Source organism: Delphinus delphis, chromosome 16 (genome assembly GCF_949987515.2).
Source record: "Delphinus delphis chromosome 16, mDelDel1.2, whole genome shotgun sequence".
Taxonomy (NCBI): domain Eukaryota; kingdom Metazoa; phylum Chordata; class Mammalia; order Artiodactyla; family Delphinidae; genus Delphinus; species Delphinus delphis.
Genome location: NC_082698.1, coordinates 29,517,607 through 29,661,785, shown reverse-complemented (window position 1 = coordinate 29,661,785; position 144,179 = coordinate 29,517,607). Strand labels below are relative to the sequence as shown.

At 42.3% G+C, this 144,179-nt stretch overlaps 2 protein-coding genes across 6 annotated transcripts; one reads left to right on the top strand and one right to left on the bottom strand.

Moving 5' to 3' along the window:
- Positions 1 to 28,014: 28,014 nt before the first annotated feature.
- Positions 28,015 to 119,120, top strand: R3HCC1L (R3H domain and coiled-coil containing 1 like). Of its 4 annotated transcripts, XM_069541521.1 has the most exons (9): positions 28,015 to 28,082; positions 47,287 to 47,395; positions 79,926 to 80,034; positions 81,989 to 83,796; positions 100,454 to 100,629; positions 105,212 to 105,282; positions 106,197 to 106,292; positions 106,782 to 106,922; positions 117,908 to 119,120. In XM_069541521.1, exons 4-9 carry the CDS (start codon positions 82,003 to 82,005, stop codon positions 117,973 to 117,975), a joined length of 2,346 nt encoding a protein of 781 aa, XP_069397622.1. In that variant the 5' UTR covers positions 28,015 to 28,082; positions 47,287 to 47,395; positions 79,926 to 80,034; positions 81,989 to 82,002; the 3' UTR covers positions 117,976 to 119,120. The 4 variants fall into 4 exon arrangements, with proteins under 4 accessions (XP_069397622.1, XP_059890301.1, XP_069397623.1 ...); XM_060034318.1 differs by lacking the exon at positions 79,926 to 80,034; XM_069541522.1 differs by lacking the exons at positions 79,926 to 80,034; positions 117,908 to 119,120 and adding an exon at positions 108,311 to 112,581.
- A 2,337-nt stretch (positions 119,121 to 121,457) lies between these two features.
- On the bottom strand, positions 121,458 to 141,431 carry LOXL4 (lysyl oxidase like 4). 2 transcript variants are annotated; one of them, XM_060034323.1, is made up of 15 exons: positions 141,326 to 141,431; positions 136,762 to 137,056; positions 136,001 to 136,179; positions 134,888 to 135,093; positions 133,429 to 133,467; positions 133,036 to 133,255; positions 132,072 to 132,255; positions 131,743 to 131,897; positions 130,872 to 131,039; positions 129,656 to 129,818; positions 127,242 to 127,485; positions 126,028 to 126,143; positions 125,277 to 125,413; positions 124,788 to 124,899; positions 121,458 to 122,737 (listed from the first exon to the last, which is right to left on the bottom strand). In XM_060034323.1, exons 2-15 carry the CDS (start codon positions 137,039 to 137,041, stop codon positions 122,667 to 122,669), a joined length of 2,274 nt encoding a protein of 757 aa, XP_059890306.1. In that variant the 5' UTR covers positions 137,042 to 137,056; positions 141,326 to 141,431; the 3' UTR covers positions 121,458 to 122,666. The 2 variants fall into 2 exon arrangements, with proteins under 2 accessions (XP_059890306.1, XP_059890305.1); XM_060034322.1 differs by having other exon boundaries at positions 141,299 to 141,372.
- Between the last annotated feature and the right edge of the window lie 2,748 nt (positions 141,432 to 144,179).

The following is a 144,179-nucleotide window of genomic DNA, read 5'->3' as shown; positions in this document are numbered from 1 at the left end:
GTCTTCTGCCCATTTTTGGATTGGGCTGTTTGTTTTCTGATATTGAGCTGCATGAGCTGCTTGTATATTTTGGAGATTAATCCTTTGTCAGTTGCTACATTTGCAAATATTTTCTCCCATTCTGAGGGTTGTCTTTTCATCTTGTTTATGGTTTCCTTTGCTGTGCAAAAGCTTTTGAGTTTCATTAGGTCCCATTTGTTTATTTTTGTTTTTATTTCCCTTTCTCTAGGAGGTGGGTCAAAAAGGATCTTGCTGTGATTTATGTCCTAGAGTGTTCGGCCTATGTTTTCCTCTAAGAGTTTGATAGCGTCTGGCCTTACATACCAGACTTAATTGTGAGTGACCATATCCAACACTCAAATCTACCCTCAGAAGATGGAGACTTGCTCGCTAGGATGCCAGCTGAAAATGGGGTGCAGGTACATCTTTGAAGTGGTGTTTTGCTTTGTGAGGCGAATCTTTTTTGCGTAGATGGATTGTCATCTGAAATATCAACCTCATTATCTCTGGTCATACCTCAAAATAAGAGCAGTGCTTGTTCCTCTGACCTCTCATCAGAGAACCGTATGGACTCCATCTCCCCCAGTCCTGAAGAGAGGACTTAGAGTCCCATTCACAAATAAGAAAATGAAGGCAAACTTAAGTTCAGAATGAGGTGAAACCATGTATGTGTTAGTATCCAGAACACTAAACGGAATCACCGAGAGGCAGGGCCAGAAGATGAATCTTAGGATCTGGGCAGGGAGAGGCAGGGCCAGCAGGAAGCAAGATGAGGAACATGGGAGGGGAGGCTCAGGCAAAGGCAGTGACTCACCAGGAGCAGGTTGAGGCCAGGTAAGAGCAGAGGAGACACCTAGCAGAGGAGTGAGGACCTGGCTCTGCGGGCATCTCTTCCTCCAGCTGTCAGTGGGTTGTGTGCTGGGCCCAGGAGCATGGCCTGTGCTCCCTATAGGGTCCCTGTCAGTGTGTGCGTGACCTCAGGGGAGAGCCAGGAGGGACTCCAAGGCTCCTGGCTTCCAAGCTCTGCCCAGGAAGAGGTGTCTTACCCTGAGGAGAGGTTTACTGCATCCAGGCAATTTAATCCTCCCAAGCAGTTGGGCAGGCCCTGGGGACAATAAGAAAGAAGGTAACAGAGTGGATCTGCAAAGCCTTTAATACACAGCATTAAAGGGTAATGGGAAAATCGATGGGACTCTACAACAGGGTCGCCCCAACTGCCAGCAGTCCTGTCGTTAATGGGACAGTTGGTGCTCTAGCCACTGCAAGGCTGCTGGACAGAACCGGGGCCCCATCCTGACCTCTTCAGAGCTCAGATGGCTTTATGGACTCTGGGACTTCCCACATGGGTCAGAACACTGGGGGACGACCTTCTTGTCTCCTGTGGGCACACCTTACCCTCCTCACCCTGGCCAAGTGACTTCATAATAGTTACCATTTATTGATGACTTTCTGTGGGCCAGGCTGTAGGCTAAGAGCTTTCTGAATTGTTGCATTTAATCCTTACAACCACTCTATAAATTGGCTACTGTTACTGTAGTTTCCATTTCATATGTAAGTAAAGTAAGGTCCAGAGAGACACATGTGCCCTTGATCATCAGCTGGGTGAGAAGTGGGTGGATGCGCACAGATCTTAGGATGTGAGCGCTGAAAAGGGTCCCACGGGACATCTGGATGGACCCCTCAGGACAGAGAAGTAAAGTGACTTGCCGTGGTTCACACAGCTGCTCAGAAGAAAAGGTGCAGTTATAAAGCAGGTGTCCCACCTTTCAGTCCTGTGTTCTTTGCCCCCATTTTATCACCTGATCATTTCCATCCACAAAGCACACACTCCACTGGCTTTGGACGTTGGAGTCATTCACTGTAATTAAAGGGATGGTCATTTAGGAATTGTTTCCATTCAGTGCAAAGTTACTAAGGCCCCTCACTGCGCTCTGGGTGAGGAGGTGCTGCAGAGCAAGGGATCTGGTCATTGTTCTTCAACAGCAATAGCATCTGGCTGGGGAGAGAAAAACATGCAGACCCGAAACAACCTTAGACTAATTCTAAGACAGCAAATAAGTGTGAGAGTATGCGATGCCAACCGTGCACACGGAGCATCAGGGAATTAAAGGTGAAAGAGGAGGCTTTGTGGAGGCGAGGAGTTTGGAACTGGGCTGTTAAAGGAAGGCAGGGTTGGGATTAGGGAAAACGAGAGGGAGGGCTTGACTGGCAGAAACCTCAGAAGCAAAGGCCTGGTGGCTGGAAAGAACGTGGTATAATATGTTGGATCTGTAGGAAAGAAGATTCATGCTGCTGAAGCAGGGAGATGTGGGCTGGGGTGGGAGGGGATTTTAGACTCAGCGTGGAAAGCAATGCGGAGTCAGGGCAGACAGTTAAGCAAGGTAATGCAAGATGACAGCAGCGGGTTTAGGAAGACGTAAATGACGCCAGCCATCCAGGAATGTTGGAAGTTTGGAGGACTGAATTCTAGAGAGGAGAGAAATGAAGGAAGTCTTCCGGGCATGGATGGTGGTGGTAGCGGGGGCTGGTGTGAAGGCCAGAAAATAATCAAGGGGTGAAGCCCAGAGAGGCTGCAGTGAAGGGGTCGCCAGGGTTTGGTGTAAGGGCTAAAAGATGGAGGGTGTCAAATGGGATATCCGTGTACAGGCCTGGAGCATGGTGGCAAACTGGGTGGTTTGGGAATTGAGTTCAGGGGTGTGGGGTGGAGAAAGGAGAGAGTTATTTGGGATGAGGGCTATCAGGCCAAACACAGGAAGGTCTAGGGGAAGGGAAACAATTGGGAAAACAGGTCTTTTCTCCTGAAGACCATTTTCCTTTGAACTTCTTGTGGGAAAAGAAGTTTCCTAAGTGGAGAGTGTGGAGCAGAGTTTGGGGCATGGGATGGGGAGATTGTCAGCTCAGGCCTGGGCCCTCCTCTGCCTTTACTGGCCTGGAGCCCTGGGCCAGTCACACAACGGCAGTGAAGGGAATAAGACCCACCTCGGAGCGGAGGCAGGGGATTTGATGAGAGGCTCACAAAGTGCTTACCCGGATTCCTTCCACACTTGCTCAATACACGTGAGCTACTGTGATGACAAAACCAACTTTGACGTATCATACAGTTCAAGTTCCCAAACCACCAAAATGGCTCAGGACTTAAACACATGGATCATGAAAAACAGTGGAGTTGGATAAAAAGCTATTGGATGGGGTTAGCAGGAGTCTGAGATGGCAACCTGTCCGAGCTCACCCCTGAGCTTCTTGAGCAGCGGCTGCCGGCCTCCTGCCTAGGTCTCCCAAGGGGCTTATGGAAACAGCAATTCCCTGGCCCTTTGCAGGCCTGGAAAGCTGAAGCTCAGGCGCAGGGCAGGAACTGTGTTTTTAATGACATACCTGAATTCTGAAATTCTAAAGCAAACGAAAGTCTGACAACCACATTTTACGTGCTAACATGAATCTCCTTGGCAAGATCTCCAGCCTGTATGATCACCACCAAGGTGACAGGGAGCTCGATCCCTCACCGGTCAGCCCATCCATCTCATTGGAGCGAGTGGCCTGTCCATAAGGTCCCTCCCAGCCTCATGTCCCTCTGCGAAAAATGATAGGCAAGGGAGAAAAAATGAGAGTGGGATTGGCAGACGGGAAGAGGGGGAGACAGAGGAAAATACCTGGGCTCAGGGGGAGAAGGCAGGTGGCACTAGGGCGAGAAGTGGCCAGCTCTGGTTCACTCCCCAGTGCAGTCGCCCTGGGTTATTAAAGGGAAGAAGAATGAGCTTCTGTATCTCAGCGGAGCAGGGCAATAGTCATCGGCAGCCGTTATTAAAATCTTTTCTTCACCAGTGAAAGGCACTTATCAATCTTCATCACCAACGCACTCTCTTTTTCAAAAGGAAAATCAACTTAACAGGTGGGGCCTGACCTTTCACTCCTCCTGTGAAAGAGTCCAAGGCTGCCCCCAGGCAGCTTCAAAACTGGTGCGGGGCTCACAGAGCACCCCCAGAATGGCAGGAGAGCGACTTTGGAGCTCAGTGTCTTGGTGCTGTGTTCACACTGCAGGGAACACAGTGTGGGTGGCAGTGGCGGCAGCACCTGGATACTCCGGGTGCCGGGATTGACACACTGCTGCAGAGGGGCCCTGGATCCCTAAACAAGAAACTGTTTGGGAGGAGCCCTGCTGCGTGGCCACGGGGGCAGGGCGGATCCCAGCTGCAGCCTCCGCATGGGCGTCCTTGCCCCTTCTCTCACCTCCCTCCTCCAGTCCTCCAACCCGCAGACATCTCTCCTGAGCACGTCACTCCCTTGCTGACAAATGCTCAGAAACAGCCCACTGCGGCAGGAATCCATCTACACGTCTTAGCCCAGGCCCTTGGCTCAACGCTCTTCCCAGACTGACCCCAAATGACCCTCCAGCCCTCTACCCATCTCCCCTGCTGGGCTGCAGGCTAGCTGCACTAGTCACTGTTCCCCAGTCCCATGCTGCTTTTGCTCAAGGCGGCTGCTCTGCCTGTAGTGCCTTTCTCCTTCTTCTCTGCTAGGTGATCTGCTTAACAGCCCAGCTCAAATGTCCCCTCCTCTGGGAAGTCCTCCCTGACCTGTCCAGGCAGAACTAATGATTTCCTCCTCCAGGCTCCCATAGCAGGCATGCTACTCTTTTAACAATGACCCCACTATATTCTAGTTGGTTGTAATCCTTTGTTTATATCTGTCTCTCCTCATTACAGGGAGTTCTAGGAGGAAGGGGAGGAGGGCTGTATCTTGCTCCTTTTTGTACCTCCCACGGAACTAGGCGTAGTTCTTAATAAAAACATGCACTAGCTAGCACGTACTGAGGGCTTACTCAGCACTCTGAAGGTCCTTCATGTACATGATTTCATGTGATCCTCCAGGTTATTAAACCTGTTTTGCAGATGAAGAAACTGAGGCTCGGAGATGTGAAGTGACCTGTCCAAGGACACATGGCTAAATCGTGGCAGAGCAGGAAGTAGAAACCAGCAAGGCTTGAACTCAATAAATTTTGCTGACGGGCTGAATGACCCCCTCCCCCTGGCTTTGGTGCCCGCAGCCCCTTAGGTAGACTGGCAGGGGGACCTGTGGTGGTGTCTAGCTCCCGAGCCAGATCCCATCCATCCATGCCCTTCCGCATCTCTGTGAGCTCAGGCTTTCTCTGCCTCCAGGGCATAATACTACTTGCTCTGAAGTCTTTTATCCATTTTCCCCTGGACAAGGTAAGGCTCTGGAGAAAGTTCTCTGCCACCTCCCCAGAATGAGCCCCCATCACCCCACCCCTCTCTCTCTCCCCAGTCAGCAGCCCCTCTGGCCATCCCTTTCTGTGCCCTCCCCAACCTCAGCTCCTTGAGCAGTATTTCAGGTTCTCTCTCCTGCATCCCAGGCCCCAGTGCTCCTCCGGCTTCAGGCTAAGCCCTGGAAAACCTGCACAGGCTGGTGTTCTGGTTTCTGCCCCAGGTTTCAGGTAATTCTGGAGGGGATAGAGCCCAGCTGTCTCACAGCTTCTTCCTTCACTGGGGGATTCAGGAGGAATGCCTCTCTTCTTTAGCCCCAGTTTTCAAGACCAACTCTGATTTTAAAACGTGTAAACTTTCTGAGAACAGCAGCTGAGTTTCTTTCATCTCTGCAGGCACCACCATCCCTCGTCCAGAGCTGTGCACCCAGGTGACGCCCGGTAAATGGTGAATGAATGACTCCACGGAAAACCCCAAGAACACTCCATGAATATACTCTTCATCATGCAATAGCCTATCCTTGCATCAATCTTCTTATCACTCCCTCTGGTTCTAGAAAGGATGGTGTCTCCTCTCCTCTCCAGCTGACCCCTTCCTCGTTATTGTCCCGCTTCGTGGGGCAGCAACTCTCCAGCTGCTCCAGGGCAGGTCAGCAGCCCTGAGGACCTGCCCTCCCTGTGCTTCCGGGGCTCAAGCACACTGAATGGACCCCACTCTGAAAGACCAACGGGATTCATCTCATTTCTGTGTTCATGTAACAAAAGGTAACTGAATACCGATCATAAACTAGGACCTGCAATCCAGAGGAAATGTGGGTCAGGGCCACCCTGAGGGGTGCAATCGCCAGTAGGGCAAATCTCATTGTTTTGTTCACTGCTGGTTCCCTACTGCCTAAAACAGTGCCTAGTACATAATTAGAGCTCAAGAAGTATTTGTTGGGTGGATAAATGAATGAATGGCCATTGTGTTTCTTGTACTTTTCTGTTCATTGTAGACAAGTTTCTCTAATATCACCATCCTTCTACCTTGCTTACTCCAGGGACCTCTCTCCACCCCCACCTCCCAACCACACTCAGTTCTCACTTTCTCATCACCCCATGACCCCAAGTTCTGTGACACCCCTCTGAGGACCCCCAAAGCTCCCACTCATCCACTTCCATCAGCACAACTTTTCAGCCCCTGGGATCTTCAGTTTCTCCCCTCCTTCCAATTTCCTGAATAGCCCCATGTGTCCTGTCTTTGCTCGCGTTGCTACAAAGCCTGCCCCACGATGAACCATTTCAGCGAAGAACTTAGTCATCTCTTGGTGACCCCTGCTGTCCTCACCCACCACTTTATCAGTCTTTGTCTCTGAAAGCCCCCCACTTTCATTTTCCCTGCGAGAGGAGATTGCCTGAGAGCCCTGCAGATCAGCTTCACTGCAAAGCCATGCTGACTAGCTTCAGCTGCTCGGCACCTCCTTAAAAAATGTGTATTTAAACAATTTTCTAAAGGAGAAAAAAATCTCTTCACCTCCTCACACCAACTGTTTGTGTAATTCAGTGACCTTTTATGAACCATCATTGTATAAGCATCATTTTCCAGGGTAGAAATCAACTTATCCATCCCATTTCGTACTCTACCTTGTTCACCTAACATTTGTCTGTATACACTTTCTCATGTATTGAGAACTCACATTTATCATTTGAAATGGTTATATAATATTCTACCATATTAATGTCCCATAGTTTGCTTAACCATTCCCCAGTTGTGGAGCATTTGGGCAATTTCCAGGGTTTTCCAATAATGAACAGGGCAACAATAAACATCTTCTTGCAAATAGTGTCTATTTGCTTTTCAGTTATTTTCATGGTGTATATTCCTAGAAGGAGGATTATTGGGTCAAAGGCTAGGAACACTTTCACGACTTTTGTTGCAAGGTGCCAGGCTGCTCTCCAGAAAGACTGCACTAATTTGCAATTCTCCAGTCTTTTTATTCTTGTTTTGTAACCTCCTAGTGTATTCCTCCAGGGGTTGTTCCAAATCTTCTGGACCTGCCTGGGGTGTTCAGCTACCCTCACCCTCCAGAGGTGGTTTTACTGAGAAAGTTATAGGCATGTGTCCTCAAGTTTCCTCAGCTTCCTTCCAAGGCAACCTTTCTATTTTCACCCTAGCTCCCCTCCTGGGCTGATCTGCAAGGGAGAGGTGTCCAATTTCCTCTCCAAACAAACCTCCTTCTAGCATATTTGACCTCATTTCCTCCTTTCTCTTCAAAACCATGCTGCATTAGTTATTCTCCTCTTCTCACATCATCTTTTTCTCCCTCTTCTCCTGATCTTTCCCCACAGCCTGCAAATATCCTATTCCTAAAAGCAATAAGGTTTCCCTTCTCCCCCGAACTACTCTTCTCTTCCATCACCATCCCTCTTGCTGAAAGAATAGTCTACATGTCACCTTCTCATCTTCCAGTTCCTTCTCAGCCTTTTGCTCTCTTTAGCTGATGCCCAACACGCAACCAAAGCTGCCAACTCAAGGCCACCAGTCATTTTCTTAATCACCCAAACAAATGACCTTTTATCAGTCATCATCCCCACCACCTTGTTGGCTATTGTGTCCTCGTTGAGACTTTCTCTGGTCTGGGGTTCCATGGCAGAGCAATTTCCTTAGAGCTCCTTCCATTCTACCAGTGTTGTACCTGCAGAAGAATCTGTTCTGGGACCTTTTAGTGAACTCTAAATTATCCCTACCTCCCATTGTACAGCTGCCAGGGGAATTGGATGGAATTGATTTCATTTCCAGCTCTCATGGTGAGCTTATGACTGATCTAAGCCCTTTAGTATAAACCCATTCCTCTTCCCTCAGTGATGGTTCAGGGAAAAGAAGACCAAAGCAATCAACATGTGACATTTACACGTGACCTATGGTGATTCAACTAGAACAAAGCTCAAGACTTTAGTTTTATAGTTGAGGGAAGCCAGTTCTTTCTCTCCTCTTGGTATGATTGATAAAGCATTAAATCTAATTGCTGCTGGCCACCAGCTTACAACCTTGAGAGAATCTAGTGTAAAGGTGAAGGCAAAACACGGAATAGAGAAGGGTTTAGAAAACTGAAGCATAGTGGATCCAGATTCCCGACTGAACCATGCCTGAAGCCCACTTTACTGGATTTTACAGTTACAGAAGTCAATAGATCCCTTGTTTTATTTATTTATTTATAATTTATTATTATTATTTTGAGCAGAGAAAGGTTTATCACAGGGCCAAACAAGGAGAACAGGTGCCTTATGCTCAAAAAAACCCGAACTCCCTGATGGTTTTGGGGGAGAAATTTTTAATAGGCAAAATTTAGGGTGAGGGCTACAGAGTGGGTTACTTTCTTCTCATTGGTTGGTGGTGAGGTAACAGGGCAGTCTCCAGGGATCTTGTGCTCAGCCTGAAGTTCCTTCTATTATTTAAATCATAATGTGTAGAACTTTCTGTTATTTGCAGTTGAAACTTATAACCATTATAGCCCTCTTCACTGTTCTCCCTTTATAATTTATATCTCATTGTTCTCACCCGTTCCAGTAGCTTCCATGATCACATCTATGTGGATGATTCCTCTACACTCCTACCTGACACCTGTCTCCTCACCTCCAACTCCAGCACTACTAGCTTTTTGCTAGGTAGCTGTATGTGGTCTATGAAGCTTTAATCTTAACATGTTAACACCAAGATTTTCACCACCATCACCCAAGCCAGATCAACCTCGCTTCCCTATTCCCCTATATCTGATTATTCCTTTGACCAAGTTTGAAACTTTAGAGTCATCCATATCATTCCCTCTTTTATACCCCACAGCCAGCCGGCTGCCATGAGCTTGCACTTTTGCCTCCGGCCGCTTCTTGACCTTTAGTACCTCTCTCTCAAACTGACTCTCTTCCCAGTTGGTCTTCTTGCCTCCTGCATACCCCGGCTTCTGATCACCCTACACACCTTTATCAAAAACATCTTCCTAAAACTTCAAAGCAGTCAAATATTTTCAATGATTTCTCAATATGTTTCAGATTTAGTCCAGATTTTTCAAGCAAAATCTAATTCTTCCACAACAGGTTCTTTCCATTATCTTCCCCGTCTTATAATCTCTTTACTCTCTCGTTGGTGCCCAAGCTACAGCCAAAGTGGGCTGTTTTCTATTTCTTCCACATCTTGCTGCCAATGAGATGAATCCCATCTGGACCACCTTCCCTTCATATTTCATCTATTAACATCCTACTCAGCCTTTAAGATTCCTTTCAAAAGAAATCTAGATAAAGTGTACTCTGATTTCCCTGAATAGATACTTCTTTTTTTGAACACACCTCCGACCCGTCTCTCTTGTGTCACACATAAGAATAGAAAAACTGACTTTTATTTTTGTTTTCCCAAAGCACATGGCCTTGAAAGTAGTAGGTGCTCAATAAATACTCATTAAATTAGCTTGAATCAAGGGCAACCTTATGGGAACGAGATGCCACATGAGCGTGCTTGAGAAGATTCACTAGAACCTCTTTTTTCTTTTTCTTTTTTATATTCCAGCTAAGGATTTATCAAGTCAACAAATATATATTTAGTGCTTACTATGTGCAAGTTAACACTGGGATCTGGGAGAAGCTAGCTTTGAAATCTTGTACCCTGAGATGACTCAGAGCTGTGGTTCTCAGAGTATGGTCCATATGGATGTTTCTGGCAACTGAGGTCTGATCTACCCTCCTACAGTATCAATATTTAGGGCAGATTCTGAGCTGGAGAGCAGTTAAGGCTAATGGGAAAAAAGCAATGGACTAAGAGTCCATAGACCTGATCTGGGCCTGGATCTGTCACTAATTAGATGTGTGACCTCACACAAGTCTTTAAACCTCTCTGGGGCTCTATTACTTCTTTACCTGTGAAACAATAGGGTTAAACTCCAATGTTTCTCAAAATGTGGTCCTCAGAATACTTGCATCAGATTCATCTGAGTGGCTTTTAAAAATGCAAATTCCCTGGACTCAAACCAGTGGAAAACAAATCTTTGGGGATAGGGTCTAGGGGTCTGCATTAGAGCAAGCTCCCCAAGTGCTTCTTGTTCCATTCAAGTTAAATACCTTTAGAATTTTGGAATTACAAGGTTCCTCCTGTTTTAAAAGGTAAGGGTTACAGGATTAAGTAAAAATTTGAGTTATTTTGCAGAGATCAGTAGCATGGTCGAGTGAGTAACTGAGAAGACATCTCGCCCTAACCGTGTCTATGAAAGAAAGCTTAGGAGAACCCCTGTTCCATGTCCTGCTACCCAGGCCACAGCCCCAGGACTATGCTGCAGCTGGTGCCTGTCTGCCCACTTGCCTCCTTTCTTATCCCTCCTTCCCTCTGTCCCTTCCTTTTTCATTCTTTTCTTTCTTCCCTGTCCTTCTCTCCTTGCTCCTCTATCTTCCCTCCCTCCATTCCTTCCTTCTTTCCTTCTTTTCTTTTCCAGTCCTTCCAAAATCCCATCAGCACTTGAGTATACACATCCTAAGCAATACATTTATTTGCACTTACTTAATGTACTTTTTTTTGGTGAGGTCTTTCCGGCTCCCTCAATCAGGTATGAGCATTTCCTGCTCAGAACACTCACAGCACTTTGAACCAATCTTATGCCATTAATCATACTTTGCCATGCAATATTTCTAGGTCTACTCTATTGTATGCCCCTGAGGAAAATGCTGTTTTATTCACCAACACACACGCCCCTTCTATAGTGCCCAGCCTAGTGCCTTGCACATGTTGATGGTATTTTACATTTATGTGCTGTACACTAGTTTAATAAGTATTGTCACAGACATTAGTGAATAGCAAACACTGAACGAATATTTACTGAATGGACCAATGAACAGATTCCTCTACTTTCCTTATCCTTTCCTTGAGATTGTCTTATCTCCTGTCCGAGTGGCAGGTTTGCACAGTGGCAAGGCCACTGACCTTGGAGTCAGAAGCTTGAGTTTGAAAACTTGTTCTTCCTCTTTAATAGCTGGGTCGTCTTGGGCAAATTGTTTACCCTCTCTGAACCATATTTTATCTGTAGGGTAGAATAATACCTTATTTTTAGGGTTGGTGATGATGAACCGCAATTATCTGTGAAATAAGTATGTACCACATTTATGGCACGTAGCAGATAATTTTAAAAAGCTGGTTAAATGACATTCTTCCCTCCCCCACCTTTCATGTCCATTCGAATGTCCCTTAGGACAAACACTGGCTTTTCTAATTCTTTCTCTCTGGGTTTGTACGCTGTGTCTTGGTGCACTGCATACAAAGATGTGCAGGATACATTCTGTGGACTCTTAAAAATAGTCAATGTCATAAGGTGAAACACATATGGAAAACACTCAAACTGAAATGAAAGGATTATATTTGTCAAGATTCTTTGTTGCAAGGTCCATAAACCCAATTCAAACAATCTTAAGGAAAAAAAAATTTTAATTGGCTCCCATAATTGGGAAGTTCTGGAGAGCATCTGGCTTTAAGCAGAGCTGCACCCAGGGGTTAAAATACTGAAGTCAGGATTCTGTCTCTTTTTCTCCAGCTTTGGGCCCTGCTCCAATGGCTTCATCCTCAGGCAGGATCTCTCCAGTTTGTGGGAAGGATGGCTACTGACTTGCAAGCTGAAAGGAAGAGAGGCCCTTTTTATCTTTGTGTTGCATGCAAATCTCATGGAAGGATTTTCACTGACTCTGGTTGGGTTCTGTGCCCACATCAAGACCAGTGGGTCTAAAGGACGAAGTACGATAGTTGGCTCAGCCTGGGTCACATGCCCACCCCTGTGGCCCATGGGGAAGGACACAGTGGTTGACAGTCCTTCAGACCACAGGAATGAGGGAGAGGTAGTTCCTGCAAAAGAAGGTGTGTCAGCAGACAAGACCAACTTGTTCAGCACACAAGTAGAAAATACACCATTTCCCATAAGATGCCTGCCTACTTTGTGTCATTTAAAGGGCCCAGCTTCATTTACTTATTAATTTATTCATTCACTGTTACTGAGGAAAATAAAATCATTTTGAGAGTGTCCTAAGCCCCAGGCCCAGTGCCAAGGGTTGGGGTAAAGCGGTGATGAAGACAAACATGGGTTTCCTCTGGTGGAGCTCAAAAACCTCTCCCTGCATGAGCCGCCGCAGTTTCTAAGGTCTCTCCGCTAACCATGACCCTTGGCTTCCAGTAATGATTTCCGGAAGAATCAATGGGACAGTATTTTACCTGGGAGGCGCATCACTTTATCCTGTTATCACCCACTTAGCACAATCAGTTTGCTGGCTGAACTGGCAGAGATCAGAGAATCAGAGGCTGTGGGATGAAAGGACTTGTAAGGCCAGCTCCCTCAGAGCATGTGCTCGGTTCTGGAGAAGATCAGGCTTGTTTGTTTGTTTGCCTTGTTTCTGTTTGTTTTTGTAATAAAATTTTTTTTAAATTGTGGTAAAATGCATAAACATAAAATTTATCCTTTTAGCTATTTTTAAGTATATAGTTCAGTTGTGTTAAGTACATTCACATTCTTGTGAAACCAATCTCTGGAACTCTTCTGTCTTGCAAAACTGAAAGTCTGTACCTATTAAACAACAACTCTCCATTCTCTCTTCCCCCAGCCCCTGGCAGCCACCATTCTACTTCGTCTTTATGAACTTAACTACTCTAGGTACCTCGTATAAGTGGAATCATACAGCTTTTGTCCTCCTGGCTTTTTTCACTTAGCACTATGTCCTCAAGGTTCACCCACGTTGTAGTGTGTGTCAGATTTTCCTTCCTTTTTAAAGCTGAATAATATTCCATCGTATGTCTATACCATGTTCGGTTTATCCTTTCATCCACAGATGGACGCTTGGATTGCTTCCACCTTTTGGCTACTGTGAATAACGCTGCTACAAACCTGGTGGGGGAGATCAGTTCTGATGGCAGGAACCCAAGTGTTCCGGAGCTTGGCAGGATTCACATGAGGTAGGGCCCAAGTAGAACCCTAAATGGACAAGTCCCGCATGTGAAGGGGCAGCACGAGCGTTCAGAGTGCCCTCTTCGGGGGTGGGCTGGGGTTAGTGGAAGGGATGGTTTCCTGGCCTGAGGCAGTGTGTCCATGTCTGAAGGAGAGGGTCCAGAGGAAGGGAAATGCCAGACTTTATCTTCCTCACAATTTGTCCAGCCCTGGCCCTGATTTCACACCTTGTTGATCAATCTTTAGAGCTCTTGTCAGGTCACTGGAGGTGACTTCCAAACTACAACAGTGTACTCATTGCTTTAGGAGGGATCTTTACTCATTCTTCAGGACTCACCGCCCTCCTCTGCCGCGCCTTCCCTCAAGGCACCCAGCAGCCCCCAGCAAGCCCCCGCCACGCCCCAGCAGAGCTCAGCTCCCCTCCTGTGCCTCCACCTAGCCCCAGCTTCACTTTCCTTTGCCAGTATTGCCTGTATCAGACTTGGTAATCTGTCTGTTTTTCAGTTGTCTACACCGGACTGAGATTTGGAGCCAGCCACATGCCACGTGCCCAGCGTTGTTCCTGGCACCTAAGAGGTAGGCGTTCAATGTGGCTTTGTTTGAAGGTGAAAAAGGAAGGTCTAAGCGGGGGCTGCTCAGTGATGCCCAGCCTCAGTAGATTGTTAGCTGGAGGCTAAGCCAGATAGAAGTGGAGTGTCTGGGGGACTTTGAAATGGCCACTGAAGACAAGGAACTAGGCGACCCAAGAGCAGGTTTCACAGCCCAACAGATCAATACCGTTCCTTCTAAGAAAGCAAACAGGATCGATGCTGGCTGCCGCAGGTCGCTGAGCAGATCTGAAAGCCACGGGGCCCATGGGTGGAGGCTCCACGTGGACCTCGCAGAACACAACAACGTGCACCCATTTGGGAGACTGAACGACACTTTACTGAATTTCACACCTGCCTTGTTACCCGAGCCACCGAAAGCCCCCTATACAAGGCTACAGCAACAGAGGAACACACAATTGAAGCGTTGAAAGCGCCTTTCAGTGTCGGGGCTGGCCTTCTTGCTGCTGTTCCCTACTCCTCTACCCACGGCAGACATTGCCCATGGGCATCCACACACTTGTTTGCCAAGCAGAGATGCAGTCTCAAAATGTTCTCACCAGTGTTTCAGGCAGCCAGTGCCCAACAGCGTTCACGGCTGAGACCTAACGTGAACGCCTTTTGCCTTCTCTGGTCTAATCCAGTCTAACATCACTTCAGCAGGACTACTTTCCATGGCTTTCTAGAGGGCTGCTCTGGAAGCTTTGTGAGCCTATTTAGTTGCTGAACTCCAATCCAATTAAAACACGTTGTGTTCCTACCACAGGAAAGGCCCGGGGCTGGGTGTTGAGAGGGTTTTAAGCAGGACAGAAATCTGCCTCCTTTTAATTACAACCTTTTGGTCCTATACCCGCCTTCTGGACGACACACAGTAAGGCTCTCCCTGTGTCCTATGACATTCCTTTCACTACTTGAAGAGGGCTGTCATGCCTTCCATCCCACCGCCCCCATTCCACCTCAGTCTTTCTTTTTTCTAGCGGAAATTGTCTAAGTGCTTCTAGCCATTTCTTATAGTATTTGGTTTTTCAGACCCCTCCGTCTCTGGTTAGCCTCCCATGGTCATGCCCCAATTTGCCTACATTCCCCTTAAACTGTGGTGCCCAGAACACACACAGTGCTTCACCTGTCATCTTACTAAATCACAGCACAAGCCAACACAAAAGGACATTTGGTTGAGTCGTGATGGGTGAAAAGGAGTTGACCAAGTTGACAAGCTCATCAAGGTGTCTCTAGGCAGGGAGAATGAGAACGTCCATGAAAGTGTGACCATGACTTGTTTGGGGTGGATCACGCAGACTCTCGTATGGACCAGATCATTTTATTTTTCATGACTTAACCAGTATTGTTAGAATTACAAAACCTCAGAGTCCCAAAGATCTTTAAAAGGCACGATCACCCACTGGAAGATGTAGTTGCCAGGCTACCACGTTCCCTGCGAAAGATTGGAGGTCTTGAGTATCTTCTCTAATAGGGAACTTTGTTATTTTTGAAGGCAGAGCGTTCAATTTTTTGACTTCTGTGTTCAAAAGTTCCTCCTTTTCAGTTGAAACCTGCCTGATTGTAATGTTAGTCATTTTGGGGGCTTATCGAGCATTTTATTTGCTCAGCACTGTCCTGGCATCGTGTGTACATGGTCACATGTGTGCCAGGGAACATGAACGCTCCACAGGGGTAACTGAGGTGGAAGGAAGGACAAGGACAAATAAACTCATATTTTTGTCTCCTAGGAAATTACAGGCCAGCGGGGAGACACACAAAAGAGTAAAACAAATACTATCATCAAGACATGGGCTAAATGGTGTACAAATACAGAGGAAAAGGTAGTTACTTCCAGTGAAGAGAGTAGAGATGGTTTGTTCTTGTGTCTACACAGCAGCCAGAGTTCTGTCTTTAAAAAAAAAATCAGATCACATTACTTTCCTGCTCAAAACCCTCCAAGGTTCCCATCACACACAGAAATAGACCCGAGGTCCTTACAGTGGCCTGTAGGATCGTGTGTGGCCCGACATTGGCCACCTCTCTTTGCCCGTGTGAATGTGCACTTTTCCACTCTGATCACACAGACCTTCTTTTTTTTTAATTAACTAATTTATTATTTATTTTTGGCTGTGTTTGGGTTTTCGTTGCTGCACATGGGCTTTCTCTAGTTGCAGAGAGCAGGGGCTACTTTTTGTTGCGGTGCGCGGGCTTCTCATTGCGGTGGCTTCTCTTGTTGGGGAGCATGGGCTCTAGGCGCTCAGGCTTCAGTAGTTGTGGCACACGGGCTCAGTAGTTGTGGCTCGCGGGCTCTAGAGCGCAGGCTCAGTAGTTGTGGCGCATGGGCTTAGTTGCTCCGTGACATGTGGGATCTTCCCAGACCAGGGCTCGAACCCGTGTCCCCTGCATTGGCAGGCGGATTCTTAACCACTGTGCCACCAGGGAAGTCCCCACACAGACCTTCTTGCCTCGAACCTGCTAGTTGCTATCTTAGGACTTCTACACTGGGTGTTCCATCTCAGGAACCCCGTCCCTTGGTCCTCCCCATGGCTTGATCCCTCACTTCACCCAGTCTCTGCCCCATTGCCACTTGTGCAGAGAGACGTTGTCATCCTCTTATCCTGCCTTATTTACTTAGTAACATTTATAACTACCTGAAATTATCTTTATATTTATTAACTGACATTCTCCTAGTAGAATGTAAGCTTACAAAGGCATGGATTTTATCTGTTTTGTTCCTGTTATATCCCCAGTGCCAAGAATAGGGCCTGACACATAACAGGTACCAAATAAATATTTGTGGAGTGAACAAATGAGTTAGTCTCCTCGAAAACCTATTCTAGTAGCCGTTCCTAGTAGCATCCAGTGTTCTTGCCCATAGTTTCTCAAAACAAGTCCAATCTTTTTGAAAAGGAGCCCAGTTTCTCATTTGAAATCCTGTGGCATTTCCTAATTTTTATGATTTCTCAGAGATTTTGATGGTGACTCTGAGATTGCAAATCCTTTCAGCTGTCTGCGAGATTTTCCTCCTAGGCTTAGGGTCCTAGACAAATTGCAGGCACAAAGGATGCACATCTAGCATGAAGGTTATGTTCTCAAGTCAGCATAGAAAGCTAAAAAGTGACATATTGGAATTTTCCTTGACTATCCTTAGCACTGCAACAAATCACTGATTCTGTAGTTCTGCACCCAAGGAATTGGTTTGTTTGCATTAGGAACCCACTAGTATGAAAAATCTGGATCTCTGACTACCTGAATCACTCTCAGCCCCTTAGATGCATTTCTTATAGGAAGTGTTTGGGAACCAAGTCTAGTGAGTGCTGGAGCCAGACTGTCTAATTTTGGATTCTGGTTCTACCACTTGCTATGTGACTATAGGCAAGTTACTCAACCTCTCTATGCATCCATTTCTTCGTCTGTAAAGTGGGACAATAACAATACATACCTGTCTCATAGGGTTATATTGAGGACCAAATTCATCAACGTGTATGAGGTCCTCAGACTAGCACCTGGCACGTAGTATTTCAATTAATGTTAGCGATTATTTTACTATCTCCCGTTTCATGTTCCTACTGGGGCATATGCTCAGTGGGTGGAAAGGCAAGCAGAATGTGCTAGACTATTTAAATTGTACTTGCTTGCCCATTCTCTCTTGCTCTCTTTGTCTCTATTTCTCTCTTTCCCCAAATGCCAATAGTTGAATTTGTATGATGCGTCCTCACCGTAAATTGCTTAGGTGCTTTCCTTCTGCTGCAATTCTATGCATTCATATATTGATTTTCGTACCATTTCTAGTTTGAACACCTTTGTAAAGACTGGAGAAGGCGAGAAAAAACAAACACGGACTAGTTTGACCTCCTTGTCTCTGTCACCAGCATATTCCCACACTTTCTGCCAACAGCGGCTTAGCCTTTTCTTAATGTTCTCCTGTAAACATGGGTATTGAGTCCCTTTGACTGCTTTTAGTTTTTCCTGGAGCACGGACTCCTCCTTCGGCTTTAGCTTTTTCGACACTATTCTTACATATTCATGTTTCTCCCTTTCTTTTAGCACTGAGAAAGTTAAAAAATCAGGAAGAAAGGCAACACTGCAGAAAATTCATAAAAAATAGCCAACCAGTCTTGTTGTTGTTTTTTAATGTGAAGAGCAGAAAAGAGAGAGGAGGCCTGAGGAGCTGGCATGAGAAGAAAGGAGCATTTGCTGTTATATAGGCAGAAGCCACTGTCCTACAGCATGTGCTGAACTCCCTGGGGCCAGATTGACAGGAACCATGCAGGGCTCTTGGGGGCGCTCCCACCAGGTGTGCAAGCAAGTTTTGACCACATCTGGAAGGTTCAGTTATTACAGGTATTTGCTTTCCTTCTAAGCCCTGGGACAGGATTCCTTACTGGACTCATTCATTCATTCAGCAAATACTTACTGAGCACTTATGTACTAGGCATGAGGCAAAACATTGAGGGTAAAAAAGATGAAGTAGGGGCTTCCCTGGTGGCGCGGTGGTTGGGAGTCCGCCTGCCGATGCAGGGGGCGCGGGTTCGTGTCCCGGTCTGGGAAGATCCCACATGCCTCGGAGCGAGGCCTGAGTACCGCAAAAAAAAAAAAAAAAAAGATGAAGTAGACAGTCTCTTCCCTTAGGTTGCTTATGTCTGGTGAGAAAGTAAAACACAAACAGATAATGTTCCTACAGCAGGGTAAGTACCATGTGTTAAGCTGGGTGCCCCAGAATCTGTCCTGGGTGGCAATCCGAGAAGGACCAGTAGAGGAGCTGAAGCTGAAATGGGCAAGTAAAGAAAACCAATACCGGGTGTGTTAATGAACATGTTACTGCTGAGGGCAAAGGGGGCTCAGTCCCACTGGGGATGTCTCACAGCTAGTGTGGAAGCTATCTCAGTGTTTCCCCATCTGAGGCTGAGAATCTGGGGTATTTGCCCATTGACTCCCACCCTCTAGTCTGCCCTGACCTCTGGCTATGCACATGCATGGCCCTAGGCAATAGAAAGCTATGGGTGTGTAGAAATGATGGCTTCGATAGGATGTGAGCAGAGAGCATTGACAGTATCTGCTGCACACACTTATAGGAACAATTACAAAGCACTACAGAAGCTGTAAAGAGGAGCTTTCAACTCAACCTAGTTAGATCTAAGAAGTCTTCCTGGAAGAGGTGACAGTTGAGCAGGGTCCTAAAGGATGCCTTACTCCAGAGCTGTTCAGCAAGGTCTGGGGCAGAGTCTTTGCTGTCTGGTCACACTAAAGATTTTGCACTGAGAGTTCTGGCTAAGATTAACAAAAAACCTGTTTATCACTCTATGCGTGGGGTTTGGGAGGCTGAGAGCACGGCAAGAATTCAGAGGGTTGACGTCCTCACAGTGCTGTCCCCTCCAGAATTGAGTCATGAAAGAGAGAACAGCAAGCAACCCGTGTCCCCTGCATTGGCAGGCGGATTTGTGTTTGCTCTTTGTAAAGAAAGCCTGAGGACATTTCTGGGTTTGCCCCAAACCTACCCTGGGTTTCTGTCGATTTGTGGATGAGGTGCTTCCTCAGAACATCCTTCCTTCCAGAGCGGTCACTCTGCAGTGGAGCCCAGCCCCCAGATGCTCTCTGCACTCACTCCTTCATCAGTACCACCTCCCAGTTAGGCCGAGGATGTGGCAATCGGGCTGCCCAGAATTGCTCTCCCCACCTTCAGCTGCCCTGAGCAGAGTTCAGATTGCACATTTCCCGACACTCAGAGATACCCATTAATATTTAGCATGTTACATTTCCAAAGCACTTTGCTAACACAAATTGATCTTTTCGGCACCCCCTTGTGAGGCAGTTCAGTACTGTTAGCCCTACTGGGGACAGCAGGCTTTGGGAAGATAAGCCACTTAGGCAAGGGCCATGGCTGGGGAGTGACGGATCCAGATTGGAATCAAAGGTCGATGAGACCCGTTGTCTGAGCCTCCAGGTGGCACTCCAGAGTGGCCCCAGCGCCCCCTCTCTGCCCAGGATGTGTTGGAACAAATCCAGCCTTCTGAAGTTTTAAATAGAATGGGCTTGTCATGTCTAAGGTTGGACTGTTACACACCAGCTATTGTTTAGGGAGTGCTTATTATGTGCCAAGAGCTGGGTGCTTTACATAGAATGTACCATTTAGTTCTCACAACACTTGCCCACCTCTTTGATGTCACTACTATTATTATTTTATGCATCAGAGAACTGAGGCACAGAAAGATTAAGTAACTTGCTTAAAGTTGCCCAGTAATTGGTAGAGCCAGGATTTAAACCAAGCTATTCTTCTTCAGAGAACTTTAACCAATATGAACCAGGCTAAGGGTGGGTAGAGGGACCGAGTAAAGTGGAATTACTCTTGCTGAAGTTCTGCCTACTCCCAGGCAATTCATCATATGCCTTGCAAGATTATTTCTGAAGGTAAAGGAATTAGGTGGGGGTGAGGGGGCTGTCTGCGAAAGTGTGCTTCAGGAAGGAGAGTGTAAACGAAAGTTGCTGGTTACTTGATTTCCTTTGATTCTACCCTTGGCTCCGCATTCCCAGCCCTGCCTAAAAGGACAGAGAGAGGACTAGTTCATCCAATAAGCGAGGGTGGGGCCCATGTGCCATGCATTGTGCTTAGTTATGACGCTCGCGCTGGTGGGGTAGAGACACACGTAAATCATTATGATTGGGTCGGGAGTACTACAACCAAGCGGTATGAGAGCTCATGCGACAGAGGAGGCAGAAGCGACTTGTTGGTCTAGGGAAGTTGGGGAAGTTTTGTGGCGGTGACACAAGTTAGATCCTGGTGGAGATGGAGGAAGGAGAGAAAGGGCATTCCAGGCAGAGGGGAGAACATGTACAAAGGAAGGGAGATGTGAAATAGCGTGGCAGTTTGGAGTGCAACAAGTTCTGTTTATGTGGAAATGGGCTTCTCGCTTTCTTGATTTGAGTAAGCGGATCTGGGGTCCCACTGCCCTAGATGAGGGGCCAGGTTACCAATTCTAGGTTATCCCTGAGAATGTAACTCTTTGTGACCTGTCTAGCCCAATTCTTGGCGTTCTACGGCTGAGTAGAGAAGATGGTTGTTTAGCTACTATTTAGCAAGTTCCACTGTATGCAAGGCATTGTGCTGGGTGTTGTGGATAAGGGATCAGGACTCTGAGTGCTATGGGGACGTGGGAAAGAGTCTGGGGCCGAGGGACTGTATGCCGGGAAGGAAATTTTGTAAAAGGGTCACTCTGCCCCTACTACTCTGCTAAGGGAAAAAAGAATTAGTGTTGCAATTTAAAAAATCTCTTTGTTCCCTACTCACCCCTGTCCCTTATGAGCAAAACTTTGTGTAATGTGTATGTCCCTTTTCCTTGCTGCCTCTCTAGAGTTTACCAAACCATTTCCCATCCATTATATACTTAATCCTCATGATAACCCAATGATGCAGGTGGCCTTGGTTGGTCTCCATTTTATAGATGAGGAAACTGAGGTTTGGTGACTATCCAAGGTTACATGCTTTATAGCAGTAGAAAGTTTCCCTATCCTGATCTCATGTTTGTTCTATTACACACACCGCCTTGCCTTCTAAGTCAGCGGTCATGCTGTGCATGCCAGGGGTTCCCAATGGCACCCTGGGGTGGGAGGTGTCTTGCTGTACATCCTGAGGTAGGTATTGAGAATGTTAAAATCAAGGCACAGATGGTGTTGCATTGGAACCTAAAGCCCAGCTGTAAATATCTGGCTCAGTTAGAGCTGAGCCAGGAAATTCTAAGTGGCAGAAGTTATTACACTATTTTCTCAATTATAGCTCCAAGGAGTCAAGTTGCCCTCAGATCAGGATGAATATGGACATAATATGACCTAGCCCTTCCCTCCAAGTGACATTGTGGTTTTGGATAGTTTAGCCGGACAAGCCTTGAGGTCAAGAGGCGGGTAGAATAGGCTTGGTGCAGGAAAGCTAATTGTGTGTGCGTGTGTGTGTGTCGTGTGTGTGTGTGTGTGTGTGGTGTGTGTGTGTGTGTGTCGTGTGTGTGTGTTGTGTGTGTGTGTGTGTGTGTGTGTGTGTGTGTGTGTTGGAGGTACTGGCACAGCTTGCTGTTGGATTAGAGCATCAGATATGTGACCTCACAGCAGACAGTCAACCAAAAAAAAAATAGTTGCTGCCATGCCCTTTTTTTTTAAATAAAGGTATTTATTTTTATTTATTTATTTTTGGCTGCGTCGGGTCTTCGTTGCTAAGTGCTGGTTTTCTCTAGTTGCGGTGAGCGGGGGCTGCTCTTCGTTGCGGTGCACGGGCTTCTCATTGCGCTGGTTTCTCTTGTTGCGGAGCACCAACTCTAGGTGCGCGGGCTTCAGTAGTTGTGGCATGCGGGCTCAGTAGTTGTGGCGCACGGGCTTAGTTGCTCCGCAGCATGAGGGATATTCCTGGACCAGGGCTCGAACCCGTGTCGCCGGCATTGGGAGGCAGATTCTTAACCACTGCACCACCAGGGAAGCCCTGCCATGCCCTTTTAAAGGTGGTTTCAATTACAGCCGGGAGATTTTTCTGGGCTCCTAACTAAGGCTTGGGGTCTGAAGTCATTGTTGCTCATCAGAGTCCTCTGTCATGTTTTCCTCATGAATTACATAGGAGCTGTCTGGTTGATACTCTGCCCTCCTATTGTCCTAAAAAGTCTTATTTTTCCTCCAGTTGATACCCAAGACTGATACAGTTCTAGATAGTAGCACTTACTGATGCTAGTCATGAGGGAAGGAACCAAGTGCCCAAAAGCCCAATAAAATTTGGATCCTTCTGCATTTATTGGTTGCAGGTCACTGAAGGAAAGAATTCTCAAGTTAGGAGGGACCAATAGGGCCCACATTTCCAAGGGGCAGACTTATTTAGTCCCTCTTTCCTAATAACATTTTCTCCTCCACCATCCATGCCATCTGGGTAATTATAGTATTATATTAGGAGGATATTGAAACTCCAAGGAGACTGTGAAATGTCCCCAGCAGAGTTCTTCTCTTATATATGCCTTGTTCAAATTGTCCATTTTGAAGCTAGGCTGTAGATGACCAAGCCCTAATCATTGAACAGACAGGCAACATGGAATCTCCAAGAGTCCGAGGACCAGATATCCTCTATTAGTTACTCAAGGATTCCGAAGGGTCACACTACTAAAAGAGGGGACCTGGCATCAGGAGATTGTGAATGAGAGGTGATGTAATTTAGTGGTTGAGAGCTCAGATTCCAGAGCCAGATTGTCTTGGTTCAAATGTCAGGTTTGTCAGTTATTAGCTGCACAGTCTTGGCTCTCAGCTGCCTCCACTCTGAAATGACGGTAATAATAGATGATACCTTGTAGGGTTGTGTGAGGATTGACTCAGATCAGGCATATAAAGGGCTTAGCACAGCTCCTGCACACATTAAGCACCTAAGTGTTAAACGCTATTATTTCTTAAAGGGAGAATTCTTTTCCTGCTCTAGGGTGTTTCTCCTCCTTATGTCCTTAACCCCCCATCCCCCTTGTTTATATTTCTGAAGCCAGCTGCTCCAATATCCTCTCTTCTTCTGGTCAGGCATGCAAAGGAAAAACAGCTTGCACATGGGCATATTTTCTTCTGTATTGCTTATAGCATCACCGTAAACCAATATACCACAGTTCATTTTAATCCAAGAGCTAAGGGCCCTTTAAACCAGCCATTCCTTATTTATTCTGTTAAAAAAAAAATCAAGGTCCTTTTGTTTCACATTCCTTTATTGTATTTTGTAAGGCACCGAGCACATATTGGATGCTATGTAAATGGGAAATACTCTAACAATAGTAACTGAGACAGATGAGAAACTCAAGGAAGCAAAGTTACCATTTTGAGTTTAGCTCTTTATTGATGGGCTGAGTGATTTGGAAGAGACAGTGTGGCTCCAAAGCTAAAGAGCCCACAGGGATTAAGAGGGCAAAGGTTTGGCTCTCAGTCACAGCAGCAGCTCTGGCGACCCCAGGCAGGAAGCTTCCTTTCCCTGGACCTCAAATTCTCCCCATGAATACTAGGATTAATTCCACAAAACCGTCTCCCAGGGATGTTAAGCCAGGGCTGCCATATGTGGTTTTACAGACTATGCAGTGCACAAGGGTGCCAACTGAGCGGGTAAGTGGGTGCTGAAATGTAGCCCACACTCTGCTCATCAATCTGTGCATCCTGGTGATGGACAGGGTCCACCTGGAGAAAGGGACACTTTATTCTAATTTGCACAAAGTAGTATATGGGCTCGTAGAGGCCCTGTGTGAAGAAAGGTGATAGTGATAGGGCACAGAGCTCAGCTCATAGAATGGTTGCATTTATTCAACACCGGGTTTTTGAACACCTACTATGTGCCAGGCCCTAATCCAGGGGCTGAGGATATGGAGATGAATGTAAACAACTTCTGCCCTTGGGTCCTCTTTCCTTCACCGCCCATCCTCCCCTAACGTTCAATCATCAGCAAGTCTTGTAGACTCAAACTGCAAAACATATGTCAAGTCCACTCAACTTTTTTCTTTTCTTTTTAAGTCTTTAAAGCATTTTTTTAACTTAAAATATTTTTATTTTTTAGCTGCGTTGGGTCTTCGTTGCGGGGCGCAGGCTTTCTCTAGCTGCGGCAAGCGGGGGCTACTCTTCGTTGTGGTGCACAGGCTTCTCGCTGCGGTGGCTTCTCTTGTTGCAGAGCATGGGCCCTAGAGCGCACGGGCTTCAGTAGTTGCGGCATGTGGGCTCAGTAGCTGCAGCACTCAGGCCCTAGGGCCCGCGGGCTTCAGTAGTTGTGGCTCTCCGGCTCTAGAGCACAGGCTTGGTAGTTGTGGCACATGGGCTTAGTTGCTCCACAGCATGTGGGATCTTCCCGGACCATGGATCGAACCCGTGTCCCCTGCATTGGCAGGCGGATTCTTAGCCACTGTGCCACCAGGGAAGTCTACCACCCACCTTTTTCACTGCCAGCACTTCATTTTATAGTTTCTTACCTAGACTACTGCAGCAAATGGGCTTCTACTTCTACTCTGGTCCTCCGAACAAAAGCAAGAATGACTGTATAAAAATGTCAATCAGATAACATTACCCCCTTGTTTAAACATTTTCTTGGCTATAATTTAGTCCAGGGTCCTCATCATGTCCTCAAGGCTGTGCACATCTGGTCCTAATTACCTTGTCACGTCATCTGGATCACTCAACCCACACTCTTGCCATCTGTATGAGTCAGGGGTTCTTCACAGAAATAGGAACCAATAGGATATATGTGCATCTCCTACATGTGTGTATATAAATAGGATAAATATGTATCTCCTCTATAGCTGTATATATGTATGTGTGTGTATATATGCATATATAAAAGGAGATTTATTGTGAGGAATTGGCTCATGTGATCTTATTGAGGCTGAGAAGTCCCACAATTTGCTGTCTGCAAGTTGAAGACCCCGGAAAGCCAGTGGTGTAATTCCAGTCCAAGTCCGAAGGCCTGAGAACCAGGGAGCCAATGGTGTAAATCCCAGTTTGAGGGCAGAAGAATACCAACAGACTGATGTCCCAGCTCAAGCAGGCAGGCAAGAAGGGAAGGACTCCTCCCTTTCCCCTTTTTTATTCTATTCACACCCTCAGCAGATTGGGCTACGCCCACCCACATTAGGGAGGGCAAATAAGCTACTTATCTGAGTCCACGCACTCAAATGCTAATCTCATCTGGAAACATCCTCATAGACACACCCAGAAATAATGTTTGATCTGGTCACTCAGTGGCCCAGTCAAGCTGACACATAAAATTACCTTTCACACCATTCCACAAAACTGACCATACTGTCCTTCAAACAGCCTAGCTCATTCTTTGTGTGGTCTCATCCCTTTGGCTGGAACACTGATTCCCTGGTTCTCCCCTTGATCATCTCTTTCTCATCCTTCAGTGCTCACTGGAAATGTAACCTCCTCAGAGAAGCCTTCCTGGACCACCTTGTTAAAGTAGCATAGTATTCTATGTCCACCGCCACTCATTGCCAGTATGTTCTACAACAAAGCAGCCCAGCTCAGTTTGTAAGCACACAGTTCTTTGTTTACATTCTGTCATATCTGCTAGATTGTAAGCTCCATAACAGTAGGGACCGTGTTTGTTTGTTCTTCACTGTAAATCCCTTCAGCATTTTGCTAGTCTCAGGTGCACAGTGATAAATATCAATAAATATTTGCTAAATGAAGTCGTTACAAAGAATTTGTCTCTCATATGGGAGTAATCACTACAATACAGTGTAGAGATGCATTTTGAGACACAGGCAGTGATATGCTGGTAAACTGATGCTCAAAAGCAAGCAAACAAACAAAACCCCCCTGATTTGTCATTTGCTGATTTCCATGGTGGTGTAAATAGTCCCATCACAGCTGATTTCAAGTTACCAATGGTTTAAAAACGGACTTGTAATATTCCTGAATATTAAACAGCTTTTCAAAGCTGGAATGAGCTGGCTCTAGCCTATCACTGAAAGAGAGGTCAGCATGGGTGCAATGAGAACCCAGGAAAGAACAATTAGTTCATCCTGGGAGAGCTCAGCAAAGGCTTCCTGGAGGAGGTGACACTTGATTTGTGTTTTGAAGGTTGGGTATGTTGGCTCAGGCCCTTCGCCTCCAAAGCGGCTAACACAGCCCTGCTGCCAGTAGCCCATGTTCAAATGTGCCTGGCTCCTCTACTCAGCTAGCTCATCTCTGCTTGCCCGGGAGTTATCACCTGACGTAGTCCAATCCTCAGAAAATCCTTCCATGAGCCTGGTATTCTACTGGTTTGCTTCGAATGCAGCAGAGTAAGACAGAAGTTAGTCAAGGGAGAAAGGGAAGGGTTTTCCAAACAGAGGAACAATTTATGCAGTTCAGCATTTCGGTAAATCTAGAAGTATATAGGAGGCAGTGGGAGGAGATTAGCTCCTGACAGGCTTTGTTTGATATGCTGATTCACACCATAGGGTGGGTGGCAGAGGGAAAGGGAAAGGAATTGATTACTTTTCCTGCATAATAATTCCTGCATAATTCACAGCTGGTAATTGTGGGGTTTTGTTTTTGTTGGTTTCATTTTTTTGGTATGGGATCATTTGATTAATATCTATCTCTTCCAAGAGACCATCAACTCCACAAGGGCAGGGACTGTCTTGTTCACTATTATTTTCTCAGTACTCAGCACAAAGCCTGGTATATAGCATCAACCAAATACATCTTGCTGAATGACTGAATCATCTGGGGAATGTTTAAAACATGCCGATATCCACCTACCCTGAAATAAGATCTGCTATAAATCTCTCTTCTCTGAACCTCCGAACCACAACATGTGTAAGGATGGAGAGTAAGTAGTGGGGCTGGTGTCCATATTTTGTAAAAACCACTTAGGAGGTTCACTTCCATTTCTCTTCCCAAAGCCAATCAAGTGGATCCTTTAAATGCTTTAACCAAAAGTGTGATATGATTAATTTTTGCTGGCTGCATAACTAGGCCTGATGGCAGTAGGGAGGACTCAGAGGTGCTGAAGTGCTGGGACCAGTAAGGAAGCCCACGCTGTGACCAGGTAAGAAATGAGACGGGTCTGATTTAAATCTCTGGCAGTGGTGTGAAGAGGGAGCAGATTCAAGAGATACTCAGGACATAGAATCTACACAATTTGGTGCCCATTTGGACATAAGTGGATGAAGGAGTGAGACAGAGGGAGGAATCTAGGTTGAAGGTTGGACTGAATATTAGTGAATAGGGAGGAGGGAAGAGTCTCTTTGAAATTGCTACATTTGAGATGCCTGTGGGACATGAAGGGACACTTAAATATTAGTGTTCTCCAAGAATTCTTGTGAACACTAATATTTAAGAAGCAGGTTAGAAAAAGAATTGTTGAAGGAGACTGAGAAGAATGACCGGAGAGGAAGAAGGAAAACCTGAATAGTGTCAGAAAATAAGTGATAATGTCCAACAGCGTCAAATGGTGCCTAAATCTTAAGTTAGATGACATGAGTGATGGCAACAAGACCACTTTCTGTGGGGGCAGAAGCTGCCGGATAGAGGACGAAGGAACCGGAGACAGCGAGTTTAGACTAATTTTTTCAAGAAACTTATCTGTGGAAAGAGGAGGGATGGTATGATCGAGCTGTATGTGAGGAGATTTGAGCCCGTTTACAGCTAAGACGTAGGGGAAGGGTTGAGCAGACAGGATCGCAAACATCTGCCCTCTCGCGCCATTTTGACTGCCTCCTCCTCCCACGTGACCGGGAGGCGGCCCGCGGAGGCCGGCCTCGCGGAAACTACAGCCCCCAGAAGGCCCCGCGGCGCGGGGGTGGGGCGGAGCCGAGGCCTGGCGCGCTCCCCGACGGCGCGAGCGGAAGAGCTGGAACTTTGAGGAGGCGGCGGATGCGGGGAGCGACTGTGCCGCCGGTAAAGATCCTCTCCGCGTCCTTGTCCCTCCCTCTCGCCGCACCCCAGGCTGGGGCTCGTTGCTTCCACTTCTCTCTCCACACTTGGCACAAGCTTTCTTTCCCCTTTGTTTGTTATCGGTGTTTTTCTCAAGTGAGGCGTGGGGCCGGCCCCCTCCTGGGGCGGAGGTTACTGGGAAGCTCCCGTCCTTCGACCCCAGCGGGCCCTGGGTTGCTGGGGACCCTCTCAAGGCCCTTTTTACTTCCCAGGGCTGCGTGCTCGCTTGGGGCCCTCTCCCCAGTTACTGTCTGCGGAGGGGCCGTTCCTTTCCTGGTTTCAACAGGTACTGAGCGGGGACGTGGCGACCCCTTTCTCTCCCCAGGGGTACGGGGCTGTGGACGGCGGGGGCAGCCCGAGACGACCCCGGGGCTGCCGGCGATTTCTCTGGAGCGAGTCTGCTGCACTGCCAGGGAGCCCCGGGCTGTCGGCTGGGAGTGAGCAGTCTAGTAGAGAGGGTGTACTTCCTGGTTTTCTTGGGCCGCCCTCGGAAAACTCCAGGTCCGATTTTTAAAGTTTTCTTTATCAGTAAAGCCTCCTCTCAGGGTTGAGTAGGGAAGAAGCACGGGATTTGGAATCTGATGTGCTGGGAGGCGTTTCGGGTATGTCACTTGCTGGATCTGTGGTCCTTTGTAGCACATTTACCGCAGCCTCGTTTTCCCAGTCCGAAAAATGGGGGTAATCGTCTTTGGCCTGCCTGCCTTCCGGTGTTATGGGGTTCAGCAGAAGTGACATGTGCGAGAAAGCACGTTTCAAATACAGCAAGCTCACTATCTTTCTGTCTACACACACACACACTCTCTCTCTTTCGCTCGCTCCCCTCTTGCTTTGTTATAGCCGTCCTTTCCTCAGTGCTACACAGGTACGAGTATCCCAGAGAGCGCTTAATGTTCCTCACTTGCGCTAAGCTGATGCCTGTCTCTAGATGGTCTGCTGTCTCTTCCCCGTTTTCAGATACTGCTTGTGCTAAACCTAGCTCTGATTCTAATACGGTACCACTATCCTGTGTATACTAGCTGAAACAAGAACTATTGGGGTTATTTTCACCTCCCTAGGTATGTGTGTTCGGAGTCTGTGTTACCTAACAGTTAGAATTCAGAATCTAAACAGCCAATATTCCAGTCTAGTTTTTATTCTGGCTGTTCAGCTCTGAGACTCCAAGCAGGTGGCTTTTTGTGGTATTTTTCCCCTTGTAGAGAGAGAGGATTTTACAAACAACTTTTTGTGGGTTTGGAGGTATCGTAATGAGGTAATCTTGTATTTATTCTGCAATCATTGGTTGAAGAATACCTGAATGTGGTTCTAAAAACAAAGAGGATGGCAGTACAGTGACTTAGTTGAATATACAAAGTTGAACAAATTTGAGTTCAAATCCCAGTGCTGTGACTTCTAGTTTATGACTTTTGGCAAATTATTTCTCCTCTCTAAGCCTGTCTTACTAATTTCTAAAATGGAGATGATAGCATTTACCTCACAAGGTGTCTGTCTATAAGGATTAAACGAGATGTGAATATAAAGTAGTGTTGGAGTGAGTATGTGCTCATTATTTTGTTGCTGTTGTAATTGATGACTGTGATGATGGTAAAAAATGACGATGATAATTTTAGGTAAAGTATTTTCTTGAGATTCCATTTCTTTTTTGTTGTTGTTTGTAAAATGAGGATAGTTATCCTTAACTGATAAACTTTAAAAAAAAAGCTGTAAATAGAAGTGCTCAGATTGCAGGGTTGTTGTTTTTAAATTTTTTTTAAGCAATTGCATTTTATCTAAAGATTATATTAGGCTATTTTTTACTTTTAGAGGTTTCCAAAATGCTCTTGTTGTTGGGGTGTGCTGTTGGACTGCTGCTTCATTTATAACCCATAATAAGAATGCAGTTTTCTGTCTGTACATTGGAGCTTGTAGCAGAACAATTATCTGTGTTTATGACTTAGATATTGACTATTTACTAGGACAGAGTTGTTTTTTTTTTTTTTTACATCTTTATTGGAGTATAATTGCTTTACAGTGTTGTGTTTCTGCTGTACAACAAAGTGAATCAGCTATACATATACATACATCCCCTCCCTCTTGAACCTCCCTCCCACCCTCCCTATCCCACCCCTCTAGGTGGTCATAAAGCATCGAGCTGATCTCGCTGTGCTATGTGGCTGCTTCCCACTAGCTATCTGTTTTACATTTGGTAGTGTATGTATGTCCATGTCACTCTCTCACTTCGTCTTAGCTCCCACCCCCACCTTGTCCTCAAGTTCGTTCTCTACATCTGCGTCTTTATTCCTGCCCTGCCCCTAGGTTCATCAGTACCATTTTTTTAGATTCCATATATATGCGTTAGCATACGGTATTTGTTTTTCTCTTTCTGACTTATTCACTTTGTATGACAGACTCTAGGTCCATCCACCTCACTACAAATAACTCAGTTTTGTTTCTTTTTATGGCTGAGTAATATTCCATTGTATATATGTGCCACATCTTCTTTATCCATTCATCTGTCGATGGGCACTTAGGTGGCTTCCATGTCCTGGCTATTGTAAATAGAGCTGCAGTGAACATTTTGGTACCTGACTCTTTTTGAATTATGGTTTTCTCAGGGTATATGCCCAGTAGTGGGATTGCTGGGTCATACGGTAGTTCTATTTTTAGTTGTTTAAGGAACCTCCATACTCCATAGTGGCTGTATCAATTTACATTCCCACCAACAGTGCAGGAGGGTTCCCTTTTCTCCACACCCTCTCCAGCATTTATTGTTGGTAGATTTTTTGATGCTGGCCATTCTGACTGGTGTGAGGTGATACCTCATTGTGGTTTTGATTTGCATTTCTCTAATGATTAATGATGTTGAGCATCTTTTCATGTGTTTGTTGGCAGCCTGTGTGTCTTTGGAGAAATGTCTATTTAGGTCTTCTGCCCATTTTTGGATTGGGTTGTTTGTTTTTTTGATATTGAGCTGCATGAGCTGCTTGTATATTTTGGAGATTAATCCTTTGTCAGTTGTTTCATTTGCAAATATCTTCTCCCATTCTGAGGGTTGTCTTTGTCTTGTTTATGGTTTCCTTTGCTGTGCATAAGTTTCATTAGGTCCCATTTGTTTATTTTTGTTTTTATTTCCATTACTCTAGGAGGTGGATCAAAAAAGATCTTTCTGTGATTTATGTAGGACAGAGTTTTACAGAGCATTTTTTGTTGGTTCCCCATCCTCCCCACCTTTCTTTTTTTTAAAGCCAGAGTATTTGACTGTAAAAGTTCATTCTAGTGGGTAGTGTCCAGAAGATTTGGTGACCGTCATTTTTGAAAGTGGAAACACTTAGTGACAGGTGCTGATGGTGGCACTGGTGTGTGTGTGTATCTGTAAGGAGTGAGAGTTCAGAGAAACCAAGGAGGAATGCCTAATAGAGAAAACTGATGTGTTGGTCAAAGCAAAGTCTTAGAGTTAAGAATTGAAATGTTTACTTTTCATTCCTTCAGATGCTGTGTTGACTACAAGATGTCTGCAGATGCAAATGTTTCCTTTACTGTCTTTCTTGATGTGGTTTTCCCTGGCTCTGCTTTGCCAGTTTCATCCTGACATATAGTTAAGAATCAGCAAGATAACTATTTTTTTTACTACAGACTTGTGTATAAACTATGACAGTAGAGAGTCATTTCCATTAAAATCTACTTTGTGTGCAATAATGTGTTATTTTTTCCTTTATGTTTTAAACATTTTTGTTCTTGGTTGGTTTTTACTTGAGTTTTTGGAAGGTAGACCCATTTTCAGGCTTAGTGAAAGATCGTATTATTATTATTACTATATTTAATTTTATTATTATATTTTTTCTTATACTCATGAATTTTGGTGATACATATATATTCATTCCCAAAATGCTTCACATGATCACTGTATTTTTTTGTTAGTCAAGGTTAAGTTTGTTGACTGTGACCATTGAACCCTGAAAAACAGCAAAATTAATTGGCTAATATTTTTGAATCTGTGACCCTGTCCTCATTAGCTCCATAAGCTCAGTGTTCACAAAATATCTCACCAGAATGAATGATAAGACTGGTATATTGTTGATTTGGCACCTGTGCACTCATTAGATATCGTAGAAGTAAATGAACTAGTGGCAGAAGTAAAAGTATATATTTTTAATTATAAACCTATAATACAAGAGTAGCCGTCACACTATGTATAAAACTGGTGACCTGTAGGATGATCTTTGACAATCACTAACCTGAACTATAATTTAGACGTTTCTTTTAGTTGTTGAAGTGTACTGGTTGCAGGCTTCCCACCCACAGGAGAAGTGAGAAGAAATGGAACTAGGCTGTTCATGTCTTGAAAGAGAACCCTACTTCTACTGTGCCACCCACCGAAAATGTGCTCTTACCTAGTGGGGAAAAACATTTAGAGTTTTCTGTTAATGAGCCCAGTAGGATGGATGAAGCCCTGGTAACTCCTAAGAGCTTATTGAATTACAGAGAAATTCCAGTTGTCAGAGGTTTAGATAGGAGAGAAGTTATAGGGTATTGCTTTGCAGAGGTAAGCCTGCATTTGAAGAGGATTTTCTCCTCTCAGTAAAAACATGGACCAGTTTCTCCCAGTTTGTGGTGTGTATTTTTCACGATCTCATGCTAGCCTTCTGTCTAGTTTTTCATTCTTCCAATTTGCTCTTCAGTTTCATTACTATCTATTGTCCCTCTTGTATCTCTTTTTTTTTTTTTAAGTCAAACATGGCTGGTTTTGGACTAGGGATAAAAACAGACAAGCAGAGAAGCACTGTTGGAAACAGCAGATTCTGGTGTCTAGTATTCTGAGGTTCCCAAATAACACGGGTTAACCTGTGCATATGATAATGGATTTCTGGAATGGGCAAGTGGCTGACAGTTCATGACTGTTTAACCTGGTGCAGAGGCAAAAATATGGGCAAATGGTGTGTGGTGCTCCTTAATATCAGGTTTGCCTCTAAGGAAAAAATATGTGTAGTGTTAATACTGGCTTGCATCTGGGCTGTTTCAAGTTCTTTGCCATGGAATACCAGAAGAGTATTAAAGAAAGAAGGGAAGCACTTGGATTTAAATCTTCATCTCTCAAATTTATACCAATAATCCTGTTTGTTTTTCTTTATCATCTGTAAAATAGAGTTAATAATATCAAGCCTGCTTATTTATAAAGATTAGAGGGAAAAGTTAACAAGAATTTCTTGGAAATTGGGTAACTATAGGGGAGAGACTTATAGAAAGGCAGAGTCTGAGAGGGGAAAACACACACACTGGGGTGGGTCACTTAGGGAGAGATAGAAAGAGGAATACACACACACCAAAGGCAGAGAGTTAGGGTCAGTCAGAGATAGAGAGGGGACATTGGAAACACAGAGGGACAGTCAGACTGAGGCATTTAGAGTTAGAAAGAAGGGTAATCAGAGATGTAGAGAGAAGGGCTGACTTAGAAATGACAGGTGGATGCAGGGAGGGAGCTGGAGAAAGAGAGACTGTGAGGGGGAACAACCAGGAGGGCATGACCAAGAGATGGGAGCTTATTGAGTTAGTTTTTGTCTGTTATTTGGGGAGATCTTGTAGACATTTGTAATTAGCCAGGAAAGGGAAGAAATGCAGATATTAATAGTAAATCAAGAAACATGTTTATGCAGTTTTTATTACACTAAAATTTTCCCTTAAACACTAACTTTATTTTGCATATTAAACATATAAACACCAAGCCAACTTTTGTTACAGGCTTGTTGACTACTTACTTGACCCCTTCATAGTATAGTTTAAACACATTTTAAAAAATGAAATAAAATGGTTATTTTCTTTTTTAGAAATATTTCTTCTTAAAAATATCTAATATATGCTTACTGTAGAAAACTTGGGAGATACAGAAAAATTTAAAGAACAACAAAACTCATAATCTCGCAATCTAAGCAACACACAATGAGGCCTGCATTTTTCATGTTTACTTACAGTCTTTTTTTTTTTAGGTATTTATTAAAGCTCTTCTTCTTTCCTAACAGAACCAAAAAGCTGTTTATAAGTCCAAAATCATTTTTTAAAAATTAATTAATTAATTAATTAATTTTTGGCTTCGTTGGGTCTTCATTGCTGCATGTGGGCTTTCTCTAGTTGTGGCGAGCAGGGGCTACTCTTCATTGCGGGCTTCTCATTGTGGTGGCTTCTCGTTGCAGAGCACGGGCTCTAGGCGCATGGGCTTCAGTAGTCGTGGCACGCGGGCTCAGTAGTTGTGGCACACAGGCTTAGTTGCTCCGTGGCATGTGGGATCTTCCCGGACCAGGGCTCGAACCCGTGTTCCCTGCATTGGCAGGTGGATTCTTAACCACTGTGCCACCAGGGAAGTCCCCCAAATCATTTTTAAATTAACTGTTTGTGGTGGAGTTAACTTTATATTCCTATTTTGGCACTTAGGTACTTCCATAAACTATAGTATTTGTATACCTATTTTTATTTCCTACCTCCCTAGGTTAGATTAATAACTAGGCTATCTGTTATTCATATTTGTGTTTTAGACTAACCAAGTGTCTTACATATAGTAAGTACTCAATATATTTGAGATGAATTGTTAAGTTCTCTAATTAGAAACTTTCCTATTTAAATAGTTCTGTCCAATTTCTCATCGGCAGACTGGATCTTCCTTAATGTTGAGAAAAGCTTGATTTTAGGCTGTGTGTGTGTGTGTGTGTGTGTGTGTGTGTGTGTGTGTTTTTAATATGAAGTTACTGAACTAGGAAAGGGGTGCTTTTTCCGGTCAGTTTCGTTATGTAGCAAGCTACTCTGAAATTTAGTGATGTATCAATAAAACAGCCTTTTATTATGCTATGGATTCTGCCAGAATTCAGACAGGGCAGTGTGGAGATGGCTTGAACCTTAGCTAGAAAGGCTTGAAAGCTGGTGGTAATTTTGTGGCTGGAAACTAGAATCTGGAGCCTTCTCCACTCATGAGCCTCATGATTGAAGTTGACTGTCCCCTGGAACACCTACATATGGTCTCTCCACATAGACTTAATTGGGCTTCTTCACAGCATGGTGGCTGTGAAATTTTTGACATTGAGTTGTACGAGTTTTTCATATATTTTAGATATTAACTCCTTATGGAACATATCATTTGCAAATATCTTCTCCCATTCAGTAGGTTGTCTTTTCATTTTGCTGATGCTTTGCAAAAGCTTTGCAAAAGCTTTTGAGTTTGATGTAGTCCCATTTGTTTATTTTTGGTTTTGTTGTCCTTGTGCAAGGAAACAGATCCAAAAAAATATTGCTAAGACTGATGGCAGAGAGCATGCTGCCTGTGTTTTCTTCTAGCAGTTTTATGGTTCAGGTCTTACATTTAAGACTTTAATCCATTTTGAGTTTATTTTTGTATTTGGTGTAAGAAAGAGGTCAAGTTATATTCTTTTGCATGTTGGTGTCCAGTTTTCCCAACATCGTTTATTAAAGAGACTATATTTTCCCCACTGTGTATTCTTGCCTCCAGTGTCATAGAGTAATTGACCGTATAAGTGTGGGTTTATTTCTGGGCTCTCAATTTTGTTACATAGTCCGGTCAATCTTTGCAATTCTTCCCATTCTACTAGATGAACTGTATGTTGAGGAATGCAAAATATAGCAGTATCTATTTGAGGTTATTAGGGCTTCAAGCAAGAGGAGGATCTTGAAGGAAGTGATAGAATGACAAATTGACTTGAGAGGACAGAAGAAAATTCCACATAGGGTGATGAGACGTTAGAAGCCAAAAAGTACAATATATGTGAACTGAATGAGACAAAAAGGGTATTTTAAAAATATTGCACAAATGGAAGGTTTGATTTTACTGATGATGATGAGTAGTAAAGAGATGTGATTTGTCAGGCTTACATGTCTGTGGGGGTAATGAAGAATTAATGGGAAGCTTTGAAGGCTAGGCTGAAGAACTTAGATTTGATCCTATAGATGATGGTATTTTTGTTGAAAGTCATATGATGAAAACAGTATTTGAGAAAGGTTGTCCTGGTAGCTTTGTGGGATAACGTCAAGCAGGGAGTGGCTGTAGGGTATCTCAATAGGACAATCATGGAATAATATGGAAATAGAAAACATGATAGCTCTTGTGAAGGAAGAGCAGTAAGAATGGGGTTAGAAAAGCTGAAAGAGTCGGAATACCTCAAAGTTTTGAGCCTGACAAATCAAGTGTATCGTGGTGTCTTTTTTTTTTTTTTTGCGTTATGCGGGCCTCTCACGGTTGTGGCCTCTCCTGTTGCAGAGCACAGGCTCCGGACGCGCAGTCTCAGCGGCCATGGGTCATGGGCCCAGCCGCTCTGCAGCATGTGGGATCCTCCCGGACCGGGGCACGAACCTGTGTACCCTGCATTGGCAGGCGGACTCCCTACCACCGCACCACCAGGGAAGCCCCAAAATTACCAGTAGATAAAGATGTTATGGACATGAAGTCTTTTTTTTTTTTTTTTTTTTTTTTTTTTGCTTTATGCGGGCCTCTCACTGTTGTGGCCTCTCCCGTTGCGGAGCACAGGCTCCGGACGCGCAGGCTCAGCGGCCATGGCTCATGGGCCTAGCCGCTCTGCGGCATGTGGGATCCTCCCAGACCGGGGCACGAACCCGTTTCCCCTGCATCGGCAGGCGGACTCTCAACCACTGCGCCACCAGGGAAGCCCCAGGTGTCTTTTTTTTTAAGATCTGTTTTGATGTGGACCATTTTTAAAGTCTTTATTGAATTCGCTTCTGGTTTTTAATGTTTGGTTTCTTGGCCTCGAGGCATGCGGGATCCTAGCTCCCTGACCAGGGATTGAATGTGCACCCCCCCTGCATTGGAAGGTGAAGTCCCAACCACTGGACCACCAGGGAAGTCCCTATTGTGGTGTCTTGATAATGACATTATCTGAGAAAGGATCTCAGATAGGTCTAGGGAGAAAGATAATGAGTTCAACTGCTAATACAAGTTTTAGGTATTGGATAATTTGAGTGGCAGTTGAAAAAATCTGGTGCTTTAAAAATAAAGAACTTAATAATATAAATGAATGCTGTCCCTTTGAAAGTAATCCATTTTTAAGACCATGCATTTATTTTAGCAAATAAATATTCTTTGGAATTTGTCTTTTGGAACTGCTTTCAGAACCAATAGAACCATATAAGAAAACCAGTCTCATTACTTTATGGTCATATCTTTTGTGCCCAAGAGTATTATCTTGCTTGATCACTCATCTTATCTACCATTTTTATTTCTAAGTGATATTTGACGGTTCCTAAAAGTTAATCTGCAGAGACATGAAATTTATTACCATGGTGAATATTTAAATAACTATCATCGTTGCTGAGGACAACCTTAAAAAGCTGTGACAGCATCCTTAGAAAAGGTGGTAGTGCATGCTGGTTAAGAGGGTGGGTTCTGGAAGCCTAGATTTGAATGATCTCTTTAGTACATTAGTTCTGTGTATTGAGTAAGTTACTTAACTTGTCTGGGTCTCAAGTTTCCTCATTTTTATGATGAGGATGGTGATAATATGCCCTACTTCATAGGATTATTGTGAGGGTTGGCTCTTAGAACAATGCCTGGCAAATATTAAAAGCTCAGTAAATATTAGCTGTTTATTACCATCACAACAACTACCACTACTGCTACCACCACCACTTTGGCTATTTATCTTTTTTGTTTTAAAAATCACTTGTGTTCCTGTTTAATTATGTCTTGTACAAATGGAATGATAGACAGCTGGAGATAAAAGTAGACCTCAAATAAATGATCAGACATATAGTGATGAAGTTTTATAGAATGTTTGACCTAGAACTTAGTGGGAGGAGAGCAGAAAAGACCAAGGATGGAATATTGGGGAATATTCATAGTAACGGAGTGGGAGGCAGAAAATGAGCCGGCAGAAGGGCAGTGGAAGATTGTTTAGAGAACAAAAGAAAACAAGGAGTGTACATTAGTATAGAAGTTATATTAATTAGGATTAGATTTGTTTGCAACCAAATAACAGAGACTTAAGCATGATAGATTTCATTTCTCTCGATGTCATGAATTCCAGAAGTAGTCTAGGACTGTTGTGGTTTATCATGGTGTCATGTTGTTGCTCCACTGTGCATGGATTCACTTGATGGTCTAAGATGGCTATTGGAGTTCCAGCCTTTTCATCCACGTTCGAACCAACAGAAAGGAGGAAGATAAGAACATATCTCCCTCCCTTTAAGGATACTTCCTAAAAGTTATATATACCACTTTTGCTCATATTCCATTGGTCACATAGCCACATCTTCCTGCAGGAGAGGTTGGGAAATGTAAACTATTTTGAATGGTCAGTGCCTGGGAAGAAAAAACAGGAACAATAAGGATAATCCAAGGGTAGCTAGATGAGGACTATCAGGTAGATAACAGAGTTAATTGTCTTTAGGATAGTTTAATTCATTATTGGTAATCCTTGATAAGAGTTTCAGTACTTGGCGAAACTATGAGTATGAAACTACTCTTATCAAATTGCATCAACAGTACTTTATTTTTAGGGTATAATCCCTTCATGAATCCCTACTTCATTAGGATTATCAGTCTCTTATAACGAAAAAGATTATGGGTATGTATATATACGTGTGACATAGACATATATATTATATATATAATGTATATATCGTCTCGCTTAACATTAGTGTTTGCCAGAATTTCTTCATATGGCAGCAGCATGCAGTAAAATTGATGATAATTAAGCCTCTGATATCTTTCTTTAGTTGTTTTCAGCTTCTAATTTACCTAGCCTTCTATCCACTCTCCAATTTGGTTGTTTTGGGCCACTGTTTTTAATCTGTCTCTGTCCTTTTATATTACCACTCTCTCTCACTGCTGTTAATACTTCCCAAAATAGATAAATGAGCATATTTAATTAAATGTGTTATTTGCACTGTCCTGATCATTAATCAATTTGTAAGTAAGGTCGGACCTACAATCTTCCTAGTATTACCATGACTGAATTCTCTCTATCCACTAAATTGGTAATTATTTGCTTTAGAGTTTTTTTTTTTATTTTTAAAGCTTCCATATTTTGTATGTTTATGTTCTTTTAGTGTTGGAAATATGAAGGTCTTCTAACAAAAAGGGGACTATGTTTTCCCTAGGATTTTTGTCCCTTTCAATTGAAAATGTTTTATTTATATATTTTGAACGATGAACAATATATTTAAGATAAGAAATTCATATGTTGCTATTTATATTTTGTCAACAGACATATAGTTTAAAATAGATATAGTTTAAAAAGGGTTTGTAACAAAATATAGTGAATAGTTACTGTGTCATTCCTGCCCACTCTCTCTAGTCCTCTCCCTAAAGGTAAACACTTTCAATTCCTTAAGCTGTTCCTTCTGGCATTTACAAATCTCCGTGTTTTAAAATAATATGTGTGTAATGCTGTCTTTTGATTCACCAATTTATTCATTATATGTTGTGTTTCTGTTATGATAAAGTTTTATTGTTCTTATAAATTTATTTATTTATGGCTGCATTGGGTCTTCGTTGCTGCGAGCGGGGGTTACTCTTCGTTGCGGTGCAGTGACTTCTCTTGTTGCGGAGCACGGGCTCTAGGCATGCGGGCTTCAGTAGTTGTGGCACGCAGGCTCAGTAGTTGTGGCTCACGGGCTCTAGAGCGCAGATACAGTAGTTGTGACGCACGGGCTTAGGTGCTCCGTGACATGTGGGTTCTTCCCAGACCAGGGCTCGAGCCCGTGTCCCCTGCCTTGGCAGGCGGATTCTTAATCACTGTGCCACCAGGGAAGCCCAGTTTTATTGTTCTTAAACCACAATCACCACTGCTACTCCTCCCCTGGCCTCGCAGTTTCTGTTACAATATTTGGTTAAATCAAATAGTTAATGTTGTGTTTACATTATGTCTGTGCAAATTTTATTTGCTTATAGTGTCTTAAATAGTGGCCTCTAAGTGCAGTTTTCCACAAGGTCAGTAACAGTAATCTGTCATTTCAAATTTTCTTTCTTTTTTAAAAAAATTCTTGGAAATTTCTCTTCTGGAGACTTTCTTTGTCCTCCTGTCTGAGCCTACTCTTTGGGCCTGCTGCACAGCTCTTTTCCTGGGATGATTTTCCTTTGTTGTCATCCTTAGACTTTTCTCTGTTTTGGATATGATTCCCAATATTGTTGGAACTCTTATCTTCTTCATTCTTCATTTACCCTCTTGCTTGAGTGGAGCACATCCTCTAGTAGTTGTGTTGTATTAAAAAGATGGTACTATGGCGGAGAGCCTGGGGATGACTGCCTTCAACATGCCTGTCTCTGTCGCAGAGCTTTAATCTGAAATGGTTGCATTCTACTTCTAGTTCACAGTTAGCATCCTGGAATTCCCATTCACCAATATTCCTTCACTTCTCTCTTGTGTTGGATATCCTGTTTTCCATATCCCATGTCTTTCTTTGTTTTGATTTATGTATTTGATTTATGTGCCAGGTACTGTGCTAACATCTTTCTTCTGTTTAATTCATGTTGACATTATTTCACACTACAGAAAATTACAAGAATGAACAAAAAATTTACCCAGATACCCCAAATGTTGCCACTTTACTGTATTTCCTTTCTCTGTCTCTTCCCCCCCAACCTGCAATATTTGTTTCTTGAACTGTTTGAGAGTAAGGTACAGATCTATTCCCCTGTATACTTAAATACTTCAGAGTGCATTTTCTAAAAACAAGGACATTCTTGTATGAATGCACAGTACAGTTGTCAAAATCAGGAAATTAACATTGATTTAATATTATTATGAAGTCCACAGACTTTTTCACATTTCACTCATTGTCCCAATAATGTACTGTTTTATAGCAGAAGGAAATTCTGGCTCATGAAGTGTATTCAGTTGTCATGTCTCTTTAGTTTCCTTTAATGTGGAACATTTCCTCAGTCTTTGTTTTTGCATGAGTTTGACATTTTTGAAGAGTACAGGCCAGTTAATTTGTAAAATGCTTGTAATTTGGGTATATCTGCTGTTTTCTCATTTCTGGCACGAGTACCACAGGAGTAATGTTATGCTTCTCAGGGCATCATGTCAGGAGGCACAGGATGTTGAAATATTAGTAATGTGATCTTGGATCACTTCATTAAGGTAGTATCTGCCAGGTTTTCCACTATTTTTCCTTTTATAATTTTTCTTGGTGGTAAAATATACATAACAAAATTTTATCACTTTAACATTTTTTTAATTTATTATTTTTTTAACATCTTTATTGGAGTATAATTGCTTTACAATGGTGTGTTAGTTTCTGCTTTATAACAAAGTGAATCAGTTATACATATACACACGTTCCCACATCTCTTCCCTCTTACGTCTCCCTCCCTCCCACCCTCCCTATCCCACCCCTCTAGGTGGTCACAAAGCACCGAGCTGATCTCCCTGTGCTATGCGGCTGCTTCCCACTAGCCATCTATTCTACGTTTGGTAGTGTATATATGTCCATGCCACTCTCTCACTTTGTCACAGCTTACCCTTCCCCCTCCCCACATCCTCAAGTCCATTCTCTAGTAGGTCTGCGTCTCCATTTCCATCTTACCCCTAGATTCTTCATGACCTTTTTTTTTTTTCTTAGATCCCATATATATGTGTTAGCATACGGTATTTGTTTTTCTCTTTCTGACTTACTTCACTATGTATGACTGACTTTAGGTCCATCTACCTCTCTACAAATAACTCAATTTCGTTTCTTTTTATGGCTGAGTAATATTCCATTGTATATATGTGCCACATCTTCTTTATCCATTCATCTGTCGATGGACACTTAGGTTGCTTCCATCTCCTGGCTATTGTAAATAGAGCTGCAATGAACATTTTGGTACATGACTCTTTTTGAATTATGGTTTTCTCTGGGTATATGCCCAGTAGTGGGATTGCTGGGTCATATGGTAGTTCTATTTGTAGTTTTTTAAGGAACCTCCATACTGTTCTCCATAGTGGCTGTATCAATTTACATTCCCACCAACAGTACAAGAGTGTTCCATTTTCTCCACACCCTCTCCAGCATTTATTGTTTCTAGATTTTTTGATGATGGCCATTCTGACCGGTGTGAGATGATATCTCATTGTAGTTTTGATTTGCATTTCTATAATGATTAATGATGTTGAGCGTTCTTTCATGTGTTTGTTGGCAATCTGTATATCTTCTTTGGAGAAATGTCTATTTAGGTCTTCAGCCCATTTTTGGATTGGGTTGTTTGTTTTTTTGATATTGAGCTGCATGAGCTGCTTGTAAATTTTGGAGATTAATCCTTTGTCATTTGCTTCATTTGCAAATATTTTCTCCCATTCTGAGGGTTGTCTTTTGGTCTTGTTTATGGTTTCCTTTGCTGTGCAAAAGCTTTTAAGTTTCATTAGGTCCCATTTGTTTATTTTTGTTTTTATTTCCCTTTCTCTAGGAGGTGGGTCAAAAAGGATCTTGCTGTGATTTATGTCCTAGAGTGTCTGCCTATGTTTTCCTCTAAGAGTTTGGTACTGGCACAAAAACAGAAATATAGATCAATGGAACAGGATAGAAAGCCCAGAGACAAACCCACGCACATATGGTCACCTTATTTTTGATAAAGGAGGCAAGAATATACAGTGGAGAAAAGACAGCCTCTTCAATAAGTGGTGCTGGGAAAACTGGACAGGTACCTGTAAAAGTATGAGATTAGAACACTCCCTAACACCATACACAAAAATAAGCTCAAAATGGATTAAAGACCGAAATGTAAGGCCAGAAACTATCACTTTAACCAGTTTTAAGTATACAGTTCAGTGGGATTAAGTGCATTGACATTTTGTTTGTAATTTTGAGGCATCTTTGCAAAAATACTTTGAGATTTTATAAATATCCTGTTACTCCTTGAACTTTTACTCACTAACTTTAGTATCCATTGGTGATTTCTGCCTGAATCATTTTCATGATGGTTCCTAAATGGCGATTTTCTAATTCCATCATGTCTAATACACTTATTTATAATACTTTATTTCATTATTTATTTTGACGCTGTTCCTGATTTGGCCAGTGGGAGCCCCATTCAGGCTGATTCCTGTCTCCTTTTGCCTTGCCCTTGTCATTCTTGGAGCACTTCCTCACTTTTTACTACAAGATGTTCTAGGCTTATCTTGCACTCTTCCAGCCTGAGTCCTGCAATAAGTTATTTCCTCAAAGAGCTCTGGTTTGTTTTAGTAGAGAATGGCTCTATAAGCCAGGTACTGGACTCTAGATGTCCATTGACAGTGCTGCTGGGTGTCAGTATCATTGCCTTTAGGCCCTTTCAGTAGACATCTAGGAAATAGAAATATGTGATATGTGTGTGTGTCCACTCACGCTCATATACATCTTCATCTGTCTACTGAAAACAATGAGTTTATATTGATACCTCTGATTCCAGTCCAACACTACAGGGTTTATTCATTCTGTATTTATAACTCCCTGTTCCAAAAGTGAGAAACCTGCCCCCATTATTCATGTTTTTACTTATTGGCCTAATCCTGGAATACCAGAAAATAGTTTAAGAATTGCTAGCTCATACCACTACTTAAAAGACACCTAGTAAGTAGAGTTCAATATTTGTTTATAGTTTTTTCCTGTACCCTATGGGCATATAGTCTAAATCTCCACTGGCCAATAAAGTAGCCACTAACCACATGAATTGAGATGTGTTGTGAGTGTGAACTGTACACAGTTTGTAAAGTTAGTATGAAATGAGAAATGTGAAATACCTCATTAATATTTAAATAATATGGTGGTTATATGTTGAAATATTTTAGATATGTTAGGTAAAATAAATTTATAAAATTAATTTTACCTATTTTTATTTTAATGTGGCTACTAGAAAATATTAAATTTCATATGTGGCATCCATTGTCTCTCTGTTGGACATCACTGAGCAAGAAACCATGTTCAGAAGTTACTTGGATTAGTTTTCTCTCCCCAACATTCTTCCTATAACGTGGTTATGTTAGTTATTTGAAATACAGTTCATTTCTATTGTATTCTAAGTTTTTCTCCCCATCCTAATTGATCTTATTTATTTTTGAGCATGTGAAACATTAATATGGTTCCAAAAGTCAGAATTGTATTAAAATATATGTGTATATATACTCAAAGCATTGTCACCCATTTCTTCTTCCTTTTCACCCTGTTTCCACCCATCCTCTATAGGTAACCAATCTTATCTTTCTCTGAATTATCCTTCTTGTGTGTTTTTCCCCCAGGAATGAGGAGATACACGTTTATTTTCTTATTTCTTAACTTTTTACACAAAATTTAGCATACTATGGATAGTCTTTTGTACTTTGCTTTTTTAATTTAACATTTCACTTAAATACATTTTGGTATCCATTCCATATCAATTTGTAGAGCTTGCCCTCCCTCCCTCCCTCCCTTTGTCTTTTCCTCCCTCTTAGGGTTGCATAGTACTCTATTGTGAGGATGTTAACCATTCTCTGTGGCCATTTCCAGTATTTTGAATTTATAAACATTGCTGCAGTACTAACCTTGTTTATATATATTTTTGTACATTGGAAATGTATGTTTGGGTAAATCCCTAAAATAGGAGAGTTGGGTCAAAAGTTTAAAAGCAAATATAGTTTTCTTAAGTATTGCTAAATCCCTTTCTGTAGGGGTTGTACGAATTTGAATTCCCACCAGCAGTGCATGAGTTTTCCCACAGCCTCATCGTCAGAGTATGTTGGTATGCTTTTAAATTTTTGCTAACCTGTTTATAGTTCGAGATAGTATCTCGATACAGTTTTAATATTCACTTAGTAGTAGTTAATGATCTTTTCATAGAATATATAAAGGCCATTTTAATATCTTTTTGTGTGAATTGTCTTGTATTTTTAAATTCATTTTTCTATCAGGTTTTTGATGTTTTCTCCCTCAATTTTTAAGTGTCTTTAAAAAAATATATATATATAAATAAATATATATATATTAGGTATATTAGCTGTTTATAGTGATATATGTTGCACATATTTTTCTCCCAGTTTGTCAGTTGTCTTTTACTGTGTGTGTGTGTCTGTGTCTGTGTGTCTGTGCATCTGTGCATGTGTTTGAGCTTTTATGTGGTCCAATTTTTCAGTCTTTTGTTGCATCTGAATTTTGGGTTATAATTAGAAAACCTTTCCCTTTACCCAGGGTAAAGAGGAATTCACACACGTTTTCTTCTAGTACTTGTATGGTTTTAGTTGTTACATTTGGATCCCTGATTCATTTGGAATTATTCTAATGCATAATGTATGAGTTACTAATCTTTTTCTAGATGCTAATTACTTGTTTCAACATATTTTCTTTAAAAAGTACAATCTTGCCCAATATCTTGAAATGCCACCTTTATCCTATATTAAGTTTCCATTGAGTTTATTTCTGGACTTCTGTTCTTTTATACCAGTTTGTTTATTCCTGCATCATTATCACACTTTTAATTATAGAGGCTTGATAGTATATCAAGGGCCAGCTTTAAAATTTTTTATGTTTTATTGGCTATTCTTACAAGTTTATTTTTCTGTTGAATTTTAGTATCAGCTGTCTGTCTCTGTAAAAAAGCTTGCTCATATTGAGATTTTTATTGGGATTACATTACATTTATAAATTAATTTAGGAAGAACTGACATCTTTATGATGTTGAGTTTTCCATCCAAGAATGAGGAATATCTTTCCATTTGTTCAAATCTACTTTTTGTCTTTCAGGAATGTTTTAAAGTTTTCTTTATATTGTTTTTGAACACTTCTTGTCAAATTCTCCATTTCTTAAAAACTTATTAATATGGTTTGTAGATTTTTATGCCAATATTTGTAGAACTACATTATTCTTTTATTTTAAATAAATTTATTTTACTTATTTTATTTTTGGCTGTGTTGGGTCTTTGTTGCTGCACGCGGGCTTTTCTCTGGTTGCAGCGAGTGGGGGCTACTCTTCGTTGTGGTGTGCAGGCTTCTCATTGTGGTGGCTTCTCTTGTTGGGAGCACAGGCTCTAGGCGCACGGGTTTCAATAGTTGTGGCACACGGGCTTAGTTGTTCAGCGGCATGTGAGATCTTCCCGGACCAGGGCTTGAATCCGTGTCTCCTGCATTGGCAGGCGGATTCTTAACCATTGCGCCACCAGGGAAGCCCCACATTATTCTTTTTAATGTCTGTATTGTTTTCCATAGTATAAATGTACCATAATTTAACCTGGCCCATATAGATGGACATTAAAGTTATTTATAATTTTTCACTATTATAAATAGTTGTGGAATAAGTATCCTGTAGAAATCCAGTTATTTCCTTATGACACATTCTTTGAAGGAGAATTGCCTGGTCCAAAGGTCCTTTGATATATAAAAGATTTTGAAATATTGTTAAAATGCTTTCTACATTAATAAAATGTGTACCTCCATGAACAGTGTGGAGTCCTGTTTAGTCTGTACTTACCAAAACAGGACCTTATTGCTCTTTTTTTCATCTTTACCAGTTTGATGGGTAAAATAATATATTTATTTTGGATTTCTTTGCTAACTGATGTGATTTATTTTTTCTTTGCTAACTGATAAGTTTTATTTTTTATTCATCCATCCAGCCATCCACTCAAAATATTGTTTGTTTTTTTTGTTTTGTTTTGTTTTTTTTGCGGTATGTGTGCCTCTCACTGTTGTGACCTCTCCTGTTGCGGAGCACAGGCTCCGGACGCGCAGGCTCAGCGGCCACGGCTCACGGGCCCAGCCGCTCCACGGCATGTGGGATCTTCCTGGACCAGGGCACGAACCCGTGTCCCCTGCATCGGCAGGCGGACTCTCAACCACTGCGCCACCAGGGAAGCCCCACTCAGCATATTCTTATTGAACATCCACCATGTGCCATCCTAAAAGTTAGAACTATAGTAATGACTAGAAGTTGAACATCTTTTTGTGTTTTGATCATTTGTATTATTTTCTTATCTCTCTCTCTCTTTTTTTTGATGGCAGTTAGATGTTTTGTCCCCCTCAGACTAGTTCTCAGAGGACTGAGAATGAGAGAAGATGACATTTCCTTATTCTGTTTTGTTGTTGAGCTTCTAAAAAGTGTGTGTTTATTTTCAATGCACTTTCTATGGTAAATCATTGTGTTAAACTGTTAGTATTCATGAAATGAGATCATGAAAGTTAAATGCACAGACAGGTGTCAAAGAAGTGATAACTACATATTTTTATAAAAATAATTTTTATTACTGTTATTTTCCAGGTGAGGCTGCTATCTGTCAGAAGGGAACTTTTTGTACCATTTGCCTCAGACACGGTCTATCTGCACGTTCTAGAGTTTTATTATTCAAAAAATAAATGTCACTTATTTGGTAAGTCAGTTAACTATACTTATGTATATTTTAGAAATATTGTTTATTTACTCTGTTTGCTTATATTTTGTTTTTTAAGTGTCATTTTATTTTGTAACTCTCATGTAAAACAAGTTTGAAAGTGGCAATATCCTGAAAGGCGTTCAGGGTCTTTTGAAGATTTTCTTGCTTCTATTTACTGTCTTTCTTAAATTTTGGTTTTGTTGTAGAGAGAACAGGGGCTGGTTAAATATTGGAATTATTTCTCAAAGTTGAATTACTATCTTTGCTCTTTTCAGTCTCTTTCTACTGTAAGAACTGAGAATTAACATCCTTCCTGTCCAGCTCTAGCTTCCCTGTAGTTCAGTTAGGGAGCAGCAAAGATGCAGTTTTATTGTAGAGGTTTGATGAACTGATTCGGGAAGACTAGATGGGCAATTAAATCCTCAGTACAGCATAATAAAGCAGAATGAGTAATGCTATCAAAGAACTTAGAAATGAAAACTAATTAGATAACTAGTAAAACTGATTTTAATTTTTAAAATATTACTCTATAGGTGTTTATTTTTAATTAATTCCTTTTATCTAAGAAGACTTAAGTTGATATGACCTGCTGTTTTGCGAGAGGTTTTTCTTCCCCACATCCTCTGATGATCTTTTCAGTTTGTTCCAGCTTCTGACTCTCATGTGTAGCCAGTGGCAACCGGGAAGCTGATATATAGGATGAAGGATTTTTCAGAGGGTCAGGCACAGCAACTGTCAGAAGATGACTGTACTTGTGTGCTGCTGAAGCACATGGCAAAGAATTGGATGGAAACTATAGTGAAACGACACTGGTGATTTCCAGAATTTCCTTTTAATGTTAATATTGAGAGCTGAGCTTAAAACAAAGTACTGTCAGATAAAATTTAAGGATGAGGAGCCATAGGCACAGAAAAAAGGGGAAGGAAGATTCTCCTTTGATATGTTTTTTGGTAGCCTCTTTGCTTCTGTTAGCATTGGAAAGCTGACTTCAGATGTTCCTAGATGATGTGCATGGCTCGTGTGAGTAGAGGCATGGGATTTTATCGTACCTGACTCTGAAACGGCCCAGATCTCAGAGCAAACCAAGTGAGTTTTAATCTTGGTTATTTAAAATCTCCTTGTACCTGTCTTATTGAGAGTATTATTTTTTTTTAAGAAGAAACTAATTTGCAACTGGCTATAAAGAGCGACATTGTGTCCGGGCAAATGCTGTCCTAACACACTGCGCTGTCCCACAGGGGTAATTCTCAAGTCCCCAAACACAGTGCTGACAATCTGTGGCAGCCTGTGAATTGTTGGGCAGCAGTTGGGGAGGATGGACAGCAGAGTGAGGTGGTCGTGTGCAAGTTACAGAGGAGATGGGAAGGGGGAGAAATGAGAGAAGAGCAGAGCATCTCAGGTTCTGTGGGCAATTAGAATGGTAGCTATTCTCCTTGTTAGCTCTGCTGATACAATTGTGAAACGAACAGCTGGAGTTGGTTTTGGTGGGGTAGAAGTAGTGTGTTTTACTTTTCCTTTCAAGCTGTTATTGTTTCATTCTGTCTTCAAAACTGTAAGGTTAGATGTTCTGTTGATGAGAGTAGGGATTGGATGGATTGAAAAGTTTTGAAGAGACTAGAAATATCACTTCATGCTGGAAAATGAAACTATAAAAGTCAGTGTAATGGGGATGGGTCTTATCTTTTCTAGGAACTGTTACAATGGTAGTAAGGCCAGTTACCATATCTAGATCCAGAATGACTGGGCTTTTATCTCAGACAAATGTATATCCTGTTACTTATTTGTTTATTAGATTTTATACACATATACATATATCACCAGCTATTTGTTTCAGAAACACTTGGCCAACTATAGGAGTCTTCATCAGGTATCAAGGCATGAGTTTCTGGGTATTATTTGGATTGTGGAGTAGAATATAATGTGGGGCAGGCTTTGGTTCAGTTCTTTCTCTGGTTCTGAGAATGGCTATACAAAATAAGTGTATTTGATTGCTCCCCTAGATGTAATGTTTGTTACTGAGTATGGGATTAGACTTGGGGCACATTGTTTTGGAGCCCATCCCTCCTGTTCATCCTGTTTCTGGGTTTTGGTTAAATGTTACACTTGCTCATTGATACCATCGGGTTAAGCAAGCATAAGAGAAATGTCAGTGTTAACATTGTGTGCTGTCTCATCACATTTACCTGATGGTACCTATTAAAAAAGATGACAGGGTAAATGAATGGGCAGATGGTGTAAGGGAAGGTATGGAGAACTAGAGACACAGTAATAGTATCACTTCTCAGGAATTGTCTGTATGGTCTAGACTTGAGTCTCCATTGCTTGGGGTACTGAATGTCTAAACCTAGTGTTGAAGGCCCTCCAGGCTGAAAACAATCTTTCTGGCAGAATGTTCCACACTTTCCTATATTGAACCTTGGCTCTAGTAGTTTCTATAGCTGTCTCCAAAATAATGCTTTTTTTTAAAAAATTTATTTTTTTAATTTATTTATGTTTGGCTGCGTTGGGTCTTCATTGCTGCATGTAGGCTTTCTCTAGTTGCCGCGAGCGGGGGCTACTCTTTGTTGCGGTGTGCAGACTTCTCATTGCAGTGGCTTCTCTTGTTGTGGAGCACGGGCTCTAGGTGCGTGGGCTTCAGTAGTTGTGGCACGCAGGCTCAGTAGTTGTGGCACACAGGCTTAGTTGCTCGGCGGCATGTGGGATCTTCCCAGACCAGGGCTCAAACCCGTGTGCCCTGCATTGGCAGGTGGATTCTTAACCACTGTGTTACCAGGGAAGTCCCAAAATAATGCTTTTTGCTTACTGCGTCTTCAAATTGTTCAGGCTATTCCTTTTACTTGGAATATCTCCCTTCAATTCTCAGTCTACATACCAGCTTCCAGTTCCTCCTACCTTATGACATCTTCTTCAGCTATTCCAGGCCCTAAGTGATAGCTCTCTTTTTATCATTTACAACTTTTCTCTTTGTTTGGCAATTATATACTACCGTAAAACAACTTTTTTTGTTTTTCTAAAATTTCTTATCTTCCCAATTAAGTAGAGATAACTTAAAGAGGAGGCTACATTATTCATGTGGTTCAAACCATGTTCTTACCTGTGGTCCAACTTTACAGTTTCCACTGTCCCAGCATAGGTCTCAGTACAATATGTGCACTTAATAAATATTTGTTTGCTGCAAGAAAATACCATCACCTATTGTTAGCTTTTACCAACCTTTAACATTTATCTTGCTTTTTGTATCATAAAAATAATAGATTAGAATAGGATTTAGTACCTGAGCCATGTTTGTTCAGTAGATTATTCTACTTTGAAAACCTTTTGTAGCACTCTGTACAGTCTTCCTGATCCTTAAAGGGGCAGTTCTCTGAAGATATCACTGTATTCTAAGATAATTGTTTGTTATTCTTGAAACTCTAATTAGTAAACTTTCAATCTGCGTATAAGAGAAGCTTTTATTAATTATCTGATGTTTTCTTTGCCTGCTTTAAAATGAAGCTTGCTTCTTTTGGTGTCTCAGTTTCTTAGCCACATTTGGCTTTCACACTTGGTACTGTAGCTACAAAGAGGAAGGAGACATAGAGTTGTTGTAACTATATCTCTAACATAAGTACTCCATCTCCTTTACAATTATTCTCTTTTGTTATTATTGCACTTTGGTATTTCTGTTTTTTAAAACTGTGCTATGCTTTGTTTTACCCCATTTTTTAGAAGGCATGTATTCTAGTCTACTGTAGTAGTTAAGTGCAGGGACTTCGAAATCCTAACCAACACTTGGAAGCTGTGTGATCTTAAGTAAGTTTCAGATTTCTCATCTGTAAAATTGAGAAAATAATAGCTACCTCTTAGTATGTACTTGGGGTCAAATGAGATAACATATATAAGACACTTAGCACAGATTAAACCTAGTAGTCTCTACTTTCAAAATTTACTTAATGGTTTATTAGCTTTAGTTTGTGAATCCTAAAGGGGAAAAAAAATCAAGCTTAATGTATGTCAGGTTTGAGGCACAGCCCTGAAAGCCTTATTCATTTCAACTCTTTTATTGTCAAGTATAGGATATCAATGCAACCCAGGATAGACCCAGGAGCGGAACTAATTTCAAATAAGTCTAGAAGGACAGACCAACCTCCAGATGTATAGTGAGGGAAAGAAATTTTAGGAGGGAGTTTTCCTCTCTCCTCCCTACCACCAGGTATATATACAGAGCAGGTAGCAGACTTTTCTCTGTACATTTCTGTTACATATTATATTGCTGTTGTTCAGTTATATTAAAGCTTTGATCTGACTACCTTTTGAGGTGGCCAACAGTAGGTGCAAACATTAAATTTGGAACAGTTAAGTTGGTGAACCATGGGGTTACCACATCAGTGGAGTGTGAAAGAGACTAAGTTGCGGACTGTTTCCCAGCCTGTAAAGCATGAAATCAGTTGGTGCCAATGCATGGCGACTGTGGCCAGTGGAGTGTAAAATAAGTTGGGAGCGTGAATTGTGTTATGTTGTAAGAAAAACCTTTTCATGCCATAGTTTGTTTACATATTTTGGGGCCCTCAAGATCCCGTTGGAATCATCTATCCAGACAATCATCTTTCATTGTCTTGATACTCAGATTTTTTGTGAAATGTTTCTTCCAGTTATGCAAGCTATATTCTTTGTTCAACTGCATGCACAGAGGCGAAGGCTGTAAATGTCTGAAGCAGACTAATATTAAAATACTGTAACTGTTATATTCTGTTTAAGATGACATCTGAAAATACCTTCTGCAGCAGGTATTTTATGTACAAGTTTCTTTTCTTTTTAGATTCAGATTTGAAAGTGCACTCTATATTCTGCTTTGAAGGCTTCTGCAGTCTAGGAACTGTGTCATCAGTTTCACTGGTCATTGTTCCCATGTTCCCATGTGCCTCTGGAGAAAGGGAAGAATGTAGAGAAGGGTAACGTTTTCAAATGGTCAGGGGAGTTGGCAGGAAGAAGTATAGAGATTATTCTTACGGGGAATAGAAGAGAGGGAATTCCTCTCCTGACACCTGGTGAGGTTCTTCACCATATGGCTTTGAGGATGAGGCAAGGTGAATGAGGAAGTTTCAGACTTAGTAGTAGATTATTATTGTCAGCACTTTTAAGTCTGGAAGGTTATTGGGAGTAGTCATGCCATGAAAGCATTAATCTTTCATTCTTATCCTAGTTGATTTTCCTGTTTTACTGCAGCAGTCTTTGAGCTCTCTTTGGTTGCTATGCATTTATACAGATTCTAAGCAAATTGTTGATATTTATGAAATTAATAGATGATTGTAAGAGATCATCTTGCTGAATATCAGGCAGTCTAGTGTAGTAGTTAAAAGCAGGGACTTTGAAATCCTAACCAACTATGAAGCTTATGTGATCTTGAGTTAGAAGATCACTTAGAAGCTATGTGATCTTGAGTTATTTAAGCTTCAGATTTCTCATTTGTAAAATTGAGGTAATAATATTTACCTCATAGTATTATAGTTGGAATCAAATGAGAAATTAGATATATGAAATATGTAGCACGGTCCCTGTCATATCTAAGTCCTCATTGAATGGTAGGTAGCTGTTTAATTTTTCTTTCTCTTCCTCTGCTACTACTGTTGGTACTACTTTGCCACTACTTCACTTTTGCTTGTAGAGCCTACACCTTAATGGAACAGAAAACGTAATTAGATGTGATTCACAGCAGCAGATTTTGAAAAATATGTCACTGTTCTCTTGCTTAATCTATTGCTTAATAGATCTTTCTTAACCAAATAGAAACTCTATAAAAAGACTTTTTAGTGAAAGGAAAGGATCTTTGTGTTGGCTTGAGATAGCCTTGTAAAAAAATTGATTATTCTAAAGTGTATTTGGTTAATGCAAATAAAACAGCTTTTCTATGAACTTAGGGAGTATATAGAAATAAAGTAAGAGTTTAAGGAATTGTCATTCCTTATTATTCACCTAGCACCAGTTATTTTTTCTGAGGAGTTGCCTTTTTTTGAATTCCTAGGAGAAATGTTTTGTCTGGTCCTAAGAATAGTTGTAGTAGAGTTCTTGTCCAATGTTCGAGGACATTTTTGTGGGAATGGGAGGGAAAAGTCATCCTGATCATTTACTAATGAAGATGTGCCTTAGTGTGAATAATATATTTGGTTTTGATGTGTATTATGTGTTTATTTTTTTTGTATTTTGATGTGTATTATGTGATTATTTTTGCAGCACAATTGACTTCCTGATTAAACTTTGCTCAGCTAGTATATCCTGAGTATATATACTAGGTGGAAAACCGGTTAAGGCAGCTATGATGGTGATAAAACTACTTAGTTTAGTTGATGGGAGATCTGGGTTCTGGTCTCACTTACCACTCAAACAGCTACAAGTCTTAAGTAAATTCCTCAAACAGTTTCCTCATCTTTAAAATGAGGAGGTTATAGGACATGATTTTCCAAGGTCTTTTTCAGCTAGCTGTAAGGTATAAAGATCTGTATGGAGTAGCTTGACAATCAGGAAATGCAGCAGTGACACATTTTCACCAACAGAGGGTGAAGTCCAATCAGTCAGCTTGTGCTCTGTATTTGACCAGTATGTGACAACCTTGGAAATTAAGAGGACACATTGCTCCTCTATCCATTTAATTTAAGTTGTGGAGCTTCTTGCTGTTACGATTCTACTTGAATTTGACATCTTTCTGCTTTTTTTCTTTTCAACCTTCTAGGTAAAGAAGGGAGAAGAGAAAGGTAGCCGTTTCTAGTTGTCAGGGATTCATCTAATTTTGTTCTCTAAGGTAGAGAGTGAGTCTCAGATGACCCATTGGCAACTTTGATGGGAAGCACAATAGTATGAGTGGCTAAATTTAAATTACTTGTAGACACCTTCCTCCCCACAAACACACAGGCACACATACAAGTGACATTCAGTCCTTATTACCCTCACTCCCTCTGAAATCCCAAGGATGAAAGTGGGATGTCTGAGAAATATAATAAAGTAAGCACAATACTTTTAATTGAAATCTGGGTTCCAGTTTTGCTTTGCTACTTAGTATCTATCTAACCATGCACATTACAAGCTCAGATCCTCAATTTCTTTATTTGAATTCTGACCTATACAATCTTTTTCAATAATGTAATTTAAGATTCTGTAAAAATTCTTTAATGTTTATGTGAAGGACACTGCTATTCTTTTTTTTTTTTAACATCTTTATTGGGGTATAATTGCTTTACAATGGTGTGTTAGTTTCTGCTTTATAACAAAGTGAATCAGTTATACATATACATATGTTCCCATATCTCTTCCCTCTTGTGTCTCCCTCCCTCCCACCCAACACTGCTATTCTTGATAAGACATTATAATTAAGCAATATCTTATAAAAATAGCACATGATTTTTTTCTTTTTCTTTTTGCTAGGAATAGAACTATAGGTGTTGTTAAGGCACAAATATTAAAGTATTAAACTAAACTACCATTATGGCAAGAAGAACGACAATTGCCACTCCACTGAGACATTTTTCTAACCCCCAAAACAAATACAAACAAATTCTCTGAACATTGGCTCAGAGTGGCAGTGAGTCAGTCAAGAAGGGCAGGACCAGGAGCCAAGCCAAGCTGATATGGGGTATAGTTGATAGTGAAGCATTTAGAGAAGTCATCTGGGGATGAGTGAGCTTAGAAAGAGAGGGCATGTGGGGTCTAGGAATCTATATCACAAAGCTGGATTCAGAGTCCATTTCTTTAACCACATGAATGGAAGTAACTTTGATATAGAGTCCAGTTGTATGAGTCTGAGGGCACAGGATAACATGGAAGGAACAAAGAGGGCATGTAGTCCAAATAAACAAGCTGAGATAAGTGTCTAGAAGGTGACAGACAAGTGGATGTAAAAGTGTGCTTGTGAAAACAGGCAAGGATTAGTACTTATGATTTGATATGTACACAAGAGAGTAGAAGCCAGCCAGGCGAGCTAGATAGAAACAGCATTTTAGGATTATGTGCAGAAGACAAAATTTTAATCTATCCTGGTTTTAATCACCCTCCTTGATGTTGGTAGTCATGCCAACTTGGTATATCCAGGGCACCACACGTTTGAGGCTAGCGATTACATATCATTGACAAACTCTGCATGGTTTGTATGCTTCTAATAGCTTCACACGCCAGTGGATATGCATAGTCACAGATCTGTTCACTACAACTGCAGAATTCATTTCACAGAACTGGCTAGTAAAAAATTTGGCAGGCAAGTTAGCTTTTCAAGTGCTCCTAGGAATGGAGCCCAGCTGTTGGGCTTTGAGCTGTTGGAATTCATTGGGTTAGCAGCTAGAAAGAATGGACTGTAACATTTTCAGCCTAGTTCCTGACAGCAAAGCAGAGGTGTTAGAATTTCTGTTCTAAAGGTTTACACTGTAAGTAACTTAACCTTATTGCGTGTCTTAATATTCCTGGGCTTCTGACCGTTGAAATATGGCTTGGATCGATGGTGGTTTGGAGAAAGTAGAAAGAGGGCTATCCATCATTCAGAGGCTTCGTAGAAGCTGCCTGATAATGCTGCTTTCACCAAGCAGCCATCTGTCCATCCATCCATCAGTAGGATGAAATGAGATTTAGCGGAACAGGCAGCCGTAACTCTGAGACACTTTCTAACCAACGCTTGCAGCCCTGGCCTTAGTCTGACCACAGAGCACCGCGCTGGGGTCTGGCGGGATGTGACAGCAAGTGCAGTCACATTCCCGCCACTGCCAGCCTAGAGTGTGTTCAGTACGAGGCTGAGCACAGCCGAATCTCCCATACAAATTTGACTAAACTTTGGGTGACGAGCAAACAGTAATTCTCTTTCAGGTCCATTCTGTTTTACAAGTTGAGCAGACTCTTTTGATGGAGAATGTTTTGTTTGACTTGGAGAAGAAATAGAATTAAGAGCTGATTTAATTCTCTGGAATCCTACCACACAGTTTAGCCTTTAACCCATGTCGTATATTGGCAGGCGGCTTTGTAAATGCTAATGAATCAGGAAGATCACCTTTTTCTCAATTGTAAACACTTTGGGTACTTCTGCTGGCAATTCTCAGTTCGTCATGGTAATGAAGGATGAGGCTAAATTAAATTCAGGGATAATTCAATGATTTTATTTTATACAGATTCTTTTTCCTCTAAAATTGAAATTTTTACCTAGGTTGTTAGAGAGCAGAAATTGCTTATTTCTCTCTACTCTGTATTAGTGGTGCCAATATGAAAGAAAGGAAAATGTGGACAGGAAAAAGGGTAAAAGATTAGAAGCAAGAACCTGGATTACCCCTAAAATAGATAATCAGACTCTGAGTATTGAATGTTAACTGTTATCTTCCTGCTTTTCCAGTGCACTGAGATTTCTGAGAGCCTCTTGGTCAGTATAGCTCTGTGCTCATGTTACCTATCCTGGTGACTTCCCTAGCCATGGCCACGTTCCTTGACTGTTTTCTTGCAGTGGTCACTTTAGACCTCAGCTCTTGCCCTTTGTTCTGAAGGCTTGCTTTTCATTTTAGATTGGGGGAGGGGTCGAGGGAGCCTAATGTACCGGAGATGCCTCGGAAATGAGAGCCTTGGATGAGTTCCTGGGCCTATTGATCCACCGGCAGTTTATGCATCCTGACATTCATAATCTCAGTAGGCTGCTGATGTTCCTGATTAATGGGCCCAGGGGCTGTCCATCCGTCACTTCACATTAATTACCGAAGAGGTGTTTTTCCAGTGATTTACCTGACAGCGGGCTGTGATAAATACCCCTAAGCAGAGTGGGCAGTAATTTATCACAGGGCCACCCCCCCCCCACTTACCCTTCCACCTAACCACGGGACAGCATTGGGACCTGACCAAAGAGTGCCCCCTCCCCATAAGCTATCTATCTCCATAATTGCTTGTGGATGCATATTTATTGGGGCATGGGAGCTGGCAGATAGCATTCTAGAATTTGTGCTAAAGATGATGAAAAATAAATCTTCCTAGTAGGAAGAGTAGTAACTGGTATGTTTTTTCATGGGGCAGAGAAATATATATAAGCTGCCTTTCTGTTACTTTTAAGAAATCTGATGGAAATATTGCCTGCCCTACTGTGCATGTCCTGTAGTAATTGCTCTGTGAGCTTTAAAGAGGGGAGAAAGCACAGTTTTGTCTTTTTGATGTTTGTAGTCTGTTCAGGGAGAATCTGAAGGAATATGAGAAATTAGAGAACATTTCAAGGCACTAATATAATCTTGGGGGGATTGGGATAGAACTCCAGGGTTCCATTTCCTACTTTGTGGCCTTAGAAAGTGAAATTTAGTTAAATATTTAAATATCTGAGCGTTTTCCATGTGTCAGACATTGTATTCAACTCTGAAAATATGAAGATGAATGTGATATAGCAGCAGACCTCAGGGAGCAAAGTCTAGTGCCCCTAGCTTTAGTCTCTCAAGCTATAAAGTAAGCTTTTCCAGAACGTTGTGTAAGTATTTTAAATTAATTTAAAATTAATCTGAAATTAAAGGGATTTAAAATTAATTTAAAATTAACTTCCACATTAATTTTTTTTTCTAAATATTTGTTGAGTACCTTTTGTGTTCCTGAGGATACAAGAAGCATTTGAGAAACAGTATCTGCCCTCAAGAAACTATTATAGAGTATGAGAATGACATTCATAAGTAAAACAGGAATATAAGGTTGTTTATAATGACAAATGAATACCATAGGTAATGAATGTGCATGAATTCACAGAAGGGTGAAATCAGCGTGTCTTCAAATAAAGATGTAAGTCTTTTGAATGACTAGTAACTAGGAGTGTTTAAGCTGAGATAATTCATGGAGGATATTTCAGAATTTGGAATGAACAGATCATGAGGCCATTTGGTACAGAATGGAGGATTTGTGTCTGAGAGTGGAAGAAATATGACTGGAACAGCAGATTGACACCAAATCATGGAGAGCCTTGAATGCCGGCTAAGTTTAGTGACTCTAGTGAATCACTAAGGTTTTTGAGCAGGAATTATGAAAAAAGGTGTTTTAGAAAAAATTATTATATATTCATGTGCCAATGTCATTTGGAATTGCCAGAGTATCTTAGAATACACCCTTCTTTTCTAAGGTTGTTCAGAATCAGAATATCCAGATTTATATAGCTCCCTGAATGCAATGCAAAGAATTGTGTTTTGGTTATATATGGAGTAAATAATAGACAGTCAAAGGAGACCAAGTTTTACAGTTTTTACTCATGCAAAGTTGAGAAGACAATGGAAGTTTTAAGTAATGACTGCACAATTAAATTAGAAAAGACTGTAGCCTGAAATCCTGAGCGAAATTGATCTTTAGTCATGCTAATATAACATCATTGAGGCTGCACTGCTTACTGACTGTATAAAATAGGTATATTTTAAAGGCAAGAATCAAAAATTAAAGAGTCAGTGGGGTCAGCTATGTTTTGGTAGGAATTTCTAGAGAATGTGATTATTTTTCATTTAAAAAATTAAGATATAATTTATATGAAGTTCACTTTTCTTAGAGTACATTCTGTGAATTTTGACAAAAGCATAGTCATATAACTCCCACACAGTTAATATACAGAACAGTTCATCGATCCAAAAAATTCCCTTGTGCCCCTTTGTAGTCAACCCCTTACTTGAACCTGAGCTTCTGGCAACTGCAGATACATTTTCTGTCCTTAAAGTTTTGCCTTTTCCAGAAGTCATATAAATGGAATTGTATTTCCCTACTGATATATATGATGTTGAGCATTTTTTGATCTTTATATCTTCTTTGGTGAAGTATTGTTCAAATTGTTGTTTGTGGGCTTCCCTGGTGGCGCAGTGGTTGGGAGTCCACCTGCCAGTGCCGGGGACACGGGTTCGTGCCCCGGTCCGGGAAGATCCCACATGCCGCGGAGCGGCTGGGCCCGTGAGCCATGGCCGCTGAGCCTGCACGTCCGGAGCCTGTGCTCCACAATGGGGAGGCCACAGCAGTGAGAGGCCCGCGTGCTGCAGAAAAAAAAAAAAAAAAAAAATTAACAAATTGTTGTTTGTTTTTGGATATTATGTTTTAAGAGTTCAGTATGTATTCTGGATAAAAGTTCTTTCTCGTTTATGCAGTTTGCAAATACTTTCTCTCCGTTTGTGGTTTGTCTTTTCATTCTCTTTTAACAGTGTCTTTGAAGAGCAGAAGGTCTTAATTTCTCTGAAGTCCAGTTTATTGATTAATTTTTTTAAATGTTATGAATTATGCTTGTGTTGTATTTAAGAAATCTTTGCTGAACCCAGAGTCACAGAGATTTTTTCTCCCATATTTTCTTCTAGTAGTGTTATAGTTTTAGGTTTTTATTTTGTTTGTTTTGTTCATTTGTTGTTTTTTTTTTCCCGTGCCCCGGTCCGGGAAGAACCCACATGTCGCGGAGCGGCTGAGCCCATGAGCCATGGCCGCTGAGCCTGCGCGTCCGGAGCCTGTGCTCTGCAACGGGAGAGGCCGCAACAGTGAGAGGCCCGCATACTGGGAAAAAAAAAAATACTATATAGGCATTTGTTTGTGTTGGTTTACCTTGGGGTAGCGTAAGGATAGGGAAAACTAGGCAGATTAAAGAGATAAGCAGGTATGAAGATCAGTGGAATTTGTCGATTGAATGTAGAGGGTGAGGGCAAGGGAAGACTTGAAGTGTATCCATAAGTCTTGATATGTTTCTGCAGAACCTCCAAATCTTCTTCCTCTTTTGAGAGGGAGAGTAGAAGAAAAGATCCTTGGTTTGCTTTAATAAATACCACCATTCATGGCCCATGCATGATTCCACATTCATTGAGATTTTGGGTGAAAGTAAGTCAGAAAAGGGGAAAAGGAAAATATCTAAATCATATCTAAGTCATGACAAATAAAATTTTCTTCCCTGGTCGTTTTTGAGTGTTGAGAAAAAGAGAAGCAGTTTGATACCTTCAATTTTGATGTTTAGCCTGTTGGCATATAAACAAATAAAATCTGCAAACTGGCTTTCTTGTTCTTTTGGAACAAAAATAGCATACAATTGATCTTCTCAAAGAGCTGGTCCATGCAGAGAGAAACTTACTGTATTTAATCACATAATTTCCTTGTTTTTCCCAGACGTTTTTACTCAGCATTTATTGTGGTAGATATTTTAGAAACTGTGTTAGAGAGTTCAAGTCTTCTAAGACTCCAGAGTTATCTAAGGTAGTGACCAGCACCACTAATAGCTGTGGCAAGTTTTATACAGAACAGTGTGGTGGGTGCCAACAGTGTTTTCCTGGTATAGGAGGGACAAAGTCTAATTTTCAGAGAAGGGAAAGTTAATGATAAACAGCACCCCTGTGATTCAAGATTTCAGTGGTTAAGGTGGGACGGTATTTGTGGAGCTCATAAAGGTAAACAATTTTACTTCTCAAAGTGATGAAGTTAACAGTAACCATGGTATGTTAGCACAGTGTTAAAGTTAGGCATCTATGATTCAGAAAATTCAGAGTTGTTTTGTTGAGGATATACTATGGGAGGCATAGTTGGAAGCAGTCAAAACTTGGTTTCACTTATGGCTCCTACATGCTAGTTGTGTGACCTACAGGTTTAGTTACCTTATCTGTGAAATGGTAATAATAACTATACATACCTCAAGGAGTTGTTATGATGGTTAAGTGAGATAATATATGAGCACTTAGCACAGTGCTTCCACTCATTGACTTCTTTAGTGCAGGACAAATACTCTGTAGTTTTTAAGATCCAATATACTATAAGATTTTTTATAATCTCAGAAATATTCATAGTCTTAGTGCTTTCCAGTATTTCTTGTGATTGGGATATGTCTCTGTATCTACCTGTAAAAATGGGTAATACTTAAAAATGTAGAGCATCATTTCTTTAATGGTGGCAGGACATTGTGGTTTTCAAGAGTGAACCAGGTACAGGGGACAGGCCTTTAATCTGGCTATAGTTTGATTTTGCTCTCACCATTAGTTTGCACATAAGGCTTCTTTCTGTAAATATATTTATATCATGTGTCACATATACAAGTTAAGAAGGGTCTATATTAGTAGGAAAATAGCTAATGAGTTGAATTAAAAAAAAAACACAACGGTAAACAATTCTTAACTTTGATCAAGAATACACATACCTTTCATCTATTCACAGTCTCAAGTTAAGGAGAAATATCTGAGTTGATATTACTTTGTGTTAGGAACATTTGTTTTTATCCTCATTTTTTACCAAACATTTATTGAATGCCATCCATGTGCGAGGAATGGTGTTGTGCATTGAGGATTTAAAAATGATAAGGCATTTCTTACTTTCAAGGAGTTCAAGGTATAATTGGAGTCAGACAAGCTAACAGTTTGGTATGACAGTAGGGAGTTGAAAATACCTAACCCATATTTTCTCAAAGAATATTTATTGAAATCTACAGCATGCAGCAGGCATTCAGAGATCATTTAGGGCTGTATCTCAAAAGGAACAGTCCAAGACGATCCTAGGCAAGTAGGTCTTCAAATGGCAATGGGCAGTATTGGGGTTGGATTCACTATAGGACAGGCACAGTGTAATCCTAGACAAGGTTAGACCCCTGAAAACTTCCTGATCAGTTTTGTTGACCCACTGGTGTTCCTCTGGCTTTTCACTTCCATGGCTCCATTATGTCTTTTGGAGTAGCTTTTGAAGAGAAAGGAGGGTGGTTAAGGTTTCTCATTTCTGAGACATCAACTGATTGATACAGTTATTCCTAATATTTTTCTTTCCCAGAGCACTGTAAGATATTAAAGTGGAGGGCATTAAACACTGTTGTATTCATATTGCCGTAAGGCAGTTATGAGCACAAACGCTGGAGTTATATTATCTAGATTAGAATCAGGCACTTTCTAGGTCCTTGGCCTTTGACGTATTATTTAACATCCTATGCCTCATTTTCTCATCTGTAGAATTGGACTGGTAATAATCTCACTTTGTAGGGTTGTTGGGAGGCTTCAGTGAGGGTGTTAACTATTTCGAATGTCATCAAGTAAGCTACATAAGATTTGGTAAGTGGCCAAAATAGGTATCATAAAGTTCATATATTAAAGTTCATAAACTTTGCTCAAATAAGAAGCATCTCAGATCCTTACTGAGAAGCCTTTTTATTCTTATTTTGTATATAATTTGAACACGCTGGAATTTACAGTACCTGTTAGATTCAAAAAAATAAAAATGCTTAGAGTGGCAAGAAGTGACAGGTGGTGAAGAGACAGAGACAATAAAAATCCTGTACTCTGCTAAAAAATAGTAAACTGAGGTCATAATATAGTTGTGTTGTCTGTGAGGTGAGAACACATTCTTTCACAATGAATAAGGTCTTGATGTGTCACTCAACAAGTGGCCAGTTTAGCAGTTTGAATAGGGCTGTTTGACTCCTCATTTGCTTCCCATTAGTGAATCTGTTTACCTTTGAGTAAGGGCCTCTAAATGAATGTTTACCTGATTTAAAACCTTTTTTCTCTTCAGTCCAGGTATGTTAAAGAGAAGGCCTAGATTCACTAATGTCACACATTATTGTCTTTATTCTGTTAATTTAAATCACAGCATATATTTTATAAACCTGGTTTGAATGGAAGAATAAACCAGGTGGATGTAGAAATTATTTTGTGTTTTCAAGTGTGAAATATGTCATTGTATTAACTAGTGCAAGTGCATTTATGGAAGGATGCATTAAGAAAACTACAGCAGAATCAATTGTGGTTCATTAACAGATTTTATAGTTTTAAAAATATGAAACCATTTCTTTGCTGTCCAAGTATAATTTATCATGTTATTATATCACACACAAGTGTCTCTGTTGTGTTTGGATCAGGTTTTGTTTTTTGTTTTTTAAGTGAAGCCCTTTTGCAAAGGGAGGACATTTCTTGGTTTCTTGTTTGTAGAAATGTGCTTGACACTGGGAGTGCTGGAACTTGAAAGTGTGCAAAGATTGGGTATATCCCTCATTTTATTATTTTACTAAAGACTTCTGGTCAGGTGATATAATCTGCTAATTTTTCACTCATATTTTACTTTTTCTTTTATCTTGCTCCACAACCAAAATTGCAAATCAGTTGAAATAGAGCATGTTTTCTATCCCTGCTGTGAAAATTTCTGACATTGAATATGCTGTTTTAGAATAGTTTTTCAATCAAGTGAAACAACTTAGTGAATAAATTGATTTTAAGTTATAAGAATCTAAATATTTTTTTAATTAAAAAAGTGAAATGGAATAGATTTTAAAAAATAAGAGCAGTGCGGGAACAGTCATTGACAGGAAGACACTGGAACTCACCAAAAAAGATACCCCACATGCAAAGACAAAGGAGAAGCTGCAATGAGATGGTAGGAGGGGCGCTATCACAATAAAATCAAATCCCATAACTGCTGGGTGGGTGACTCACAAACTGGAGAACATTTATACCACAGAAGTCCACCCACTGGAGTGAAGGTTCTGAGCCACACGTCAGGTGTCCCAACCTGGGGGTCTGGCAACGGGAGGAGGAATTCATAGAGAATCAGACTTTGAAGGCTAGCAGGATTTCATTGCAGGACTTTGGCAGGACTGGGGGAAACAGAGACTCCACTCTTGGAGGGCACACACAAAGTAGTGGTCTCCTATCGGGACCCAGGGGAAGGAGCAGTGACCCCATAGGAGACTGAACCAGACCTACTTGCTAGTGTTGGAGGGCCTTTTGCAGAGGCGGGGGGCAGCTGTGGCTCACCAAGGGACAAGGACACTGGCAGCAGAAGTTTTGGGAAGTACTCCTTGGCATGAGCCCTCCCAGAGTCTGCCATTAGCCCCACCAAAGAGCCCGGGTAGGCTCCAGTGTTGGGTCGCCTAAGGCCAAACGAGCAACAGGGAGGGAGCCCAGCCCCACCCATCAGCAGAGAAGCAGATTAAAGTTTTACTGAGCTCTGCCCACCAGAGCAACAGCCAGCTCTACCTACCACCAGTCCCTGCCATCAGGAAACTTGCATAAGCCTCTTAGATAGCCTCATCCACCAGAGGGCAGACAGCAGAAGCAAGAAGAACTACAATCCTGGAGCCTGTGGAACAGAAAACACATTTACAGAAAGATAGACAAGATGAAAAGGCAGAGGGCTATGTACCAGATGAAGGAACAAGATAAAACCCCAGAAAAACAACTAAATGTAATGGAGATAGGTAATCTTCCAGAAAAAGAATTCAGAATAATGATAGTGAAGATGATCCAGGGCCTCAGAAAAAGAATGGAGGCAAAGATCAAGAAGATGCAAGAAATGTTTAACAAAGACCTAGAAGAATTAAAGAACAAATAAACAGAGATGAACAATACAATAACTGAAATGAAAACTACACTAGAAGGAATCAATAGCAGAATAACTGAGGCAGAAGAACGGATAAGTGACCTGGAAGAGAGAACGGTGGAATTCACTGCTGTGGAACAGAATAAAGAAAAAAGAATGAAAAGAAATGAAGACAGCCTAAGAGACCTCTGGGACAACATTAAACGCAACAACATTTGCATTATAGGGGTCCCAGAAGGAGAGGAGAGGGAGAAAGGACCCAAGAAAATATTTGAAGAGATTATAGTTGAAAACTTCCCTAACATGGGAAAGGAAATAGCCACCCAAGTCCAAGAAGTGCAGAGAGTCCCATACAGGATAAACCCAAGGAGAAACATACTAAGACACATAGTAATCAAATTGACAAAACTTAAGGACAAAGAAAAATTATTGAAAGCAGCAAGGGAAAAATGACAAATAACATACAAGGGAACTCCCATAAGGTTAACAACTGATTTCTCAGCAGAAACTCTACAAGCCAGAAGGGAGTGGCATGATATACTTAAAGTGATGAAAGGGAAGAACCTACAACCAAGATTACTCTACCCAGCAAGGATCTTATTCAGATTCGATGGAGAAATCAAAAGCTTTACAGACAAGAAAAAGCTAAGAGAATTCAGCTCTACAACAAATGCTTAAGGAACTTCTCTAAGTGGGAAACACAGAGAAGAAAAGGACCTACGAAAACAAACGCAAAACAATTAAGAAAATGGTCATAGGAACATATGTATCAATAATTACCTTAAACGTGAATGGATAAATGCTCCAACCAAAAGACACAGGCTTGCTGAATGGATACAGAAAGAAGACACATATATATGCTGTCTGCAAGAGACCCACTTCAGACCTAGGGACACGTACAGACTGAAAGTGAGGGGATGGAAAAAGAAATTCCATGCAAATGGAAATCTAAAGAAAGCTGGAGTATCAATACTCATATCAGATAAAATAGACTTTAAAATGAAGAATGCTACAAGAGACAAGGAAGGACACTATGTAATGATCAATGGATCAATCCAAGAAGAAGATATAGCAATTATAAATATGTATACACCCAACATAGGAGCACCTCAATACATAAGGCAACTGCTAACAGCTCTAAGAGAGGAAATCGACAGTAACACAGTAATAGTGGGGGACTTTAACACCTCACTTACACCAATGGACATATCATCCAGACAGAAAATTAATAAGGAAACACAAGCTTTAAATGACACAATAGACCAGATAGATTTAACTGATATTTATAGGACATTCCATCCCAAAACAGCAGATTACACTTTCTTCTCAAATGCGCACGGAACATTCTCCAGGATGGATCACATCTTGGGTCACAAATCAAGCCTCAGTAAATTTAAGAAAATTGAAATCATATCAAGCATCTCTTCTGACCACAACGCTATGAGATTAGAAATGAATTACATGGAAAAAAACGAACAAAACACAAACACACAGATGCTAAACAATACGTTACTAAATAACCAAGAGATCACTGAAGAAATCAAAGAGGAAATCAAAAAATACTTAGAGACAAATGACAATGAAAGCGCAATGATCCAAAACCTATGGGATGCAGCAAAAGCAGTTCTAAGAGGGAAGTTTATAGCTCTACAAGCCTATCTCAAGAAACAAGAAAAATCTCAAATAAACAATCTATCCTTACACCTTAAAGGAACTAGAGAAAGAAGAACAAACAAAACCCAAAGTTAGCAGAAGGAAAGAAATCATAAAGAACAGAGCAGAAAAATGAAATAGAAACAAATAAAACAGTAGCAAAGATCAATAAAACTAAAAGCTGGTTCTCTGAGAAGGTAAACAAAATTGATAAACCATTAGCCAGATTCATCAAGAAAAAGAAGGAGAGGACTCAGATCAATAAAATTAGAAATGAAAAAGGAGAAGTTACAACAGACACCGCAGAAATACAAAGCATCCTAAGAGACTACTACAGGCAACTCTATGCCAATAAAATGGACAACCTGGAGGAAACGGACAAATTCTTAGAAAGGTATAACCTTCCAAGACTGAACCAGGAAGAAATAGAAAAAATGAACAGACCAATCGCAAGTAATGAAATTGAAACTGTGATTAAAAGTCTTCCAGCAAACAAAAGCCCAGGACCATATGGCTTCACAGGTGAATTCTATCAAACATTTAGAGAAGAGCTAACACCCATCCTTCTCAAACTCTTCCAAAAAATTGCAGTAAGGAACACTCCCAAACTCATTCTATGAGTCCACCATCCCCCTGATACCAAAACCAGACAAAGGTACTACAAAAAAAGAAAATTACAGACCAATATCACTGATGAATATAGATGCAAAAATCCTCAACAGAATACTAGCAAACAGAATCCAACAACACGTTAAAAGGATCATACACCATGATCAAGTGGGATTTACCCCAGGGATGCAAGGATTCTTCAATATATGCAAATCAATCAATGTGATACACCACATTAACAAATAGAAGAGTAAAAACCATATGATCATCTCAGTAGATGCAGAAAAAGCTTTTGACAAAATTCAACACCCATTTATGATAAAAACTCTCCAGAAAGTGGGCACAGAGGGAACCTACCTCAACATCATAAAGGCCATATACGACAAACCCACAGCAAACATCATTTTCAATGGTGAAAAACTGAAAGCATTTCCCCTGAGATCAGGAACAAGACAAGGATGTCCACTCTCACCACTGTTATTCAACATAGTTTTGGAAGTCCTAGCCCTGGCAATCAGGGAAGAAAAAGAAATAAAAGGAATACAAATTGCAAAAGAAGAAGGAAAACTGTCACTGTTTGCAGATGACATGATATTATACATAGAGAATCCTAAAGATGCCACCAGAAAACTACTAGAGCTAATCAATGAGTTTGGTAAACTTGCGGAATACAAAATTAATGCACAGAAATCTCTTGCATTCTTATACACTAATGATGAAAAATCTGTAAGAGAAATTAAGGAAACACTCCCATTTACCATTGCAACAAAAAGAATAAAATACCTAGGAATAAACCTACCTAGGGAGACAAAAGACCTGTATGCAGAGAACTATAAGACTCTGATGAAAGAAATTAAAGATGATACCAACAGATGGAGAGATATACCATGTTCTTGGATTGGAAGAATCAATATTGTGAAAGGACTGTACTATCCAAAGCAATCTAGTGAATCAGTGCAATCCCTATCAAGTTACCAATGGCCTTTTTTACAGAACTAGAACAAAGAAATCTTAAAATTTGTATGGAGACACAAAAGACCCCGAATAGCCAAAGCAGTCTTGAGGGAAAAAAACAGAGCTGGAGGAATCAGACTCCCTGACTTCATACTATACTACAAAGCTACACTCATCAAGACAATATGGTACTGGCACAAAAACAGAAATATAGATCAATGGAACAGGATAGAAAACTCAGAGATAAACCCACACACCTATGGTCAATTAATCTATGACAAAGGAGGCAAGGATATACAATGGAGAAAAGACAGTCTCTTCCATAAGTGGTGCTGGGAAAACTGGACAGCTACATGTAAAAGAATGAAATTAGAGCACTCCCTAACACCATACACAAAAATAAACTCAAAATGGATTAGAGACCTAAATGTAAGACCGGGCAGTATAAAACTCTTAGAGGAAAGCATAGGAAGAACACTCTGACATAAATCACAGCAAGATCTTTTTTGATCCATCTCCTAGAGTAATGGAAATAAAAACAAAAATAAACAAATGAGAACTAATGAAACTTAAAAGCTTTTGCACAGCAAAGGAAACCATAAACAAGATGAAAAGACAACCCTGAGAATGGGAGAAAATATTTGCAAATGAATCATCAAAGGATTAATCTCCAAAATATATAAACAGCTCATACAGCTCAATATTAAAAAAACAACCCAATCCAAAAATGGGCAGAAGACCTAAATAGACATTTCTCCAAAGAAGACTTTTCTCCAAAGAAGACATCCAGATGGCCAAGAAGCACATGAAAAGCTGCTCAACATCACTAATTATTAGAGAAATGCAAACCAAAGCTACAATGAGGTATCACCTCACACCAGTTAGAATGGGCATCATCAGAAAATCTACAAACAACAAATGCTGGAGAGGGTGTGGAGAAAAGGGAACCCTCTTGCCCTGTTGGTGGGAATGTAAATTGATACAGCCACTATTTAGAACAGTATGGATGTTCCTTAAAGAACTAAAAATAGAATTACCATATGACCCAGCAATCCCACTACTGGGCATATACCCAGAGAAAACAATAATTCAAAAAGACACATGCACCCCAATGTTCATTGCAGCACTATTTACAATAGCCAGGTCATGGGTCGACCTAAACGTCCATGGATAGATGAATGGCTAAAGAAGTTGTGGTACATATATACAATGGAATATTACTCAGCCATAAAAAGGAACGAAATTGGATCATTTGTAGAGACGTGGATGCATCTAGATACTATCATACAGAGTGAAGTTAAGTCAGAAAGAGAAAAACAAATACCGTATATTAACGCATATATGTGGAACCTAGAAAATGGTACAGATGAACCGGTTTGCAGAGCAGAAATTGAGACAGATGTAGAGAACAAACGTATGGACACCAAGGAGGGAAAGCGGCCAGGGATAGGGGTTGTGGTGTGATGAATTGGGACTTTGGGATTGACATGTATACACTGATGTGTATAAAATGGATGACTAATAAGAAAATAAATAAGTAAATAAATAAACATAAAAAAAATAAGAGCAGTGCGAACAGTAGGGGTTAATATGTATTTTATGAAACTTTTTTCAGTCACGTATAAATATGTGAATCTGTGTACTGTGTCATGATGTGAAATGTTTTTAACTGGAGTGCAGAAAAAAGTTTAAAAAAACTGGCTCAGAAAGTCTTTCTATACAGGAATCTGTGCTCACAGCCGATCAGTTTCATTCACAAAGCTTTTTTAAAAATATAAAAAGATCCAGAAGCATATAGTAAGGTGTTTATAGTGGTTATCTCTGTAAAGTGAGAACACAGATTTTTTTAAAATTTATTTTTAGGTTTATTGCATGATGCTTTTGTATTAAGCGGAAAAAAATCACTCTTTTTGGTTAGCTTTACACTTCATTAAATTTTTTCTTAAAACTACATTTCCCCTCTTTTATAGACCTTTGAGCCATCTGTTATCCTTTAAGAAAGGGTTGCCTGTTTAAGGAAATCCCATTTTTTCCTACCTGGAGTCTTCAGGCCATAGTGACCAAGTAAAAGAACTTTGTAATCCAGTTTTGTCAGCAGAACACTGAACACTCTCTAAAAGTTTGTAAATGAATATTTACTGCTACATTCATAAGATTACCCATACTCCAAAAATGTATGTATGTGTATAGTGGCCATTGCTAAAGAAGCAGAATTCATTTGTTTGTGTTTCTTAGATTGAATTCAGATGCCTGAAGGACTGATTTACAGTAGGCTTTAATAAATCCTGAAATTTGCTAAGGCAAAAATAACTTTAAAGGGCTTCCCTGATGGCGCAGTTGTTGAGAGTCCGCCTGCCGATGCAGGGGACACGGGATCGTGCCCCGGTCCGGGAGGATCCCACATGCCGTGGAGCGGCTGGGCCCATGGGCCATGGCCGCTGAGCCTGTGCTCTGCAACGGGAGCGGCCACAACAGTGAGAGGCCCGCATACCACAAAAAAAAAAAAAAAAAAAAAAACTTTAAAGAAAGATGTTGAGTATGTAAGCTTAATTTATATATGAAATACTGAGGCTCAAGGTACCTTAACTGTCCTGAGGTGAATATTTGAGCAATTCAGAGTATCATATTCTATTTAATACTCCCCTTGTGTTTCTAATAATATGACAAAGCTGGTATTGATAGAATTTCTAATCTTATAATTGCCAACTTTTTGTTACAGGATTTAAAAACTATTGTAAATATGCCTTTATTACAGTTAAACTCCGCATCTCCTATTTTCATCATCAGTTTCTCCCTTCCTATTGGGTCATTCTTCCTCACCTCATTCCAGTGAGGTGTTTATCTCCCCAGCTCCACTGAAACTATTCCAGTGTCACCAGCAACCTCTATCCTGTCAAATCCAATAGAAAATTCTCAGTTCTTACTACTTGACTTTTCAACATTTAATGCAAATGATTACTCTTGCCTTTTAAAGAAATTTCCTTCATTTGGTTTCTGGGATACTACATGCTTCTGTTTTCTTCCTATTTTCTTCCTCCATCTCCTGTGCTTGGCTGCATCTCCCCTTCCTGACCTCTAGAGTTGTAGTTCCCCCATGACTCAATTCCCCCAGCCTTTTCTCTCTCTGTCACTCCCTGGGTAGTTTTATTTCTGTTCTTGGCTTGAATCTTTATGGTGATGACTTCCAAATTTTTATCTCCAATTCTTACACCTCCCCTGAGCTTCAGACTTATATTTCCAGTTGCTTCCTTAACAACTGTACAATGTCCAACAGGCATTCAAATTTAAAGTGTCCATGTCACAACTCCTGATTCCTCTTTTCTTATTTCCTTCCCCAGTCTTCCCTATCTTAGTAAATTTAACCGTCATCACCCAGGTTGATCAGACCGAAACTCTCAAAGTGACTCCTCTCTTCCCGTTACATCCCATAGAACCATACCACCAAGTTTTTGTTAGCTTTGCCTTCAGAATATATGATTAATCCAACCTTTTCTTGTGACCTCCTTTGTTACTACTCTAGACTTGCTGCATGTCTATTGTTAGACTTGCAGATTTTCCTCCTCATTTCTTATCCGTTATTGTCAATTCCTCACATTTTTGCTAGAATGATCTTTAGCAAAGGTTAAGTGAGATCTTGTCATTCTCTTGCTGAAACCTTCCAGTGATTTCCCCACACATTCAAAATAAAATCCAAAGACCTTGTCTTGGCCTGCAGGTCCCTGTTTGTTCTGGCCCTTAGCTGTCTTACCAACTTCGGTGCCCCTTTTTACTCTGTTACCGCACTTGTTTCCCGTTATTCCGGGAACATTTCAAGCTTGGCCTGCCTCATAGCTTTTGTACTTGCTCTTCTTTTTTTCCTGGATTTCTCTTTTCCAGATAATTTCTGTGACTCACTGATTCAACTCAAGTATAAACTCAGGTATTAAATCCTCAGAGTGGTCTTCCCCACTTTTCCATATGGTCTTCCCTTCTAAAATAGCCACACACCCATCACTCTGTATTCTTGTCCCTCCTTCATTTCACTCCACCACATTTACCACTGTCAAACATTATAATATATATTTAAATGCTTATTTTTTATCTCCACCATTACAGTGTAAGCTCCATGAGGCCAGACTTTGTTTTGTTCATTGCTGTGTTCCCAGTGTCTAAGAGGGGACTTAGCACATACTAGGTATTCAATAAATGTTTGTGGAGTGAATGGGACCCCAAATCTCAACTGGGGGTTGGGAGAGCATCACCTATTGAGAAGTCTTACTTGCCATGTTTTAACAGATAATATTTATTTAGTGCCAAATGCAGTGCTATGAGACAAAAAGACACTAACCCTACACTGAAGGAACTTACTATTTAGAAGAGAGCCAGACATGCAAACACATACCTGTAAAGCAATATGATAATTGTTTTAATGAAGGTATTTGTAACGATATGTAGTGGGAACTTATGGGCAGGACCGTAGTATATCAGGGAGTCAGTGATGAAATTATAGAGGAGGTGACCTTTAAGGTGAGATTTGAAGGGCAGGTATGAGAGTATCAGGCAGACATCAGACTGAGAAAATAATGTGTGTTAAATCACAGAGACGTGAGAAGGCAGCTGGGCATGTTTCTAGTACTATCAGGAGTTGGAATCAGTGGACTCTAAAGTCTGATATTAGGAGCGGCTGGAGTTGAGACAGCCCGCTGAGGGCAGCTAGGCAGTTTTAGTGTGGCAATGGAGCTAGATCATGTAGGGCCAAATCTGCTATGCAAGATACTTTATGTACGTGATAAAGAGCCACTGAAGAATTTTGAACAAGGAAATGACCAAATCTGACTTGTATTTTAGAAAATCATGGGAAGCAGTATAGAAGTAGAATGAACAGGGCTTGTTAATTGATTGAAATGTCATAGATAATGACTTCCAGGTTTCTGGCTTGAACTGCTGGGTTGATAGTGATACCATTCACCAGACTATGAAATTAGGGAGGGAAGGACAGTGAATCTTCTGAGGGGATGCCTAGAAGTTAAAAGTGTATAATTATATTTTAGTGCTCAGAAATCTATTGGTTTACGTGTGTCACTTAATATATTTTGTATATTACATTTAATTATAAACGTACTAAATCTGCTTTTAGGATACTTTTATTCCTTTACAGATGCACATATATGCTACCGAACTGAAGGATGTTGGCGTTTCTTAGTTTTGCCCGCTTCTAAGTAGACCAGTGAGAATGTGAATGCTCTTGATAGTCCAGTAAAACAAAGGCAGTTGTTAAAGGATTCTAAATCTAAGGCCCTGCACAGTTTTAAACATATATGAAAAAATGCTCCTAAATTTGTTGAGGGTAGATTTCACCACATGGGAATGTCCAATCAGTCTTATTTTCTGATTTATGAAATATAAGTAGACTTTACTTCTTTTGATGCTTTATTTTTTTTATCATTATGAAATTTGGGAAAATTAAATTGTTTGTACCGAGATAAGCTTATCTATACATTCATGTTTTAGTTGATTCCTTGGTTTGGTACATTCCCTTTTTGCTGAAAGTGAAAAAATCTGAAACAGGCAAGACACAAGAGGAAAAGCCAGACTGTGTTCTTGTGGCATTAAGGACATGGCAAGATCTTAGACTAGTGCAACGGTTCCATTAGAAATATAACACAGACCAAAAATATGAGCCACGTATGTAATTTTAAATTCTCTAGTAGCCATATTAAAAAATACAAAAATAAACAGATGGAATTACTTTCAATGTGTTTTATTTAATCCATTATATACAAAATAGTATTATTAAACATATAATCAATTTAAGAATATTAATGAGGCATTTTACTTTTTATTTGCTATACCAAATCATTGAAATCCAGAGATATTTTACAAGCACAGCACATCTTAATTTAGACTGGCCACTTTTCAAGTGCTCAGTAACTGCATGTGGATAGTGGCTAGTGTATTGGACAATGTAGTTCTAGATTATTCTTAGACCAAAAAGTAGAGGTTGCTCAGCATTCTGCAACATTTGTGAGATTATCTTTCCAATGTCAAGTAATTTCTGTGCTGTTTGTTTTATTATTCTATGAAGTATATTAAAGAGTTGCCCTTTTCTCCATTCATCATTTTCCTACTTATAGTAATTTTGTCCAATAAAGATCTGTTTGTCAGTTTTCATTACCTTTGCTTTCTCCTACACCAATTTATGGTAATGGCCTCTTATACTAAAGCAATAGCATATCTTTAAATTTTAGTGATTTTGTTTTTAATTACAAAAATAACTACATTTATTGTAACAAATTCAAACAAACTGAGGTAAATGTATAAAAAGATAGTAATTCTTAATTCTTTTCCCTCTCTCATTTTCTGCCCTCCCAGATGTAACCACTGTTAACAGTTTAGATGATAGCCTTTCTCCCCTTAGGAATATATATTTATGAGAAAACTTTGTTAAATGAGAAAATTGGTACTTTGAAAATATGTCTTAAAGTGGACCTATTTAAAATGGAGACTAAAGTTTCATAATTATTAATGAAAAAAAACCTGTTAGGTTTTTTTTTTCTGACATGAAAATGTTTATTTTACCACATATTTAATAAAATTGAGGTTGTAATTACAGTTGTGCTATATATATATGCTATATATATATATATGCTTTATATATATATGCTTTATATATATATTTATATATATTATATTTATATATAATATTTATATATATAATATATATATAAATATAATATATATATAAATATAATAGATATAATATATATATTATATTTATATATATTATATTATATATATATGCTTTATATATATATATATATAAAAATGCTTTCTTTCTATAATTTTTTTCACTAAAATTGTGTGATAGTCTGATAGCATCCTTTACTTTGATTTTCTTAGTATTTATCATACAGATTAGACAAGAGCTTCAGTTTTACCAAAACTGTTGAGAGCTTTAACAGTTTCTCAAGAGATTTTTCTTTAGCCCTTGACATTTCCTTTCTTGATTCCTGTCCTGTCATCATCCTTGTTAGATTTTCCCTTCTTCAGTTGTTCACTGGTTTGATTCTGCCAGAACTTCATTCCCCAAGGGTTTTGCTCTGAGATGAGTACTTCCTTCAGTGTTTTTATAGACTTCATGAAATCCTGCATTCTTTTCAACATTTGTATTTTCACTTTACAATTGAATTGCATTGTGTTTACTTTGTATTATTGAATGCTTACAACATTAGACTATTAGTGAGAGATTGATGGGCAAGGCCAGGATATATAGTTGCAGTAGATGTTAGTGTCAAGTAGAAATGGATTTTATATGTGATCAAGGCACATTTTGAATATTATTGTATTATAAGGACTTTTGATTCCTTGTGTAAACTTGTAACTTAAGGAACTCAACTGCCTATTTAAATAATAGCTAACTTTTATTGAGACTTTTAACATGACTAGCAAGTTTCTATATGTGCATCATTTAATTAATCTGTTCAATGTGTCTATGATATAGGTCTGTTGTTATCCTCATTTTATACTTTGAGTAAACTAAGGCTTAAAGTGGTAACTTCTGCCACAATAAAATTAAGTAATTTGTCTGATATAAGGGCTAGTCAAACGTTGGGCTGGGAACCATAGCGTATACTTGATGGTACACTTTTGTGCAAAAACAAACAAACAAAAAAAACGAATTGGATTGTAAGTTTCTTGTTTCAGTTAGTATTATGTTTTGGATATCAACCCATTATGTGGATGGGCTGTAATTTTAAGGCAGTTCCCCTATTTAGATTTTCTTTACAGTTTTTATTTATTTTTTATTTTACTAATGTTGACGTTCTTGGTAACTAAGAGGCTTGGATTTTAATAGCCATGTGGGAAATAAGAGTGGAGGCATTGGCCTGAGAGAGATGAGTTGGAACTGAGTTCACCACTTAAAGCCTTAAATCTCAAAGTGTTATACCCTCATTCAAAGAGTAGACTAGGGAAAAAAAATTATTCAGAGTTACAGAAAGAAAATAAGGACGCTTGTCTGTTCTCACCTGGATTCTGAGTGAGGGGGGAATGTTTCCTGAGATTGTATAGCTACTGTTTTACTCTCATCTGGGTTTGTGTTTCATATTTATATTTACTGTATCATTCAGAAAACTTCAAACTTAAAAATTCACATTAATGAAGAATCACTGTATAGAGGAATACTTATAGTCTGGCTGTATGGAATTCCCACTGATAAAGGCGCATTGATGCTGAACTCACTACCCAAAGTTACAGCACCGCCACCACCAACAAAAGAAGACAGTGCTTTAAGTAAAAGTCAGAGACGCAAGAGACAGCAGAGTTAAATCCTCAGGAACTTCACAAAGTAGAACTATTGAATAATAAATATTTAATATTAAATAATTAAAACCAATTAAAAATTAATTTAAAAGTAAATGCCACAGTTATAATAATGAACATTAAATAATAAAATAGAAATGTTAAAAATGATTAAAGATAAAAGAAGAAAACAAATAGAAGAACAACAAAACTATCAAAAACATAAGGCCAGGGAGAACAGAGGCAGGGTGGAGGATAAATAGGACTTCTATAATAAAACTTTAGTCATTAAAATTTTTAAAAAAAACTGATTGGATAAGATAGAATGCAAAATAGACAAATGTGAAGAGAAAACTAGTGGTTTAGAAGATGGATCTGAAGATACTGCCCTGAATAAATAGAACTGGTAAAATTCAAAAGCATAGTGTTATCCCAGTAGAAAAATAATACAAAACACAAACTAAAACACATAGTACACACTTGAGAACACCATACACATAATAGAATATCTTGAGAATCATCAGAGAGGAAAGAGAGACCACTTAAAAATCAGTGACAAACTGACAACAGATTTCTTAACAGTAACAGTAGAAGTCAAAATCCATTAAAGAATGGGAGCAATGTAAAGATATTTTCAGACAAAAACTAAGAGTATATATGAAGGGATTGTAAAATAAAACCATTGTACAGTTGTCTAGGAGACAGATACAAATAATGATCAACTTGAGATATTTAGACAAGTACTCATGTTATTGATAAAATGATAAAGAACAGACTAGGAATATAGTATAGAGCTTTCTGAGCAGTAGAAGAACTCCATCAACCTGAAAGAAAGCAGGAAAAGAAGAAAACTACAAAAAATAGGATAAATGGAAAGGAAGCACAAAATAAAAAGGTAGAAATACTTCCAGATGTATCTATTATCACAATAATGTTAATTGACTAAATTTGACAGTTTGACATTGACAGAATGTCAAATTTGATTGACAATTTGACAGACATTAAATAATTCATAACTTGATTGTATACTGTTTGCAAGAGATACCTGAAACATGATGACACAGAAAGTCTGAAAGTAAAAGGATAAGAAGAGATACCTAACTAAGTAATATAGTTGCTATAGCTATATTACTTTCAGACAAAATAGACTTTTGGGTCGTTCCCCCCCAACCCCGCCAATAGAAGGGATCCCCTTTAGGGTCACCAGTAGAAGGGATCACTTCATAATGGCAAAAGTAACAATTTACCAGGAAGACAGAACAATCCTAAATGTAAGTATCTGATAACATTACTTTGACAAATTATATAAAAATAAATATACAAACGTAGAGAAATCAATAAATCCACAAACACAGTGGGTATTTTATCCATACTTTGCAGTGATTAAGCACAGACAGTAAATAGTATGATTTGAACAATACTTTAATAAACTTGATTTTATGAATACACATACACAGAACCCCAAAATTTAGCTGTTATACATTATTTTTAGGCACAGATGAGACAGTTACCAAAATTGACCATTTACTAGACCATGAAACAAAATCAACACATTTTGAAGACTTGATCTCATTTATACCACAGTGTAATTAAGTTGGAAATCAATTTAAAAGTAATTAAAAAATACATATATACATTTGGCAGACACTTCTAAATAACTTATGAGATGAAGAAAGCATGTAAATATGTATTTTCATTATCATGTCATTGCAAAAATCAATGTGAGATGACTATGAGATCTGAAAAGGCTTAGACACAGTGACTAACCAAGTAGCAGTGAATTCCTGTAGTGCCCATGTTAAAATACTATTTTTCACTAAAGTGAACTAGGGCTTCTTGAAAAAAGTGGCTGATTCCAGCTCTGGTCTAGTATGACAAGCTGTCATACTACAAAGCAAGGAACTATCAAGGATAACTTGGGCTTGTGTAGAAACGACCTTGAAGGGGCTGCCATTGGCCAAAGATAGTTTGAGCTTCAAGAGGAATAATTATTGCACTGGATTGAAACAAAATAAGTGAAAATCTGTGAGGTTTTTTGGTTTTGTTAAAATCAACAACAACAACAAAATGTTGGTCATGGAACCAATTCATTTAGAAACTGGTAAATAAATAATCAAATATTCTGTCTTATCTATATAAACTGTACCTCAGAATCACAAAATAGTTGATGAGGGAAAGTTTACTGTAAAAGAATTCCAGCTAATAAATGCACAATGAATGTCAGAATTAGAATGTCATCATTTTGCAAACCCTGATGAAATAGTGTATCTTGGCAGTATTCCTCTAAAGCTATTAAAACAACTGGGTAAAAGACTGAGAGGGAACTTTATAGTGGACGGTTCAGGCTGATGGACCTGAACCCACTGATCAATGTGTATTATTACAAAAAGGAAATAATCAGACATTATTGCTATCTGATGTGATGCAGTAGGAAGTTCATAGCACCATATATGACATATTCTTGCTATAAAATAATTAAACCCCAATTTTATCAAGACTCTAGATCAACCACTACTTTTTAGGAAGCACAGAGATTATATATAAAAACTTATTAATGCTAAAGAGTACAATGAGCAAACTCGAGAATGTGGGAGATTCTAAAGGACATATAACCCAGTTTCTTTAACAAATGAATGGCAAGATGGGAAAACAAAAACAAAGCCAGTGCGACAGGCACCTATGAAAGACCAGTGCAGTGTGTAGATCTTTTTGGATACTGATTTTAACAAAACGGCCAGTGGTGGTGTATTGGAGCATCTCCTACTGGTGTAAGAGCTAACTGTTTAGGAATTTTTCAAACTGATTATTAAACCTATCCATTATTAAAAATTAAATTATAGCTCATTATTAAATAAGTGACATTTATAAAAAGTTAATAAATATTTAAAATTCATCACTTCCTAATTATTTCATTTTACTATGATCTGTGCTCTTGAAGTTATTTATGTATAGTGTACCTTTATGGTTGAAATACTGTGTCATGGTAGGCTACTGTGTGTCCTTTTCCTAACTCCAGGTTCATTGATAACACCGCATTGGTAGCTTGAAATTAGCCACGGTAGGAATATTTACATCACAGAGATCAGCAAATGCCATAAATCACGGTTTGATTTATTGCTTATTGATTGTCTAGACTTAAAGTGATGGAGAAATGGTAATAATGCTGACTTACAAAAGTGCTATGTCTTTAGCTATTTATTATATTGTGCATAGCTCAAAAAATTGAGAATATATTCTTTCATTCAAAAATGATTATCCACTTCCATAAAGAAGTCACATCACTCACACTGGTGACATCATTGATGTAAGTGAAAATAATACTCCAAACTACACTTGGAAAGCCAGTTGCTAAACATTTACCAGCACAGTGCTGGATGGGCATAATTGAATTCAGTGCTTTGGTAAGAAATAGATAATACTCTAAATTTATTATACTGTTATTCAGCTTTTGAAATAACCATGATGACATGTAGACATTAACTAAGAAAAAAAGAAGGTAGAGTTTTAAAAGCCATTTGCTGTAGCACAAAATAATTTTAAATTTGAAGCCTTTGATATATGTCTGTTGTGTATGACAAATAGAACCATAGAGTTTGAAGAACACTTAAAATTAATCCAGACCAATCTGCCTTACAGATAGAAATTCTTTCTCTAGTATTAGTCCATTGTCTAGATTGTATTTAAATTATTCTAGAGACAGAATACCTGATAATGGCGTTGGAGAACTCTAAAAGTAGAGTTCTTTTTTATATTGAGGTAAACTTTGTTTTCTTTTAATTTCTACCAGTTGGTTCTGGTAACTGACTTCTGAAGAAATATGGAACCAACCAATCCCGTAGAGCAACCAATCTTCACGTATAAAGGTAGCTGGGATGTTTCCATTTAGACCTTTTTGGGTAAGGAGTATACCTTTAGTTCCTTTAACCATACCTTGTGTTGTATATTTTCTAGACTTTGTAATCTAAGACTGTTGCCTTTCTAAACATCCACATCACTATCTTTTGGCTTTTATTGACTTTGTAGATGAAGTAAAAGCCTTCAGATCTTTTTTTTTTTTTTCTGTACAAATTATACATTTTATTCTGTGTTGCTTGATTCTTTTTTTTTTTTCTGTTAACCCAAAGCAGGTCTTTGTATTTATTCATTCCTAGTCTTCATATTGCTTTCAGCACAGCATTCCAGATTATAGAAATGATATTAAATTGTAATTTAATCATTTTTGTTATTTATTAATCCTGTCGATTTTGTGTCGGTTCACATTCGATAAACACTGTGTTCATTGTTTGCATCCAAATTATTGTTTAAAATGTTGAATTTTAAAGGGCAATGGGAACATAGTTCTCCGTTACATAACCCTCTCTAAATTTGCTTCTACCCATTATCATTACTTTTTATTGTGAGTCCACCTACCAGTTCTTAGTAGCCCATATTTTACCATCTTACAGTTCATCATGATATATTTTGTCAGGTGTTTTGCTACCTGAGATCAAGATACATTGTGTCTATGGCATCCCCTCCAATGAAATATACTTTAGTACTCCTATTTTGAAAAATAGACGTTTTAAAAAGATTTGGCATGGCTAAATGTTGAAGTCATATTCTTCCACAAATGGAAAGATAGAAAAGCCATGCAGAATGATGAGCTAGATAATAATTAAGACATCAAAAGAGAAAAGGAACAGGTGGATCACTGGAGACACTTGATGATCAGGGCCATGGTATATCCCTGGGCTGAAAAGAAAATTGCCTGGCCATGAAAGTGGAGCTTCTTCACTGAGGAAGTATTCTGATCAGGTGAAATTTTAGGGATCTGTAATAGAGTGGACAGGATTTGTTAGCCTTTCCCTCTTACTGTCTTTTTCCTTTGAAAGGTATGTGGTGAAATATTAACAGTGGGTGCTTCTGAGTGTATATGGGTGTTTCTTTGCTATGTGTAGGACCTTCTTATTCTCTTTGCTCTGGGCAAACTAGTATGTACTTCACAGTATTATTTTGAAGATGAAAAGAATAACTCAGTATGAGATTGTCTAGTGCATTTCCTCATATTTTGTAGATAGTAAATAAAGTTTTATTTAACCTTTGTTAAATTTTTTCTCCTTGTTAAATTCCATCGACCAACCATGGTAGAGATTGTCAGGGAGTTACCAGTGAGTTGTCCCATCACATTCCTTGGCCTCCACCCTCCTTTATCCTACCCAGACCCATTTTATTGCTACTAGAAGGAAGAAAAATTTATAGTAGGTCACTTGATTAAATAGTGTTAATAGAATGATGACTTTCTCTTTCCCACTACCTGTTTCTTTCCTAAAAATCATAGTGCACAAGCAGCATCTTCTAGAAAGCAGTCCATGATTAGTTGTCTCATTTTCTAGCCCACATTCAAGTTACTCTCATTCATATGTTACTCTTAAAATCATACTTATGTATATATATTTGTGTTGAACAAATGTGCTTTTAGGGGTTCTCCTTGAATGTATTCTTCAGTGTAAATTTTGAGCTCCTAAGATGGTTGTGTTTTATGAGTACCTGATAGCCTGTAATCACTTTTCTCATCTGTTTTAATTCAGCTGAAGACAAGGCTACTTGTTAAAAAGTAGAGAGGACTTGGAAGGTAGAGGAAAGAGGCTATATGGATAAAATTCATGGGCTCATGAGTTATTTTGGAATTTACTCTCCTTAGTTGCTTACCTGATTGCATTAATTATTTTATGGCAGGTTTTACTTTTTTTTAACTTAAGGGTTTCTATAGGATGGATTAGTAGGCCCTCTACCTAGTCTTTTAAAATCTCTTGGCTCAATACATTGTAATTAGTTTTTGGTAATTGAATCTTTCTCTCTTTTTTCTTGCAGATTGAGGGGGTGCCATGCAGCGAGAAGCAGAGAGATGCAGAGTTCGAGTCAGGAGGCCTGACATGGCACTTTATGTACCCAAAGCTCGAAGGGACATAGTAGTGCACAAATCAGGTGATGAGGGAAAAAGCTGTGGTCCACCTAACTCCGTGGTAAAAGAAGAACAAAAGGACGATTCTTTCTCTCAAAAGGGGATCATTAGAGACAAGCGTGAGGCTCAAAGACTAAGTATTAATCCAGATAAAAAGGAACACAATCATAGGGAAGGAAAGAAATCTTCAACAAAATTTAAGAAAGATGTGTGGCTTCAAGAAAGAAATAAAGATAGTGTTTGTACTAAGAGGGCAACCACAGAATCCGAAAAAGTATTATCCCAAGGACATCAGCAAAGAGTCCCAAATCCTGGGATTATACCTATCATACCTTTACAAAGACATTTTAAACCAAAGAAGGTAGAGTGTTTGGAGGTTGAAACCAGAGATGTGACAGAACAGGATGGGTTGCTTCAATCTCAGTCTTGTTCAGAAATCAGTAAGGCTCAGGTTCCAAACAAACCATTCCAAAATGTGGAATTCTGTGATTTCAATAGGCATGAACTAAATGGGGAAACATTTGAAGATAGAAATTTGGAAAGCAGAATGGAAACTGATGCCAGGGTTGCAGAGATACTATCCCAATTTCCTGGAGATTTTAGCTCTGTGGTGAAACCTGAGAGTATGATTGCACCAGTAAAACCAAGCTCTGATTCTGGAATTGTACAACAAGGCATGCAGACATCGGGTGGAATGCTGAAGCGCAGCAACGGAGGCATCACCACTGATTCTGTTCCTGGAAGTCCAGTTGGTATCATTGATCAGACTTGCATAGACTTGGATGCTGAGAATGTTGGTGATACAGCCAACAGTACAGATTTCATCTTGGGTCAGAAAGGTATAGATTCCATTCCTGAGACTATGGGTCACATCTCTCATCAGATGACTACAGTCAGCAAATTAGAGAGCATAAATGGCATTTTTGATCCAACAATGATTAGAGAGTGTGAGGAGAATGACAGCACTGCTGATGAGTTATGTGTAAAGTGTGAATCTTCTGATACAGCTGTCCTTGCTCATGAAACATATACAAATAATGGATCTAAGAGTGTAGGTGACATTACCAATAAGACATGTATGATGGACATTACAGATATCATATCTGATCAAATAACTGTAGTTGCTGTTAGAGTAGCTCATGAGGCCTGTAGCAACACAAGTAGTTTCTCAGACTATTTCGAAATAAGTGCAGATACATCCCCTCTTCATGTAGCTAAAAGGGGGAATGACACTGAACATTTCAGCAACCTGACTGCTTGCTCAGATATTTATGCTGAGAGTGTTTCATCTAGTTTCACAGAGTCAACAGGAAAGTTGATAGAGAGCTTGTCAGATTGTGCTTCCTCCTTACCTGTAAAGAAGATTGCTGGTAGTAATTGTAACACTTTTTTGGACTCTGAACTCAGTATGTTAAGTGGGACAAAAGTATTTTCAGACAGTGCTTTGGGCAGTGATCAAGATTGTACTGGTGATATAACAGAGGCATTGCATGAACTTAAAACTGCTGAAGAGTTCAAAACAAAAGAAGAAGATGGCTCAGAGACTACAGAATTTGGTGTAACCTTTCCTGATATAGAATCAGTGTCTGTGGAAACATCCATGGAATCGAAAGCAACTGATATGTCTCACACAGAAGCAAGTGCTGCTACTGAGGAGAGCTGGGAGTCTATGTTTAATGATGATGGTGACTGCCTGGACCCACGTCTTCTACAAGAGGTATGTTTTAGTGGAAACTGGTTGGCTCTTAGGTGGTTCATCAATTCATAGGACCTAGGATTTTAGGGGTAATTTTGATAGACATATTTATACATTCACACACATTACATCCAATGTAACAGTTTTGCAAGAAACTGTTAGGTTGGCCAAAAAGTTCGTTCGGGTCTTTCCATAATATCTTACGGAAAAACCTGAACGAACTTTTTGGCCAACCCAGTAATAGGATTGTAGATTGAGAAAAGAATATCTGATAGATCTTTAAGAAACAAAGCATACAGTGTTGAACTATATCTATTATAGCCAAATCCTGAGAGATCTTACTGAATAGGTTAAAGATGAATTTAATGGATTCTGGCTAACTGTTGAGAAGATACAGAGGGAAACTTCTTCCAAAGGGCTTTTCTGTGTTGACAAGATGTATTTCACACTGGCCTATTTGAGGGGAGAAGAATAATTTATTATTCATATTTATTTTATTTTTCCAGCAGATGTTGGAATGATGTTAGACACTATAGAGGGAAGGGAAGGGTGTAATAAAGGAAGGTATGATTGTTTTTTTAAGGAGTTTGTGCTGAGTTGAAGAGTAATTGATTGTTGAATATGCTGGCTAGTTAGAGTTCATAAATACAAAATGTTGGATTTGAAGGCATCTTAGAAATTATTTAGTTCAATTTTTTTCATTTTCTTAGTTTAGACATTCCCTCTTCCAGCATTTAAATTCCTTACCATAAATAAGAATCATTGGTTTTGAATAGTAGAATCATTCCCCCTTTTATTCCTTACACCTTTGCCCAGAAGGGGAAAAAATGATTTTCCCTATAAAATCTCCAGTTTTGTAAATGGGGAAATTGAAGGTTAATGGTTGTATCTTTAAGACAAGCGGAATCAGTATTTCAATCTACTTCTGTCTTAATCCAGTATATATGTTCTTTCTACCAGACCACTTCCTCTCCTATAAAATAGTTTTGTTTGAGTGACTCCATAGAGCCTTTTGATTCTGAGAGTTGAACCAGAAGTACAGAAAAATGTTCACAAGCATGTATAAAAGAGACACGTGAGACTGAAGAGGGCAGCGCATTGGACAGAATTGACTTTCCAGTACCATGCGCTTCCTCCTTATTCTTAGGAGGTGTTTGCATGCACATTTGTACCACAGTTAGTACTTCTTATGGGCGAGTCAGGAAACAGCAGGTCTTAAACATTTCTTAAAAGAATATAGAGCAGAAGGCACCTACAAATTAACATTCATGAATCCTTTGAAATTGCATGCAGACTTTTGTAGGTAAGTGCAGTTTTTCATAACTTTTATCGGATTCTCAAAGGTGATAGTTCCCCAAAGTATGGTCCCTGGACCAGCAGCATAAGCAGCACCTGGGAACTTGTTAGAAATGCAGACTCTTCAGCCAGGCTGTCTTTATGTTTATGAGACTGTCAAGTGATTCTGATGCACATAAAGTGAGAATCACAGCTCAAAGACAACATACAAACTTAAATTATATCAAGATGTGAGTGTGGTAACCAGAAGTGGCTGTCAGCTCATAATCAGAAAGCAAAACACTGTTCAGCAGAGGTTTTAGACCCAAATCAGGCTAAGATGTACTAATAATATGGTAAGTTAGGTGAATATAGAGAAGTTAATAAGGATCCAGACATTGGGAGAAGGCCTTAGTCTGGGGAAGGAAGCAGTGTTCTTAGGAGTTGGCAAAGGGACTGCTTAAGGGGGTAGGAGAGCACAGGTGTACGTGGGAGAGAAGAAACAGCTTCCTACAAAAGAAGGGCATGGGACACAGAGCCTTTTGTACATGGTAGACCTAGTAAATATTTACTGAATGGATGTAGGCAGTAGGGCAGAGTTGCTTTCTGCCTTTTTAGGTTAGCCTCCAGGAGCTTTCAAAACATCATTGCTGCCGGAACTTGGATTCTGTGTGGTAGGTTAGGGATATGGCTTCTGTATTGGCGGGAGGGAGGTTTAGGTGTGCAACTCTGTTGTTCAGCTCTTAACACTGTTTAGGTGCAAAAGAATTTAGGCAACTGAGTCTTTTGAGAAGCATAGTAATATAGCCAGAGGACACTAGCCTGACCTAAAGCTGGGAATGGCAGGAAAACGGAGCAGGTAGTGTTTTAAGCTGAAGACAGCCAGTGCCTGGGTATTGCGTTTGTATATCTTCTGAGGTGTTTGGTAGAGATTGGAGTCTGTGTGGAGGCATGAGGATAGAAGAGAGCAAGAAAGAAGTTGGATTGAGAATGCAAGTAATGGATCCAACTCCAAGCTATTGCCTCCTGTGCTCTGGGTTTTAGAAGATGTAATAATAATAATGTTATTAAAAGATGTCACAAATCCAAGAACATTAATAGCTTTGGTGACTATTACTCCTAATTTATTATTTATACTGTTCCAAATGTACGTTATTAAAGGCTAAACCAGAGTGTCTGTCTACCTTGAAAACTTTCCAACCAAAGATTTTTGGCTCTTTTCCCAGCTGGCCTGTTTCTTTGTTGACAATGGCTAGCCATACAGGTATGCCTAGTACTTCTAATAGGCAGGGAAGTATGCTCTAGAGCAGGGTGTGGTAGCCATTGGCATGTGAAGCAGTTTCCTGTGACATTTGAACTTCTGAAACTGCCTGAAGGGTTTAGGTCATTGTTGAGCTCCCAGAACTGCAACTCTTGATGAGTCTCCAAAGATTACACATCTCCTAAAACCGTGGTATGGGATGCCCAGAAATTGAAGTTGATAATTGATAAAGAAAAGGATGTTGGCATGACTTCTTTTAACCCTTTGAGATCTTGGTACCAGCACACAGGAATTATTGTTGTCTAGATAAAACTTCCTCTGCTGCCTCCTGTACTGATCAGCAAACCTATTGGTAGGAGGGTTAGTAAGATACCAGCAGCATAACATTGATGTTGATAGACACTGACATCTGGTCCCTTCACTGGCCATTTCTGGTCCTGATGTGTGTTTTTAGATAGCGGTAAATATTTAGGTAGGAGTTTCCTTTTGTTATAGAAGGTTGCTAACAAGGTATGACCATGGAAAAGAGAAAAGGAACACCATTCATTCCCAAACCATCTTCCTTCTGTGTGTGCCTACTCATGTTCATACTTCATCAGTGGTATCTTTCCATCTGGTCTTCCCAATCATGCTGGGAAGACGAGGAAATCCAGATATGTCTCCTCGGCTTTCTCAGTCTTCCTCTTGACTAAAATTTAATCTGCCACAGTGTTTTCACTGTTCAGTCTGGATAGCATCTTCCCAAGAATGCCAGCATCAGTTTGCCATATTAACCTTTCTGTACTGTCTAAATAGGAGCCAAGTCCAAGTTGGTTCAGGATATTCACTTGGTCCCTGCCCATATATTCGTGTACCATATGTTACTATTCATTAGAGGAAACTGGAGCTCTCAAATTTGTCCTCTGGCACTGGGGTCAGTAAGTGATCATCTGACATGCTTCATTATTGTAGCTTTCTTTTTTCTTCCTTTGGTTCTCCTTTTCTGCATTCTTATTCACTTTTGCCCTTTCTTCTCTTTTACTGTGCCTTAATCCAAAGCTATGGCCATGGCTTTCTCTCATTGATGATAATCAGTGATATTGAGATGTTGCTGATACCTATTCTAGAGAAATATTTTTTTTAAGATTTATTTATTATTTATTTATTTTTGGCTGCGTCAGCCAAAAATAAAGCAGCACGTGGGATATTCATTGAGGCATGCGGGCTCTTTCCTTGTGGTGCGTGGGCTCTTCGTTGCGGGCTGTGAGCTTCTCTCTAGTTGTGGCATGTGGGTTTTCTCTTCTCTAGTTGTGGCACGCAGGCTCCAGGGTGCATGTGCTCTGTAGTTTGTGGCACGCAGATTCCAGAGCGAGTGGGCTCTGAACTTTGCGGCATGTGGGCTCTAGTTGTGGCACGCGGGCTTAGTAGTTGTGGCACGCGGGCTTAGTTGCCCGGCGGCATGTGGGATCTTAGTTCCCTGACCAGGGATTGAACCCGCATCGAACCTGCATTATAAGGTGGATTCTTTACCACTGGACCACCAGGGAAGTCCCTAGAGAAATCTTTAGATGGCACCTTGAATGGCATTCTACTCATTCTGTGTTAATAAATTTTATGAAGTCAAAGTTTGCATTTCTGGCCTTGGTTTCTTGATAAGGTCAGTGGAGGCATAGCCTAGATATATTAGATAATTTTATTTGCAGATAGGAAACACCACTGAAGACATTATCTACTCTTATATTTAATGTATAAAATGTTATGTAAAGCAACTATACTCTAATGAAAATTAATTTTAAAAAAAGTTGGAGTTTAAAAGTCTGAATGTATCCTTCTGCTGTTGTAAAGGATTTATGCCCAAAGCAGTATAGAAAAGGGATGAAAGCCATAACTTATGCTGTATATTATACACTGTAGTTTTATTATCTTTTAAGGGAACTCTTTTTGGATGTGTTAGAACTTAGGTCATGAAAAATTTGAAAAGGCTTGAAATACTTTTAAAAAAATAGTGTTATTTCCCTATTTGCCAAAGATAGGAAGTTAAATGGGTGAAACATTTTAATTCTAGCTTTTGATTTATTCACATTACCATGGACAAACATGAAAAATTTATTTTCTTCAGTTTCTACTGAAGAGTAGAAACTGAGTTAGTAAGCAGTTAAGTAGCTACAGGGTAATAGTGGAAGAGAAAATAGAAACAAAAGGTTTGAATAACCTAACCTACATAATTGAGAATTAGCTATATGGGTTAATTCTGTAAGTAATTATGTAAATAGACATGGTGATATTTGAAGCAACCGCAGTAATGTTATACCATTAACTCCTGGTCAAGTCTCTGTTGTCCATGTCCCTGTAACCCCCTGATATCCCTAATATTTAAATTTGTTATAGCCACAACTATAGTTTAAAATGGTTTATTACGTTTAATTAAAAGTACCTGGGGCTTCCCTGGTGGCGCAGTGGTTGAGAGTCCGCCTGCCAATGCAGAGGACGCGGGTTCGTGCCCCGGTCTGGGAAGATCCCACATGCCGCAGAGCGGCTGGGCCCGTGAGCCATGGCCGCTGAGCCTGCGCATCTGGAGCCTGTGCTCCGCGACAGGAGAGGCCACAACAGTGAGAGGCCCGCGTACTGCAAAAAAAAAAAAAAAGTACCTACAGAAGTGTTCTTATTCCTACCTTCCAAGATCAGAGGCAGGATTATAACATAGGCCTTGAACAATAAGGACTAAGACCTGGAACTTTAACCTGTCTAAGAGAGAAAACTGTACGTCTTTTTTAAAAAAGTGGAATGTTAGCATTGAAAGGGACCTGTAACATAATGTTTTATGTTTACCTCTTGCTTTATAGCTAAAGCAAGTAAGGCCCAGAAAGGTTGTTACTGACCTAGCTAAGGTTAGTGCCAGAGTTGGCACTAGAATCCCAGTCTCCTGGTTTCTAACCCTGGGCTTTTTCCATGACAGTAAGCCTTTGCCTCTACCTAAAGCTCTCAGCCAATCAACAGACATTGTACAACCGTACTGTGCCCAGCTCTGATATTGGTGATATGAGGGATAAAAGAGAAGGATAAGAATGTTTAAGGAGTTTATAGTCTTGTGGAGCTGATGAAACTTATTCTCAGAAATGTCTGGAAAAAAATAAAGAAGTATTCTATCTCATTGAATTGAAAATGCTGTTGATTGTGAAATATATCATTATTTTATGTATCACTAAGAAAGAAATTAAACTTTTACACAATGCTTACCCTTTAGAATTTTAATTTTATACATATGGAAAGAGCTCTTAATTAGACATAAATTTTTTATCACATGTCATCTCTTACATAAAGAAAATGTAGGTGAAATAAATTGGTTCTCATTTCCTAAAACTTTGTGTTTATAGTCCAACTCTTTCTAATGATTTCTTTTTTTTTGGAATTAGAACCCAACTGTTCCTTTTTCTTCCTTTTTTTTAAAATTTAATTTTATTTATTTTTTTTGGCTGCGTCGGGTGTTAGTTGCAGCACGTGAGATCTCCATTTGAGGCATGCAGGATCTTTCGTTGTGGAGAATGGGCTTCTCTTTAGTTGTGATGTGCAGGTTTTCTCTTCGCTACTTGTGGCGTGCAGGCTCCAGGGCACGTGGGCTCTGTAGTTGAGGCACGTGAGCTCAGAAGTTGTGGCGTGCAGGCTTAGCTGCCCCATGGCAGGTGGGAACCTAGTTCCCCAACCAGGGATCGAACCCATGTCCCCTGCATTGGAAGGTGGATTCTTTACCACTGGAACACCAGGGAAGTCCTAATAATTTTTTGACTCAGTCATTGATACTGATGTCTTTCCGTCCTGTTACCATCTTCTGTTCCATCAACAACTTTGATGATACAGCATTTCTTAAAAGTATACATAAAAGAAGCAAAAATCATTGTTGCTGGATTCTTAAGCCAGCTTTGCACTTATATAGGGCTATTCTTATATTCAGATTTTCTTCCACCCTGCTGACCACCCTTTCTGCAAATTTTGGTACTGGTGCTTTTGGTGCTCATTCATATTCAGACAAGCAGTGACAATATGCATGATTAAGATGCATACTGGTGTTGGAGATGTTAAAATGTGCATCTTAGAACTGATGAAATACGGTATATATCCAACTGCCAAGGGTTATGATATGGTAGTATAGGGAATGGAGAAACCATCAAAATAGAGTCAATAGGGAACACTTCAAGAGGAGATGAAGATTGAAGCTGGTGTTAAAAGAGAAGGATCAGGAGCAGACAAGGCATTCCAGGCTGTGAGAGCTTGTAAAAAATATGGAACGTTCCCAGGCTTAGGTCCTGAATTTGTCACTATCAGAAGTTTAGATGATCTCTTTTGAAATTTTGTTTTTGTTGTTGTTGTTTTCCTTTTATAATTTATTAAATTGGATTTTCTGCATGATTTATGTAGCCAGAACAATTAAAGTTTATTGGCAAAGGGAAATAAAAAAAGTGTCATTTTCCCCCAAAATTTCAGAATGCCATCCAGAATCATTTAAAAAATATGTATTTCATAAATCAAATTCTTATTGATGGGGGCTCTATGTAGAATCAGTCTCGATAAGCATGCATTTGGACAAAGTAATTAACTTGGGGCATGTGCATTTTATTCATTCCACAAGTATTTTTTGAACGCCTAGTTTGTGCAAGGTAACGTGTGCAGGGGGGGAATATAGGGATAAATATGACACATCCCTTGTAGTTGAATTATAGAATCAGAATATTGATGAGGAGACTGAAACTCCAGCCTTTCTTTCCAGCCTTACTCCCTGTATTAGTTTGCTAAGGCTGCCAGAGCATAGTACCCTAGACTGACTATGGCAAAGTACCACATAAATTTGTTTTCTCACAATTCTGGAGGCTAGAAGTCCAAGATCAAGGTGGCAGCAAGGGTTAGATTCTTCTGAGGCCTCTCTCCTTGGTTTGTAGATGGCCATCTTCTCCCTGTGTCTTTACATGGTCTTCCCTCTGTGTCTGTGTCCAAATTTCCTCTTTTTGTAAAGATACCACTCAGATTAGGGTCTACCCTATTTTAACTTAATACCTGTTTAAAGGCATTATCTCTAAATACAGTCATTTTCTAAGGTACTGGGGTTTATGGCTTTAACTCATGAATTTTGAGAGGACACAATTAAGCCCATAGCACTCCCCCAAGCCCTCACATTATTTAGTGTAACCACACTGAACTGTTTAATGAATACCACACTCCTTGCATGCCTTTGCACACTTCTGCCTATGGTACTTTTCTCTGTATAATTTCTTTACTTGGGCAGTGAATGAAACAAAGTTCCTTCCCCTCTATCCACTGGTAATACCTTCTTCATTCTTATAACTTTATTACATATTAAAATTCTTTGTTCAAGTTCTTTCTCTAATGTTATGTTCAATGTACATTAAATGTTGGTTAGGTGGTCAGGTTGAAGTTGGAGGAAGAGACAGGTCTTATTAATATAGGGTGTTATACAGTGAGTACTGTAAAAGTAGTGCAGATGAGGTAAACACTGTAGAAGTCTAGAGGAAGAGTCAGATTATACATGTGACCAAAAATAATGTGATCAAAGCAATAGGCAGGAAGAAGCAAGATGTGTTTAGGCATAGTATTACTCTTTGGTTGGAATGTAGCATATTTTAAAGGATGACATGACATAAAGCTAGAAATGTATATATTTTAGTACACTATTAATGAGGTAATAAATTACCACAAACTACTGTCTTAAAACAACACAAATTTGTCTTTTACAGTTCTGTAGGTAGAAGTCCAAAATGGGTCTCACTGGACTAAAATTAGGGTATTGGCAGGATTGTGATCCTTTCTGAAGACTCTAGGGGAGAACCCATTTTCTTACCTTTTTCAGCTTCTCCTACACGCTGCCCACATTCCTTGGCTCATGGCCCCCTTCCGTTTTCAAAGCCAGCAGTGGCCAGCCAAGTCTTTCTCATATTGCCTCACTCTGACACACTGACTCTTCTGAAACAATTTGCTTTTAAGGACCCTTGTGATTATATTGGGCCCACCTAGATAATCCAGCATTATCTCTCTATTTTACAGTCATCTGATTAGCATCTTTAATTCCACCTGCTACCTTAATTCTCCTTTGCCATGTATCATGTTCATAAGTTGAGGGAATTAGGACATGGACATCTTTGAGAGGCTGTCATTCTGCCAACCACAGGTAGGTTGGGTCCAGGTTATGAGCTTTAAATACAGCCATTGAAGATTTTTAATCAAAGGAATGTCATGATCAAAGCAGTATTTTGGGAAGTTTAATCTATAAGCTATATGGTGTCTCAAATATAGGACTGGAAAGAAATCAGCACCCCTGAGTTCTTTTCAGCTTTGCCATTGATCCTCCCTCCATCCCTCCTTTCCTCCCAGAACTGCTTGTATCCATAAATCCTTAATCAGAGGGAATTAGTTGTCCTGAACATTGATATAGTCACCGTTTCTGATTCTGTTCACTGTAAGGCCATTTCATCATGTTACGGAAGGAATACTAGACTAGCGGTCAGGAGACCTGAGTTATGATTCAAACTTTATCAGTAATTTGATTTGTAACCTTAGGGATGTCCTTTAGTCTCTCTGTGATGTAATTTTCCATCCTTATAATTGGGATAACAGTAGCAGCTGATCTAACATGCCCATCTGACAGATATAAATATAACTTTATCCCAAAATAATGTAGCATATATTTATTTTTTGTTTGTAGAGAGTAACTTGTGACTTCAGAACTTTTTGTTTTTCCTTTTGTATCTTGAAGAACCTAGTATCAAACAAAAAATAAAAAGCTCAGTGATCCATGCCTAGTTGACCTTCTGCTCTCTGCACCCTTTTTGTCCCCTTCTACAAATAGGAATCAGGCAATTATGTCATAGCAAGTCAGGTACTTTTTTTTTTTTAACATGTTTTTTGGAGTGTAATTGCTTTACAATGGTGTGTTAGTTTCTGCTGTTATCACAAAGTGAATCAGCTATACGTATACATATATCCCCATATCCCCTCCCTCTTGCATCTCCCTCCCACCCTCCCTATCCCACCCCCTAGGTGGTCACAAAGCACCAAGCTGATCTCCCTGTGCTATGCGGCTGCTTCCCACTAGCTATCTATTTTACATTTGATAGTATTTATAAGTCCATGCCACTCTCTCACTTCATCCCAGCTTACCCTCCCCCCTCCCCTTGTCCTCAAGTCCATTCTCTAGGTCTGCATCTTTATTCCTGTCCTGCCCCTAGGTTCATCAGAACCATTTGTTTTTTGGTTTTTTTTTTTAGATTCCATATGTATGTGTTAGCATACAGTATTTCTTTTTCTCTTTCTGACTTACTTCACTCTGTATGACAGACTCTAGGTCCATCCACCTCACTACAAATAACTCAATTTTGTTTCTTTTTATGGCTGAGTAATATTCCATTGTATATATGTGCCACATCTTCTTTAACCATTCATCTGTCGGTGGACACTTAGGTTGCTTCCATGTCCTGGCTATTGTAAATAGTGCTGCAATGAATGTTGTGGTACATGTATCTTTTTGAATTATGGTTTTCTCAGGGTATATATGCACAGTAGTGGGATTACTGGGTCATATGGTAGTTCTATTTTTAGTTTAAGGAACCTCCATACTGTTCTCCATAGTGGCTGTATCAATTTACATTCCCACCAACAGTGCAGGAGGGTTCCCTTTTCTCCACACTCTCTCCAGCATTTATTGTTTGTAGATTTTTTGACGCTGGCCATTCTGACTGGTGTGAGGTGATACCTCATTGTGGTTTTGATGTACATTTCTCTAATTCCTCCTGTGTGTCTTTGGAGAAATGTCTATTTAGGTCTTCCACCCATTTTTTGATTGGGTTGTTTGTTTTTTTGATATTGAGCTGCATGAGCTGCTTGTATATTTTGGAGATTAATCCTTTGTCAGTTGTTTCATTTGCAAATATTTTCTCCCATTCTTTTTTTTTTGATAAATTTGTTTATTTTATTTTATTTATTTTATTTATTGCTGCATTGGATCTTCATTGCTGCATCTGGGCTTTCTCTAGTTACGATGAGCTGGGGCTACTCTTCGTTGTGGTGTGCAGGCTTCTCATTGTGGTGACTTCTCTTGTTGAGAGCACTGGCTCTAGGCACGCAGGCTTCAGTAGTTGTGGTGCAGGGGCTTAGTTGCTCCGCAGCATGTGGGATCTTCCCAGACCAAGGCTCGAACCTGTGTCCCCTGCATTGACAGGCGGATTCTTAACCACTGTGCTACAGTCTTTTCGTCTCGTTTGTGGTTTCCTTTGCTGTGCAAAAGCTTTTAGGTTTAATTAAGTCCCATTTGTGTACTTTTGTTTTATTTCTATTTCTCTAGGAGGTGGGTCAAAAAGGATCTTGCTGTGATTTATGTCAAAGAGTGTTCTGCCTATGTTTTCCTCTGAGAGTTTTATAGTGTCTGGCCTTACGTTTAGGTCTTTAATCCATTTTGAGTTTATTTTTGTGTATTGCTTTAGGGAGTGTACTAATTTCATTCTTTTATGTGTAGCTGTCCAGTTTTCCCAGCACCACTTATTGAAGAGGCTGTCTTTTCTCCATTGTATATTCTTGCCTCCTTTATCAAAGATAAGGTGACTGTATGAGTGTGGGTTTATCTCTGGGCTTTCTATCCTATTCCATTGATCTATATTTCTGTTTTTGTGCCAGTACCATACTGTCTTGATTACTGTAGCTTTGTAGTATAGTCTGAAGTCAGGGAGCCTGATTCTTCCAGCTCTGTTTTTCGTTCTCAATATTGCTTTGGCTATTCGGGATCTTTTGTGTTTCCATACAAATTGTGAAATTTTTTGTTCTAGTTCTGTGAAAAACGCCATTGGTAGTTTGATGGGGATTGCATTGAATCTGTAGATTGCTTTGGGTAGTATAGTCATTTTCACAATGTTGATTCTTCCAATCCAAGGACATGGTATATCTCTCCGTCTGTCAGTATCATCTTTAATTTCTTTCATCAGTGTCTTATAGTTTTCTGCATACAGGTCTTTTGTCTCCTTAGGTAGGTTTATTCCTAGGTATTTTATTCTTTTTGCTGCAATGGTAAATGGGAGTGTTTCAGATTTTTCATCTATTCCTATTCATTAGTGTATAGGAATGCAAGAGATTTCTGTGCATTAATTTTGTATCCTGCTACAAATTCATTGATTAGCTCTAGTAGTTTTCTGGTAGCATCTATAGTATCTTGTCATCTGAAAACAGTGACAGTTTTACTACTTTTCCGATTTGGATTCCTTTTATTTCTTTTTCTTCTCTGATTGCCGTGGCTAAAACTTCCAAAACTATGTTGAATAATAGTGGTGAGAGTGGGCAACCTTGCCTTGTTCCCAATCTTACTGGAAATGGTTTCAGTTTTTCACCATTGAGAACAATGTTGGCTGTGGGTTTGTCATATGTGGCCTTTATTATGTTGAGGTACGTTCCCTCTATGCCTACTTTCTGGAGGGGTTTTATCATAAATGGGTGTTGAATTTTGTTGAAAGCTTTTTCTGCAGCTATTGAGATGATCATATGGTTTTTCTCCTTCAATTTGTTAATATGGTTTATCACATTGATTGATTTGCGTATATTGAAGAATCCTTGCATTCCTGGGATAAACCCCACTTGATCATGGTGTATGAACCTTTTAATGTGCTGCTGGATTCTGTTTGCTAGTATTTTGTTAAGGATTTTTTGCATCTATGTTCATCAGTGATATTGGCCTGTAGTTTCCTTTTTTTGTGACATCTTTGTCTGCTTTTGGTATCAGGGTGGTGGTGGCCTCACAGACTGAGTTTGGGAGTGTTCCTCCCTCTGCTATATTTTGGAAGAGTTTGAGAAGGATAGGTGTTAGCTCTTCTCTAAATGTTTGATAGAATTTGCCTGTGAAACCATCTGGTCCTGGGCTTTTGTTTGTTGGAAGATGTTTAATCACAGTTTCAATTTCAGTGCTTGTGATTCGTCTGTTCATTTTTCTATTTCTTCCTGGTTCAGTCTCGGAAGGTTGTGCTTTTCTAAGAATTTGTCCATTTCTTCCAGGTTGTCCACTTTATTGGCATATAGTTGCTTGTAGTAACCTCTCATGACCCTTTGTATTTCTGCAGTGTCAGTTGTGACTTCTCCTTTTTCATTCTAATTCTGTTAATTTGAGTCTTCTCCCTTTTTTTCTTGATGAGTCTGGCTAATGGTTTATCAGTTTTGTTTATCTTCTCAAAGAACCAGCTTTTAATTTTATTCATCTTTGCTGTCGTTTCCTTCATTTCTTTTTCATTTATTTCTGATCTGATCTTTATGATTTCTTTCCTTCTGCTAACTTTGGGGGTTTTTTTGTTCTTCTTTCTCTAATTGTTTTAGGTGTAAGGTTAGGTTGTTTATTTGAGATTTTTCTTGTTTCTTGAGGTAGGATCGTATTGCTGTAAACTTCCCTCTTAGAACTGCTTTTGCTGCATCCCATAGATTTTGGGTCATCGTGTTTTCATTGTCATTTGTTTCTAGGTATTTTTTGGTTTCCTCTTTGATTTCTTCAGTGATCTCTTGGTTATTTAGTAGCATATTGTTTAGCCTCCATGTGTTTGTATTTTTTACAGTTTTTTTTCTGTAATTGATATCTAGTCTCATAGTGTTGTGGTTGGCAAAGATACTTGATACAATTTCAGTTTTCTTAAATTTACCAAAGCTTGATTTGTGGCCCAAGATATGATCTATCCTGAAGAATGTTGCATGAGCACTTGAGAAGAAAGTGTATTCTGTTGTTTTTGGATGAAATGTCCTATAAATATCAATTATGTCCATCTTGTTTAATGTGTTATTTAAAGCTTGTGTTTCCTTTTTTATTTTCATTTTGGATGATTTGTTCATTGGTGAAAGTGGGGTGTTAAAGTCCCCTACTATGATTGTGTTACTGTCGATTTCCCCTTTTATGGCTGTTAGCATTTGCCTTATGTATTGAGGTGCTCCTATGTTGGGTGCATAAATATTTACAATTGTTATATCTTCTTGAATTGATCCCTTGATCATTAGGTAGTGTCCTTCTTTGTCTCCTGTAATAGTCTTTATTTTAAAGTCTATTTTGTCTGATAGGAGAATTGCTACTCCAACTTTCTTTTGATTTCCATTTGCATGGAATATCTTTTTCCATCCCCTCATTTTCAGTCTGTATGTGTCCCTAGCTCTGAAGCGGTACTGTTTTTTAGACTTGTTTTCAAGAGCAGGTTACTAGGCTTATAAGAGTCTTAAAACCCTCACTTTGGGAAGATAATTTAATTTAGTTGATTTTGTGGAAGCTGGTTCTACATATGAAGGACTACTCAGATTTCACTTATGCTTTATAAACAGCAAGCAGGCCCTTGGTAAAAATCATAAAATATTTGTGATTCATAACTCAAAATTATTTGCTGAGTTGTTTGCAAACTTTCCTTTCCTGTGGACTGTAATAGATTAGAATGAATCAAATTGTAAACCTTTCCCCTCTATTGTTGCTCTATCAAACATTTATTAGCCATATGAAAGAAAAATATATGAAGGTTGGTCATAAAATATGAAGGTTTCACATTGACAGTTGTGACAAGTATTGTCTCAATACATGTGACTCTTAACAGTAAATGTTTCAGTTGTCTACAGTAGAAATATGCAAACTACAAATGTGAGCCATGTATATAATTTAAAATTTCTATGAGCCACATTTAAAAAGGTAAAAATAAACAGGTAAAGTCAAGAACGTATTTTTAATATATCCAAAATATCATTTCAACATGTAATCAATATAAGAAATTATTAGTGAGATCTTTTATTTTTTGTATTAAGTCTTTGAAATTTGATGTGTATTTTATACATAAAACACATCTCAATTCAGACTAGCCATGTTTCTAGTACTCAGTAACCACATGTGGCTGGCAGCTACTGTGTTGGACAGTACAGGTCTACTGCAAAAAAGTCATTGCATCAAATCTTAGGGCCTTTCCTGAAATACATCTGTATTACTGTGTCTAACCCCTGTCTGATAGTGGTCTCTACCCTACCCGCCCCCACTCCCCTCTCACAATCATGCTCTGATCCTCACTTTATACCATATTGTCTTCTCTTAGGCATTTCCCCCTTCTGTGCCACATATTCCTTTCTCTTTACCCTGTCAAGGCCCCCTTGAATGTTTTGTTGAAATTCTCAGGAGAAAACACCATTAATAGTATGGCCTGCTACCTCTCAGCCTACCTCCCCCCAAAATGTGTTGCCAGTAGACATGTAAGCTGATTCCAACAATATCAGTACCATGGGAGTATGAAACAAAGTTCTCCTCTTAAGAAAAGTTAGGAGTCCCTGATAATAGTGGAGTCTTGAGTGTTATAGGAAAAACTAGTCAGGAGTATGTTACTTGTAGGCTTTATATCTATTTTCCCATGAAATGTAGAGTAGGAATTGTGTGTTTTGCTATTATTTACACTTTGCATTTAATCAGTACCAGAAGCTGAAGTGTTTAATAATTACCTCAAAAATGGGATGTAAGTATACAAGTTCAAATTTGCTGACCAGATTAGAGCAAAGGGCCATAATCAAATTTCCTTGCCAGACTATCCTGCCTCTCTTTTTTCTTCCTCTTTATAATCAGTTCTTATAGTTCCAAGATATTTGTAGTTAGGCATTGTTTACCTCTCACAATGCATTATTTAGCCCCAATTTATAAATGCATGGACATGCAGTGGTTTGTTTGGTTTGGTTTTTGCAAAGTAACTCAAAAAGTCCATGCCAGAAATTCAAAAATGAAGCAAATAGTTCCAAGGACAGTAGCATTAAAAAGTTAGAAATAAATTTAACAAAAGAAGTGTAAAACTTGTACCCTGAAACTACAACACATTTTTGGAAGAAATTAAAGAAGACCTAAATAAACATCCCATGTTTATCTTCTTTAATATTGTTAAGATACTACCCAAAGTGATTAACACATCCAGCTCAATCCCAGCTGTCCTGTATTTTTTGCAGAAATTGACAAAATGATCCTCTAATTCATTTGGAAATGCAAGGGACTCAGAATAGCCAAAATGATTTTGAAAAAGAACAAAGTAGGAAGACTCAAACTTCCTGATTTCAAAACTTATAAAACAACAGTAATCAAGACAGTGTGGCACTGGCATAAGGATGGACTTGCAAGTAATTGCAGATTACCCTCCTTTCTGGGGCTCTGAGTTATTCTAAACTGATACACCAGTCCACTGTAGGCTTTTAAGGATTTGTTAAACATTTAGCTGATATCTTCTTGCCCACTCATGTGGTGGCCACTTCTTCCCATGATCTGCCAGAGGCAAAAAAGTTTATATATTCTGTTTCTCTTTGGAGGGACATGTCATCCTGTGGATTTCAATTTTCTTGTGTACTCTGTGTTGCATACTCAGCTGTATGGTAAACTCAAGAAAAGTTATGATTTTATAGGTCAGTTGGTCTTTTCTCATTGTTACGGTGTGAGGAATATTCTCTTCCTGATTTCTACATCCTAAGCAGGGTAGAAATAACATGGTGCTTGGCCTATAATAGATTTAGCACCTAGTTAAAATATGTTTAAATTGGGTTGAAATTGAATTCTTACTTAGGTGACACGTAGTGTGCTAACACTTACTGCATCATCTCATTTAATCTGCACACCATAGAATAGTAGAATTTTAAGTATTCTTCATTACTATTAATTCCTGTATTAACCTGCTTTATGGAAATTCCTTTAGGTAGCTCTCATGCTAGGGAACTTAAATATAATTATTTGTGCCACTTACATTTGTCATAACAAATTTCTTTGTAAGCTACTGTCAACGAAAGGTAGACTAACAAAGTGTTTTTATTCTTAAAAATTTTGTTTTGTTTTTGTTCACTTTCAGAAACAAAACTATGGGTCTGATCAATAAGTTCAAATAAAACAAATGTTATTAATTCATCTCTTCAGCTATTTTCTGAAATTCATTTTCTAAGATGTGTTGTTCATAACTCACCACATTAATCAAAGTATTCCACATGTATAATATAAGCTGGGTGATAGAGCCCAGTCATTACTGTGTTCATGAACAGAGACAAATGATAAAGGTTAAAGAATAGGAACATGGAGACAAAAAGGATTGTTTATATATGGGAGGATATTTTACAATGCTCTGGCTTGATGTAACAGTCACATATATGCTTCCTCCTCTCTAGTTATCAGGGAATATGAAGAATAGAGAAAGCATCCAAGAACCTATATTTGATTATTACAACCATGAAGTTCCTGATATTGACCTCAGTGATTGTGAATTCCCACATGTCATTGAAATTTATGACTTCCCCCAAGAATTTCGTACTGAAGATCTTCTACGGATTTTCTGCACTTATCAGTAAGTACTTGCAAATGATTGGGGATGTTAGGGAAGGTGGAATGAAGTTTTCTTAAAATGTCTTCTGAAAGATCATCTTTTTTGTTTTTCTATTCCCGGCGTTTACTTTAGCATCAAGTTTGTTTATTGTCTTTTCCAAGTCCGTTAGAAATCCGTATCAAACCACTCTTCTTCTCAGTTCCTTTAAAAAATGCTAAATAGTCTTTCTAGACCCCATTTTAGCATTTAAGAAGAATGTCATCAATAATGACTTTGGAATCTGTCTTCATGGTACATTTAGTCCATTTATATTTATTGTAATTATTGATATATTTGGATGTATGCCTGCCATCTTTTTTTGTGTGTTTACTTGTCCCATATTTTTCTCTTTTCTCTTGCCTTCTTTTGGATTGATGAGGTATTTTTTTCACCTTCCATATTTTTGGGAAATGATCCTGTTTCTATTGTTTGGTGGTTACTTTAGAAATTATAAAATGCCTGCTTAATTTATCAATGGCTAAAGTTAATATTTTTACACTCTTTCCAAACATTCTAAGGGTTTTAAACTCCATTCCCCAATTCCATTCCAGTGTCTCCCGAACCTCCAACTAATATGCTATTGTGATTTAGTATTTTGAATCTTTTTTTCTTTTTAAATTCCATTTGATGTTACATTATTATTTTATATTATCAGCATTCAGATTCATCCACTTTCTGTATTCTTCATTTATACCTTCTTGTGTCTTATACCTTTCATCTGAAATCTTTTTCCTCTTGAATGAAACATGTTCTTTAGTATTTAATTTAGTAACAGTCTGCTGGTAACACACTTAGTTGGGTTTTGTTGTCATCATCGTCGTTGTTTCTTAATGGCTTTATTTCAACTTCATTCTTGAAAGACATTTTTGCTGGGTAGAGAATCTTAGGTTGGTAATTGTTTTTCTCAGAAACTTGAAAATTTTATTCTGCTTTCTCCTGGCTTTCTTAGTGTAGGATGAGAAGCCAGCTGAAAATCTGACGATTGCTTCTGAGAGTAATCTGTCTTTTCTCTTTGGGTGCTCTTAATGTTTTGTCTTTGGTATTGTGCATTTTCAGTATGATGTGGCTTTGTGTTTCTTTTGTTATTATTATTATTGAGCTTGTATTTTTCATTGGTTTTGGAGAAGACTAGACATTCTCTCTTCAAATATTGCCTCTGTACTAGTCTCTTTTATATTCTCTAAGATGCCAGTTAAAAGTAGATTAAACCTTCTCACTTAATCCTCGTGTTATCTCTTTCATATTTTCCATTTCTTTGTCTCCATTACATGCTGAGTAATTTTTTTAGCTCTAATTTCTGCTTTCTGATTTCTTCAGCTGTGTTTAATTTGCTGTTAAATCTGTCCATTGAATTTTTAAATTTCATTTTATGTTTCTCATTTTTCAAAGTTCTCTATTTTTCAAATCTGCATGGTCATTAGTTTCTTTTTTTTCTCCAAATATTTTCAAGAAGTATATTGAACATAGACCTTCTGTAGTCTATGTCTGGTAATTTCTTTACCTGAAGTCCTTTTAATTCTCTTTCTGCAAATTCTCACTCATAGTGCCTTGCTTCTTTTTTGGAGGTTTAGTTACTTTTTTAAAAAACTGTACAGCTGACCATTTCCTTTGGAATTTTACTTATGAGAATTGAGGCTTACAGTAAAAGAAGAGGATATCTCTTGAGAGGATATGTGTTTTCTTCTGCCAGGCACCAGGGGCCCTAACGGTCCAAAAGAGCTGTAAATTAAATTATTGATTTGAGGTTATTCTGACCACCGAGATAGAAATAGTCAAGTAGAGAATGATAAAAAAATGATTGTTATATGTCTCAACCAGTTTATTTTAAGACATATAAATATCCATTTACTTGCCAGTCTTTGATGTGGTGCCAAGGCCTTTTTTTTTTTTAAGTAACTAGTCTGTTGATGGCAGACTATCTTCTATTGAGTTCTTATATGTCACCCTGATATCACCTGTGTCTTCCAGCAAGAACTTTAATGTCCCTTCAGAGTCACCTGAGTGCAAATTCCTTATAGGTTAAAATGTTTTCTCTCTCTCTCTCTTCGTAAAATTTTTTTTTGGCTGTGCCGCATGGCTTCCAGGGTCTTAGTTCCCTGACCAGGGATTGAACCCAGGCCACAGCAGTGAAAGTGCCAGGTCCTAACCATTGGACCACCAGGGAATTCCCTCTCTCTCTCTCTCTCTCTCTCTTTTTTTTTTTTTTTTTTTTTTAGCTCTTTTGCCCAAACATAATTGATAATAGCTGTTTCGGTTTTTTTAGTGACTTTATCTTTCTCTAGTCTTCCAAACCATAGACACAACTTTTCTTTTTCACACTCATATTTCATCGTTTTAATTTTATTTAATAAATTAAATTATGTAGTGAAAATGTAAATTAAAACTGATATAAGTGGGTTTGAGAATAATTGCACTACCTCTTATATATGTATGTAATTCATACATATGTATGAGAAGGTAAAAGAGTCAGAAGTATACCTCTGTATCTTTAGCTTATAAGAAAAAATAAGCTTCAGGAATAAAGAAGTAATCCCCAAAATAAGTTATTAAGAAAAAGATTTTCAGGGTCTGGAAGAAAGTCATTACCAAGAAGGGATTATACTTTAATGCTCCAATCCTGACATTAACAATGAACCAGATCTAACAATGAACCAGGTCTGTTGTCTGATACACAAATTTAAAGTTAAAATTCAATTCATGTACATCTTGAATTAGGGTATAGCTCCCAACTTTTCCTTAAGGGTTAGATAGTAATTATTTTAGGCAACTCTGCCATCGTTGCACAAAAGTAGCCATAGACAACAGGTGTGGCTACAGACAATGAGTGTGGCTGTATTCATTGAAACTTTATGTACAAAAACAAGCACCCTGTTTTTTTGTAAAACTCTAGAACAGGCAAAACTAGCAGCCAGGTATCTCACTTAAATTTTGTTGGTTGAGGGGACAGGAGTAGCACTTATCAGTTATGTAACTAAAAGAGAGGAGGAGTGACTAGATCATGGAGGACAGTTAACACTCTCTGCCATAGATCTTACACTAAACATATAGTGTAGATCAGTCAGTCTAATTCATTACGATTATGTTAAGACTCGGTATCAGGGTCTGTTCCAGATAAAGTGCATAATAGGTTTTAAAAAGCAGTCAATGAGATTAAATCCAAAATTAGAACTACCTTAGGTTGTCATTAATAATGATGACTTTTAAGACCAAGAATTGATTTTGTTGATGTCTGGAATTTCCTGAAGATTAGTTATTTCTTAAGAATTATTAACTTCCCTTGCTTTGTTTCTTCCTAATCTTACCTGCAGATCATTTTTCTATGAAACAGGAAAACATTCTCAAAAGGGGGAAGCATTTTAAAGGGTTATGAAATTCTGAAGTCTAAAAGGCCCTCCAGAGCCCGTCTAAGTTTTTCTCTTTCTTTTGTCAACTATCTTATAATATAGACTTCCACTGTTGAACTTTCTCATAGTCTTCAACCCCTGTGGTCATTTTATGCGATGGTCAAACTGACCCTTACATTCAGGAAATTGTCTAACTAACCTTCAAAGCCTCTTTATTCCTTTTTCCTTCAAAGGAAATTTTTTCTTGACTAGTTGTTAAAGAGGGAAGATATTTTAGCAGTTGCCTTTTTTTTTTCTTTATAGTGCTTTATAAAAAAAAGAAAAGGTCATGGTGCAAAAGCGTATAATAATAATGCCTGTTGAGTCAAACACCAGAGTCAACTTCATATTTTAATCACATCTTCATCAATATTAATCATCTTCCTGATGAATATTGCTATTAATAATAAAAAATAATGGGCACTATTCATTTATTAGATGTCCACTAAGTGCTCAACACTGTGCCCTTTACCTTGTCATGGATGATCTCACTTCCGTTTTCACAGCAACTCTGTTATGAAGGAACTGTACCCATTTCTACAGATGAGCAGACCTAGCTTACAGAGAGATTAAACCTGCCCATGGTCTGAAGGTGGCAGAACCTGAGTTTCCCTTTCTTACTTCACTTCTACAACTGGAAAGAAAGAATAGGTCAGCCTCTCTGATTAGAGTTGTCCCTTTTCTCCCTTATTTGATTGATTGATTGATTGATTTTGCTTTGAATGACCTGTCTCCCTCTTCCTCTCTGTCCTTGAGCCTACATTTGCATTAAATCCAGGTGACCTTCCCTGCCTACCTCCTCCTCTAATATTCTTCTACCCCTCCTATGCTTCCTGTTCCACCTCTTCTAGTTCCAGTCCCCTAAAAACATCTCTTGTAAATAGTGTGATAAATACTTTACCTCCCCAGGGAACACGTGAGGATTAATTAGTTGATGTCTGTAAACTGGCTTACAATGTAAAATGCTCCCAGGTAGTTCTTTATGATGGTATTATTGCTTTTAAAGTTCAGTGGCTTCTTCTGTACCCCAAGCCATTTTGTGTGTCATTATCCCCATTCCACCTGTGTGCTTGTTGAGTGTTTCTATCTCATTATGAAATGCTTTATGAGACTCTATTTGAAAGATGTTTTTTAAAAGTAAATTTTATTTTAAGGAATAAAATTCTGTTCTTTTGTTGCAGAAAGAAAGGATTTGATATTAAATGGGTGGATGATACACACGCCCTAGGAGTATTCTCCAGTCCGATTACAGGTATTCACCCAATGGATTTCAGTGTGCTTGTTGTCCATTTTCTCCTACTTTCTCTTACAAGTAGTCTCCTAAGGACTACTTGTCCTTATTTGCTTTCTGTTCCAGCCACCTGACATTTTATTCAGTTAATACAGATAATTGGCAGGTAGAGGTTTTTGAGGCATGTTACTTTGGTACCCATTTGCTCCGCCTCTCCCTTTTTATCCTAATCCAGTGGTATTTGGAGAGAGAGCTCCTTCCAAGGTTATTTGCTGCATAGCTGTCAGTTACGATAGTGCATAGACAGATTATAGGTAAAGATTTAAGAAGCCAGTATGACTAAATCTTAAAGTATTTTTGATTCTACCCCCCTCCCCGACAAATAAATTTGCAGTAGCCCTTTAACCTGTCCAGTGAGCATTTGTAATACCTACTTTCTGAATATATGATTTGGCCTTTTCACTTATATCATTGGCCTCATGATAGATCTGATGCAGAGGCATTCAAAGAAATTAGAGATGTTGATTCCTGTCTGAATCACCTAAAATAGGGGTCTGCAAACTTATTCTGTAAAGAGCCAGATAGTAGATATTTTAGGGTATAAGGTTTCTGTCACTACTTAACTCTTGTGTTGTAGCCAGAAAGCATCCCTAGACAGTATGCAAATGAATGAGCATGGCTCTGTTTCAGTAAAACTTTACAGAAACAGGTGGTTGGCTGGATTTGGTCACAAAGCCATAGTTTACTGATCCCTGTTCTAAAATAATCACTGCCGTTTTGTTCCTTACGGATTTTCTAGAGCTTACCATTTCTTTTGCTCATGATGAAAAATAAAGCATAACATCTAGGAAATACTTTTAAGAACTAGCCTTAAATATTTTTTTGCATCACTCTTCTTCATGTCTTCTACTTCTTTATATTTATTCTCTTAACAGCTCGTGATGCTCTGGGTAGTAAACATACCATGGTGAAGATCCGGCCCTTGTCGCAGGCCACGAGAGCAGCCAAGGCCAAAGCTAGAGCTTATGCTGGTAAGCCTATAATCTCAGGAGCTTTTTCTTGTTGATAGTGGTGATATTGTTTTTTCCAGCACTTGTATAGCATCCAGAGTTCTAAGGACATATCACTTTTATTTTTAGTGTTAAAGGAAATATTATTTTAAGGAGAAAAGGCTGTGTTGGAAGTATAGCACTGGAGTAGCCACTTGGAGAGAGTGGGAGATACTAACTGCAAGCAATGCAGCAACCATTTTCTGATGACATCCTTATCTAGTTTACCTCTGTGTTTAGCTGTTTGATAGAGTCACTATAAGAAATTGTTAATATAGATAATGAAGGCAGGGTTGTTTGTGCTTTGCCATGTTAATTTCCTCTGCTCTTCATCTATCAGGCTTGTATTAATTACTGCTGATACAGCCCTTGTTAGTCTATTTGGTATGTTAATTACTGAGTTAAATCACTTGGAGCTAGAGTGCTTTCTCTTCCTTACTCCCTCCTGCTCCCTCCCTTTCTCCCATTCAGAGTTTCTCCAGCCAGCAAAGGAGCGTCCTGAGACTTCAGCAGCCCTAGCCAGAAGGTTAGTCATCAGTGCCCTTGGGGTTCGAAGTAAGCAGAGCAAAACCGAACGGGAAGCAGAACTTAAGAAACTGCAAGAAGCCCGCGGTGAGTTGAAGTTGATGGTGTTTTCTTTAGTCCCTTTAGAGTTCACTATAAGGCATGTGTTAAAAAAAAAAAAGAATGAAGCCCATTCCATTTCGGCATTTCCATTTCCTAGAAGCCTCCTACATATATTGAAATTGTTTTCATGCCTTATATTTAGGAGGAAGACATTTTAGAATTTGTCTGCCTGTTCCACACCAAGGCATCTTAATCCATGTTCCTACTGTTGTTTTCCAAGAGATAGGTTCAGTCCTTTTAGCTTATCTGTGGCTATTTCTATAGTTCTTGCTCCCGACTCTCAGAAAAATATTCCTATGAAGACATAATAGTCTCCCAGGCAGAAAACATTATTTGCTGTGGTTTTACTGGGCCATGATTGCCATGATATTATCAGATGGTTTAGATCTTAGATAGAAGACAAATTAAGGAGAAGGCAGCATCTGACATTGATAATAACTGTAGAAGGTAATTTTTTCTTTAAAGACAGTCCTGAGTGGCTCCATTAGAGCACATCTAGGTTAGCCTAATCTTCTGATTATTTTCCAGTACTTAAGAGTCCTCAGAATATTTCAACTGATCCACAAGCAGGGTTTTTCTTTCCCTATAGTTTGTAGTTGAGGTTAAATGTCTCTCTCCCCTTTATAGGCTGTTGACTTGTACGTAAAGGCTTGGGACTCCGGTTAGCACTTAAGTGCTTTTTATCAACCTTCAGGCTTTAGACAGTCTGATTGCCTTAGCCCTCGATCTGTGGAATCTGTGAAGACAATTTATTCTGAAAATTCCACTTACCGAAAAGTAACTTCATTTTTCCATTAAACGAATGGAAGTTTCAAACTCCTTGTTTATTGCCGGTCTAACAAGGCCATTAATACTTCCTGTCCACTCTGCTTTGGTGATAGCAGGCAGCTTGCAGACTCTCAGCTGCACTGGCCAGATAACCAGTGACAGAGGGTGTCATGGCAGGTGCTAGAGTTTCAGAGTTGAACCCAACTAATTTTTGAAACCTTAATGATTATAATGAGGCAGTTTTGATTTTTTCCATGCATTCTTGACTCAAAGGCTTCCTACAGACTATAGAAACAGGGGAAGATTCCTCTGGTTTTTATATATGGCACTGTCAGAGCTAGATTAAAGTAGAATGCGCAGTGTCCTAATTAATTAACCCTTTATTAATTGGTTATCTCTGAGGAAAATGATTTCTCTGTGATAACCACAGTTATCTCAGAAAATCAATAGAGGGTAATAGCAATGGTATCTATAAAAGGAGATGTGATTCTTTTTGCAATGTTTCCTGCTTCCCTATGTGTGTAATATCACTTGTATTTCTACAGGTACTGCAATAATAGTTTTGTATGGCTATCACCTGAGTATCCCCCTCTGTTTCTCTGTAGGCACATCAGCATACTACTGTTCCCCTTGAATTTGTTTTAAATGCTCAGCTATGCAAAGGACATTTCAGTGATGAAATTAAAAATGAGGCTGTTGGCTAAGTGGGTACCCTGTTACTTACTTTTTTAAAGAAGGCGTTTAGTTGTGAATAGAGACCCACGGTGGTAAGTTTCTCCTATCCATTGGTCCTGAATCTTTACAGGTTATAGAGGACTCTTCCTTTATTATGTTTCAGAACTCTCCCATTCTTTATATCTGAGAAAATGCGTATGGAAAAATTCCTGATATAGCTTTCTGGCTTCTTTATGCATTGAGCATATACTCTTGTAATTGCGTGGAGCCCAAGACTTCTCACTTAAAGATTTTTTTCTGTGGAAATTAAAAGTACTGTTTAGGTATTAAACAGAACAGATACTTCTGTTCCAGTTCTTCTTCCACTGGAGGGAAAGGGGTCAGTACAGCATAGGAAATAACATTATAGACTCTGGAATCAGACTGCCTGGGTCTACATCTAAACTCTGCCATTTACTGGCTATGTCACCTTAGGCAAATTACCAGTTGGGTAATTACTCTCTGGAGGCCTCTGTTTCCTCATCCATAAAATGGGAATCAAGTGAGATAATCCACAAAAGATACTTAGTCATCTTTAAAAACGATAGGAACACTCTCCCTCCTGTTTCTCTAGGCCTATAGGAAGTGTGTGATAAATATGAGCTGCTGCTGTTTTTAGTAATAGTAGCAAAATATCATTTTATGGTGAGTCCAGCACAGATTCCAGTACGTATTTTTTTCTTGTCATCACTCTTTTTATTTTCAATTGCCTGTGATACACTATCAACTACATTCGGAATTCACTGTGTACCTACCCTGTGCAAGGCATTGTGCTCCCTAATTAGGAAAGTTAGAGAAACAGCAAGATGTTGTTCGTCTCCTTAAGACTTGCAGTCTGGTGGGGATATCTGCCTTGAGTAAGAAAGAAAATATGAACCTGATATTTTAAGCAGTTGTTTCTCCTCTCTCTTCAGTTCTGAAGATTTTAAGATTAAAAGCCACATAGAGGTTTTTGCAATTAAAAGGATTGGAAGGAAATTCCTGGCAATATCACATGTTATGATAACTCTGGATGGGGATGGTATTATCTCCAGTTTAGAGCTGGCCCAGGGAGGTGAAGTAGCTGATCTAAGGTCACCCAACTGGTAAATTGAAAGGAGACATTTGAACCTAGGCCTCTCTAATTAAAACCCTTGTTCCTTTTATAATAGTGTAATCCCTTTTGAAGGAGTTTTGGGGTAATTAACATTTTTTTCCAAAAAAAAAAAATTAAAACATTTTAAGGTCTTCAGAAAATAAAATATGACAGGCTTCTTTTTAGTTATCCTTTCCAATGGTTAGAGCTTTTACTGTCAGAAAATTCTTCCATAGGTCTAACTTAAATCTGTACAATAGTTTAAAACAGTTTCCTCTTCTTTTTTATTTAGTAGAAATTCAGGAACATCTGGACATCATTCTGTTCTAACAGCCTTTAACTGTAAAGATCAGGGCAGATCATTTAGGAGTGAGAGGATCTGGGCTATAATAGAGTTTTTGCCGTTAACTAGCTATATGGCCATGGGCAATTTTCTTATACTTCTCTGTGCCCCAGTTTCCAACAAAGTGAAAGCAATGCCTGACTTACCTAACCATGGAGAATTTTTTGAGCAACATAAGTTAACATGTATAAAAATGTTTAAAAGGTGCTTTACGTATTTAGAATACTATTATTTATGTGACTCTTGGGAAATTAGTATTCATTATAATAATATAAGCCAGTAATGACAAATGTGTACTGTGTACTGTTGCTCCCCATTCATTATCCATGACAGACAGTGCTAATCAGTCATGACCTCTTGGTGAGTTTTGACTTGACCGTAGCCAATAGATCAGAATTAGCATAGAAATCGAAATTGAAATCTTTGTGCCATCCTGATATAGGTACTTTTATTAATAATACTATAGAATAATTTCCTAGCCTTTCTTTTTCCCACTTCAAGAGTTCTGCTGTCTGGCACAGTGCCTAGTTCATAAAGAGATACTCAGTGTGCATATTCATTGACTGAATACATGAATGACATTTGTTACTCTAATTTTTCTTCATATGTCTTATTTCACTCATGATTCTACTCTGAACCCTTTCAAGTCCTCCATGATTTTCTTTATAAAATCCAGAGTTGAACATTACATATGGAACCCTTCTAATTGATGAATTTGGAATTTGGGATTTTGAGGTATAAATACTTTCCTGATAACTTCCTTTACCCTACTTTGGTCTTCTTATCCTTTTATTGAGAAGTCTTTGTCTTAATCCTTAAAAAGGAGATTAAGAAATTAAAGCTACTCTGGGGAGAATCGAGAAAAAGGAAGTACTCAAATCATTTTAAGCAAATCATATTTTATATATCTGGAAAATAAGAACTTTAGACACAAGTCCCTGAGTGTGAGGAACAGATAGATCTTTTAGTCTAGCAGAGCGCATGACAGATTAGAACTATACTAAGAGTGGGAAATGAAAACATAGATCGTCCTTGAGTACTTTGTATTTGACTTAATCACGTTTTAAATCAAGGATTCACACTAAATGATAAAACCACATTTTAAAGACCAGACTCAGGAATACGTGTAAAATTTCCCCATGTTCCACTTATCAGAACATTTGATTCCCACCTAAAGTTGGAATCAAAGTTTTCAGAATAAGCCACTCTCATTTTCAAAGCCTGCCATAATTTTATTTCATAACTTTGTTCCATTTTATTCTTGGGGGGTATATGATTAATTGGCTGGTTCTAAAAGGCCATCTTTTGGGTCATAGGCCTGAGAGGCAGAGTTAGGTAAACAATAATTTGATCCCTTAGTTTGATTAATGAAATCACTGAGAACTTAAAAGTAAAATCATCTCTATAGGATACTTAGTCAACTGTAATAAAAATTTAATCACAGTCAGCTGCCTTCTGAAATCCTTTTTAGGAATTCCATTATTCTGCCTTCAAGAACAGTGCTGCGTTGCTGACTCATAATCTAGGTCTTACGGCATTTTCTTGGTGTCTTTTCTCCCTGGACGTGAAGTTCCCTTCATTTCTAACCACATTTCCTTTCATTTTAATCTGACCTTTTTCTGTGGAATGCAGTATTTATCCATATTTTTGGTGTCACCTGCTGTTTAGTAAACTCACGTCTCTGGCCTATATCAGAGATGAAAATGTTTATGGACTGACTGACCATTTCACCAATTATTGCTAAGTAAATAACACGTGTTATACTTAATACATTGATAATCATTCCACCCTCTAGAGTTAAATGCTCCCTTAACACTTACGTGAGCCAGACTATTTTTTCCCAGTATATTAATGATTAATACATACTTGGTAAGCCTGAAATCTAAAACGAAGAGGTCATTTATGTTACCTCTCCTTGATCTACCAGGTCTGTCAATCCATAAAAGAAGGCAGTTAGATTAGTTTGACCAGACTTGTACTTCAAGTCTTCAGGTTGATTATTACTCTGTAGGTGGCTACAAGTGGATTTTGTGATGATTTTTCTTCATTATTTTCTTAGGTGTAGAAGTAAATTTTGAAGGTTTTAATTTCCATCCCTTTTCTTTATTTTTGTAAACACGACACCAAACTGGCCCCTTTTTCATCTTTAGCACTTTCTGTTCCCTCAGTGAGAAGTCAACTCATTTAATGTAATCGTTTCTGCCAATTTATTTATTATACTGAGAAATAAAAGTCTTCAGGGCCAGCTTACGTTAGTGCTTTAGGTTAGTCATTTCATGCTAACACTATATTCTTCTTTAGTTCCTTGCCCTTATGGCTGCTGTTGGGCTTTCTCTTACTTTTTTTAATTGGTGGAGTTAAAGTTAATAGGAGCTTTTTTAATACAGTCTATCAGCTATTACCTACTTTCTTTTCTCTTTGATAAAGTGGAAACATGTTTATTCTTTATCTTTCGCAAAATACTTTTTTTCCCCCACATTTGTTCCTTTTCTGTGTAAATATTTTCAGATCCTCTCTTCAGAGGTCAGGACAGTAGAAAGTATGCTGATTTAAGAATTAAGGACCTGGGTTCCAGCTTCAGGTTTTCACTGATTATGTAATCGTAGGCAAGTTACTTACCACCTCCAAGCTTCCATTTTTTCTTTTAAGATGAAGAAAATATTTTTAGGTCTCATCCTAACCTGTATTTCTGTATTCTGTTCATGTTCTATATTTATAAATTTAAGCCTCACATTTTCACTATTTCTTTGCGGCGAGCCGCTTCTGACCAGCAGAATGACGAGTCACCACACGCAAGATTCTTCTCGTATCACACTTTATTGGAGCACAGCTTAGTTGAAGAAAGATGGAAGGAAGACCCTACGCAGCAGAATATGGCAGGCTTTATACTGGCCAGAAGGTCCACACAACAGCCCTGGATTGGTGTGTGTCAGTACATGTGACAAAATATTGCTACGCCTACAATCCACGGGATGCACGCGTGGCGCCTTACGCGGCACTCCCGGGTAGTGCAAGCAAGATGCAACAATGTAACTTCGCCTTCCTCTGGACCAAGAATCCAGCTCCTTTCTGGCGGCGTCCCACATCTCCCCCTTTTTCTTTATGTCCTTAGACCACACGACGGTCGCCCGTACAAGTCTTGCCCCCAAGGGGACATGGCTGTTCAAGGGCTATTGTCATGGGCGGCAGAAATCACCCTCCCATAGTGCAATGCTGCTTACAGCGCGGGGTGCAAGGGCTGATTTCGCAGAGGCTCCCACTAGGAGTGCAATGGCTCACGGCCATCCTGTGCAGGGGCAACCACTAGGACTTGTTTAGCAGGGAGATCCAGGCACCGGCAGGCTGGCCGTTTTCAATGGCCACCAAGGCTTGCATCAACATGATCTTTTGTGTGTGTGACTTACGTTTCAGACGACACACCAACCATAGGCATAGTGCAATCCCCACTGCACAAAGGATGCCAAAAGCCCCCATGCCTACCCATTCTTTAAAGAAAAGAAAAGTAGAGGATAGCCATGAAGCAAAATTCCCAAAAGAAACAGGGTGTAACTCGGTAGTATTAAGATGAATAATCTGTAATCGTTGTTCAAACAGCAGTCTCTCTGCTTCTTCGGACCAATTTCCTTTTAAATATTCTCCAATCAGTTTACTTTGGTTCAAGCGTCCTATAATTTTATAGGGAGTAACACAAAGATGATTAAATTTAGCAACACAACCAAGCTGAAGCATATCATACAATTCTTCAAAGGCATCCTCCAGCAAATCCATCCGTTGATTCAAAGATAAAATGCCAGCATGTAGATGTGTATTAAAACGATTCTGATTTTCTAATGCTAGCGACGTTTGCTTTACTATACCATTAATTACAGCAGCTGATTGTACCTGATTCACCATTGCTGCAGCAGCAGTGGCGGCCGCCGTCACAGAAGCAGTTAAGGCAATTATAAGTGCAGCAGTAATCCCAAAATCCCGCCGCTGCCTCACCAAATTAACTAATGGAAAAGTAGCGGGATCTGCCTTAACTGGAATGGGAACAAATGTAGGTATACGTAGTACTACAGCAGTCTGTACGATTGTTCCATTCCAACATTGTGAAATCCAGCAAGAAACGCCCTTATTACATCCTTCTGTATCATTAGACAATAAAAACATAAAAGGGGGTTGTACACATATCACAGCTGCAGGCTTGGAATAATTATGCAAAGAATTTAGTATATTACGTATTTTCAATTTATATATTTGACTTTTATTAGCTAATTTAACCTCCCCGCTTACATTATACAAGGTGCCATTACCGCGGCGGCAAGCCCTGCATTAGATAAAGGGCCTCCAATCTCCCTGTAAGCTTTCATCCACACTTCAATGTCTTTTCCTTTAAAAAGGTGTAATGGCTCGGCGGCATTCTTTTGTACATTGTTCATAAACAAGTTGTTTCACTAGAGGCATCGCCTCATTCACATTACCAAAAATTCTTCCCGCCGCTTCCATCATCCGGGCTACAAAATCAGAAAATGGCTCTGTGCCTCCCTGTATTATTTTTGTTAAATTCCCTGACACCTCCCCTTTATTTGGGAGGGCTCGCCATGCACGCATATTAATCTCATTTATTTGATTATAAACTTGTACAGGGAACACAGTCTGGTTATTTATCCACTGTCCTTGGCCTAGTAACATATCTACATTCCAGGCAGGCTGCCCATTTGCAGCATTTTCCCTTGCTTGACTGTGAGCCAAATCAGAAACAATAGACTTCCAGTCTAAATATTGCCCCATCGTTAAACACGCACGAGCAATATCTTGCCAGTCAGTAGGGGTCAAGGCATTTCTTGTAAGCCGTTGCAAAAGCATAATAGTATAGTTAGCAGAAATGCCATCCCGTTTGGAAGCATCTGCAAGATCTCTAATTAATTTATGATCTATCATATCATAATATCGCTGGCGTGTAGCCGGATCTTCAAAGACTGGAAATGCATTGGACAAAGAAGAAAAAGGAACTTGGTACCAAGCCTCGCGGGGAATAAAAGTACTTTTCGGGGGAGGAATGGAAGGCGCAGAACGCCTAGGTTGAGCAGCACTCCCTAAGGCAGGGGACAAAGCCCCAAAAGGGCCATAATGCTCCTCCTCATATTTTGCAGCAGCTTCTGCCAACTCTGCAGCGTCAGCAGGATCCAGCTCCTCATCCTCTGATAAATACATGGCTTGCAAGCCAGACAATAGTGGATACAATGATTCTCGCCCAGTCTCTTGGGCGTCTGGTTGTTTAGATTTTAACTTTTTCTTAACACACACTTTCTCGTTATTATCTACTAATTCTTTTTTTGTAGGCCTATCATCTGTAGCTTTATGACTGCCTGCTTCAGAAGCACTATCTTGATATGACCGCAAAACTTGCGTCGCTTGTTTCACTATGTCTGTACACTTTCCCTCCTTCAGACAAAATCGAACTAAATTCCACAAAGGGAAAGTCCCACAGCACAGCTTACCCTCCTCATGAAAACGGTGCAAATCCTTTCCTAATTTCTCCCATGAAGGGATTGTCAAAGTACCTGAAACTCCAAACCATGGCGCTGCTTGATCTATATCATTCAGTAAACGGCCAATAGTCTTGTGAGATAACGTCAACCCCCGATCCCGTAGAAGTAGCTGTATCGGCTCATAAAAATTTGCCGTGGGGTTAACATGAGTATTCCCCATTATGTACTTGTACTGACCTTCACTAAAAGATTTACACCATTACACACACAACAAGATAGCGCAAGGCACAAAAGCTACTTACCGGCAAGATTACCGGTTCACTCCGTGTGTCGAGTTCTGAATCGGTCCTCCATGCAGGGTGCAACGAAGTTCCCGGGTTTCGGCACCACTTGCGGCGAGCCGCTTCTGACCAGCAGAATGACGAGTCACCACACGCAAGATTCTTCTCGTATCACACTTTATTGGAGCACAGCTTAGTTGAAGAAAGATGGAAGGAAGACCCTACGCAGCAGAATATGGCAGGCTTTATACTGGCCAGAAGGTCCACACAACAGCCCTGGATTGGTGTGTGTCAGTACATGTGACAAAATATTGCTACGCCTACAATCCACGGGATGCACGCGTGGCGCCTTACGCGGCACTCCCGGGTAGTGCAAGCAAGATGCAACAATGTAACTTCGCCTTCCTCTGGACCAAGAATCCAGCTCCTTCCTGGCGGCGTCCCACATTTCTTTGTGCTTCTCAGTTTGTCTCTCTATTCTTGCTGACTTTATCATATGGTTTACCACCAGAATTTCCTCTTATATTTACATATATTTGGTAATACAGATCTACAGTCTTTTGTTGGAAAGCATTAGTGTAGGAAATGTTTCAGAATTCTAAACTTTTCCAATTTTAGAAAAATAATATATTAATACATGTTTCATAACACCAAAATCGAACACATTAGCATTAATATTTCTGTGGCCTTATGTCCTTTCAGGTTATATTTACCACCAAAGGAGTTTTGACCCCAAACTTTTTAAAAAACAAAAAACTTTTTTTTCAGTGCTACTTCGATTTTGAAATCGTGGATTATGGACCAGTCATTCGTTTTTCTACTGCTCCTGGATTTCTTTTCCTAAAGCTTTCCATATTGCCTCTCTGGTTTAAGTTTCTGAGTTTATTGAAAAATCTGAGTTCTAATAATTCACTTTTCTAGTTTCTTCACTTTTTCTTGGAACCCAGGACCACTTTTTGATTGTTTTCATCCAAGGTTGCCTTTGCCTTTAGATCCTCTCCTAACTTTTCTCTGAATCAGAACCACAGTCAGCCTTCCTAAGAAATCCCAGAATCCTTTAGACAAGCCAGTTATCCTTTGTGCTATCTCCCTGGAGAATCTCAACCCAATTTAAGCCTGCCTTAAAGCTGAGTCACATGACACTGAGCCTTCAGTTTGGAATTTACTGACCCCCATTTTCTGCCTCTTGTAACTTTGCTGCTATTTTCAGATAATGCCACAAGATGGTGCCCAAATAGCAGCAAATTTCTCTTTCTCACATTTCCAAGTGCCAGTTAGCTTCCTTATCAAGTTCTTTGCCCTTAAAGTTGAGTCAAATACAGTATAGGAATTCCGTAAGGGATTCTGCTGATTTGGAAAGATATGTCAGAATAGCAAGAATTAACTCTAAACTCACCTTGATTTCTGTAATCCCCCTGGTTCATGACTTGCAAAATCTCTTAGTCGAAATAATTGCCCTTGGAAGGAAGCACTTAGGCGTAATCATCTACATTTTATGGTGTCAAGATCAATGACTGACTAGCCATGAAATTAGAACTGGTATTGTGGCATCTAGTGAAGTACTTGGGTCACCACACCGTGTAAGGTCTTTATTGTCTCAGGTATTGGTGAAAGTGTTAAATGGAAACTAAGCTTCTGTGTTAAAATTTGAAGATGGATTGCCCAGATTTGTGCATTTTTTGTTTTTAGAAACAGTTCTTAGTTTCCCTCCATTATATGTGGTCATTTTTCCATGTTGGAATTGGTGTTCCAGAAGATTTCTGGCTCCTGAAAGTGCTCTGAAAATATTGAAATTTGATTTTCCTGTGAAATTTTTTTTTCTTTCTTTTTTTTGTAGAATTGTAGTAGAGAGATATGACTAAAGCCCAGTGGCTACTATTTCCATTTGAGCAAAAAAGTAGAAGAAAAATATTGAAACATATTCTTGATGCCTATTGAAATATTTATATAGATCAGTAGACTGGGAATAATGGGCAATTTTACTGAAGCACTAACACAGTTTAGAAAGATAATTAAAATAAATATATTATCAGCAAGACAAAAATCTGGATCCTGCTCGGTTCTGACTTATTCCATATGCTTTTTATTTCTATTAGCCACAGATCTTTCTCTTTTTATTATATAGTAAGAGAAACATTGTTCCCACTTACAAAGCACTTGGAAAGTTAAAAATATTGACTCTTGGAATCAGGTAAGAGAAAACCAGGGAATTCACCTGTCTCATGATTAAAGTTTGCCTTGTAATTCAGATTAAGTGAAAGTCACTGGTTATGTGAAGTTATACTTAACCATCTTAACACTGCCCTTATTTACAGAGAGAAAACAATTGGAAGCCAAGCAACGGGAAGACATCTGGGAAGGCAGAGACCAGTCTGCAGTTTGAACATCATTTGATGACAGGGATAATTCCAGGAATTCAGAAAATATTTCCAGTCTTCAGAGGATTTTTCCAGAGCTCTGTGTACATGCAGATGTGCATGTTAACGAAAGAAAGAGATAAGCGATCAAGACAAGGGCTGATGAGGTATAGGAGGAAGACAGACTCCTGTTTGTCTTCACTCCTAAATGCAGTTCTTTGGAACTGCCTTAACTGTGTTGGACGTGGAAGGAAGCCATCAGCTAGGAAGAAACTTGGAAGATGTGACTTCCAAGAGTCCTCTGGACAGGGCAAGTCACACTTCCAAGATGTTTTAAGCAAATGCAAAACAGAGGATTCAAACCTGTGATGATGGGAGATTAAGGCACCGCAAAGGCAGGGTGTTCCTTAGTACCTCACAAAGCTGAGAACAGCAGTATTGCAGGGGGCGGGTGAGGTGGGCGGTCAGAGGGGAGGGAGCTGTTAGTACAAGGAGATGGAACGGTATCTGGAGTGCTTGGTATTCACAGAATCTGCACTGCCGGTTCCAGAACCCCAAAGTTGGTGAACTGCAGCAGGTGTAGGTATTTGGACTCCAGAGCTTGTACTAAGCTGAGTGCCTGGGGCTGCTCCAGCCGCATGGCAGCCTGGGGCGTGCCCGCTTCATTCCTTACAGGAAGCCGGTCTTGGGAGCTGTGTGCCAGTTCCAGTTTAAGCAGTACTATCACGTTGAAAGAGAAAGACATTAAAGCCCATTTTATGACATGCATCACTCTGCTGTTGGCCAGTTTTGTCATGCCCCTAAAGAAATTAGAGAGCAGTTCTTCCCTTATCTTCACCCCGTAATGCTGTGCGTGGATTCGGTGGATCTGTTGGTTTTATTGATCAGCAGTAGACTGCTGATCATCTCTGTGCCCCAGAGTATACTACAAAATACTCTACTGGCATTGGTATGTGGTGGCTTCTCTCCCCTTCTTGCCCTCTTTGCACATCCCCACCCCACCCTCTTGCCTTTCGCCATTTTTGTCCAATCTGACATCCTGCAGGAGGCATCTGGCACACAGCATGTTCTTGGTATGATCTTCTCTGCCTTTGCCAGAGGCATTTGGCAAAAGCCATACCAGCTCGTCCATTATAGTGAAGAGCAGCGAGTCACACACCTCTGGGCAGTAAGAGATTTCCTAAAAGACGTGGACAAGTCAGAGCAGTCAGCTCAGGCTTTATCCTTCTCATATCTGCATTCTCAGTGTTTTTGAAGAAATCGTAGTGGTGGACCTCCAGATGCTGAGAGAGCAAGAAATGATGTCTCATTGTGCTTTCAGTGAGGGCAGCAGCCTCATTTTTGTATGATTCAGTGCCCGTGACAATGATGGGTTATAGCATTGCCTAGACGATGGTGTAGTGGGGCTCCGTCCAAACGTTCCTCAAATGACACTGGCCGTGGGTCTTGATCCCTGCCGCTGTTTCGGTCTTAGAGCCCTCTTACAGTTCCTCAGCATTGTTTTTCTCATCCTTTGTCTGTTCTGAAACTGTCCCTTGTTCATGTTCAATACCTCCATTCCAAGTTTGGAGGGGTCATTAGGTCCTCTCGACCCTCTGCCCCAGCACTGCTTAGGGCAGCTGGCTGTACAGCTTGTGCTGTCATCGTAGAACACAGGGAAGTCTGTTTGAACAGTATGGCTGCCTTTGAAAGGAAATGCAGGAAACTAGCCAGGTTTCGTACTGAACAGTATACCTCTGAGGTAGACCTTTGCTCTGTTTTGATTCTTCAAGGCTGAGAATGGCCTTGGGTGGTAAAAAAAAAAAAAAAGTGATTGTCCCTATCACTTGCCTTTGAGGGTGCTTCCCCTTTCTGGCAGCATTTTGGCTTCTAAGGGCATTGTTGATGGTAACACATAGTCCCGTGTTTATTACCCAGTTTTCTTGTAGTACTCATAATTTCAAGAAGTTACTTTTGTCCTCATTCTAATGCTGTGTACTTGGTGGCTAGTAACTTACACTTTTTTTTCGGATAACAGTCAGCCACCTCTAACTTTCAGATTTATCCTTATAAGTAGATCCAGAGAAAGGATTTTTTTAGCCAAAACTGAAAGCTAAGGAGTGCTCCTGCTTCGGCCCTTAGTAGAGAATGTGCTTTTTAGTTGTATTTTTCCAGTAGCTGGAATTGATGTATACTGGCTGGAGGTAAGAAAGAGCACCTGCCCTGACCCAGCACGGACTACTTGAGCTTGTCCAGACAGGAATCAGATCCTTGGTCATATCTACACCATGCCTTTGTACACTGAGCTAACTGGAGAGCACCCTGTAGCTGCCACTGGCTCCTTGGGTAGATATTTGAGAAGACAGCTAACGCACTCTGCTGTGTGTTATATGTTGCTTCATGTATGTTGAACTTCTGAATCCCAGTATCACCTGGAATTTATAGTAGATAGAGACATTCCCCTTGAGTTCCAGTATACTCCTCATGGAGTGGAAGTCTTTGTGGAATAGGAATAAATTAGGCATCTGAATGGTAAGCTGAGGTTCCTAGTACTTCAGTTTCTCTGAGACAAGAATGCCGAGGTGAAAATCATCAGACATTTTTGGTTCTGTCTGGAATTTGGTGGTTGCTATTCTGTTAACATTCCTCATCTAGTTACAAGTCATGCCAGCCGCATCTTCCCATATCCTTCCCTTTCAAGTCAGAGGTGTAACAGCACAACCCTTGTATAGCTTTTTCCAAGAATTAGAACTGGCTGCACCTATCAAATGTGTGATGTGGGCAGCAAGACTGAGACCAGAGCCGGTGGCTGGCTGCCTGGCCTGCTTTTTCTGGCCTTCTTGGAAACTTGGATCCAGCCAGAAGCTGTAGGTAACCTCCCTGCCTGAATCTAGTCATCAGTCACCACACGCTCCCCCGCCAGCTACACGTTCTTTCACAGACCATTGGGTGCATGTGCGAGTATAATGTTGTTACTGTTTGGGAGATGTTTGCTGGATCCAACAGGAAATCAGTCCTTCCCTTGTTTACCTAAACTGCCATGCCAAAGTAAAGCTCTCCCTCTGCCCTAATGAAGGAGGTGAGGGAGTTGAGAAGAGGGATGGTAGAGGAGAAGGAAAAGCGCGCTTCTTTGTATTCACAGAGGATACCCCAGAGCGGGTCCCTTTTTACCGGCTAAGGAAGGGCAGCTCTCATATGTGAGGACGGGAGGACTATTGTAATCTTGCCCCATCTACCACCATTCACTCTGGCCTTGCAGCCTTGGTTGTAAAAGTTTACCATCTTTGGACTTTTTCTTCTTTCCTCCTACTTTTCATCCCTTAACCTTTCCAACCCATGTTTCACCACGGAGCCTAGGGAGGGAATTGCGAAGCAGACTGTAGGCTGATGTCGGAGAAGTGCAGTGGGGCTGTTGTGAGTAGTATGTGGGCTCCACACATCTTAGTAACCAGGTCACCAGCAGTGAAAAGGGGGAGAGTTAGGGTGCTGGGAACTGCCAAGAATCACAGCCAGTCTCGTCTTTGTAGCAGTCCATAGTGAGCAACCTTTATTGGCATTAGGGCATCAGACCTGTAAGGATCATCTCTCAAGTGTGTCTTAATGGAGACAGGATTAAGAATCATGTCCAGGAAGACCATGGGATTTTATACCATCTGAGCAAGGGCCTGCCAACAGCCAGGTCAAGCAGGGATGGTGGCCTTTCCTAGGTTTAGTCCTTAACTAAATTAAATGTTCCCCTTCTGACCTCTCCGTAGTCTCCTGTCCTCCACTCTACCAGACCTGTCTTCTTTTTCCTGCAGAGATGAGCGGCCTGTTTGACCCATGTTCTTTCCACTGCAAAACTTTATTCAATGCAAAATTCACTCCAGAAGCCTGGGGGACCCGACCTTTAGGCCGGTCCTGAGGCGCACAGTGACCTTGCCTGCCGGGGTCAGGACAAGTGTTCTTCCCTTGGCAGAGGGCCTGGCAGCAGCTGGGGTCCACAGCACCCCGGGACTCTTTCTGTTCGGCCTCCTCTTGCTGCTCTGCGGGAAGGCCATATCTGGCCACTCCTGTGAATCTTGCCCCGTCTCAAGCACTCGGTAACTGGTGGTTTGGGCCCGTCAGGAGATAAGGGGATGCCTGAGGCCTAAGCTTCCAGGATATTAGAAACACCCATATGTGCAGTAGGATAAAGGTAAGGGCACTAAAGAACAGACTCTTAGAGAGTATGGTAGCTGAATCCTAAATGCGGACCTATCAAGCAAGGGACTGAAGTCACCAGCTTCTTTGCCAGTTGTGACTTTGATACAAGTTGTGTTGCACAGAGCTCCTAGCAGAGAGCTGACCTCTCCTCCTGTGTATTTCGGTCCTCCTCCAAGACATTTGCAAAGCACCATTTAGATGGGGGACTGGGCCATAGTCCATTCCTAAGGAACTGATAGCTCTTGAACCATGAACTCTGGGGCAAGATCCGGGAAGGACTGGGTCTCCTATGGAAGAGGAGCTCAGCTGAACAAAGCCCAAAGGCCATAGTCCAGAGACCAAAGGCCCTCAGGGGATAGACCCAGAGCCATCCTGAGGGAGCAGTGCCGCCCTGGTGTGGTGATCTTGCCATCAGAAGGCTTCCTGAGCTGGTTCTTGGTGCCCCTTGGCACTGGCCCCTTACCCTCTGAGTTAGGGCTCTGTGAAGGGCATGGCTCCAATAAGCTGAGGTATCTGGTGTGTGGGCAGCAGCTGGGGGTGCGCAGGGGTGCCTTCAGATGAGGTTGTTCCTGAGACGCTGCTCCTGTTCCGGGGAGTGCTCTGTGTTAGCTCGGTGTGCGTCCCCTGCGGACCAGAGGAGGGCAGGTAAGTCGTCGACCTGACCGGAGTCTCATCCCCTCCCTGACAACGTCACAAACACCAAGACATCCTGCCCAGCTCAGCCTTTCCATCAGGTTAGTCGTGGGCACAAACAATCCGTTTTATGGAAATGGATGCCAACAGATGCGTAGCTGCAGGGACATCGGGAAGATAGGCTTTTGAGTGGGAAGGGTTGTGCTGGCCACTCTCCCTCGCCCCTCCCCAGGTTCATGCTCTACCCTTCTTGTTCTCTCATGCCCTGGAGACCTGACCCCTAGAGACTGCCGACTGATGTAGGTCACTGGGAAGAAACAGCACGAGATTAGAGGATGGAAGGAGAGAGGCCAGGGCATTTCTTCCCCTCTTTGTGCAGTGATGGTCTCCTGCCCGCTGCTCCCTCCTCCTCAGTGCTAGCGCTCGCCTGGCTCCAGGACACACTTTGCCCCTTCAAGCCCAAGGTGATAACAACATTCCACTTTTGCTTATCCCTGGACGTCTCAACACTCCTCATCTCCTTAGTCCTACTCACACCTCAGTGTAGTCCTCTCATTAAATAACCTCCTACTCTCACCTGAGTGTGCCCTGTGTTTCCTGCAAGGACCCTGGAGGGGTCAGAGCTGCGTAGTGTTCTTTCCTTCCTTGCTGCCCTGGCCCCCTTGCAGCCTGCCCGCAGCATCACGGAGACTGTGCCTCCACGCCGGCAGCCTTAGGTTCCAACCCCTGATCTCGCTCACGCTCCTGTCTCACTTAATGGCAGCAGCATCTACGCAGTCTCACGATTTTCAAATCCTTATATTCCTCTTCTCACTGTCTTCCATCTGTTGCCAGAGTTATCTTTTGAAAATCTGATCTGATCTCCCTGCCTCCTTGGCTGAAATTTGTTAGTGGTTCCCAGAAGCCCACGGGATCAAGTCCATTCTCTCAGCAGGAGCCACCGTAACCCTCCCTGCAAAGAGCTCTAGTAGGTGTGACTGCATAGCCCTATTTTACAAAAGAGACAGCTTCTGAGGAGGAGATTTCCTGACTGTCTTAAAGCCAGAAGGTGGTGGAACTGGATTTGCTGCCCAGTGAAGCCCTCTGAAGCCAAATCCTATGCGCCTTCTCCTCGTCCCCTCTCTGGCCTGTGCCTCTCCTTGCAGCCAGCTCAGATGTCCCTTCCTCTGCGAAACCCCGGCTGGCCTCCAGGTGGTTGCTCGGAGGGCGCTCTGCTTGCTCAGCAGTGGTTCACAGCGCTCTGGGGTACCCAGTAGGACTGGGGTTACCCATTTGCGTGTCTGCTTACCCTACCTGACACTTAGCTCTGCCTGTTACTCCTATTTCTGTTCCTAGTGCCTGGCAGTGCTCAACACAGAGGTAGGTCTTAATAAATGTTTGTGGACTAAATGAACACACCTGCCCCACCCTCTGTGTGCAAAGCGTGGGAGTGACTGCACACACCCCACAGCAAATACAAGCACTTTAAACTCTAAGGTAGAGGAACTGCTTCCTTTCTGTACAGGCAAGTGAGGCAGCCACCTCCTTACTCTGCTCCCCACTGGACTGTTGCTTCTTTGCCTGAAATTACCAATCCTGCAAGTGTCCTGAGCCCTGTTCTCCGTGGTCTGCGTCCTGTAAGCAGTGATCAGGGCTGGCGGTAGCAACACGGATCCGGGGGACTTCTACGTTTGCCTGTGAGGCAGTCAGCCTGGGATGGAGGCAACTAAGAAAGACCCTATGAAAGGAAGGGGAGAAAGAACAGGCTGGAAAGGGGAAATCCTGACATGGCCTGAAGTAACAGGAAAGATTCCAGGACAGATGGCAGACTGAGATTACAATCCAAACAACCTTAAGGACAAAGAGGGATGTAGGAATAGTTACTGGATGGGGCTGATGCAGCTTGTTCCAGAAATCTATGAACTTCTATGAAGTTGTCAAAGGCAATTCATCTCTGTCCCCTCCCCAGCCTTGTACACACACTGAAGTCACACACAGGGACACAGGGTCTTCCAGCTGCCCGAGCTCGCATGGGGCTGGTCTCACGGTGGCCCGCGGTCACCTGTGTGGCAGTCGTGCAGCCAGACCCGTTGCCCGTCGTATTTGCAGCGGCACCGCATCACGTTGTTCGAGAAATCGGACTCTGCCACCTCGAGCTTGGGGTTCACAACCACCTGGGGTGAGAGATGGGCCAGCTGAAAACAGGTGACTGGGCTTCTGAGTTGACAGTGGCTGTGACATCCTTTACATTTGTTGTCTTGCAAACTGTGCTCGTCTTCTTCATTAACCCTTACAGCCACCCCAGGAAGGAGGCAGTAAGGTCCTTATTTTATAGATGGGGACTGAGTTGTGACGTGCCCCTTGTTCACTGAATCAGGACTCAAACCTAGGTCCTGGATTCTGATCCCTTCCCCTACGGTGTAGCTCCTTCAAGCGCCAGACCTGGCAGAGATCCTATTTATGAAGCTCTCTTTCTTCATTTGACCTCAGGGAGCTTTTGGAACATCTGGAAGAAATGGACCTCCTGTGGGGAATCCCTAAGCTCACTTACCTGGAAGATATAATCCCCAGGGCCCACGTCTGTGATATCCACCCACTGGCAATCAATGTCATGTCGGTAGGTGTCCCAGCAGCCAACGGTCACTCCCTGTTCCCCAAAGTTGGCACATGCGTAGCGCCTCTGCATTCCTGTAATGGAGGGTGCTGACAGTTATTGAGTCCCTGAATTGCCAATTAAATGCAGTCAGACTAGGGGCCTGGGCTTCAGCTAAATATCTTGCCTGTTGGAGCCAGAATTCCTACTAAGCATGAATCCAGCACCATAGCAAAGCCCATCTGTGACAGAGATTATTTCTTTGGATGCACTAGTGGAAATTCCTGTTGGCCTAGGAAATGTGATTAGAAGATTCCAGCCCTACTACGCTAATTCATTTGCCCATACAACCCTGAGGAGAGCCAGTGTTTTACCATGCCATTTCTAAGGGCTAGGAACTGTGGGTGTGCGAATAGGAGTCAGACAATCAATCCATGCTAAGTCCCAAAGGACTTAGAAGTGAAACAGGTCTGCAACTATTATCCAAAAGAGAAAGCGTTAAGCATTTCAAAAGTGGTACAGTATGTTGGGAATGCAGAGGAAGTAGAGAGGGTAAGAAATTGATCTTTTTGAGTCGCCTTGAGTGCTGACTGTTGCCAGGCTGGAGTCTCCAGCTGCCTGAGGCTGTTAAGCAGGGCAGAGGGGATCCTGAGCCCAAAGGGGCCGAGGAATCTAACAGAGGAGGATATGCCGACAGGAAACCACATACCTGTAGGGCAACTTGTGTCCTCTAGACAGAAGCTGGCCTTGTGCCCCTCAGCCACCTTGGAGCCATTGAGAGTGAGCAGGTCATAGTGGGTGAAGACCTCAATGCTGTGGTAGTGCCTGCAGAAGGGGCAGAGCTGTCGGGCCAGCAGCAACAGGAGAGGGTCCTCACAGAGGAGCTGGTAGGGAAGGCTGAGGCACTAGGCCCCATCCTTACCCAGAGAGGAACGTTACAATAGCAGGGCAGTGCCCTTCTCCCCCTCAAACCCAAGATGAGTGTGACCCGTGGCCTACTTTCCTGGCACCCCTGCCAGGCAGCAAGACAGCTGCCCTCGTCACCTAGGGTCTCACCCGGGTGAGGAGAGGTCAAAGCTCCAGGAGGCTGCCTGGCTACAAGGCCTGAGGCCTGCAGGTGGAAAGAAGAGACACGTCCAGGGACCAGCCCAGGAGCCGAGTTGCTGAGTGAGGAGGGATGCTTCCTCTGCTCCCTGCCAGCCTGGGCCCAAATTGCTACCACTGTTTCCAGTTCTAATGACAGCTCTTCATGCTGCCGGGAAAGGTACTTATTTTCTCAGCAAGGCCAAGTCCCAAAGTCACTGCCTGTTCTTCTCAGCTTTCCCCACCCACGGCTGTGTCCTGAAGGAAGAAAACACCCTTTTCCATTCTGCCTTTGTCACAGACATCATCTCTCCTTCTGTCTGGGCTGGAGGCTCCTGATAGGAAAGAACACTCATTGTCTCCTTCCAGCGCCAGCAGCTCTTCCTTGCGGGCCTCGCTTTGCTGCTGCAGAAACCAGCTAGCTTTTTCTGCACAGCCAGCATCCTGGATGGGATGGCTATTTTGGGTCTCCAGGTTTCTAGGAGTCCCCACTTCACCTGGCTTTTAAAGACAAGGCCTCAGGGCCAACAGAAAAATTGTCCACTATCATTCTAACAGAGACCAGCTCTGCTGGCAAGGACTGCTCTGTTGGACACTGTGGTGGAGATGGACATGTGGGTACCTCCTGGGCAGCCGACGGAGTGATGGAGAGGGCAGGTTGATGCTCCTGGGATTCCTCACTGCCTCCCGGAGGCAAGGCCAGTGAGGCGTCTAGGAAGGAAGGCTCTTTCCCAGAGCGCACGCCCCTCCCAGGAAGGCTTGCCCGTAAGAGACCACACCGGTTGGCTCCCTGGACCCTGGTTTTGTTCCCCTAGAGCCAAGGCCTAAGCAGGCACTAACCTGTGGCACTGGTGCCAAATCCAGCTGTGGCGTCCTGTCTTGGGACGAAAGTCGGCCCGGCCCAGGTTGTGGATCTGTGAGGAGAAGCGCAAGAGGCGCCGGTGTCCGTAGGGCCAGTCCATGCGGTCAGCGGACCGGGAGAGGCAGTTCTCTTCATGGGCACAGTACAGCTGGCTGAGCGGGCGGTCCTCCAGGTAGGCCGTCTCCTGCACTAGCTGGGCGTTCAGCACGAGGTCTGCAGCACCTGGGCACGGTGGAGACCCAGAGGCTAGGAAGGCAGCCGGTTTGGCTCCCTGGCCTAGGGGACAGCCTTGCCTCCAGACTAAGCTCTTTTGGAGGCGCCGGAAGAGTAGGGCGGTTTAGGAGTCAGGAGATGTGAGCTCTAATAGCAGGAAAGCTCTATCACCTTAGCCTAAGCTTGCTGGCTTTGGGGCCAGACTGCCTGGGTTCCTCTCTTGGCTTGGTTTTTAGTTACACCATTAACTAGCTCTGGGACTTGCTCAGCCTTTTGTCTTTCATTTTCCTCATCTGGATGACGGGGAGAAGAAGAAGAAGATTAGTGTGATAGTACCTGTAACGTGCTTAGATCATGGTTGGCCCACGGTAAGCATGCGGTTGATGTAAGCTAGTATTTCTTCTGTAGAATGCGTCTCAGCCCATAAGTGCCTCTGTAGCCTAGCTCATATAACCCCGCAGTAAGCTCTGCTGACCCCTAGCTTGTTACCTCAGCTCACTCTTTCTCTGGGCCTCAGTTCCAGCAATGCGAGGGGCAGAGGGAGAGGGCTGGAGAGCTGGAAGGGTTAAGCACCGAGTCTGCCCCTGGGTTCTACCGTTCCGGTGCATTCTGCCGCAGTTCCTAAGCCTGTGCTTCTTCCAAGGGTCCTGTTCTACCCTGGTTGCTATCAGGGGTGTTCGTACCAGGGCATCCTGTGCATTCTCCTCTGAGGCATCGTGGACATTCTGGTGCGTAAAAATCCAACATGCTAGAGCCTGTGTCTCCGTAAGCTGCTCAGTGCCTCTCCCGTTCCCTTCCTGTCACGGGGGCTCTTACCCTCCTCAGAGGCCAGCGTGTTGTCCCTCACTGTGTCAGCACAGAAATGAGGAAGTGCACAGCTTTTGCATGTAACGTCAAGAGAGAAATTTGCCAGTTCTCAATGTTTGTTCATGCAAAAACTGGGTTACACTTTAGATTTGGGGCAGAGCTATCATATGGGTGAGGCTTGCACTGACGATGGTGAGATGGGAACACGGGCGTCGAGGGTGGGAGCTTATTTGCTGGATGGTGTCTGTACTACCACTAAATGCTCTTGGAATTCCTGAGGCATATTTTGGAGAGAGCTAAGGGTATGCCCACTGACAGACCCCAGAATTCCTGAGGGAAAAGAGTGCTTTCAGAGAGAAGAAGAGGGGGTAAAGGCAAGAAAGAAGGGAGAAAAATGACAGAGGAGGAATGGGGATGACCACAGAGATGGCAGGCTGGCTGTCTGTGCTCAGCCGTTGTGAAGCATCAAATGCATTTAGGAAGGACAGAGGGGTACATGTTCCTGGGAGGGGAGAGACAGGGGAGCAGGCCCCAGTGTGCTGGGAGCAAGCCCCATCGCCCTGCAGGGCAGGGTGTGCTGTAAGGGCTGGCGCTCTTCCAGCGTGCGCTGGACAGAGAGGAAGCCCTAGATCTCGCTGACAAGAGTTAAGGATGTCTGGGCATTGAAGCCTGGCTGGGAAGAAGGTCAAGTGGCCACTCAGGTTGGTGGCAGCCTGCAGCCTTTGGACTGGATACGGTTATCCTGGCCCAGACCAGGTTGGCAGATGTCAAACAGATGCTTCTACCCCAAGAATCTGGCGGTGTGGGGCAGACCGATGCCTCAAAATGGTCTTGACCTAAAGTCTTTTGGGTAAGTCCCACAGCTCACCGTAGGCCCCATGTGTCCTCACATTTCCACACCCTCTACAACAGTTTTCAAACTCTTTTCTTACTACAGACTGTAGTAAGAAATATATTTAATGTGACACACATAAATAATTCCAAGAGAAAAATATTACCCTTACTAAATGTATCACATCATTGTTTTCTATCCTGTTTTTATAAACTATTGGTCGTGATGCAACGATTGGAAAACACTGTTGTGTATCCTTACATTTTCACATATTCTCACAGTAACTCACAGTAATTCTCACAGTAACTCCATGAGATGGGCAGGGCAGGGTTTGTATCCCCGTGTGGCAGGTGATTTGGCCCCACACGTGGTAAATGGCAGAGCTGGTGTTCTGCATCCAGCCCTCCTTCCACCCCTTAACCCTGCTGGCCTTGGAGCTGGGACCAGCACTCAGGGCCCTCCCTGAGGACAGGAGGTGTGGGCTTGCAAAATTAGGGGAGCCCGGGCCAGCCTGTCCCACCGGCCCCTCCCGTTACTCACTGTCTGTGCAGGAGACTCCGGCTGAGAAGTGCCCTGCACCGTGGGAGCAGTGCACCGGCCCGTGCCTTTGGCACTGCTGCAAGGCCAGCTCTGTGCCTGAGCAGTGCACCCCGCTCATCACCACTTCTCCGGCCCCCGGCGTCCCCTGCCAGTACCAGGTGTCCTAAGAAAACAGCCAGCATCACCCAGTCAGGGCTGAGATGTGCTCTTAGAGTCACCTGACTCCCATCTGAGGCTTGGACCCCATCAGACCACCACACCAGGCTGTGCCCAGCCTTGGCCTGAAATCTTTAGTGATGCTACTCTGGACCCCTCTGGTATTAGAAATGCCTTCCACGTGTCAAGGCAAAAATCCACTGCTATGGCTTCCACCGCTGGCCCTGTTGCCATCACTCTCCCTGACGGCAGACCTCAGCTGTTTGAAGAGGAAGGTCCTGTTCCCTTCCTGTTCACTCAGGCCTGTCCCATTTCCCCAGCTGTTCTTCATACAACCCTAGATGGTCGGTTGTGCTCGGGGTTGAGCCCAGTTCTCCCGGGTGAAGTATGCCCACTATTGCCTGGCAGGCCAGTGTGGGCGAAGTTGAAGAGGTTTCTCCATGGCAGCCATGCCCCAGGCCTCTTGATTTTGTTTCCTTGATATCTTTGGAATCTATCCACTTGTTTCCCCGGGTCCAAGCCAGCACCATTCTCAGCTGGGCTACTGCAATAGTGTTTCTCTGTACTCATGTTAATCTCCACCCCAACTGTTTGCCGCACAGCAAGGAAGAAATCTTTTAAAAGTCTGCATTGCGGGCTTTGAATGGTGTGGCCCGTCTCCTCCTTCACCCTGGCGCTTCACACCACTCCCTCTTGATAGCCGCACTCCACCCCCGGCCCCTGATTTCCTCAACAGAGTCAAGCGTTCTCCGGCCACAAGGTCTTTGCATGGGCTCTTTATTCCTCCCCCACCTCGTCTGGCTCACTTCTATTCATTTTTCCTACAGACACAATTATGTGCCTGTTGTGTGAACGTTTTATGAATGACTGCATCCCTCACTTGACTGTATGTGGCGACTGACTGCTCCGTTAGGCAGGAACTGTGTGTCCTGTTCACCACAGTATCCCAGCACCCAGCATTATATTGGCACATGGTTTCACTCATAATTAACTGTTGAGTGAATGAATGAAGGGTCAGCAGCTTTAGCACAGGAAGTTTTGGAGCACAGCAAGGACCTACCTTGATGGCATGGTTGGCAAAGCCCAGACCAAGCTGTCGGCAGGCCACCATGGCTTCGCTGAGGCCCCAGTGGTCGCTGCACACGGCCCCCCAGCGCTGGACCCCATTCACGTCCACCTGCACCTCCACCACCCCCTCCTCGGGGCTGCGTCCGCCAGCCAAGCGCACCTGCAACGGTCAGGAGTGTGTGAGGTGGGGGGGGCGCCTTAGCAGGGGAGAGCTCGGGGCTGCCGGCCTGGAAACCTGCAGCCCTGGACGTGACACTCCCCTTCTCTGGCTTAGTCTCCTCTGTAAAGTGAGGACGTTTTATCAGATAGTCCCTAACGTCCCTGCCCGCTCGAGAAATCTGACTGGGTGCCTGCACCTGGGGCTCTCACTCTGGTACTTGCCCTCCTGCTACCTGAAATCCTACCACTGATGACAATGTGCCTATTGCCAAGGGCTTTCATAGCTATCGTCTCATTCACAATGACCCTGTGGGACAGCTGACCCCATTTTACAGAAAAGAACCAAGGTCTGAGGCGAGAGACTTGCCCACAGTCCATGTTAGCGTGACCCTTGAACTCTGACCACCCCACCCAGCCTCCCAGTGCCACTCCCGGGTGCTGACATCCTGTGGCCCTCTGCCCTAGGCACCGTCTCTCTCAGCTTCACAGGGGACCTGAGAGGGTGGGGTGGGAGAGCCCATGCACCTGAAGAGTCCCACTGATATTCTGACAACTCTGAAGGCTAGAACCTGGCCCTGAGGGGAAGTAGTCCAGGCCAGGGGAGACTCCCAGAGGAGAGGGCATTCCAGGCTGGCTCCAGGCAGGCTCTCGTGAACCGCTCCCCACTGGCTCCAAGCAGTGTCCCAGGCTAGCTCGGGGCTCACCTGATCCTGGAAGCCCAAGTTAGGGATGTTGCACCTCACGGCAGCATCATTGTCATGCTGGCAACCACTCTGGGAGCCTTCCAGGGAGGGGCAGTCACTGAGGGTCCGCTCATAGCCCCCGCAGCGCACCTCACTCAGGTGGATGGGCCCCAGCGCTGCAGAAGGGAGGGAGAGAGGCCATGGGAGGTCCATCTCTGCAACCCCACACCTGCGGCTCCCCCTCCACAGAAGGGGAGAACCGGCCTGGGCCCTGGCACCCCAGGACCACCAGAGGGTGGACCGGTGGCACATCCAGGCTCTCCCACCCCACCCCAGGCCTCCTCGCTCACCTTGGCCCAGCTGGGCCCCAAAGAGGGCCTCCCGAGCAGAGCCGAAGCCGAGCTGACGACACACGACGCTGGCGGAGATGAGGTTCCACCCGTGGTCGCAGACCGTGCCCCACCGGCGGTTCCTGAGCACCTCCACCCGGCCCTCGCCCACCTGGGCCCCCGAGCGGAGGCGCACCGTCGTCTCCTGCTGGGAGAAAACCCGGCCTCAGGGAGGGCCGAGGAGGCAGGGGTGGGGGCTACACCCCCGGCAGAGCCCCTTCAGGACAGGCAGCGCCAAGGCCTGGAGTTCTGACTTCTGTGGCTATTCCTCTGAATAAGCTCTTTCTCGACCTCCCCCTTCCTCGGTGACAAAGAGCGGCCACAGTAATCACAAATTCCAGCCCTAACGAAAGAGCCTTAGGAGTTGGGGGTCCCTGGGCTTCACAGCCTGCCACCTGCTCACTAGGCGAGTCCCTTCCTCTTGCCCAGCCTCACTGCTGCTTTGTCCTTTGGGGCTGAACCCAGAGCAACACTTCCGCAGCAGATCTGTGAAATGATTTTAGAGACCTGTGGGGACATGTGTCAATGAAACGCACAGTGGGCAAGTCACTTCCGTTCTAATGGCCTCCCGCCTGCTCCGATTTCATCGAGGAGACCCCCTCACATGGTGCTGCCCTGCCCCAGTGCCTACCAGCACCTGCTCATTGCTTTTTATGACGAAGGGCCAGGCTCGGGCTCCATACCTTCGGCCCTCAATGGGATGTAGCTACAATGTAATTACAGTTGTCAGCTTTCCATTTACGGTAGGGTTATAACTGTCCCTTTTAAGTAAATCCCAAAGTTCTACGTCCTGTGAGTTGCTCTCCTCCTCCCGGTCTGAACTGATGCCCCCTTGATAGGGGTGGTTCGCCGCTCCTCCCCTGCCTCCCCATCAGCGCCTCCCCGTGGGGTGGGGCCTGTGCCTCCAGGCCTGCATGGGACCCACCTCTGCCCAGGACTCCTTGCTCCCGGGCTTCTCCTTCAGAGGGCGGAAGCGGGGCCCTGCCACACAGCTGACCACAGCGTGCATGCCCCCCGGGCAGGCCGGCCGCAGCTTGCCCTGGGCTGGTGCCACCTGCACCTGGCAGTTGGCCATGTGGGGCTCTGTTCCCAGGCAGTTGACCCGGTGGATCCAGAAGGAATTCTTCTTTGTCAGGCTCTTCAGTCTGGAAGACAAGGGAGACTGAGGGCAGGGGAGGGGTTGAGGGCTGTGCTCAGGACTCAGGGAGGCCAAGGCACTGGGGAGGGGAGAGGGGACTGGAGGGGAGGAGAAGGGAGGGGAAGCAGGCCCTTCATGCCACACCCCTTTGCACCCTCCCCTGAGGGTGCTGCTCCTTACCTAGACTTGGGATCCTTCATCTTCGAATTCCAGACTTTCCTGGATGGGAACAAACAGGCGGGGAGTCGAGTGGGTGCAGAAGTCCTACCCGCCGTCACCCTGCCTCTCCATACTTGTCCTTGAGTCTGTACTAGACTCAGTTTGTAAACTTGTTCATTAATCTTACTTCAATGCTGAGCTTCACCACAGTCCTGAGGGAGTGGCCACCCCACAGATAACGATGATCTCCATTTTACAGGGAAGGAAAGCAGGGCGAGCAAGTTCCCTTGACTAAGCCCAAAGTGGGTGTCTCTTCTGCACCGGGCTGCCCTGGGGCAGGCAGCTCCAAGCTCGCCCTTCCCCCAGTCCAGATGAAGGTCAGCCTTCAGGGCGCAACCAGAGAAAAGGGGCCCTGGGGAAAGTCCTCTGGGGACAGGTGGAAGTTGAAGGCCTTTCTGGTGGGAGCTGCCCAGGCAGAGATACTGAGGCTATAATCAGGGCTGCCCTCCTCAGGGGAGGTAGGCAAGCCAGCCAGGCCCAGATGTGCAATTACCGGGCAGCAGGGAGTCAGGGGCCCAGCTCCCAGTCATCCCCAAGGATGGGGCCACGTGGCTGGCCTTGGAAACCAGGGTCATCTAAGTCAGAGACACGGGACAGACCAACTAAAAGTGATTGGGGATGGGCAAGGGTAGATGACTCAGATGTTTCGTGGGAGGTTTATCCCTTGATGAAAAACATACGAAGTTTTCACTGACGGAGCTGGTAGAACTATGACTCGTCATCGTTTACAGGCTAATGCAGTCTTGGGACAGTTCTGTCACGTTTCTGACAGAATATTTTTATGTTCCCTCTCCCAAATGCCGCCCCACCCCACGCCTGGCTTGGACGCAACCCAGTCAGAGCCTGGCTTGGATCGCAGTTGAGGAAATTCACTGAGACAAAGTTCAGACAGTTCCCTGCGGATTGGATAATTGAGGCCCAGATGCCCTACCAAGGCCCACAGCTCGTTGTTGGCAAAGCTTAGACCAGAACCCAGGCCATCTGTACTTGCGAGCAGCACTGTATCTTTACTAGTTAGGTCTAATTTTTTAATCAGGGACACAATTTTACATTTACTTACATTTCATTTGGGGAGTACTCTGCACTATAGTCAATTCTTTTTATCTGATTGGCAAGTACGATGTTTATTTTCTGATTGTTTCTAGAAACTTCCCAGGGTCTCCAAGTTCATCCTCACTCTTGTCTTAATTACTGAGGGATCCATAACCCAGGAAACCCAGGCACATTGCTCCACCGGGCCTGTTTCCCTCCCAATCCCAACACCCACTGAATGTCCTCCCACAGACATTACTCCTGCCAATCTCACTGCAGTCTCCAAGGTCCCACATCACACACAGACACGTGCACGCGCGCGCACACACACTCAGACGCTTCCACAACCCCGCCTTCCGCGCGGCCCTCCAGCCAGCCGTCCTCCTACCTGTAGTAGTGGCTGACGACAGGCGCCTCGCTGGGGAAGCCCAGCATCCCGCACACCACCCTGCTGTTGTTCCCGGTCCAGCCCTGGTCACACACCTGCCGCCAGTGGCCCTCGTACTTCACCTCCACAGCTCCCTCGGTCACCAGGCTCTGCCTCTTGGCACTGGCAAGGATGGGCTTGAGCCGCACCTCCTCCAGCCGCCGGCCCTGCGGGACGCGTGGTCACCGTGGGCCCCAGGATTCCTGCCCCCGCTGAGCCCGCTGCAGGTCTTCACGTGGGAAAGCTGGGGCTCGGAGCACTTAGAGATCACCCCACCCAGCGCCCTCATGGGACGGGCCAGGAAACAGAGGCCACGTGGCTCGGTCCTTGGGGATGATGGGGAGGCATTTGCTGAAAGCCACACAGTGAGTAGGAGGCAGAAGCTCGGTTTGTTTAGGGTCCTTTCCTCAACTCCAGGAGAACCAAGCAGAGCCATGCTCTCCTGGGGCCAGGATGGGAGCCCTTGGAGTCTGGGAGGCTTCCACCAGGCACAAGGGGGCCTTCTTCACGCCACCCTGGGGAGGGCAGAGGATGGGCACAGACCAGCTGCCTGAGACCACCAGCAGGATCCTCTGGCCCACGAGACCCCCGCCCTAACCCTGGATGACTTAGACCGGTGCGAAGCCCCCTGTCAGGGCCTGCCCCGTTCAGTGGGCCACGGCCAGCTGTCCTCAGGCTGAGGCCGTCTGGCAGCAGAGGGTAGAGTCGAGAGACCTGCCCTGCCTGCTCCTACTGTTCGGCTTGGGCTGTTCTTAGCTTGGAGCTGTCTGTGCCAGGAAGAGACAGCAACTGTGGCCGGGCCTTGTGGCTGAGGCAAGCCCTACCTGCTGCTGCCTCCCTCGTGGGGAGCAGCTTCAGTGATTCCGGCAGACCCAGCCTCTGATTCCCTGCCCGCCCTTTCTCAAGCTGGGGCCCTCTACCCGTGCACCTGCTCCAGGCCACAAGCAGGCCTCAGGGCCCCAGCCCGCGCTCTGCTCCCTTTCTTCTCCTTCCTCCTCCAGGCTCGCCACCTGGACGCCCTCTGTCCCCTGACCCCCTCCTCAGCTCAGGCCGGGGCCTGAACGGCCTTCTCACCTGGGGCCCAAGGGCATTGGAGACCCTCTCAGAAAGGTAGCCACGCTGGCGCTGCGGGTGGCACACCACCCCGACGTCCTCCGAGTGGCTGCAGTCACTGACGCCCCAGCCATTAGACCTGCACTGGTCCAGGGAGCTCTCTGTCCCCACACAGTGAACGTTGTCCAGCCAGATGGGTCCTGTGTGGGAGGGGATGAGTGATGCTCAGGGACAGGCACAGAGAGGCAAGTCACGGGCTCTACCTCCTGGATAGGACCCCACAGTTATCAACATTCCTCTTCCAAAGCCTGAGTAGAAAATGGGGGTGGAGAGAGGAGTTGGTTCTCCTGGAAGCTTGGTATCTACATCCCTGCCTAGTGTCTCCTCTTGGCCTCAGGTCCCATAAAATCTGCTTTTGGAAAATGCCAGGTAGGTCTGTTAATTAGATCTACCTGTTCCCTCATTCATCCATCTAGTCATTCACTCAACAGCATTTGCTGAGCACCCATTGTGTGTGATTGCTATATTCAAGGAACTGAGAGTTGAGTGGTAGTGATGGTGGTGATGGTGGTGGCCTCACTGCAAGTGAGAATGGGAGAGTAGGACAGGTCATTTGCAGCTGGAGCACTCAGGAAATGCCTCACAGAGGTGGTCACTTGAGCTGGGTATCAAAGGACTGGTGGGAACGTGACAGGTTCTATTGGAGCCTCAGGGAGCCCAGCCCCTGAGGGAAGCCCGCTACCATCTCCTCGTCATCCTGCAGGGGAGCACCGGTCACTCACCCTCCCCTGGGCCATACTTGGGGCTGTGGGCCCAGGTCAAGGCGGCTTCAAAGCCCAGCTGGCGGCAGGCCACCGTGGCCTCCTGAAGCGCAAAGTCGTCATCACACACGGTGCCCCACTGGCCCTGGTGCAGCACCTCCAGGCGGCCCTCCTCCGGCCTGCTCCCTGGGCCCACCAGCCGTAGCTTCATGGTGCTCAGTGACTGCAGCCTGCTGGGAGGGGTCTGGCCCAGCAGCAGGAGCAGCAGGAGAGGAGGGAAGGCAGCTGGTAGGGACCACATTGTGGGTCAAGGCACCTGGGAACGAGTAAATGTGACAATGATGACCACGTCTACCCCTGACCTCGGGTCTCTTCTGCTAGCAGAGACAAAGGGTAGCACAGGTCCCTCCGAGAGCGTGTGCGTGTGTGTGTGTGTGTGTGTGTGTGTGTGGTGGCATGGATTGGGTCTGGGCTCTGAGATTAGTCGATCTGGTTCAAACCCACCATTCCTTGGCCATATGACCTTGAGGAAGTTGAAGTTTAGCCTTCCCGAGCCTCAGTCTCCTCATCTGTAAAGTGGGGGTAGTAATCCTTATCTCCCAGGGTTGTTGTGAGTGTTGAATAAAGTATGGATGTAAAGTGCCCACATAAAGTGCTTATCACGAGCCTGCCACCCGGCCAGTGCTCAATGAACAGCCATTTTTGATGTCGTCTTATATGTAGAAGGTGGGGGTGCCTACACTTTGAGTCATGGGGAGCCCCCAAGGGCTAGACTGTCCGAGCTGGAGGAGATAGAGGGTATTTGGATCAACTTCCTGACTCTAGACATAAGGAATTGGGACCTAGAGAGTTTAAGAGACTTGCCCAAGCCACACAGCAAGCTCCACCTCTAGGTCCACCTACATGCATAATTTGTACATTGAGTCAACGAACATTTCTGAAATATTTGCTTCAGGCCAACTATTAGGCCAGGTGCTGGGACACAGAAGTGAACACATCAGACACTACTGTCTGCCCTCACGAAGCTCAGAGATGAGGAATCAGAGAAGGGACACTTAACCAGGGCCTTGTTGGATGAATAAGAGTTCTCTTATTCCCCTTCAGAGAAGGGGAATTCCAGCTAGAGAGAACAGGATGAGGAAAGAGGGAAACAGGGAAAGAGGTGAGTTTGTGCAAGAGCAGGGAGTGCCCTTTCTTAACCCTGTACTGCAGTATTGGGGGCCTGGAGGGGACTGAGGTGGAGGGATGGGCTGGGGCCCGATGATCAAGGGCCTTGTGCACCGTGCAGAGGGTTTGCCCTTCATCCTGTAGGAAGTAAAGGGCCCTGGGAGGGTTTTAGGCAGTGACCACACACAGAAGAGGGCTCCCATCTCCAGGAAGCTGTTGTCATATGCTCTCTGGGTCCTTACAGGGGACGAGTTGGGGGCTCCCCCTCATACATTAGCAGCCTTGCTCCTAGGAGCAGGGTTGGGATGAGCACAGAGGACGGTCATCCCTGGTTGGAGCTGTTAGAGCATCTGCAGCCACCAGTGCTGAAGCTCCTCCACGGCCAGCTCTACTGCTGACGGGAAGCTGAGGCTGGCCTGGAAGTGGAGGGAGAAAGTCGGGTCCTTGGCTTCTCTTCGGTGCTTGAGGCTTAAAAGGGCTCATTCTGGGGAGACTCCCTCTTTCTCCCATGGCCACTGCTATTCTTAGGGGGATTCCTTAGCTGGTCAGTCTCGGTAGGGAGCGTCTTACAGGGCCCCCTGCCATTCCCTTCCCCACAAGCTGGTTTCTGGCTGAGAATCGGTCCTTATTCCTGGCCGCACCCAGTCCCACCCACTTCAGCTACCAAGCCACCTGCTTTGGTGAGCCCAGGGCTGGGGGCAGTGGGCTCCTAGAAGTGCACATGATGAGCTCAGGAACGAAGCTCCACGGGAACAGGGACTTTGTATTGTGCCCCCAGTGCCCAGAGCAGTGCCAGGTATGTAGGTGGCACCCCGTAGATATCTGCAGATGCGTGGGTGCAAGGTGGCATAGCACTGCGCTTAGGCGTGCAGACTGGGAGTCAGGCTGCCTGAGTTCACGTCCCGCCTCCACCAATTGGTTTCTGGGTGGTCTTGGGCAAGTGATTTAGTTTCTCAATCTCAAGTGATTTAGTTTTCTCATGGAGTTTATCCCCTCTATAAAATGGGGGTGAGATTCTTGTGAAGATCAAATGAATGAATACGCGTTAAGCCCTTAGAAGAGCAAGCTCTCATCTGACAGCTATTATTAACAGCAGCTGAAACAGCTACTACAGAACCATTGGTCGAGGTTGGTCCCAGCCTCTCTCTGGATAAAGAAGGAATGGAGGCCACGTTCCCAACTCAACATCAAGTCCCCAGTACAGCTACCCTTCTTTGCGACACTTCCTTCTCAGACTTAAGCACTGTTTTCTTCATGTCCCTCCCCACTCAGGAGCCGGGGGAGGCTCCCTGCTGGCTGTCACCACATGCAGAAGGCTCTCTGCTGCTTGGGATGTTCCCATTCCCTCCTCCCTGCACCCCTAAGGAGGAGGTGGACAGCTAGGGACTGAGCCAAACCGAAGTCACTGTGGATAGAGATCTCCCCCAGATGACATGAGAGGATAGAAAGATTGGGCTCAGGGCCCACCAGCTGGTAGGACCCAGGGGTCACATTGGGTCTGGCCTGAGAGATGACCCCACTCCCTGTCAGCAGCAGTCAGGATGCTCCTCATTCTGCCACCAAATTAGGTGACATGATTCAGATGCTTTCTTCTGAGACTCAGGTGCAACACCTCTAAAATGAGGGGGTGGCACTGGAGGTCCCCCATCTACGATATGGGCCAGGGGGTGGGCTGGGCACGTCAGTTGTGTAGCTGTGGCTGACATCCCCAGAGTACTGTGGAGGTCTTATTAGAGGCTGTGGACACTCCTGGGCCTACAGGCCCCCTCCCCTCCAAGGGGCCTCCGTGGGGACAGGGGTGGCCTTCTGCTGAAGAATCCTGGTGCTAGATCAGCTCCCTTCTATGAAAGCCACCCAGGAGGTGGATGGGCGGTAGCAGGAACCGAGTCATATGCAGGGAGAGCCCACTTGCCAGCCTTCCTGCCCACTGCAGCTTTCGCTCACATCACACTTGTCTTCTCACATTCCCCAAACACATCCTTCAGTTCCCAGCCTCCAAGCATTTGCTCTCACTGTTCCTTCTACTTGGGGTACCCCTTCCCTCAATCTCAGATTGTTAAATTCCTACACATCTTTCCACATCCAGTTCAAACATCACCCCCTCCATTAAGTCCCCCGCCCGGACCCCCACCTTCCTAGCACTTGGTGTCTTTGCTTCCTGTCTCCACAACCCAGGGGAGTGTCTCCCATAACTGCTCCCCCAGAGCTGAGCAAAAAGAGGACCAGGCTGAGAAGCCCCCCTCAGAGAAGGAAACAGCCTCAAAAGTGGATCTTTTCCAAAGTGAAGGAGAAAGGGCTAGAGTGAGGCTGAGGAGGGCAGGCTAATCACAATAAGTTTATTATACATTTAAAAATATTTATTGAATACTTATCTCCACTTTATAGGTGAGGACACGAGGTCCAGAGAAGCTAAGTAACTTGCCCAGCCAGGATTCAAACCCAGGCAGCCTGGCTCCAGCGCCAGGCTCCCAGTCAGGAGAGAGATGGACACGGGAACAGGGGAAGAAGGAAGGGAGGCAGGGAGATGAATGAAATTCCACCCTGTTGCTGGTTGATTTATGACCCAGCCCTGGTGTGAGGGCATTGGGCTGGATGCCAGCGCTGAGTGCAACCAAGTGGCAGATCCAGGATCCTGCCAGCTTGGAGGAGAGAGGCACCTGATCCAGGTGCTGCCAGGGAACTCTGGCACCTGGCTTGACCTGGCCTTGCTAGAGAGGCTGGAAGTGCCCAAGGGTATTCAGGAAAGAGCGCTGGGGTGCTGTCCTGGTGGGAACCAGGTTCCGGAATCACTGGAAGCCTCTTCTCTCTAGCTCTTTGAGGAGGGGGTGGGGTTTCCCCTCTCAGCCCTGATTGCCTCCCTGGGACCACTGATTGTGGTGACCTGACACAGTGCCAGCAAATATCCACCTGTCCAGGCATAGGACATGTAGAGTTTGAAGCCCTCTGCCCACCCTCCATCTCTGTCCCCAGTCTCCCCCCGACCCCCAGCATACTCAGTTTTGGTCTGGTTTTTTCAGAGAGCCCGGCTCCACCCTGCCTCTTTGAACCCTGTCACAGGAATGACGTCTGAACCCACCTGTCCCTTCCCCTGCCTCCCCCTACCCTGCCCCGGGAGAGGCCAGAGAAATGGCTACACTACACGCAGCGTGTCCACAAACAAGACACGCAGGCACCCCGAGGCCACGACGCACCACCCTGGGCGGCCATGGGGCCAAGCTCCCCAACTCGGTCACTTCCATTGGCAGCAGGTTGGGGAGCGACTAGGGGTCTAGGCTAACTGTTCATGGGACCCCCCACGCCTGCCATTCCCAGCCTTCAGGAACCCTCAGAGACTTGCTGACCCCCAGAGAGACAGAAGTCGGACAGACAGGCAGGACAGTGAGAAACAGACCTGGCCAGGGGCCAGGCAGGGGCTCACCAGCTGGAGTGCGACGTTGCGGGGCTGGGGCCAGGGCTCCGCGGCCGGGCAGCGCTAACGGGCCTCCTGGGGCACCCTGGGGCCCTTTTATCCAGCTGCGGCCCACGGGCGCCCGCGCCCCGCCCCGCCCCGCTCCGCCCGCCCCGCCCTCCCCGCCCTCCAGCCCGCCAGCCCGCCAGCCGCGGAGGAGGCCCGCAGGCCCCGCCCCCGGGCGGACCTGGACGCGGCGGGCGCCCCGCCCTGTCCGCCCCCCCGAGGGCCCGGCGACCCCCTCCCCCGGACGCGGCCCGGGGCGGCCCGGCGCCCACTCGCAGCCCGCCGGCCCGGGAAGTCCCGGGGTCGCTAGGCTGCGGGGGTCGGGGCAGCTGTTTTCCGTGGAGGGAACTGGCGCGCTACAGCAGGAGGGACTGTGGGAAGATCGGCGTTCCCGGGAAAAGACTGCGGCTCGGCGCCAGCTGGCTGCGTTTGCGCGAGTGCCGCTGTGGCCTCGTGAGTGCCTGTCGGAGGCGCAGCTTCCTCTTCTGCAAAGCCAGGTGGTGTGGCCACCACCAGAGCTGTCCTGGGGATTACAGTCAGTGGGTCCCTAAGATGCGCAGCGCCCTTCACGTGGTAGCGCCTCACTGTCCCACCGGCTTGTTTACTTCGGACAACGCAGGCTCCTTTCGGCGGGGGCGGGCACGGGGGCGAGGTGGCTCTGTTCAGATGAGGTCGGGATGGTGGGGTGTAGGTGTGCTGTCTTTGGGGTAACAGGCAGTCCTCTCCATTGCCCTGGTCCCTCGAAGTTTATTGAGTACTGCGGGGGCATGAGGCCCCTTGTACAGTTGGGAATACTGAGCCCCAAGAGACACGACTTGCTCCCCAACGTAATAAACCATAATGGAACAAGCTGAAATCCTCCACTACAACCCCTTACAGAGCTGAATGAGGCAGCCCTGGCCCTTGACAGGCTCGTAGGCGGAGAGTGTATGCGGAGGGTGGGGTGCGGGGAGACGGTGGAATAAGACAAAAGTAGGAGGGGCTGACAGAGGGGAGTCCCATCAGTTTTGGGGGGCACCCAGACGCCTGAATCCCAGCCTGGTTCCTCCAGATTCTTTCCCCCAGTCCTGGTTCCTCCCAGTTCCTCAGTGCCCCGGTCTGTAAAATGGTCCGAGTTCCAGCCTCCCAGCTTCCTCCCTAGGCCCAGATCAGTGCAGTTTGATTCCCCTTGTTCCCCCCCACCTTGCCTGACGGTCTTCCAAAGGCTCCATCATTCAGCACATCTTTGATTTTCTCCTACTTGCTGGACAGGGGGCTAGAGTGCTAGACATTGCAAGGGGTGGATGGGAGGGGTGGATGGGAGGGGCTTCCCAGTCTGGTCCCGGAGGCAGACGCAAGTAAGCAAACATCACTATAAGGCAGAATGTGATAAGGGCTAGGGTGGCAAGGTAGACCTTTTTGATTCCTGGGTGACAGCCAGGTCACACTGACCTGGCCACTGGAGGACTAGTGTTCACCCCTGGCTGCCCATGCCCCAGATGTCCCCCCAATGCCCTGCCCCACCCCAACTGGGCTCAAAGAGTACCCTGTGATGAATCAACGGCAAAGAATGCTTCCAGCCTTGGTCAGTGGCAGCAATAGTGGCCCAGCCCCTCCCCCAGGGACAATGAGCCCGCTGTGGGCTGGGGTGCCAGGTATGCCTCGGCCCCCTCCCCATGCCCAGCCACCTCTCATGCTGAGCCAGGAACAACACGGGAAGCTCGAAAAACATGGGCTCCACCTGCTGCCAATCACCCTCCCAGGCCTGGCCGCCCAGAACTAAAAATACCCTGGAGGCCAGGGCCCGGCCTGGGCTAGAGCCCAGGGAATGAACGGATGCTGCCCAGAAGTCCTTTAACCTACAAGTCTGGGCAGAGGCTGAGGCTGGGGAGCAGTGGAAGGAGGGACTTCCCAGGGGGTCAGTGTGAGCCCCCTGCTTCAGAAGTCAGGGGCTCGGGTCCCAGGCCCAGCTCCATGACGTGCTAGCAGTGGGATTTTCTCAGCTGAGGGCCATCTCCTCATCCTTAAATGCTGTTGCTCTGGGGGTCAAATGGGACAATTCAGTTCATCTCAATAAGCTTTGACTTGATGGAGACTGTCCGCTTCCTCCTTCGTGCCTGACTGTGCTCACAGCCTCAGCTGCCGCCAAAACCCTCTGCTGTGCTCTTGATATACAGGTCTGTGTCCACCTCGACTCTGGGGCCCCCCTCGAGCTTCTTATTTATCTCTAAACGCAGTTCCTATCACAGGGCTTAGCACCCATAGCAAGTGTTTGATAGGTGCTGATGGATTGAATAAATGGGCTGCTTTGTGCTTTGAGCCAGACCTGGTGGAGAAGCAGACAAGCTGGATGTGAGATCCCTGTCCTCAAGGAATCTGCAGAGTGGTGGGGGAGACAGACCCACAGTCAACCAAACAGATGAGGCGTCATCGTCATCATCATAACAGCTTGCAGGTGTGGAGCTGTTGTTCCCTGTATCATCTTATTTAATCTTAAAATCCCTGTGGACAATGCTTTCATTACCCTCCTTTTACTAATGATGAACTTGGGGCACACAGAGGTTAAGTGAGTTGGCCAAAGTCACACAGCTCCTATCGGCAGAGGGTAGCAAGTGGTAGATTGGAGCCTAAGCACAGGGCTGTGAGGTTACAGAGGAGGGAAGTCTGAGGATTGAAGCCTTCATGGAAGAAGAGCCTTGGAGGGTGGCTATGATTCACTAGCTAGAGAGGTGGGAAAGTGGGGTGGTCATGAATAAAGCTTTGGAAGTCATGGAGCACTTTACAGATGTCAGGAATTTCCCATGTCCTCTCACCCCTCACCCAGTCCCCCAGGGCCCCA

Coding starts and splice junctions, on each gene's coding strand:
- LOXL4 (XM_060034323.1), bottom strand. CDS start 137,041: ATGTGGTCCCTACCAGCTGCCTTCCCTCCTCTCCTGCTGCTCCTGCTG. Junction 133,256..133,428: donor ATGAAGGATCCCAAGTCTAG/GTAAGGAGCAGC, acceptor CTTGTCTTCCAG/ACTGAAGAGCCTGACAAAGA. Junction 126,144..127,241: donor ATTTGGCACCAGTGCCACAG/GTTAGTGCCTGC, acceptor CCCCTTCTGCAG/GCACTACCACAGCATTGAGG.
- R3HCC1L (XM_060034318.1), top strand. CDS start 82,003: ATGCAGCGAGAAGCAGAGAGATGCAGAGTTCGAGTCAGGAGGCCTGAC. Junction 106,293..106,781: donor CAAAGCTAGAGCTTATGCTG/GTAAGCCTATAA, acceptor TCTCCCATTCAG/AGTTTCTCCAGCCAGCAAAG. Junction 106,923..117,907: donor GAAACTGCAAGAAGCCCGCG/GTGAGTTGAAGT, acceptor CCTTATTTACAG/AGAGAAAACAATTGGAAGCC.